Raw genomic sequence first — 144,179 nt, 5'->3', positions numbered from 1 at the left:
GTATTCTGATAATCCAAATCTTTAAATCCTTCAAGAACTCATTTGGGTTTTGGGGTTAAGAAAGATTTGGTTCAACAGAAATGCTAACATTCCTCCCTCAAATCTATGTCTTCGTGATTATACAGTAAATAAAAAAATTTGAATATATGTATATAATTATAAAAAGTTTTAATGAGTGAACAGTTCAGCATTATGTAAACATATTTCACAATAAAGCCTGAAAAGACAAGGTAGGACTGTTACTCCTTTGATAACTCTTAGCTTTCATTAGAATCTATTTGAAAGAAAGTTAAACTGTATCAAGTTTGTCTCACAAAACAAAAAGGAGAAACATGGAAGAATCACCTCTATTAGAAACTAGAAAATAATTAGGTGATTCATCTGATGAAATAATGCAGTTCAACTACTGGTCGTGGTCCAAAGGGCTGGATATGTGCAAAGAGGGTACATTGCGAGCAGCCTGGCATTAGTTAAACAAGACAGCTCTGTTGAATTTTAGCAGAATTTGGTTTAAGTCCGTTTATTTCTTCAGCATTCTGCAATTAAAGAGGAGTTTCTAAAGGCAATAAAAGACCTATGATGGGTAAAAGGGAACAACATTGAAAGGGAGCTAAAAATTTATTGTTAGTCATATTATTAAATAAGAAAAACCTCATTGCTTACACAGGTGTTACACAAAAGCATCCTGGTATGTCCACCTGGCTCTACAGTCCAATTGCCTCAGGCAGGGAAATACCTCTTCCTGCTCAGCCTTGGCCACAGGGGCTTATCTTCACACATTTTCTGATCACACACTGCTTCCTCCCCCCGGATCCCAGCCAGAGCCAGGCAGGTGCCCACTCGCCTCCTCCAGCCGCAGCCAACACCAGGCTGTGGTCTGTCACATACCGACCCCCAGGGCTGTGACGCCAGCCCCAGGGAGGCCACAGGAAAACAAGCCCCAACCAGCTCCGACCAACACAAGCCCAGACAGCTCCCAGGGCCTCGCACTACAGGATCACTGTGTCTGGCTTTTTACTGGCAACAGGGAAAACACCTAAAAAACTCCAAATATTTAGCAGCCCATACCACACACTGCTGTGGCAACGTGTCTTCAGTCTCAATTATGGAGCTAGGAATCAGTTTCTCTGAACTTTTAATCCTTGGGCTCTAAGCAGCAGCCAGCAGCAGCAACGCCAAGCAGCTTTCAACTGCAAAAACAAAAAAATTAGAAAAACAATTATTAACACAGTCTCTACTGCACACAAAGTGCTCTGGTATCACAAGTCTAATTAATCAATACTTTGAAATGAGAAAGCCCAGAAATTGGGAAGATCTGCAGGAAATCTAGCCCAGATACATGTAATTTCAGCTCCTGAATGGACACAGCAGAGTAAAGGGAGCATCTAGGAAGGCTTGTGTTTAATTATGGAAACTTGCTTCACTAAGACACCTGCCAACAATTTAACTAGCTTCTCCAAAGGCACATTGGGCACATTGAGACCACTAGCACTATCTGGGCACTTAGATATCTTTTGTGAATCTGAAAGACCCTCCATAAAATTGAAAGCTACAGCATCCTGGTCTCTACGTTCATGCAACAGTCGTAACAGTGCTGTGGAGAACTAGTGCAAACCCACTTGTGTACACACAGCAGCAGACCCCAAAACCCAGCCCTTCGTTTTGGTGTTGTAAGAAGCCTGCAAGATAAACATTTTACAAGAGATCCTCAAAACACCTGGGGAAATACTTCAAGGCTTCAAAATGAAATTTAATACAAAAGATTGGGTTTGGGGTTTTTTAGTAAAAATAAAAAGTCAATAGCAAAATGACAACAGAGCTATCAGCATGTAGGCAATAACTCTGCTGCTGACTAAAATTGAAACAGGTCAAGAAAGACTAAAGAATAAGTGCAATGAATAAGCCTGACTCATATCTGGATAAAATGAAGTATTACTTAGCACAGCTGGAAATAGACTTTCATGTAAGACTACAAAAAGTGCGACGAGAGGTTAAAGCTTTCTAAGTCGCCCTGCAGTTAGTAGTAACAGAGAGTGAAACGAGAGTCATCTGCATGGGTTTGTACCCCACTGCAGAACAGGCACTACCAATTTGTTATCTCCTTGAAAAGTCATACTTAAACCAATACAAATTCATATTCTTAATAAGGAAATCAGATTTAAATTCTTCGTCTTAATTTTTCAGTTAATTATAAAACAACACATCCCTTTGAGGCAAAACAAGAAAATCCACTTTCTCTAGAAGATCAAGCCAATGAAAAGCAATGCTACTGCATAGCAAAACTCAAAGAGGGCATTATGATGCAACATCACCCTGCAACAGATAGGACACCTCCACTATTTTAAACTCCTGTGCAAAGCAACTGTATCAGGAGGGGATGCCTCTATTTGTTCCAGCCACCACCTAGACACATCACAATGCAATTACCATTTCACTACAAGACACCTTCCGGCACAGAATTTGGGAAGCCAACACCTCCCTAGCATACAAACCCCTTCAGAGCCCAGCTCTAGATTTTCTGCAGGTGTATTAGGTAAGAGCTGTGCACCTCTCCACTGTCCTTCTCTTATTTGTTTCTGGAGCACAGTAACTTAGTGTCACACCTTAAACTTGACTCTTCCAAAAGCACGGTCACATCCCAGCATGAGCTTGGGGCCTATAGCCAATGCACCAGCCTCTTACTTGGAAGGTAAACTGAGGAAGAGCATTACTAACCAGTGAAATACCAAGTTTGATAGAAGTGGCATCTTTCAACTCTTACTATTTCTTAAGATTCACTGTGTATCTTTAAATCCTGAAGATAGCAGACGACAAATCAGTGATTATGTGTCACAGAGAATATATCAGAAAATGGTAAAAATTTGTGTGTCTCCAAGCATGGCAAATACATGAGCCCAGAGCCTTGATTAAGACTAACTTCAAGTCTCACTTTTTGCCTAATGTCTTTAACTAGCAGCTTTCCAGAAATGAAGATGTCTTCAGTTTATAGCACTTGGGAGATTTCAAGGTGTGCACATGCTGAACATAAATGATTTCTGCAACTTGAACTCTTTAATTGGCATAATGACAATAATACAGGTGTGTTTGCATGAGTAAGAAGTTGCAACATGTGAGTCAATGTTCACATGCGTGCCCAGCCACAGCAGATGCCTGGTAACTTGTGTTAGGATTAACTGTTTGTGAAAAGTTCACCTCGTCTGTGGGATTGTCAGAGACACATCACTTAAATTCCGCAACACTGAAACTCATAGCCCTGAATATACTGCTATCATTATAATATGACTTGGAGAAGAGGCGGGGCGAGGTGCAGTGTCCTGTAACAGCTGATCCCAGACTGCACCCCGAAAAGAGGGATCTTTTTACTTTCATACCAACAGAGCAAAGTGTTCTAACTCCAAAGCATCACAGTGGCTGCAGATTAGCTACAGATGATCATAGGCATTACTACCAGCCTGATTTCCCAGAACTACCCAGTTAGACTCCCCATGATCCTGGAAATGAAAGTCACTTGCCCTATCAGCTTTATTTCCTGCCCCTTTTAGGCCCTTTTATTAGTAATGGCATGTAGCTGCTCATGACACACTGGCTCCCAGAAAACCCAGTCCTGCTTCCTTTGTCACCATGAGTTAAGAACTGAATTCCCAGGTCCTACAAACACAGTTGGTTTCCGCTTACAATTCCAAGTTCACAGCTCTGTCACAGTAAAGGCAACATTTTATTCCAAAAGCACTAATAAGACTCTTTTCCGGGGGATTGCCTAGCAGACTTCAGAGTTTGCCACAGATGCCACGCATTTATTCTCTCCTGCATTATTGCTGTTACAAAATAAGCCTCTGTGGAGGATTTACATTTAAAGATATGTTTTGCTTATTGAAACCTAACTGTACAAAACCTCTTATTGACATGTATTTGAAGGAAAAGATATGGAACAGGATCCAGCTGCAGGACAGACACCGAAGTACCTCTGGGGAGCTGAGACATAGTCAACAAGCATTAGACAGGAACCAGGATTAGCCTTGAACTCAGGTATGAAGAGGCCAGGTAGCAACACACTTGTTGGGACTGAAGGGCAAAGGTGCCAAGGAAGGAAAAGTCCTGCTTCTGATGGGAAACTAGTAGAACCTACAAAGGAAAACTTATCCAGAAGGTGTACAAGACATTTCAATGGGATCATCATAGCCTGCTAGCATATTACCTACACACAATGGATTCCTGACTGCTTTTTCCTCTTTGCTTCCATGAGTCTACAATATACACCTTCCACTCTGTCAAACGTCATGCGATACCTTTTAGCTTACACCCACCGTCTGATCTTTCCTACTGCCGTCTCCCTTCTGCCAGCAGAACAACATGATTTCATCATGTCTCTTGGAACCCATTAATGCCACTTTCTCATTTCCCAGAGAGTGTTTCTACAGGACGACAGGAATAGGAATACCTATTCCTCCCCTTCAGATGCTGTGCGCATTTGCCTATGGTCTGCTCAAAGCCGCCCACTTTCTGCACTGCAAATCAGACGCCAAATTCAAGAACTGCACACAGTATTTTAGCACAGAGCAGAGAAAAATCCTAGCCTAAGCATTAACTATGTTGATTTGATTCAGACTGAACCTGACAGATTTTCAGTCTAGATAAAATTTTGATAAGAAAGACTGAAAATAGTTAAGGCAGTTTTCTTAAGTACAGTTACACTGGATGCTACAACCCCTCTATTTTAATTTACCAAGTTAAGAATACTCAGCTAATTAAGCAGACTGATTAGCCAAGAATTAAGTACTTTATAGCAGCACTGAAGATCAAACTGACAAAGCTGACAGTACCCTGTTGCAGCCAGATACAGCAGGATGTAAAAATATACTAAATGAAAAGATAAATATATTACACAGAACTATGCTCGGACAGCAGGAAGATTGCAAACTGACTCAAAACTTGGCAAGTAACAGAATCAGGGCTGCCTGTATACCTAGAAAATAGGAAACATGTTTGAGGCAACTTCACAAAAAGCTGATCACAAGCTGTTTGACCTGTATCCTGGGCAAGGGCAAGGATGCAAGTCACTAACTGCAAAGGCAGGCTTGGAAGTTAAAGGCAGTCTTAATTTACATTCAGGACTGGCCAGCTATCTAAAGGTTAGCGAGTACAGTGCAGATATATGGGACTCATAGGTCTGACAGCTGCAGGCTGGTAAGTCGGATGCCAACAGTATTCAGGGTTTCTGAAAACATGTTGAAACAATGTGGCAAAAGCAAGTCAGTATTACCTTGAACATGCATATCTGGAACTAGTTTGTGACCCAATGTTATCTGAAAGATTCTCCTACCTATGCTATACCACAGCATATTTAGACAGTCTTTAATCTCCTTTGAGGGGACCAAAGTCCTTTAAAGATTTCTGGATTAGCATTGTTTATGAAGTAGAGTGTCATCACCTTTAGATCAATAGAAACATGCCAAGTTACCTTATAGCATCAGTTATTTGAACATTTAATTAGGTTTGTTCTATATTATAGATTGTTATATGGAATTCAGTATCAATGTTATCTTCCACGAAGCATAGCCTGTGAAGTTAAACATTCCGAGACAAGGAAGCAACAGAATGGGCTAAATGAAGAATGGAAGAAAAAAAACTCTCACTGAATTTGTGGCATACTTGTAAGTAAAGTTAATTACGTGTAGAAGTGTGGCCATTCTGGACCTTTACTGTTAAACATACAAGTTTATATTCTACCCCTGAACTTGATTTTCTTTTTAGGCACAATTACCTTACAGGATGAAGAAATCTGATTTGGAGTACAGAATCCTGTAATAAAATGTTTGTAGTTATGGAGCCACATGGGTATTTTAAAACACTACCAGTGTTAACTAATAAGGAACAATAGCAGCTATTTAACAGTCTTGAGATTTGGTCCAACTCCCTTTAAAAACAGCAGCAATACTTCCCCATGTAAGCAGGCCTTTAGCAACAGGCAAGGTTTTTGGTTGAGCAAGAAACATATTATAAAGTTCTGTATGAATATTCACAAGTCTGCTGTGGACATGCTCATGCTCTGCAACTTCATGCCTTTGTGTCACTGACCTTAAAGGCATGAAGAACAGACGTATTTATGAAATGGGCACACTCACAGAAAAAATCGGTTGCATAGTTGCATTCTCACAGAGGAAAAAGATGACATTTCTTCCAGAAGCAATTACATTAATGCTGACTGTTAGAATTATGCCCCTCCAAAGAGTAGAAATCCTACCTGAAATACACCTGCACACACATAAAAAGGCATTCTAACCAAGATTTCATCATGCAAACTTTCACCATCTTTCTGAAACCACGGCAAAAAGGAATCAACATATAAAAGGTGTCCATCAGCTGCCATTACAGGATTATTGAGGCTTTTAAACATGATGTTGTGGGAAATGCATCATACATTCAGAAAGGCAGGGGGAAGAGGAGGCAGATAGAGAAGGGCACTGATAATTAAGCCAGCTGTTAGCTGGATTATCTGACAGGTGTTTGTCTTTACGCAGCTGGGTGTTATTTAGTCCTGACTCAGTGATCCTGAAATGCTTTAGAGGCACCTCAGGGAGTCAAGCTCCCTGCTGTTAAAGTGACAGTGACTCAGTAAATGGGTTCCTTATGTACATGCCAGCATACTCTGCACCTGCCTGCATGATTACACTGCAACTCTGTCCAAAAAATTAGAAGAGCTCCTATTAGAACAGAAAAGAATCATCTGCAATTCTTACCCCTGAGTTCCTTTATAACTATGGAGGCCCTGTCTTCAATATATTACTTAAATCAAGATCCTTTTATTATAGAGGTGTTAGGCTTAAAAGCTTTTATGTTTATATCCGTACAATAAGATATAAATAATCCAAGTAACCAAAACCACTCATCACTAACTGGCTTAACCAGTTTCACCAGTGGCCAAAAAGCATGCTGGAATCATTCACAGTACTAAAAAAAAACCACAACCCACAGCAACACAATGAAGAACAATGACTGAATGTAATGCAGAAGTCTCTGTGAAAGGTAACAAAGCGCTTAACTCTGATCTATAATGTGATTTTCCAGGTAGATTCAGGGTCTTCACATACTGCATCCATAGTGGGAAGGAGAGCAAATCATAGCTACAGAAATAATATCTGCTTATAATTCAAATTAAAGAACATTACGTAGTTTCAAGGCAATATGACACTACCCTCCCCAATAACAGATGAGTTCACATTTATCACTCCACCTCCAGTCCATATTGAAGGAAACAAACAAAAAAAACTGAGTTCCTCAAAATTATGGCAGACTTAAATCTAAAACTGATGTTGAGTTCACGAGTAATTGTTCCCCTTTAATTTCTTATACAATTTAAAGTGATATTTTAAGATATATGCCTCCCACATGAAACTCATGCCAGCAAACATTCCCCATCGCTTCCACAAAAAGTAGGTGGGGTGGGGAAGAGTGGGATTAAGAGATTAAGAGACCTCTGATTCCTCTGATGGATGCTGGAACCCAGGCCCACAGCATCCAATGAACAGGCTACCTGGAAACCTGGCCATTTGGTGTATCACCTCCCTTTGCATACTTCAAACACCTCAGCTAACCCACAGACCAAAGCTGGCATCAGTTTTAATTGTCACAGATTTAATCTCTCAGAGGAAAGAAAAGTATAATATAAATAAAGCCTCACATATTGGCAAGACACTACAGACGTAAGCAAGGCTGTACACTATAGGTTTCATTTACAGAACAAACTGGGAGAAAACACTTGACAAAGCAACACAATTAAGTGGGTCCCTGAGTAACAGCAAACAAGAGATTGGAGCAAGTATCATTGTTTAAGGTATGAATATCAACTATTTTAACAACATGAAAAAATTTTAAATCACATTGTGGTTATAATTAATTTTTTGAAGTTTACCCATTCAGAGAAGTGATGTTTACTTAAGTTATTCTGTTTACCTGAAGATTCATGTGCATGCTGGTCTGTAAAGCCAGGCCAGACTCTGGAGCTATTTAATTTCTAAACAGGGCATCTATTTTTACTGCTTTGCAAATGACGATTAAGCAGGATACCTGGAAAAGAATTTGTTTTTCATTTTGAGAGCGAGCTTCAGCAAACACATACGTAAAACTGACAGTCAGCTGATGACTTCCTTGACTCTTGTAATTTCTAGGTTTGAGTCCAAGTCAGACTTCGCAGTGAACATAAAAAGCTGTTAGAAAATACTAGTAGGGAAAAGTTTAAGTAATCTGCATCTGTCTGCAGCAAGCTATATATCAGAGCCAGCTTTAAGAGATAAACAGCGATGCATAGACAGTATTAAAACTAGTGAAACACAGGATCCTGAAGAAAGTCACTGGCAAAAAAAGGGAAACCCTTCTATTTTTGTATGCTTTAAATGAATTTTCTACACAAAAGTCAGGTAATGTAAAGCGCTACAAAGCTTCTCCACATAAGGAGATTAGAAAGTTTAGAGAGGTCTTTGAAACATGTGGTTCTTAAAGAACAGAACAGTAGAAACAATGTTCTTACAATATTTCAAGGAATATCGCATGGAAGTTTCCCGTGGATGGCTTACTTTCTCCCCGAGACACGGTACTGCAGCATTCTTTCTGATTGTACAAATAGAACACAAATACAACAATTAGCCAAATTCTCAGCTGAAGTAAATTGCTGTACTTCCGCTGAAATTAAAAGTTTTAAATATATTTAAAAGAAGTGACTGCTCTTTCATAACCATCAGAATTGCTTTTGCAAGCAATATTTTCACCTTGGCAGCTGTGAAGTTAACTGAGGCCCACCGTAGATTAATACCCAAGAGCAGTAATAAGCAACTAGTCATTAAAGACTGTGGGAACAAAATATAACAGCAGTTCTTACTGTTGTGCAGCAGCAACGAATTCAACAGGGCAGGCGACAGCCTTTAAGTAGCAGACTAGTTAACTAACCAAGAAACGTGGGTCAAATTCCCCTTTACTCGTGCAAATTAGTAGGAATTTCACTGCAGTCGGTGGCAACACACTGACATACCGGCAGGGCTGTCAGTCTTTGGCCAATGCCTGTGTGCAATTACAGTCTACAGCAGGATGCAGTGGCAGTCTACTTGCACTTTCTTCACACCCCTGAATAAAACACAGAATTATCTATCCCATCACAGTTATGTAGCTTAATTCCCAAATTCCACTTTCTTTACATCTTAAACATGATTGAGTATTATTACAACCTTGAATTGCCTAGTATAGTTCAATTGATTAGGACAGGGCAATGTGAGCTATACTACTTCTGTAGTATTGACCTTCGGTCTAGGTAATTATTTTTGCTGTCAAAAATTGACTAGCTAACCATTGACCATGTCAGAGTAACACGGTCTTTGACCTAAAATTAAGAATCCTCAACAATGAAAAAATACTGATAATACAGCACAAGGGGGCTTTAAAATCTCACCGTGTAATTGTATCTGTCCAGCTTAAGATGCAGCACAAAACAAGGAATGCACAATTAATAAGACGACTGAGGGTAGTCACAAAGCTAGACACAGAATGGTCTCTAAGTTACTCCTGCCAGAGGGTAACAAACTAACACAGTGTCACATACATGACTGCAACAAATGATGCAGAATTCCCTGACAGTGATTTCCACATTATTTATTACCATCTCAACTGTTAAGTCACCCACCAGTGATGTGTTTATGTCACTTATTCACAGCCTACAAAAGCATTCTTTGTAAAAACACTTCTACAGGCAAAACTTGTCTCTAATGACACTCCATGAGGATTATCTCTACAGAGTGACATTAGGTTAGTAATGTCACTGTGTTCACTGACCACTGGTTGTCACCTAACCAGAAATTATATCAATGTCATCTCTCTTAACAGGAGTCTTTGAAGATATACCATAGAATTTTCCAGTACGAGGAATAACAAAGTATAAGAGAAAATTCCATGGATATTGCAAGATAAATTTAACATTATACTTTTATAAATGTAGTACGCTTTTGCAGTATGCAATACGGTACTTTTGTGGCCACAGATTTGAAAAGCTACAGTAGTTACTCCTGGGGGTGGGGGTTGCACAGGGAAAGGGGGAAGCAGGAAAAAAGAGATCTATCCATTAAAATTTTCCTGCAATAGTATTGGACAGACCTTCTAAATGGCACAGGTTTTCTCTGCAGGAAAGGCAAGAAGAGTTAACCTCGCAGAGCAGAAGGCAGCTTAAGATATATATGCACACGCACTTTTGGCTTGGTGTCACACAAACATTTTTACCTTGTGTTACTTGCCACTGCTTCTCACTCAATATCCACCGAGAGGAGAATAACCATCCCTAGTGTGTTTAAAAACCAATAGAAATTGACAGTGAAAACCACTCTTCCATTCCCAAACTAGTCCTCAGCTTAAAAAGGACATTTTGCAAGAAATCTGTATTTTGCCAGTTACATTTTTTTGCAAATAATGCTTAAAGCACCAGGCATGTTTCAGCCAGTAGACAAACGGGGATCTTGTCCATTGGTTTGTACCTGTGAAAAGCCTCACATGTTCAAGGTGTGCTGATTTTGGCTGGGATAGAGAGAATTTCCTCCACACCAGCTAGGATGGGGCTGTGGTTTGGATTTGTGCTGGGAACAGCACTGATAACCCAGGGCTGGTTTCACTCCTGCTGAGCAGGGCTTGCACAGAGCCAAAGCCTTTCCTGCTCCTCACCCCACCCTACCAGCAAGGGGCTGGGAGGCACAAGGGGTTGGGGGGAGACAGGTAGGACAGTGACCCCCACTGCCCTCAGGGCTCTCCCACACCACACGGCGTCATGCTCAGCACATGGAGCTGGGGGAGAAGGAGGAAGGTGGGGCGTTGGCAGGGATGGCGTTTGCCTTCCCCAGGCACCGTTAGGCGTGATGGAGCCCTGCTGCCCTGGGGGTGGCTGAGCCACGCCTGCCCGTCGGGGGGGAGGGGATGGATTCCTTGGTTTGCTCTGCTTGTGTGCGCGGCTTTTGCATTCCCTGTTACACTGTCTTTGTCTCAACCCATAAGGTTTCTCACTTTTCCTCTTCTGAATCTCTTCCCCATCCCACCAGGGGGAAGCAAGCGAGTGACTAGGTGAAGCTTAGCTGCCAGCTGGGGTTAAGCCACAGAGGTGTTAGAAGAATTGAATCATAAAAGAAAATGTGAATATTCTTAGAAAACTCACTCTCTTGGCAGCAATAACACTTCTAAATTGAAATGCTGAGTAAATAAGCAACTTTTGACCATGAGCTGACCCCCCTTTCTCTTACAGACAGCAATCTGAGCTGTTCATTTTCCACTGTAGCACAAATTATGAAAAGCTGACCAAAATAATAATAAAAAACCCGTGCAATATATGGGATGTGGGGGGCACTGGTGAAGGGAGTTTGAGGAAAGAGCACCACTGTTTCCAACATGAAAAGGTTTTCTGTGCTGTTGATGACTTCATCTAATTCCAAAGACAAAATAAAGTAATCTACATACCCCTGCTGCAGGATGCCTGGCAATGCTGCTCAGTGACCAAAGAGTAATTACTCGAGAAGCAGTGCTGCTTCCCCTGGCTGTTAGAATTCTCACATTCTTGAATAATTCTGTCTGACCTACCTTTCTGTCCTTGACTAGTTCTGTCACCTGTCCCTAGCCAACCATTTTAGCTGTACTTCCATCCCAGAGAGTACAAAACTGCCATCCGGACCTGTGCTGTCCTAGTACATCTCTCTCCAAGCTTCCCGCATCTCTCAACTCTGCTCCTGCCTTTTGGGTGTTCTTGCTTGTTAGTTACGAGCTTTAATTCCTTACTTGGTCTAATTCTTTGTAACTATGACAAGTGCTGAAAATACCAGAATTATTGTATTAGGATATTTTTCTATCTCTATTATTTTCAACCTTCACATCTTAAGACCAACAATGACAAAGTTATTTCATTCTCATGTTTTAGAAATGCCTAACAAGACAGCTAAGACTCCCCGTTTCCAATAAATGCTATTTGCATTCACTGTGATTTTTTTTCCATTTTAAACATGAGCACCCTTTCTAGTGCTGTTGTCTTCCCAGCAGTGATGTTTCTATTATTCATCACATTGAACGATACTTCTGTTAAAAACCTCCACTGTGACATTTTACTATGAACTTTTTCAGCAGCAGAAAACAGAGTGTGGTCCCACACAGTTCACCCCTTATGAGAGGAAGTCTCAGAGTCAGAGGTGAAGTCAGATAAAACTAGAAAGCCAAAGCTCAAGTGTCAGAGTGGTAGAACCAAAGATTTATTTCAGCATAAAAGACTACTGACAGGAGCAATGCTGGCATTTTTGCTTCCACGGGCAAAGGCTATGCATCCATGGCCTTCCACATATCCAGTGTGGAATATAGACAGCCCTAGCACAGCAATAACTGCTCCATTATTTGCAGAGCCCAAAGGAAGAAGCTGAGAGTCAAAGCAACTTCTGAAGCCCAGGCACTGAAGATGGATCATAAGCAGCTTCTGCTTGCCTTTTATCAGCAAGCACTAACCTTCTATCAAGAGTATCTTGCCAAAGGAGAAGCTGATGGTGGGTGGGTGTTTTTTTTGTTTGCCTGTTTTTTTTGTGGGGAGGTGGTTTTGCATGGTTTGTTGCTTTTTTGTTGGTGGTGGGGGCTGTGGTTTGTTGGTTGCGGTGGGTGCTTGGGGTTTGTTTCAGTGTTTGGTTTTTTTGTTTTTTTTTTTAAGAGACAAAACGAGTTTGCAAGTATGTTGAAGAGGAGGTAGATTTCACAGGGAAAGCCACTTCCCCAATATGGGGGGAGAAGAATCATTTTAAGACCATCAGTGTGCAACCGTTCTGGAGACCTAGAATAGGAATTTGGTTAGAAGGAAGATTAAAATTGTCCTCTCAAAGGGCAAGTTCCCCATTATGAGACATTCCTATAACCACAGAGAATTCACATTACAGGTTATACCTATGTACCATGTATCAGAATCTGTGGTTTAGATTGAAGTAATGCATAACTGTTCCTGAAACCAAAAGAACTGGCATCAACTGTAAAAAAAAAAAAAAACCACAAACAACCACAATTCAATCACTATTGGAGAAAACAGGCCATGAACATTGACTGTCTGAATGCATAGGCTTCTACCAAATTTTTTAAGTGTTTGCTGAAAAGAATGGTAAAGCCTTTTGTAAAAAGTTAAATAGTTACACCAGTAAAAAGGCTCCTTCGCTTAATTTTCATACAGAGTTCATTGTAATCCATAAGGAACAAAGTTCACCATCATACCAAAGAAATATCCATGTATTTAGAGCAATGACACAGACCAAGAGAGCTGAAATTCTTTAAGCACTACACGAATACTTTAAACCATACTCTTCATGAAAAAAGGCATCAGTTCTCAAACCAAAAGAATAGATTTTTTGCTAAATTCCACACTAGCACTAAGGCTTTTCTTTAAACTATTGTTTTCATAGATTATGATTAAATCATGCTTTGTGCCAGATAAATAAGAGACTAGTCCCTATGAGATTCTCACCACGAAACATCCTAGATGTGCTCCATTTGCATATATTCTTAACAGAAACAGAAGCAGGCAAAGAAGGATTTGGGGAGAAGTAAACTCACGAACTTACGTAATACATATTACTTATGAACTTAAGTAATGCAAAAGCAAAACTAAGTAACTGAAGTGACTTCAGTTAAGTAAAGAAGTGAAGCAACTTCTTGAGATCCTGCTGCTCAGGTATTTAAAAACCACTCTGCAAAATGTATTTATTTAATCTCACGAGAAGTGTTGGGGAACTAAACCAGCCTCCAATGCTAAGCTAAAGGAACTTCAATGAGTAAACAATGCTTTTTGAACATGTCAGGCAAACTGTCTGAGGAGAAGTATTTCACCTCCAGGAATTTTAGTTTTGCTCTTCTGGAACATCCTTGTAGAAAACTTATTCTTCTGCAGCTCCACATCTGCAGTTGTTATTATCTATCCTCAGGAAGCCCTTGCATTCTGCTAAGAACACACATATTCTAGAGTCACAATTCCAATCTCTCACAATTTCTTGCTCAGCCTGAAATGGCTGATTGCTGCCTCTTATTATTGCCTTTATGTGTGTAGAACCAATATTGCTCAGAGCTAGCTTCTTGGGGGTGTGTGTGTGTATCTGCACATGTGAGCTGTAGAATTATTTTTCCTAAATCCCTGTTAATTACATCAATGCTTTTTCATTAAAGAGAACAGACTGATAAGAAGGGACTGAGACCAGAAGACAATGTAGCTCCACAGTTAAGCAGGGACATGATGATTATTGGTAATAATTAATAAAACCAAAATAAGACGGATGGACTTTTTTGTGCTAAAGTGACTGTAAAGAACCTGGAAGCTACAAACTAAAAATATGCCTTAATTTTAAACTGAGTACATTGTGTGTGGAAGTTACTGGCCGAGAATTGGGCAGAGTCAATTTCCAAAGTTCAAGAGCACTTTAAAAAAATGTGCATTCAGTCTTAATGAGATTCAAACAAATTTAGGGTTAATCTATACTACCTTTCAGGTTCCGCTTTGCATCCTAGTCTTAGGCTAAAATACAGCTCCCAAATTATTATTTTTTTAATATAAATAGCTATAGATATATATACACACACATGCATTACCCAGATTTAAATTTACTTATCTTAAATTACTGGAAAACAAAATTAAATAAAACCTACCAAACCCCAACCATCCATAGTGCAGAAGGGTAGGCTCAGAAGATTAGCCTCTGAAATGTTCGGTCTGGAGCCCAGTTCACCACCAGGGGAATACTAAAGCAAACAGAAAACAGACCAAAGGTCCTCAGAGCTGCATCCTCCGCTGTAGTAAACAGGCTGTGCTAAATTACTCCATTCACGGAGCTGGTCTGTATTGTGGCACGTTGCTATCTGTTACCAAACCACTGCACTGAACTTCAGTAGGGTGTAACGGACAATAGGCAACAAACAAGAAAAGAATTTAAGAGCTCTTATGAAGAATCTTATATGAGCTAGTTCTTCTCTCACTTTTAAAACCAGTTCACCCATCCTTAGCAAGGGGTCTCTCAAATGACAAGAGCCATAGCCAAAACCTTGCCAGGCACTAACTAGCTATGTCTTTGATTGCACTGTTTACAAATCCGTAAGAGCATTTCTTCCATCTGTTCTGCAGTTTCCATCTATACGCTGAATTTACAAAATGAAATAAACTGCCTAAAAATTTGTCTTCCAGCATGTTGGCTATTGTGGACAACAGTCTAAACTTTGGACAAAAATATTAGAGTGAAGTGGAGAGTTTGGGGGGGGGGGGGGGGGGGGGGGGCAAGAAAAGGCTCTTGAGAAAAACTGATAGGGTTCTCGGGGGAAAATTTTAAAGAAATACGTATCAATTACTACTCAGGCATTGACTGTCTCTCCAACATAACATACAAGTAGTTAGCAGAGCCATTTTGTTTCAAACACCAATGTCAAAAACTAGCCAGTTTTCAAAAGCAAAGTGGAAATTCCGCACATTATCTCCAACAATTCTGTGGTAAAATGATAAGCAGTTTCTGAAACTAGAGCAAAGAAATTCCCTGTTACTCTAGGCAGGACACTGCAAAATTGATCTGAGGAGGCCAAGATCCTCCTCTGGAGGAGCTCTGAATTCTCTCTGCTCCACATGGGTGATGCTTCTTGCCATGCTCAACATCCCCCAGGTGTGAGCAGATGTTGCAGTGACAGCCACCAGGAAAAACTTTCATAGCTAAAGCCTGAGTTACATGTGAAGAGGTTATATTTCGTCTCAACAAATGTCTATCACAGAACTGCAACTCTCTTCTTCTGATGTTAAAAGGTGATATCAATCAAGTTGCTTTAGAAAAAAGCTAACATTGGTACTGAAACAAATGGCATTCCTCACAACAAATAACATTTAATGTTTGCTCACTGGGTGGCTAGTTACGTGTTGCCCTGTTCATTTAGCCAAGCACTCACAATGGCACCAGATTGAAATTATTTTCATGGCAAGCCTTCTACTAAAACCCTTTTTTGTGTTGTGTATGTGCTTCTCTAGTTGTTTGAAAGCTATGTAAAGGAGCCGTAGATTTCATTTCTTTTCTGTTATAATAAACTACTACCTTTGCTGTTATTGTTATTATTGCTCAAGTGTGCCACTTGTTCCCACAGTTATATCTAAAACACCAGCAACTTTGTCATGCGTTACTACTATTACTACTAAGCAAGGGTCTAACACTTCAAAGGGCTCAGTCGCTGAGCAAATAAATACTCCAGACACTGCTGGAATTAAATAACATGGCACTTACGCATATAGCGCATGTTTCCTTCTTCATTTACAAGGCACAGTGAGCCAGGAAAGTAGCACCCGAATATGATTCGAAAGAAATGCTTTCTGACAGCCTGCTCTGCAGTGAGTAGTGAACATTGAGTCACCACCACCACTTTTTCTTTTTTCCATTTTTAATTTCAGCTTGTTTTGCTTGTAATTTTTATATAAGAACTGCTTTTGTAGAAGCGTAAAAGGTCTCTGTGGTACCTCGGGTCATGAATCCATTTGCTAAAATAATGTTTTTGAAATCCTTTTTGTTCATCATCCAAACCCATTTTTGAAGTTTTGTATTTTAAAGAGCAAGTTCTTGTAAGCAGGTCAGCTAGTGAGCTGTGATTTCAATAGCCATACTGAAAATTGACAGCTATATAGATTCATTAACTGACAGGGAATCTCTGCATCACAATGATTTAGGCCCAATTTATTTTTTTTTTAAAAAAAGCTCAGTTTAACTTGCACTTCACCATCTGTACGTCTAGCTAAATGCAAACATGCTCACAGTGTGAGCAAAAAAATCCCAAACAGTGTTAAATAAATACGTGAGTCATCCTGTGGAATAAGACCAAAAAAAGCAATGGCCAAGGCTCACAACACCGAGATGTGCATACCTGGAGGGGAAAATATTACTTAAAACAGCATCAATAGGAATTCTGCAGTTCAGTTAATTGGCATCAGAATTAACAGCATAAACAAGGTGCAAAAAATATCTAATCTGGTGGGAATTCAGGAATGGTTGGTGGGACTTCTTACTTTACATGTACTACTTTCTGCCTCCAGCAAATACTGGGCAAATTAGCTTCTCTTGATTCTGGTGAAAAACCAGCAGCAGGAAGGGCACGAATACTAACATTTTAGAAGCTCAGTTCCTTGAGCACTTTTAGAAAGAACCTCTTTTTTAGGTATCTTACTGACCACTTTTTTCATGTCTAATATTGAAAGCTTTTGAAAAACAGGAACGGGTTTGGTTCTATACAGGACAGAGTTGCTGAGAAATGGACCCTAGTCACTGCTGGCCTCAGTGACCCAGTGGCACACACTCCTGTTACTGGCTCATCTGGTGGCTGGCTGTAAAGAAATCGAATCTTTTCTGTCGTGGCTGGGGGGTGGTGACGGTGGTGTTGCTGGTGTTCTGTCTCAGCTTTATAATCCATAAGGGAACAGAGACTTTAAGGTGCATCATATTACTGGTTTGACAGGACTTGCATGCTAGAGAGGAGTTGCTCAAGTGGCTTGCTCCTTTTATAACCTCTTGCTAGAAGGAGCAACAGGGAACCGGGAAGGGTGTAGAAGAGGACTGGAGCAGCCCCGTAGCTGGTGTGTGCCACCAGCATCGCCCTCGTACAGCTGTCTCGCCAGCAAAATGCAGGAGGAACAGAGCAGCTTATGGCCACTGCACGAAGCAGGTGCAGCACAGAAAGGGGAATTTAACTGCGAGGCTGTGAGGCACAGCAAGCGTGGTAGCCAAAGCCACGCGTGAATCTCGTGGAGATGTGAAGCTCTCTGAAAGACCCTGAGATAGAAACAGGAAGAGCTTAGCAACTGTTGACCTGGTATTTCTTAAAAACAGAAGCAGCTGAAGGCTTCCTCTTTATTTGCTTCTAGCCCAGTCGCTGGGCAGAGAGGCCAGACCTTGCAATAGGGCATACCTGCTGGAGAGAAACTGCTAAAACCGCTTCTTTGTTGCTGCTCCCACCAGTCTGTGATGATCCACTGTTGGGCTGAACAATTTGGCAGAGGTTGAACCCCCTTGCTTTCCAACCGACCTCAGGTAGTTCTGGGAGGTTGGGGGCGGCTGGGCTTAACTTCTGACTGACTCCAATGTGTTATCGTGACCAGTCTCCTTTTACATTCTCGGGAACAGAATTAAGACTCAAAACAGAATCAAAGTGCCAAGTCACTTCATTTGGCCAACGAGAAATACACGAGAGAAAAGCAGAGAAAGAGAGGGAAAAAAAGAGAGAAAAAGCGAGCAAGCGAGCACGAGAGCGTTGCAATAGCTACCACCATGGACCTGGGGCAGTCAGTCCCTCCTGGCAGTCCATCCCCCCACACAGTCCGCCCGATGTATCTCCAAACCCAGCAGCAGAGAAACATCCCAGAACCCTCCTCATGTTCGCCGCTGGTTTCCCCTTTTTATAGCGTTGCCCTCTTGCACAGTCAGTGACTGGTTTCCCTCTCCCGCCCGGCGGTGCCGCGCATGCCCAGTACCGCCACCAGAGGGCGCTGGAAAGTTCTAGAGGGTCCGGGCCGCGGTCAGCCGGCGCTGGGCCCGGCGCACGCGCGGAGGGCGCGCGCGCTCCAGAGACGCGCGCTCCAGAGGACGCCGGGCAGGGCTCGCCGGGCAGGGCTCGCCGGGCGGCCCCGGGGACCGGCCCGGCCCGCTCGGTTGCCGCGGTGACTGAGCTGCGGTGGTGAAACCTGTCCTGCCGGCCCGCTCGGGACAGGTTTCTAGTCCCTTACACACTCTTTCGCAAACACGTGTGAAAGTCCCGCATCTGGCACAGACCGCGCCTGTCCCGTCCCTGCAGGAGCCACCTCAGTGCGTCCGGAGGGTCAGCGCTGCCCAGCTGGAACTCACCGATAAGCCCCACCAGAGAGGTCAACCCACCACGCCGTCCTTTGATATAAAAATCAAAGTGGGATCGTACATTTACGTCCCACTGTGGTAAATCGTGTTGCTAATTGGTACGTTATTTCATGCGGATTATGGGTCCGGGTTTGATGTCCTTCCATGGATTATGTAAATCAGCATATACACACACAAATGGCAACATTAAGTGTAGCGGCATTAAAACATTTGCATTTGAAGCAATAAGAGAATTGCTGTTCCACAAGATACTAAAAATCAGAAGTATTCCATACTACAGAAGTAAAGTGTCCTTTCAGTCATCACCAATTGACAAGTAGTTTTTTACCGTTCAGAAATATTCTATCTTTACAAGATTTTGATTCCACTCATGGAAAAAATATTTTCAGATTCTAGAAATTCCTGATTTAGAATTGTTCAGGGCCAGAATTTTATTTTGTCACGTCCTGCAAAATACACTACAGATTCTCTTTACTCTTGAAATCCTTTGTGCGTTAGTGCTGCTCAGCTAGTTTTCGTTAGATGAGAAAGAAGTGTTTTACTCTGGCAGCACAGAACCGAAAAATGACAAGAATCAAAATGGTTATTTCCCTAACAATTAGAATAACTGCATTTGTTCTCTCCACTTTACCTTTTAATATGTAATAGACGTCCTTGAGCTAAATGATAGATGCTATTCCCCCTATACAGGATTATCCAAGGGCACGTTAGTAATATTAATTAATAAACAGGGACAAATGTTAGTGTTTAACTCATATAAGCAGACCCAGTAAGGAAAATTAGTTTATTCAGTGTTTCACTCAAGCTTATAAGGAATCGATAGCAAATACTTACTTAGGAACTCAGTTGTCGTGGTTTGGCCGGCAGCTCAGCCCCACACAGCCGCTCGCTCACTCCCCACCGGTAGATGGGGGAGAGAATCAGAAGGGTAACGCTCGTGGGTTGGGATAAGAACAGTTTAATAATTAAAATTAAAAGAAACAACAGTAGAAATGCAATGTAAAGGAGAACAACGAGAGGCGCAGAGCCCTGGGGGAGGGGGAAGGGAGGGGAGAGGGGGAACGAACCGCCAAAACAAACCGCACGGGCCGCAGCCGCCCGCCGACCCGACGCCGCGCCGCTCCCGAGCTGCCACTGCCCCCCCTCAACATACTGGTCATGGTGTCACATGGTATGGAATGAACCTGCCATTGGCCAGTCGGGGTCAGCCGCCCCCACCACGGCCCTGCCCCTCCCAGCCCCCCCCCGCCCCGCGGCAGAGCACGGGAAGCTGGAAAGGTAGCCGACCCCCACAGTGAGGAGAATTAACCCCTTCTCAGCCAAAACCAGCACATCAGTGTTCTAGTAATCTTTAGGGATTGCTTGGGCTATAAATAAAATGAAGACTGCAATATCTTTGGGGCAGTGATTTCATTACCTATTTATACAGCAGCCCCCAGTATAACAAAGATTCCACCTAGATAAGATCTGTGGGTACTACAAAATAGATGAATACATGAAAATGAAAACATTAGAAACAAGCTACTACTAAGTAGTTAATTGAAAATAATTTGTTTGCTTAGTATAAAATGTGAGCTTCAGATTTTTTTTTCTCATGGCATATCTGTAACATCGATTAATGTAAGTCTTATTTATAATTAAGGAACTTACTTCCTTTCAAGTTTTTCCCGTACAGACTGTGGTCCCATCTTCTTTTCATCAAACACATGTAAGTGCTATTAATTCTAACGGGAGTTTAGCCTGTACATCAAGGCAAGACAAAACCCTTTTATGTTGAATGTTTAATTAAAGTTCTTTAAAGATTTTCACGTGTGCTATAATGTGTTAATTATTTTCATACCTAACAACTTCAAAACTCGGAGGGGACTAATAGAAGTTGTCGTTCCGACTAGAAAGGAAAAACCCTTAGACTGTGCACGGAAGTTTACAAAATGCCCAGATTCATCTAGCTTCAAAATCAGGACATGGGGGGCAATATAATCATAATTAATTTCTAGAGAGCTTTTTGCATTTCATCAGTGCAACACTCATTATAGGTTCTCCAAACCATCAGTTATGTCTATTTCCATCTAATAAACAAGCTGTGTTCGGGGCTTTATGGTTTCAGCCTATGTCAATGACTTGCGAACACTATATTTTGTGGTGGGCACCTTTAATTTTTTAATTTTTTCTTGCAGAATGTTGTATCCCAGGAAGTGTCACACACCAGAGTTCTTAGCAGCGGGGTGTGCACGCTCACTGACTGTTGCGGCAACCAGTGATAAAAATAAAATGACAGTGAAAGTAAGTATGTAGGACTGAATGATGTGCGGAGGGAATTTGAAGCGGGACAGCTCAGTGGTTCGGTAGAGGCTGAGCTGAGCTTCCCGTGTTGTTTCTGTGAAGCTGGAATGGCTACCGCTAAGCATGCGGAAATCAGTCGGAGAAACAATTCATCTGACTTACAGGCTACCTCTGCTATTGTCTCATTTTTGGGCTGCAAGAAGGGTACAAGGTGTTTGAGGCTTTCTGGGGTCCACGATCCTCTCCTTGCTGCTTTCATCGAAAGGGCATTAAAGGGTCTCCAAGCATCTACTCAGATGTACATCTGCTACATGATCTGTGTCCAGATGTCCCCAAACCATGTTAGAAGAGGTGTTGTAGAGTATGTGCTGGTAGACTGGCTCTACGTAGTCCTCTATGTAGAAGAGAGACCTGGATGGTCTTTAGCAGTACATTACAAATTACGATGCACTTCACGTAATTCGTGGGAAGCACTGCTATTTGGATAGCATTGTAGGCCAAAACACTCTGGCCAAACAGTTGCTAGGCTCGGAATTGAGACAAAGGTGACCTGCTAACAAAAGATACATGCACCCACTCAGTGATAACATGAACTGGAGCGAGGCATATTGAAAACTGTCATGTGCAGGAGGAAGTGCGAAATGAGGATTAACTCACTTTGCAGATATGCAACTTCATCATGCAGGCTTGATAAAGCCTCTTACTGGATGAAACAAATTCCTTCTGCATAAATCCTAGAAGCCTTTCGGCAGTGGCTGATGGAGGTAGGAGAGCAGAGCAGAAAAGATGGGTGTGTCCTAACAGCATGGAAGGCTGCAGGAAACAACACAAGAATCAGGACTGCCCTATGGCTACACATGAGATCTGATCAAATCTCATCCAACTGTAGCTTTGCTCATTGTTGTAGGTGGTGATGTACCAGGTTCTGAAGCTACGGATTATAAAATCACACAGTAGGTGACTGTGTCCCTCTATTTTCACTTGGAAAGGCCATGATAAAATGGAATAACTATTTACTCTCACTGTGTGGGTTCCCTTGCCCACCTCCCTCACAAAGCAAGGGGTGACCAGTCAAAAGGACCTCCTCCTCGGTCAGCAGGCTCAGCCAATGAGCAGCCCCAGCACTACCTAATCTCAGTCTCAGAATCTGTACAGACTGTGAAGGGCATTTGCTATGTTTGTGAAATTGTTTGTATCTACAGCTGGCAATTTTTAGCTGTGGATTTGCTCTAGAGAACTTGTCCCTCAGAGTGAAGTCACAGGAAATTTACACGTTGACATTGGCAGGAACAGCACTGGTTCTAAAGCGGGAATAATAAGGATTATATATATTATTGTTATTTGACTAAGTGTTAGACTGAATTCCCATGTGTCTGTTCCAATGGGAAGCCTTTTCCCCTCACCTGTAGTACCTCGTCTGTTCCCAAGTTGAGGCTCCAGTTATTTATTTTCAGCCCTTTTGGAATCTGTAGCTAATCTAAAAGCAAATATATCCTTTAATTTTGTTTCTGTGTGAGAGCAAATCTGGGAAGCTAAATGTTGACCAAATTTCTAACTGCTAAAACTCATAACATTTTAAAACATCGACATAAGGGAAAGGAATAGGACACCATCAGGACATACCCCTTAACCACGCTGGAAAGCATTTGGGTTGCAGAAAACAGATCCAAACTCATCTCCTCACAGTGAATGGACCTTATCTCTTCACGCAGGAAGGCTAGATACAAGGGACTTCTGAAGACTGCAAGATCTGTGATAGCATGGAAGAAGTTGCTAAAGAGATGCTCGAGCTGATTAGAATTACTAAAATATCTTTTCATATCTAGACAGTAGTTACTCCGTAACTACTGCATCCACAAAACCATTTGCAAAACAAAGCCTTGTAGTCCACAAATTAAATGAGGCCCTGTGCTGTGTTTTGATAAAATCTCCAGGCAGTCTGAACTCTGCTACAGAGAGTCTGCCCAGCCTTCATCATCTGACACGATCTCACAGTCCCTAGACCTCCACCTCTATACGGGACCACTGCCATCTCATCCTCTGGAAGACAAGTAGAAAGCAAAACACTCTTTCACCACCATGCCTGCCATTTCCACTAACAAGGACAGTCCCTTCTTTTGAAGTTTGATTTACAGGTGCTATAGAGCCATTGTGCTGACTGCATGTCAGTCTCCAAGGAAACTAGTAGCGTATATATTCCAGAAGCATCCCTGGATGAAAAGAAGTGTTATTAAAAGTGTTCTCAGCATAACCCCTGCTATGAGAAGGAGCAGAGTTCAAGGTCTCCCGTTGAATGGTTGAAGGATGCTGTGTTCAAATAGAAGGCTCCTAAGGAAATAATAGCAGATCAAGCTGGGTATCTGGCTGTTGTACAGTCTCCAGTTCTGAAAGAGTCAGAAATTGAAAAATAATCTTTGTAAAGCTTTAGAAAGGCTTGATATTCTTTTATAATTCAGCCTAATTTTAGGTTGGCATCTCCTCTGTATACGTAAGTATTAGCACTTTCTGTAATACATTGCCTTTTTGCAGCTATTACGCTTCTCAGCCCAACCTGTATCAGCGTGCACATCTCTATTTTGAAGTTGATGCTCAACCTCTACCTAGGTTTTTATAGTGCTCTTTTAAAAGACTGAACAGAAGCACAAGGTAGCCAGGCTGCAGTCCTCCCCGCTCCCCGGTGCCAAGCAGCTGGGTGCCCCACGGCTGGGATGGGTGCTCTGCGCAGTAGAAAGGCCCTGTTGTTGGAAAAGGCATCCCATGAAAACGTGCACTTCCATGATCATTAAAAACCGTCTGTGGCATTTTCAGAGTGTGTGCGCTGAGAGCAACGTCATACTTGGAATTTTAAATAAGGAAATAAATTCCCTTTCTTCTCTAAATTCCCTGGTAAGTTCCCATCTGAATAAGATACACTTTCCTTTTTTGTCTTAAACCTGTAAGGATACTATCTATTCAATCCTGGTGGAAGCTTTATCCAGGAGGAGCCAAACTAATCCTATTCTAAAGTTTAAGTTACTAAAGCACTGGGGGAACATGTGAAATCAAAGGTATTACATAATGTATGAGATTCTCATTACTGTTGCTGTAGTACTGACTGCTAGAAACATAGCTGCTCAATATTGAAACTCATTTTCTCTTTTATGGCACAGTTCAGTATAACCAAACACAAATAAATGGAACAAAAGACTAAATCAAACAAAGCAAATAAAAAGAGCAAGAGAGCACTGCCAATAATGTGGAGTTTCATTCCCAGCTTGGATCCAAGTGGACCAGGATAATTCCAATCATTTTCACAAAACAGTTTAATTTCACTTTATGGAGGTGTTTCAGTTTCATAACGCTCTCTGCCCGAGTGCGTATCTGAACAGACACTTACAGCTACAAGAAAACATTTGAAGACTCAAGAAGGAAGATTCAGGCATTCGCAAAGCTCAAATCTGATCCTCAGTAAAGAAATGGAACTGGCTGGGAGAAGAAAAGGGATAAAGACGTTTTACAAAGGAAGAACAATAGAAGTAATTAAATTTATATTGCTTGCAATTCTTTTTTTTTATTTTTCTGTTTAAATCAGAAAAACAGCATGTGATGGAGTTAAGTTCTCATTTGTCCCTGTTGTACTGCTTCTCTTCACCTTTCATACCTATGCATCCTTAGGATGCCCATAAACAACAATTGCAGTCATTGTAATGGACAAAGGAAACAAAGCGTAAAATTGGAATATAACATCATAGCCAATCTGTTATTTCCTACATCAGTTCTATCAAACCCAGAAATGAAACAACTATAAGCTTGGTAGCAAGTAACAAGAAGAGTTACACCTGTGTCATGGTTCAGCCTCAGTCAGCAACTAAACACCACGCAGCCGCTTGCTCACTCCCCCCACCCCTGTGGGACGGGGGAGAGAATTGGAAGAGAAAAAGCAAAAGGAAAAAAACTTGTGGGTTGATATGAGAACAGTTTAGTTATTAAAATAAAATAATAATTATAATAATGATTATTATAAGAATAACAATAATGATAATATAATAAAATGAAAAAGGGAAAAAAACGCAGAAACACAAATGACAACCACTCACCACCCGCCGACCAATGCTGCCAGTCCCCGAGCTGCGATTGCCGCTTCCCTCCCCCAGCCAGCCCCTCCCAGTTATCATACTGGGCATGACGTTACATGATATGGAATATCCCTCTGGCCAGTGGGAATCCGCTCTCTCAGCTGTGCCCCTCCCCTCCTGGCTGCTTGTGCACCTGGCATCGCATGGGAAGCTGGAAAAGCCCTTGACTAGTACAAGCACTGCCCAGCAACAGCCAAAACATCGGTGTGTTATCTCAGCATTGCTTTCATACCAAGCCCAAAGCACAGCACTGCACCAGCTGCAGTGAAGAAAATGAACTCTATCCCAGCTAAAACCAGAAAAATATTCTTTTGCCAAATACCGATCATACATACACCCTGACCTGGCTTATATTTTCTCCTCAGAACTGGCAGTAGGATGAAATAGTATTGACAACCTTGCTCCTAAATCGCCTACCTTGTGGGACATCAACTGCAGCTATCATTACATTACTTTCTCATTATGAAATGGGATTTAACGCAGCATTGTGCAACATGAGAATGTTTTCAAATCCTTATGCTACCCTTCTGCATTTCTTATTGAATTTGCCCTGCATTTGCCCTATCAGTAGACCTTTGTTACTTGATGCTAAAACATTTTAGGTAAACACAGATATATTTCCCTATTAATTTCCACATCCCATGTGAAAACCAGATTAAATTTACAAGACTCTACCAAATGTTAACACTTCATGTGACAGGATATGCCAAAAGCATGTATCCAAAGCAGACAGCAGAAACACTCTGCCAGAGACATAAGAGCAGAAAGAAAATGGAAACCCTTTTTAGCACAATTTGCAGTATCTTTTCTCCTTTCCTTGAAAAACATTTTGCAACAGAAGAGACAGCTGATGAGAGTTTGATGTTCAGATACATAACAGCATCAATGTATAGTATTTTCCTTGACAGAAACCACAGGTCTATTTTAGCACAGAAAACACAGACAGAGTACCCCACGTGCTTGCTTAGAATCATGCCCTGGTGAGGAAAGCACAGAAGATCAGGTGTTTGTAAGGGCCTACCTAGTAGAATAGCAAATACTTTCATAGAATTTGCATATTCCTCTATCCAAAAGGTGATCAAGCCATCAAATATCAAAGGAGTAAAAGAGCAATGTGCAAATTTACCAAACTCAAAATCTCAGGTCTCTAGTGAGGGAGACAAACAGGGAGCAGAAGGCAATTTTCACCACCTGGCAAGGATGCAGATTTAGGTCAACATCAGAAAAACTCCTTGTAACAGGATAAAGAAATGAAGTGGTATTATTAGCTGTAGGCTCGGTATAAGGCACTTGCCAAAGCAAACAATACAAGTGATCTACAGAACCCAACAATAGTTAAATTTCAAAGAAACCACAAAAAAGCTTTATCAAATTATCCCTTTTAAGATTAACATTTTATAATGCTTGATGGTTTTATGTGGACAAGCACAAGAGATGAGCTTTTCAAATTGTAGTGACAAAAATATAATGAGAACAGATTTCGTTTTCTGCTATTGTGTTAGAAAACAGCCTGTGCAATACAATACTAGGGGGATAATTCCTGTTCCTCCAGGCATCTGACCGTGCCGTATCTACCCACCAGCCTGCCTTTCAAGTGCAAGAGAAAAGCCTGTTTGCATTCAAATCTGAAAGACCTGGGAAGAACCCAAACCGCTTTGTAGATGAGTTAACTTCTACTTAAGCCATTTAGTTAATAAGTTCAGCCCTTCTCCAGGCACTTGGCAGTTAAAGGAAAATAAACATCTGTTGCTAGTTCAAACAGCAAAGCATTAATGCTTGACCAGGTATTGACACAGCACTGATGCTGAAAACCTAACAAGAGATGCTCTGATCGGATAATTTAAATGCTTAACAACACTTCTAAAGCTGCCAAAAAAGCAAGATATAACAACAAAATAGAAGGACTAATGTATCTTGATTAATCATAAAATTTTAATTTTTTCATTGTTGAATTGAAATGAAGGAATAAAACAGACTTCACAGCTACACCAGTAATTGTGCACAGCAGTCATAAAGCAGGGATTATAAGGTTACGGATAATTTGAGAATAATATAAAATTACTTCAGGAGGTAGGCTAGGCTGGTTTCTTCTGGTTTGGGTCAGGCTACTTAGAGAAGCGTCATACCAGATCCTGAGAATGGAGACATGCATGTTACTAATATAAAATTCATTCTCTACTCACTAGAATAGAGGACAACGTTCATATATTACCTGAATATTGAATGTTTGTCTTCCTTTTTATCTTAATTGTACAACATATCAAACAATAGGTCTAATACTTAAACAAAAGGGAAATAAAACAATTAATCCTAGGAAAAGTCATGTGTTTGGTATGAATATCTGCTGGGTTCTACAGAGATGCTTGGTTTTACTGACACTTCCCACCGCAGTTACTCAAAACTGACACATTAATTATTTAGGTTAAGAGTATCACCAGTACAAATAAATTTATTTTCCTTATTTTGTGTCTATTTACATAAGTTACACATCCTGACCAAACCAATTTGCTCAGTAAGTGATAATACTGGCTTCCAGAAAACAGATGTTAACATGTGGACTATCTTTCATTTAGTCCTAAGATTTTCAAAGGCTGGAAGAATGATCATAGGATCTTATTAATTTTTGAAATTAGCTGTTTATTCTCAAAGAAATCACAATTAAAATTATACCTTTGCCTGCTGCAAGTATTACTAAATGGAGCTTCTCCTCACCAACTTGGTGAAAGGCAGACTAGGTGCACTGGGCAGCCCGTACAACTCGAGAACATGATTCCTGCCACACCAAGTCAAGTCTCATGCATTTAAGCAGGACCAGAAGCGCTCTTCCACTGGGAAATACATTCTCAGAAAACATTACTCCTTTCTCCTTCTTCTGGACCCGTCAAGCCCGTGTATGAAATAGCCTTTCTATTTCAGCACAAAATCATTCAATCTGAACAGAACAACTTCTGAGGACCAAATAAACATGTAACACAAATGAAGGTCAAACCAAATCTGCTGATGCATTTCCTTTTGTTTCCAACCATTAACCTTCGCTCTTTCCAATTCAGCCTAAAGCATCTTCCTTGGTGAGGTGAAAATGTCTCATCCTGCCAACTTCACTATGCCAAGTCAGTTGAAGACAAACGGCTTTTCATTTTTTTCCCCTATGAACAAATATTTCCCGTGATCAGCAAAGTTAGGAAACACTAGACTGTAAGTAGTGGCACAATGTTCCCTACAGCTCAGAAAATACACCACGTCCCACGCTTGTGCTGTAATCGCTTGCCCATACCGGCAGGTATGACAGATCTGATTTCCATGGCTGAGCAAAGGAAAGAAAGGCTGATATCATCAGCATATCATTTCCATTTGTCAACAGAAACAGGATTGTGATTCACACCTTTGCAATGGGAAACTGAGGTACTAACCATTTCAGAAGCTGAGATGCTATTCATGAATACCTGAAAAGTAGATTTCCCATAGGATTTTTTTCCCTCCTGTCTGCATTTCAGTAACTTGAAATGGGCTCCTTACGTGTATAGTTTTTTACCTCTGTTGGGATTTCTTTGAAGCAAACATTTTAAAACATTTTGTTCATCTGCTGAAACCTACTATTTCCTGACAGAAAACATCATATGACAAAATACAACTCCTATTTGAGAAGGCACATTAGTGAAATGTACAGTGTTACTATATCTTTGATGTCACATTAAAGCACAATGTTAAGATCTTTCAGATTAACTGAGATGAAAGTTTAGATCTCCCACAAACTTTAATTGAAATTAAAAGAGGAGAAACCTAAGCACATATAATGCGTCAGGATTCAAAAAGGTTGCTTCTTCAGATCACCACTTTTAAGTGTTCTAAGGTAGAGATGTCCCAACTTCTAATCGTATTTCTATATCAGTATTTTTTATAAAATTATTTGCACTTCAGGTTTACTATTTATTTATCTTCACTCTTATTGCTTAAACATATTTTACCGCGCTCTTGTCACCTACAAGAGAAGGACAGGAGAATAAAAGTTGTCACTACAAAAACTTCCGTGACCTCTCAATTTACAAACATCCACATCCTCAATTTTAGACTTCATTACTGTTCCAGGTGCTGTTAACAGGTGCTTCTGATGGGTGCACATCTATTGCATGGTTAGCTTTATTCCCTAACCTACACGTTCGCAACTGTGGCCCAACAAACTTCTAACACAGCCTAAGTACAAAAGAGCTTTTGTTCCCAGATCACAAGCTCCAGTCATGACAAAAGGAGTCAGCTCTAATCCTGTCCAAGGAATCAGAGCGTTACGACAAATTTTCTGTATGGATTGGCAGCACCTTCCCCACTTGTGCAGAAAGTGGAGATTTTGCTTTTCTCTCCTTAGAACAAAATAAAATGGAGTGGTGGTTGAGACAGCCATGTGACACCTGGGAGACTGGGGTTAACCTGGGATGTAGGAGAGCTCCAAGGGTATCAGTGGCTTATGGGCAGGGTGCTTGTCGGGGACTCAGGGGAATGGCAAAAGTCACAGCGCACGGGTCTCCCATGCGCCGGGTGGGCACCTCAGCTCCTCCCTACGGGCTGGCTATGCTTCTTTTCCCTCTGTGGACTTTACTACGCTGCCAGACATGTAAGAGTTAAGTGATGCAATAAATCTTCATGCCAGTGGTGCGCTTCCCTAGTTAAAAAAATCTATCCAGAAATTAAATAAATTCAGCTAGAAATATACTAAATTTTGGATGATGTGATTTATCCATTTTATCGGTATCAAAACCCCATACGCTGCATTTTGTTTAATTGCAAGGTGTTTAACGTTGGTTTGCATTTGCAGTCTGTTATTAAGGCTAGCTGAATAATTAGATATATTTTTTGCAAATAAAGAAACTGAGGCAAAGGGTTTACCCATCCAAGATACACATAAGGACTGTGAAAGGGTTCTTAACACACCTCTTACATACCAACATGTTGTCATTCCTGCAGATTTTCACCTCACAAAGCATACTCATGTATAAGAAACGTATTTGAGATACCACCCATGTGACTATTTCCTCTCCAGAAACAAATATAACATAACCTTTGTGCATCATGCATGAAGTACACCTGGCATTTTATTCAAATTAGCACATAATCATCATCCAAATTGGATCAATCTGGGCCATCCATCTGTCACTAAAATTTAGGGGTATATTATCAACATCATGTGTAAGGAGTTATGCATGCAAATTCCTGCACATCAAAATGATCCAATACCCAGAAGAATATTACGATATTAAGAATTATAGCCAACGTGGCACTCCTGTGTACATAATGTTCCACACTTCCCAGGCATTTTGCTCAATGCCTGAGAAGTAGGAAAGAAGACACTTCACAGAGAAGCCAAACAAATTTTAAAAATCACAAACAGGATTTTTTTTTCAGTGTGGAACTGTAACTGCCACTCCCACACCCAAAATTTGCTAAATCAGGTAATTAATACACAGGGTAATAATATTTGTAATAGCAGGTACAAAACCATCTGTTTTAGGAGATCAAGTTCTTGCTGTAGGCTGCTCTCTTAAAACACTCGAAAATTACATCTGGCAACCGCCAAGCACAAGAAAAATCACCCTGAACTTTTACATATAAAAAAGTATGTACTTATAGTTAGTTTTACACCTGGGTGTATCAGAACATTTATAAATATATTTTAATCATTTACCGTATCATTCCATTCTAATAAAACAGCAAATGTTTTTTGCAGGTGCTGCATAGAGACCACATCCTTTTGAGAGCTGTGTGCTGTATTTAAGCCCAGGAGGTAGAAGAAAGAAGGCAAAAAAAACCCACTCCACATTCGCAGATACATCCAGAGATGTCTGTCTGCTACTCAGAGAAATGTATCTCCCCGTAATGGTCTCAATATACAGATGGAGAACTTTGGCGAATAAATGGAGGAATGCACCAGGGGAATGTGACATTTCCGAATGCGTATATATAGCTAGACAGGAAAGATGATTTTTTTTTTTCTGTAAGGAAGAAGTAAATATATGAGATCATTGGTAAATATGTTGTGCCTGACCTCTTTCTAGCAGAAGGTAACAGAATTAAGTGCAGGCTTATAACAGGTGACCTAAGCTAAGTAGCACTGTCCGGAGCATACTTTTCTTTTCTCTGTTTTGGATGGCGTTAAGACATCCAGAGGCATCAGAGACAACCAGATACGTGCCCTGGCTGCCAACACAAAAGCATCTGGCATCATTTTGGATGCTGGAGGTTAGACCTCCTGCCTCTTGCCGCCTCCCCAGAGGGGCACAACATCGCCTGTGTCCTGTGTTTTATTTGCCAGCCCTCCGCGGGCAACCTCCATACCAAAGCCATCTTACAAGGCACCAGCCCTGAGGTTTAAGCTATCCTGGGTGGGTGACTTGCAGAAACGAGCATATGCCATGAGGAGCGAATCCTTGTACCTAACTGCCACAGGGAAGCCATGGCTGGCAGAGCTCAGAGCCTGACCCCAGGCTTGAGGTGTCTGGGAAGCACAGCTCCTGGAAAGGCTGCCATGTCTGCCTCTCTTCCTCCGTAGCTTCTTTTGTAATTGGTCACATGAAATAATACATTCTGTTTAAGGTTTTGTTTTAAAAAGACTAAGTGTTTTGCATTTAAAATTACTGAAAAAAAACCCCAGCCTAGGAAACTTGCTTAAATTGAATAGCCAAAGGTGTCTGACATAGTGTCCAAGAAATAACTTTCTGCGGGCTGTGATCCTCATTTGGATTAAAATTGGCATAAACCTCTCCACTTTTCTGTATGGTTATTCAGTGTTCTGAAATTAGGATGTTACGCGTTTCGGTGAAACACGAGTTGGTGAATAAGTGCAGGGTTACTTGTTTTGTCCTCAGCATGCCTTAGTCACCCACTGCTGGGGTTTTGCTGAAGTTTAAAACTTTAGCACATCAAGCATCAGCATGACATGGCTGCTGGTTCCCTGCCAAAGTATACTCCCTGCTTCCCAGAAAATCATTAGATGCCTTTGTAGCACACTCTATTATTGTAGGATTTTGTTGTCAACTGGGTAGACGAAAGGAAATAAAAAAGCTATGGGCCACCTATTGTTTCTCTAATTTCCGTCAGTTGATCCCTGATACCAAATACTTCTGAATGAATGAATCAGACATCTGCAGAGCAGGTACATTTTCCAGATTTAGGCCCAGGTTTTAATACTTGTAATGAAATGCATAACTTCTGCTCTGCTGCAATAAACACTTAATGGACAGTTACCTTCTAAGGCTCCTGTTGTTAGGGATGATTAGAACATAGGAATTAAAATACAAATGGTATGGGCTGGCAGACTCAGTTTTTTAAAAAGCTCTAGCAGTCTCTCAGCAGGTCCATGTCTTACAATGAAGGACAAATTCAGATAAAAAATAGGTGTAAAAGACACAGCAGTATGGCTTTCTGTATATATACTGGCTATCTAGCCTGTTGCCCCTTATGCCACACACTCCAAAATCAAATCAAGCCACTGCTTTGATCGCAAGCCCCAGCAGGGTTGTGGCACAGCAGTCAAGTCCCCTAATGCTGATTCATTGCACATACGCTCCGTTTGCTGCCTGGATGTACCCTTAGACAGAGAGTGAGGGATGAGATCACATTGGCCTACCTTATGCCAGACCGTATTTTACTCTAAAAGCAGCCCCTGGGAAATCAGAGCAATATGCATGAGATTAAGAGTGTCAGCTATGATAGATGGCAGCTTGACAAGGAGCAGAGGCATCCCCAGCACGCTAGTCCAAGTGGCAGAATGCAGTCCACGTGCAGGGCCTTCATATAGTTTTGAAAGATCTTAGTATTTAATTGGAAAGTCGTTAAAGGGGTTTGCTAGCTCTTTTAGAAGCGCAACAAGCAGATTAAACAAAATTACCCAATAAGCAACAAAAACAAACCTTAGGGATATATAGGAAAAAATTTTAAAGACAAAGGTTAAAAGCGAGGGTTCAGTCACTCCTTAGACTAAGACTAGAACTGAAATGAAGCAATTCAAAGGTAAAATTGTAAAAGCTATTTCTGAGTACACAAATAAAAACGTCTGATGTGTAGATTTTAGCAGCAGCAAGAACTATGGTTTTGGCACGTAAGGAAGGTAGAGAAGAGAATTTTGGAAAAGGGATGAAAGGTAACCATGTACATCAAAGACTGACCTGTGATTAAAAGCAGCTTTAAAGCCAGCAGACAAATATGACTGGTTAGGGTAATCACAGATCAAACTTTCCTTACACCTGCACTTTTACAAAGACTTTCGACAGCGCAGCAATGCCATCTTAAACCCTCATGTTTCATGTCCTGACCTCTCTGCTGTAAAGCCTGAAGAAAAGCTACAATGATGAGCAGTCTTTCAAAAGAAAGAATAAAATACCTATTTTACAGCCTCCATAAAGTCATTTTGCTATAGTTTTTCTCACCACAAACTGGAAAATCTAAGTATCAACCAAAATACACCAAAACTCAGATGAAAGGTGCCTGCTCAGACAGAAAGCCAAAGAGTACGTCAATATTAGTCTTAAAAAAGTAAGAATTTGATATTTATATCACATTATACATGGCATGCGTTATAGCAAATATAATCACTTCCCCGGTTCTTTGTCATCCTCTCTGTCCTTGCACACCGTGTTTTTCCAGACTATTCAGTTTCACAGAGCAAGGAATCCTCTGCAATATGCACGTGCACGCAATTACTTCCTTCTGTTTTTTCAGTTGTGCGTAAGGGGGCTCTGGCCCGCAGCCTGCGTCACACAGCTCTGAAGCTGGGGACATCACCGGATCACCCAGCGGTTATAGGCGAGCAGGGATGTCAGACTGATGGACAGTGTCCATACTGCTGTTTCTGTAACACAGGACCGTAGCAACTTCTTCCCATGACGAGAAGGTATTCTGTTATTCTGTCGTTTTGTTTTTAACAGGGCTCTCTGAATAGTCATTGGAACATTATTTTTAAAAAAAAAAATTTCAAAAACACATTTTTTTAATCAAACACTGTGAGTTAGCATCATTTTGTATATTGCACATTTTTGTATGCACAACTGCTCGTCTGGACCTCATAACTGATTTTATAACATCAGTGTGACACAGAGGCAGTGGCTAATAATGTCATGAGTGAATTGAATCTCTCTGGAGAAAATGGTCATCGCAAGCTGCAAAGCGAAAGGTCTAAGCAAGGCCTTAGGCACTGTAAGATATTTGAAGGGTCTTGTTAGTCTTCTCTGTGCATGATATTTTTCCGGTTCTAAACACAGGCGTTAAATCTGGAAGAAACTGCATGCGTGCCTGAACCAGAAAAGACCAGTTACAGCCAGAGGCACTGCTTGTACAGGCTGACAGAGCCCCCTGAAGCCAAGGGAGTTTACCCTTACGTGATATGTGTCCGATATTTAGCCAAATGGTTCTCTCAGCACACTATCAAAGGTACTGTGCCCAAGACCATTGCCTCCACAGTGCCTGTGGTTTGATCCTCTTTCGGCTCATCATCTTGCCAGAACGCCAGAGCTTCAGAGAAGAGATTCTGGAGACCTCAGAAGTGTTTTCTCCTCCTCTGTACAACAGCAGCAAGAACGCATTCCTCTCCATGTCATGCTCCACCGTTATTCATAAATCACCTCCCACAAACAGCATATAGTATGGTGTGTGGACAGTGGTTTTCCATTCTTTCTTTCAATCTCACTGTAACAGTGGCTTGTGATAAAAATTGTAGGAAAATCAATAAATAATATGGCTCCATGGTTCTCATGGGCATGAGGCAAAAGTTCTAATGACCAAGAGTTCTAAAGGTTAAAAATGGTAAACATTTGATGAAGATATTTTACCAGGAGAGGTAAAAGTTTCAAAGCTCCTCTCCTTTTATGCCCTTGGGTAAAGTCAGTACTTGGAAATTGCGTTTGATGATTATTTTTTAGATAATTTCCTTTCAAAACTGTGATAGCATTATCTTCAACAAGTAGTCCCCCTAGAGTTTTCCTGCTTTTTCCTTCTGCTTATAGGATTACTATTTTTTTTTCCAGAATTCTTTTCTTCCTTTCCTTTAGACAGTATTTTCCCTCTGCCAATTGCATTTTCATCCAAATAAAATGTTAAAAATCAAGTCTAGATTTGAGGCCCTTGACGGCAGGTAAAATTTCCATCATAGGAAACCTGGCAGTGTAGAAGAAGATAATAAAACATGATTCATCCAGTCTTATTCTCTCTAAGTTCTGTAAGTTAGGCTGAAGCATGACATGAATTAAAGTGGAACAATTAAATCCTCCTATTTAAATCCCCAAAGAACAGCCGCTAGCTCTATTGCAGTAACATCTGCAGATTGATAGTACAATAATATTTCCTACCAAAAAACTCCCATCTCTCAGCATCGCAAGGAGCAGCCGTTTGCCAGCTCACTAGACCTAGACCTGGACTGGCGTTTCACTGCTGGCTGATATTCAGCCATTCAGCACAGGGAGGTGAACAGGCCTATTGCAAGCCTCAAACCTGCCATACATCTCGTGTCTCTTCAGCTGTACGATTTTATCCATCAGATCAAATTTAAAATCTGCAGACTGCCTTCAGTGCAGTAGTCAAGAAGCTAGAGACAAAATATAAAAAGCATCATCTAATGCCGCTACTACTTTACAGGATCCAGTAAGGCTAAAACTCTACTTAGCAGAGGTCTGCCAGTTTTCAAAATACATTTTTTAGAGCTGGTGGAAGAACAGCAGCAGAACTGGCAACAGCACTGCAAAGCGGTGCCATCACCCCTGCTTAGATGCACCTCAAGCATCCACAGAAGCCAGGAGGAACGGCGCTCCAGCTGACCTCGTGATCCCCTCTGCGCACACTTAGCATGGTTTTGAAAAACACATCAAGTTTTCTAAATCATCAGATTTCAGAATTTTACCAATTTGGCTACATGTTATACAAACACTGTAGATTTACAGTATCATATGTTCACAGGAAGTTAATTGCTACTGAAAAGTACATATTTGGCCGTATACACACATACACAATTACAGAATATGTAATCTGAGCACTAAATTACATTGCATACTGAACAGGGAGACTAATTGTTCCTGTACACCTGCTCTGCATAGTAACAAGTTCTCATTCCATAAGAGAGACAAACATAACGGGAAAAAATGAAGTCACAACAGAGAGTTCTACTGAAAATATTCAGGGAAAAAAACAATTCAAAAGAAATTATTGCAATGTTTCAGGTGTAGTGAAATTAGCTCTAACAGGAGCCACACTCGGAAAAAAATCTCAGGACATTTTTGGTATTTTTGTTACTCTGTAACAAATAAATAAATAAAAATAAAAAAGTAAAAACTGTAGAAATTGTGTATCTTGGCTATACATATCCTGTCAGCCTTTCAGCATAGCCCCCCACAGCTACCCTAGCAGACATATTAATTCCTGAAGAGCAGGCTGCCTTCTCGCTTTCACATGCTTTAGCAGAATGGAGCAGAGAGGAGGGACTGGGGAAGAAGAGCCCTTAGAAAAGACTGTCCCGCGGCTCTAGGGCAGGAGGAGGCATCCCCCACCTACCCCATTGCAGCCGCAGGGGCCAAAGGCTCCTCCTTCTGCTCACCTTTGGCCGCTGTAGGAGAGGATGTATTTTAATCCCCATTAGAAATTCTCATCTACCCCCTTCTGCAAATGAAAGTGGGTGCTTTCATGGAAGGCCCCCACAACTGCAACAGTAAAGGCAAGAGGTGTGAGACAACAGGCAAGACACAGGCAGATGAAAATTTGGTGTTAGGAACATAGCAAGATTTATTAGTTATTGGCAACTTTCCCCTTGCAGCTAATGTTTATTTTCAGTCTGTATTGAGGGAAAAAGGAAAAAATAAAAGATGTTTGATATCTTGAATACTAAATATAATCTACAGGCAGAAAGATGCATTCTGGCTAAAAATTAGTCCCTAGGCTACTTAACTGATAGCTAGTGATCACTCTCAGCCAGCATACCTATGGAAAGATAGGCAGGCAGGGACTAAAAACTCCTGCTTGGGCCCCCCCCCACCATTTCTTTTTCATATTTTCCAAAGGATTTTCCTTTTCTCTCTAACCATGCTGCTTCTTTCACAGCCCTTTATAAGTGGAAGGTAAACTAAATAATGTTTGAGTTAGATGTTTGAATCCACTTTGATAAATTTACTTGGAAATCAGGCAAAACAAGTTTGACCCACTTCAGTGACTGCTGTTGAACTACTATTTCAGAGTGGACAAGCATAAGAGCAAAGACTATTTACTTAAAACGAAATAATTGCTTTACAGTTTTCTCCTTCTGGCAATAAGGGGTGTGTATAGCTGGATAGGCCAACGACCATTCAATGGGAAAACAAACATAAAAATGACTGTTCTAGCCATTTCTGAGAAACAATATCTAGCAAGCTGACACCGACAATACTGGTCCACCAATGCCCACCTCCTTTCTGACACAAGGATCACATTTTCTCTGCTTTCAGCTGGAGCTGGCTTTCATTCCAGCCACAAGTCACGCATCCAACTCCAATTTAGGGCTGCTGTCCCTTCGGAAAATGCTCAAGCAACTGATGTACATTTTCCCTTGTGAGCACTTCCCCGGAGCCCTGCACAGAGATGCAAGCCCCTTTGCCAGCCTGGGACAGTCAGCAACACGAAGCCACTCACATGAAGATTAGTGCATTAGGGCACTCGACTCACGGCATTTGTGGGGAGAATTGAGTTCTGGCACTTCGTAGGATGCCCAAAATTTTAGCAGTGAACGAGCACTCAAATGACAGCAAGCAGGCAGGGTTTCACAGAATCCCAGAATGCCAGGTTGGAAGGGACCTCAGGGATCATCTCGTCCAACCTTTCTGGGAAGAGCACAGTCTAGACAAGATGGCCCAGCACCCTGTCCAGACGACTCCTGAAGGTGTCCAACGTGGCCGAGCCAACCCCTTCCCTGGGGAGATTATTCCAGTGGTGACTGTCCTCAGTGTGAAAAATTTCCCTCTGGTGTCCCATCGGAATCTCCCCAAGAGCAACTTGTGTCCATCCCCCTTGTCCTCTCCATGTGACCCTGTGTATAAAGGGAGTCTCCATCTTTGTTGCTGCCCCTTAAGTACTGGTACATGGTGATGAGATCCCCTCTGAGCCTCCTTTTCTCAAGGCTGAACAAACCCAGTTTGTTGTTCAACAACCAACACAAGTGTGCAGCTTTGGCTGAACCCCCAAATGGCAGCGGGGAGGGGATTTAGGGCTCCTCCTCAGGTTAACCTCAGCTCCCAAACCAAAACCTTGGTCCTACCGATGCCGAACTCAGACCCCTGTGCAGGCTTCGTGTACAGCCCCAGCATCAGGCTGCTGTTCTCTGTCAGAGAAAAGACAAAGAAACCACAGGTTAGTAACTTGGGGTTCATTTAATGTTTCTGTAGTAGCTGCAATACACCAGGAAAACTCTTGAACTAGCACCCTCCCTGCTCTGCCAGCTCCCAGGGTGACAGCCCAGAAGGATTACGCTCAATTACTTTAGGGCTTTGTCATCCACCAAAAGGAAAGGATGGAAAGTAAAGCTGCACTCCAATTAGATGTAAAAGTAATTCAGATTTTAAATTATTAAAAATTTAGATTTAAATTATTTAATTAAAATAATTTTAATTAATTTAAATAATTTAATAATTAAAATATTTGTTTGATTAATTAATTAACTTAAATTAAATTAATTAATAATTAATTAAATTAAATGAATCATTTAAATTATTTAATTATTTAATTAAAATTTAAATTATTGCAGACCAAACAGTTCTTGTGAAGCTACTTCTGAAGAATGTGTCTTACTAAATCTCTTAAAATATATTGACTTTGCCAGCTTTAGCCCACATGGCAGCTCTTCCATTCAGTAACCAAACTGTTTCATGTAGAGATTAACCCAGTGATCCCATATGTGAAAAGGAGCGCTGCAGGACTTAAGTCATATTCTAGCACCATCGTTCTGTTGGGAAAGGCTAATAAGTCCACAGTAATAGCAAAGCGATGAATCACGAAGCCTGAAGGAAATGCTGAAAGATGGCTCTGCTAAGGTGCTTCAGCCAAAATAGTAAATTTTATATATGTGCTATAAATAAGTGTCATGTTGTCCTACAAAATTATGGGAAATAGATGACTAAATCATTACCTGGATATTATATTCATAAGTGGCTGCAAAACATGCAGCTTTTGGCGTGGTGTTTGTGATATAACGTTGATCTCTGTGTGAGATCATAGAATCATTAAGGTTGGAAAAGACCCTTAAGATCATCGAGTCCAACCGCTAACCTATCACTGCCAAGTGCACCACAAAACCATATCCTCAAGCACCACGTCTACCCTTCTTTTAAACACCTCCAGGGATGGAGACTCAACCACCTCCCTGGGCAGCCTGTGCCAATGTCTGACAACCGTTTCAGTGAAGAAGATTTTTCTAATGTCCAACCTAAACCTCCCCTGGTGCAGCTTGAGGCCGTTTCCTCTCATCCTATCGCTTGTCACTAGGGGGAAGAGTCTGACCCCTGCCTCGCTACAGCCTCCTTTCAGGTAGTTGTAGAGAGCGATCAGGTCTCCCCTCAGCCTCCTCTTCTCCAGACTAAATAACCCCAGCTGCAACAGTCCACAACAGCTAGCAAGGATTTTTTATGGTAAATGAATTTGATGATGAAATTTTTTCTTTACTTTATCCTTGAAAGTCAAAAGATTCTTTTAAAAAACTTCTACATTGCAAGAGCCATTTCAAGAGATAACATGATAATAGCTATGATTTAAGAACAGAGCAGACCTAGAGGTTATATGTTCCTAGCGCGGTTCCCCTGTTTCAAAATTTACATCTCAGGCCGCCTCAGGCAGAAGCGATAACTCTACATTTAAGAACTGCCTGACTTCCTGTATCTATTATAGCATATATATTTTGTCTTGTTGCTGTTTGCTATATTATTCTTCCAATTACTATAAGGTTTTCTTTCATACTGATGTCTGAGTAATTAAAATGCATATTTGGCTCCCCCCACTCCCTTACATCTCTCTAATGGGCTTTTAAGCTAACTGAATAACAGCCTTCCTGATATTCTGTAGAAAAAATAACTTCATGGAAATTTTCACATTCTCTAAAGTAGGTCTTATGTTGACAGATTTACTCTTATTTCATTGGATCTCTAAGCACATTATTCCCTTAAAGATGCTAAGCATATCATTTTATAGGCCATTTACCTTTATAGTTATGAACATTTTAGGACTATTGAAGTATTAAAAATACTAGATCTTAAGCTTTATGCCCTGTAAGTCTAAATATAAAGAAATAAACTGGATGAATGTGTGTATATACATCTACCTCTCTGCATACTAAGGCAGGTACTGCAGCATGAGGCAGTATGAAGATTTTACCCATGCAAATTTAGAATAACCTCATTAATTCTGAGTGGAAGCCCAAAAATGAATTCTGTCTGTCACACTATGAAGATCTATACGATGCCAGAGTATTATAGGAAAGGTTTGCAGAATTGGATAAATTTGATTAATACTGTTTTCTTGATAACCCTTTGCACTTGAAGCTGAAGCCTTAGAAGTCACAAAAAACAACTATAAAATTTATCCATCCAGTCTAGATGGGTGGGTGTCTGTCTACATTGCAAAGCCTAGCTTCTTTACTTTTTAATAACATTTTTATGCATGAGTGAAATGCTAGTTTTCTAACAGTGGCATCTGACTAAAAAATAGGCGAGTATATTTTGTGTTTAGGTCAGCAAAATTTCTCAGTACTGTTGCAACGCAGGCGTACGAACCTCACATAATTCTGTCTCTACACCGTGCACCAAGGAAAACCCAAAAGACATGTCAGCACCGCAGTCACCTTTGTGTCTGTAACTTAGCAGATGTGTCAGAGCTGAGAGGGCACTAGCGACGTAGCCGTGGCCGCACAGGAGATGGTCAGTCATAGGGTGACTTTCATCACATGTTCTTGCGACAGCACAACTGGCCCTAGATCAGCAATTTTAAAACCAACTTTGGAATACCTACAAAAGCACAAGGCATCACTTCAGACTCCTCGTCACACTTGGTTGTCCAGATGGAGACAGAAGACAGAACTTTATAACCTTCTAAAAGCAGAACCGTTTCTCTGCTGCATGATCTCTCACATGACAACAGCTCCATGGCAGGGATCCACGTGTCTGTCCTCACCAAGACACACTATACACAGGAAATTCTCCTTCCACAGAAGCTCTAGGACGCATAGCTGCAAGCTTTTCTGTTAAAGATCACAGCACACTTGCATGCCATTTTCTACACAGGGGAAGGGGGAAAAAACCAAACCCAACTGTAATTTTGTTGTAAGGTCAGCAATTTTAAAGCCTTCAAAATGGCATGGATCAAACTATCTCACCGCTTGCTCTGCCATCCATTACGCTTTCTGGAAGTGGTTGCCATCTAAAGTACTGTGGTGAGCATTCCCCCAAGAGGCATTCTGCGGAGCAGAGAGCAGGCGGCTCTCCATCAAAGCCCACAGCTCTGAAATGTACTCCTACCGCAGAGCACAATGAGCCAAGCCTTCACCGAAGTCTCAGGGTAAAGTTAATCTTTTTAAACAGAAATTCGTCCATTAAATCACAAGCCTGATAGCCCAGCAAAGTTTTCTTATAGACACAAATTTAATTAAACCTATTTGAAGGAGCATTTTAAGATTAAAAAGAAGAGAGAGAGAATGAATTTTCCTTTTTTACTTATGTCATTTTCAATATAGATGGAGCTCACAGCAATATCCAGTTAATATTACAAAGTGCTTCTCAATGTAACTATCATGCAGTTGCTGTCATTATAGCACACTTTAAATATTTGAGATTAAATTCTCCCTCCAAATATCATTTTAAAAACAGTTTTAGAAAAAATAATTCATCCATTTTTGAGAAAGGGGCATTTTTTCAAATGTAAAAAATAAATAGGTTATGAGAAGGTTTAACAACTTCATGATTTGTGACAGGATTTTGCGAAGTTTGGCAGGCACTTGATGTTTAGGACACTGCGTTGGAGGCAGGATATGCTTTCTACCAAATGGACCTGACCAGAGAACAAGGTCCACCGATTATTAGCTGTGCATGCTCTTAAAAGGCCGCATCAAACTCCCCTAAAAATTTAATCTGTACTGAGCAACCTCTTTCCTTCAATAAACATGCCTAACTATAATTTCTTCATCTTTCTGTTTAGCACAAAATGCCTTACGATCCTGGTAAGCAGACTCTATATAGTATTATAGGAGAAACAAGGCTCTTAAATCTCTTACAGAGAGAGAAGCTTACATGAATACGAAATGTAAATGATTTAGATTACATTTGTAGTCTAGCTTGTTAAACACATTCACTGTTCCATGTTACTGCACAGGAGGGCACCCTTATCCCGAAACAGAAAGAACAAGCTTGTAATTTGCTGGGAACCTTTCTTCGAAAGGTGGAAGAGATGAGAGCACTCTGCAAGGGCTGCTATGAAGAAAGTTAACCCCATCTCAGTACACTTGATCTGGATGCCCAAAAACAATTTCAAAGACTTTCAAATAATATTTCATAGGGAGACAGTTTTGTTGTTTGTTGAGGTTCTTGATAAAAAATCATTAAGGCTAAACGTAGTGCATGCAAGACACAGTTACCTATTTGGCTGCAGCATAAATTCCTGGCGTGAACCAATTTTTAGCACTGTCTGGGCTAGTGTAGTGGTCCCAAAATGCCCTAGATTGTGATGCATTTTTGCTATGGGAATTGGGTATTGCTTTGGTAAAATAGGAAGGTTCTCCATACCTGCTTTCCGTATTCCCTGGGAATATTTTGTCACGTCATACCTTTTCCTAGAGTCAATTTCTTCAGCAGGAACAGTCAAATGTATCTTTTCAGGAGCAGGCAACATCAGATTGGACCATTGGACTGTTTGTAAGCCCAGTGGTTCATACGGCCATCGTGCTGTGGCTTTAGTGGCAATACCTGTTAGACTATTTCTTATCTGTTCTTTTGTCCTTCTGCTGGTATGGGCTGGCTGATGAATGATAGCAAGTTTCTCTGGAATTGTACTGCTTTTAACAGTTCAGAAATTTGAGGACCATTTGATGTTTTACTTTCACTAGAAGTATAAAACCACACAGGTTCCATAACTGTCCAGTAGCATGGCATACTCCAAATACATATTGAAAATCCATATAAATATTTACAGTTGTTTCTTTGGCCAGCTGATGGGCCTTTGTTAATGCAATTAATTCTGCTGCTTGTGCACTCACCTTTGGACTGAGCGGTGAGGTCTCGACTACTCCACTCACCATAGTTAATTGAATAACCCATAACACAGCTGCCATTCAGATAATACAGGGACCTGTCTACAAATAGTTCCAGCCTGGGATCTAGAAACCTCACATCTGTTAAACCTCTTCAAGCCTCTTCAGCTTCACAGGTTGCTACTACACAATCACTATATGGAGTGCCTTCCCCAGGTAAAGGGAGTAGAATAGAGGGTTCAGTGTACAACACTGCATAAGCATTATATTTTCTATTGTTGGAAGAATCAGTTCATAGTGATGTATTTGCTGTGGTGACATTGCCTGTGTCGATTGTCCAATTGGAGGATGTCCGAGCACTAGATTTTTTTTTCTCTGTTCAACTAGGAGTGCTGCAGCAGTGCACAGATGCAGGCAAAGGATCCTTGAGCTGCTGGATCTGGCTGAGTTGAATAATATGCAGTTAGACATTGTCATTCCCCAAAGGCTTTGAGTTGACATCCCTGAGGATGGGGGATGTTTTTCTGGATTTTAGTAAGGGTTTTGATACTGTCCTTCACGGCATCCTTCTGGACAACTGTGGGATGAGCAGGTACATGGTGTACTGGGTGAAGAACCAGCTGAATGGCAGGGTCCAAAGGCTTGTAGTGAACTGGGTTACATCTGACTGGTCACTAGTCACCAGCGCTGTTCCTCGTGGCTCAATCCTATTGGATGCAGGAGTTGAATGCACCGTTAGCAAGTTTGCTGACGATACCAAACTGGGAGGTGCTGTTGACTCTCTTGAGGGACAAGAGGCCTTGCAGAGGGACCTAGATAGATTGGAGCATTGGACAATCATTAACGGCATAAAAATTAACAAGAACAAATGCTGGATTCTGCACCTGGAATGGAGTAACTCTAGGCACGAGTACAAACTGGGAGAAGAGTGGCTGCAGAGCAGCCCTGCGGAAAGGAATCTAGGGGTGCTGGTCAGTAGCAGGCTCAATGAGTCAGCAGCATGCCATGGCAGCCAAGAGGGCAAACCGCATCCTGGGGTGCGTCAAACACAGTATAACCAGCGAGTAAAAAGAGGTGATTATCCTACTGTATTCAACATTGGTGCAGCCTCAGCTGGAGTACTGTGTGCAGTTCTGGGCCCCACCATTTGAGAAGGATATGAAGGTCCTTGAACGTATCCAGAGGAGGGCAACAAAGCTGGTGGCAGGGTTGGAAGGCGTTTCCTCTGAGGAGTGGCTGAGGCCTCTGGGTTTGTCTAGTTTGGATAAAAGGAGGCAGAGGGGCAACCTCATTGCTCTCTCCAGCTTCCTGAGGAGGGGACGTGGAGACGGAGGTGCTGATCTCTTCTCCCTGGGGTCCAGGGACAGGATGCCTGGGAATGGTTCAGAGCTGCACCAGGGGGGTTTTAGACTGAACATTAGGAAGCATTTCTTTACTGAGAGGGTGGTTAAACAGTGGAACAGGCTTCCTAGAGAGGTGGTTGATGCCCCAAGTCTGTCAGTATTTAAGAGGCATTTGGACAATGCCCTTAATAACATTCTTTAATTTTTGGTCATCCCTGAAGTGGTCAGGAAGTTGGACTAGGTGATTGTTGAAGGTCCCTTCCAACTGAAAATATTCTATTCTATTCTATTCTATTTCTATTCTATTAAGTCTATTAAATTGTATGCAAAAAGCACTACAATTGCTCCAGTTCCCAAAAAGATGTGGTGCGATGGCGAATAGGATGGTCTGGCAAAATGGCAGTGGCACGGGCAAAGGAAGATTGCTACAGCAAGGCAGGGAGTAGAAATCACAGCCTGAGCTCTCCTTGGGCAAAAAAAAAAAGAAGAGGCCTGGCATCAGCAGCATTGAGGAGGGCAGGTGGGCTCAGTTGGCTTGTCTTGGCAAAGAGGTTTTCCCTCCAGCTTCTGCAAGCAAGGCAAACAGGCTATCCTGAGCGTAGCTGCTGCCTCAGCAGCATGCGAGATGAGCTGCTGTCAGCTTAAGTCAGCAGGGGAAAGAGCAGCACTGGCTATTAATGCAGCAGAGTGTGTTCATAAAGCTGCTTTGACAAAAAAGATTAAATCCCTGTCCTGCATTTCTAAAATCCAATGTCCTCACTGTTTCTCCGGGGGAGCAGCAGCACCTTCTGGCCTGCAATTCCCAGGCATAGTGACTCCTCCAGCTCTAAGCATGTCACCAGTGCACTGACGCCTGTTGCACAGCTCAGATTTGGCATCCAAACTGCCCAGTGTTCCAGGCTGGCTGTGGGCACAGTGCTCCCTTCTCAGCTGATAAAGAATTTAAGCTTCTGGCATCAGTCTGGTTAAGCCAATGACAGAGCAAGAGATTCGCCTAGGGGCAGGCACAGTGTCTCTCCCCACCCAAAATCTCTGTTAAAAATAATTTATTAAGCATGTGTGAAAGTGCTGCCTGCCAACTGCTCTCTCAGACCCTCTGAACTCAATGAGGCTGGACTAGGCAGGCTGCCATCCACAGCCTCCTCCAACATCAACCTGTTACCACAAGGCATCAGTTTTGGTCCCAAGTGAAACAAAGGAGAGAAATAGAGTGTGACAAAGTCCTTGGGTCTCTCTGAGGTAGTGCAGAAACCCATGCCTCCACCTGGGTGCACATCTCAGAAGAAAGCCACCTCCTTTCAAACTGAGACAGCTTCAGGGTAGGACCACAGGCCAACAAACTGTCAGCCCCACTATTCCTCTTCTCATGCTCGTTATGAGGTGTATACAGCCAACCTCCTGCACCTACAGCTTCTATGCACACATCTGCTGAAGATCTCCAGGCTGCAGTCAAAGACAACACAAGGCAGCCTTGGCAGGGAGTAGAACCTTTGAGAACAGGTAACAATGCCATCGTGAGAGAAGAGGCCCGTACAGGAAGACCTCGGCCCTCCTGCATCTGCCCTGGTGCTGCGGCAGGGCCGGGGGCCACTGTGAGCACCTCCGCGCTCTCCCTGCGTGCAGCCAGAGGCGGGCGCATGGAAAACAACCTGAGGGACGGCGATCCAGTGCTGTTGGTGCCCGGCTCTGAGCCCCTCCCGCGGCGGAAGGCGCGGCCAGGGCCCTCCCGCCGGCCGGCGGCACCTCTCCAGAGCCGCGCCGAGCTCCTTCTCAGGCAACCCCGACCCACCGCGGCCACCCCTGCCCAGCCGAGGAAGAGGTACCGCGGCCGCTCCTCGCACTTCCGGCTTCCCCGCGCAGCCGCAGCCCGCGCCGCTGGGCCGTGCGCTGGCCGCAGCCCCACCGCGCTGCCATGGCGCTGTGGCGGCGCCGGGGCCTGGCCGCGGCGGGCTCCTTGCTGCCGCTGCTCTGCGCGCTGCTCCGCGCCGCCGCCGACACGAGCACCGGCCGGGTAGGCCTGGGAGCGGGCGTGGGGCCGGGCGGAGCGGGGCCGGGGCCGGGGCCGGGGCCGGGGCCGGGGCCGGGGCCGGGGCCGGGGCCGGGGCCGGGGCCGGGGCCGGGGCCGGGGCCGGGGCCGGGGCCGAGGCCGGGGCCGGGGCCGGGCAGCTCTGTGGGACGGCGAGGCCGGTGGTGCTGCAGCTGGAACCGGGGTACTGGGGTGGGGGGGACGGGAAGCCCGGGGCTGGGTTGTGCATCGTGTCAGCCCAGGGGCGGGATGGAGAGCTGGGCGGTCAGCGGCTCCCCGGCTCCTCCGCGCCCAGCTCCAGCCCCGTCGCCGCGCCTGGGCGCTGCTGTCCGTCAGAAGCCTTCCTGCACCTCCTGCCGGCCCTCGTCGTCCTGCTCTTCGAAGCGGTCGGTCTTGATGGCAGCTGTCGGGCTGGGCTCAGGTGTGTGTGGCCGTAGTCGCTGGCAGCTCTTCTGCCTGTGCCTGGACAGGCTGGGGACCGGCCGGGGGCGGCAGCCGTGCCCCTCCTTTGTGCTCCTGAGCATCACGCTCCCGGGAGGGGCTTCTCTTAGTGCCTGTGCGGGCATCGTGTGGTGTCCCCTTCCGCCACCCGCTGCCACCTCCAAGTCCGGCGGGGAGGGAAAGGGGATATGCGAGGGTATCCCCACTCAGAGCTGTTTTGGTTAGTGTGCTCTCCGTTTGCTGCTCAAGGACAGCTTATTTTGGTCAGTCCAAAGGTCCGTGTTTGTCAGAGGCTAACACTAGATGCCAGGGTAGTAGTAGTAAATGCCTGGCATCCAAGCAGTTTTGCAGCTTGGCTTTGTCTTGAGCCATTGGTGATGTTTGTGTTGAGTAGCACTGTATGTCCATTTACTTGGTCAACTTTAATATGCCCTGCCCAGATGTTGTCTTACACCTTCTTTCTCCTGCTTTGGAAGCAAGGCCTTTCTGTCTTCCCAATGGGTTCTGGTATCTTCTTGTTGCCATAAAGAAGTGGGGATTGTTCTCCCTCTTATGCTCCTCCTGAGTTGATCCCCTTTCCTGCTGCTGTGTTAGGTTAAGGGAAGACATGCCATTCCTCTCCCCCCTGCTCGAAGTGACTGGGCTGCCAATGTGAGAGCAGTGCAAGCAGATGATTCTTCAGCACTTGTGCATTGAAGACTCTGTCCTGTGGGTCAGATGAATTGTCCTTGTGGCTGGAAAAAGTTTACAGGATATATCTCAGTCTCATAGTAACCCTGGTCTAAGCATTGAATCGGAGGGCTGGAGTATTGGCCAGAACAAACACTGGTGTGTCTGCATTAAAAGTTATGGTGAAAAGTTTATGAAAGCAAGCCTTCATTCAGGTTTTAATGGCATTTAGATTTAATGGTGAATTAGTATTCCTTTTTCTTACTGTATCAAAATAGGGGGAAAGAGACAGGAGGAAAGAAATCCTGAATTAACGGATGCTTTTGAAAATGCTCTCCTTAGCATTTTGACAAGTTTGGTGTAGTTTTTTCTAAGTCTGAATTTTGGGGGAGGAAGACAGAGAAAAGGGATAAATCTCCTTGAGGAAAGCTGGCTTTTCTCCTGTTCTGACAATTTGCTAGATGTCTGCTATTAGTAGAGGAAAATTCCATCTAACCAGAGTCCCTGCAAACTTTCTGAGAGTATTTTTTGGGTTTTCATTGTGGTTTATTTGTGGGTTTTCGGGGTTGGATTTTTTGGGTTTTTTTGAAAGAAGTATCCCTGTGCTCAGTGCAAGTGTAAAGCTGAACCTGTGTTTGTGGGGATTGCCCGTGCCTGTTAAGGTCTTTGCTTGGACTGAGGGTCCAGAGGTGGCAGTAGGTGGTGGGCAGTGGGTTATTGAGAGTGTGCTGCTGTGGGGATTGAGAAATCTGATGATGGCAATGTGACAGGATGCACAGGTGGTCTCTGGAACAAGGACGGAGCTTCTTGGGCATTTCTGGTGCTCCAAAATACTAAGTAAGTCTGCCCCAGTTACTCAGTAGGGATGACAGCCATTTTTAATTGGCAGGTCTGCATTGTCATGTCAGTACAGGTAATATTAAGCTGGGTCTTCAGCCCTTGCCAAAAAAAGTGAGGTGGCTGAATTCTTTGGGCTAGTTTATCACTTCTTCCTTTGAGGAAATGTTCTAATCTGTTAAGTTGAAAACTTACCATTTCATCTTACCATCTGTTTCTTTCTTTTTCAGGGCTGGTTAAAAACGTATGGCTACTTACTTCCATCTGACAGCCAAATGTCTGCCTTGCAGTTGGGAAAAGCTGTGCAGTCCGCAGTTGCCACTATGCAACAGTTTTATGGGATCCCAGTAACAGGAGTTTTGGACCAGACAACTATTGAGTAAGATTAACATAGGCTAATTTTGTCTTACCCTTTTTTAACACATTGTCATATTACCTGGATAATTTTTCCAGCTACAAGAAGGGGTATATTTGACTGACTCAGCCAGAGAAGTCTTGATTATTTGTTAGGTGTCCCTAACAAAAACACGTGGACAGCTCCACCTTTTCTTTTTGCCAGCAGAGCTGTTTGTGAGTGTGAGGAGAAGCTCTTGTTAAATGTTGTTCTTTGTACATAGATTCCCATTGTTGGTGCGCAGGCAAAGTGTGAATCCTGTGAGCTTCTGAAAGCAGAGAACATCAAGAGTTTCATTTATTTCCATTTCTGTCTTGATTTAGGTTAAAATCTGACTCCAGAAATGGCTTCTAATGTATTTCTTAGTGAATCGGAGTTGTGGATCTTCATAGATGCTGTTTGTGGTGATCTATAGTTCTGAGTTGAAGTGAGTTGATGTAGTCTGATGATAGTCAAGACTACTTAGCTGTTGATAGTTGCCATTTGTTGAACATTAGATGTTCTCTGCTGTATGTTGACCATGTGTTATTTGTTATTTTTGATCAGTGTCTTGATAGCACGGAAGTATTGGTCTAAGTCACCTAGGCTGGAGGGACTTTGTTCTTTGAAGGCTGTTGCCTTTAGTCTGTTCTTCAGTGTGTATTGCAAAGTGTGGTGTGGAAATGGTGTTTGCTGCTACCTGACTGGCTTCCTGTCTTCTGATTGCCTGGATGTCATGTATTAGCTGAATCTGTCTGGTCTGGACTAGGGGAGCATCTGTTGACTAAAGCAGAATTCAGATAAGATCTTACTAATGCTTTCTAGGACAAAGAAGCATCTCACGGTGAGCAAAAAAAGAAAGCACAAATAATAGAACTTGCTTAGGCCCTGCCTGAGAGTTTTCTCTTTACCTTATTGCATTAGCAGACACTTCTAGAGTGTGTTCTGCCTAGTTCTTCACCTCCGCTATTATAGCACTCTGCTGGCAAAAGGGACACAGTAGCATAAAAGGAGAGGGCACAAAGTAACCAAATAGTGTGAAGAACAAAGGGGTTTCAGACTCTTCAGACCTTCCAGACTGCAAGAAGAGGGAGAAACAGAAGAAATTAGTGAATTAGGCAGGAGGGTATCATCCTGGACTCTCCAGTGCCTCTCCAGTGAACGTAACATTCCCTCCCCTAGCTCACAGGAAAAGCCCCTTGTTCTCCATTGAGGGACAGAGAAATCCTCTTTGTTTGCTTTTCAAATTAGTTGAAAATTAAGTGCTTTTTAAAAGTAGGGATTTTACATCCAAGAACTCTTTGCCATTAACAACACAGCTTGTGGGTCAATGCTGCTGCAGAAGAGCCAGAGAGCAAGGTTGTGTATGTGCAGTTCTGTGTATGTGCAGCCGGGGTGCTTATGAGTTGGAATGGGGTGGGGAAAGAAGGGGCAATGATATTGGCATGCTAGTCTGGAATGTTAGGGAGGTGCTTCTGCTGCCCTGTGGGTGACAGGGGAAGGGAGAAAACCGCATGTGGGCATCCCCACTTTAGTAAGTAAAAGTATTTTTCTGGAGGAAAGGAGAGTGTTGCCCATGTTTTACTGAATTTATGTATGGGCAGGGGTTGACTGGTGCATGAACACCCAAAGGTTGATGGGTGAAAAACCTAGATGGTTCCCTCTTCGGAAACTCACGTCTCCAAAGGCTTGAAACCTCAGCTGCAACCAAATGTGGGTGTGATTTGCAGGCACATTCAGTTGCTCTACTTCCATCTGTCCTGAATAAGTAGGACCATATGTTGTATGGCAGAGTGGAGCAGGAGTATCTACCTGGAAATTACATGAAAGGAAAAAGAGGTCCTAATTGCCGTTAGCAGTGAGCCTGTATTTTGAGTTGGAGGGGTGTCATGGTTTTAGCTGGGATAGAGTTCATTTTCTTCACTGCAGCTGGTGCAGTGCTGTGCTTTGGGCTTGGTATGGAAGCAATGCTGAGATAACACACCGATGTTTTGGTTGTTGCTGGGCAGTGCTTGTACTAGTCAAGGACTTTTCCAGCTTCCCAGGCTCTGCCAGGGGCACAAGGAGCTGGGAGGGGAGGGGCACAGCTGAGAGAGCGGATTCACACTGGCCAAAGGGATATTCCAGATCATGTAACGTCATGCCCAGTATGATAACTGGGAGGGGCTGGCTGGGGGAGGGAAGCGGCAATCGTGGCTCAGGGACAGGCAGCGTCAGTCGGTGGGTGGTGAGTGGTTGTCATTTGTGTTTCTGTTTTTTTCCCTTTTTCCTTTTTCTTTTTAATTATATTATCATTATTGTTATTATCATAATAATTATTAATTTTATTTTAGTTATTAAACTGTTCTTAACTGACAAGTTTTTTTGCTTCTGCTCTTCCGATTCTCTCCCCCATCCCACAGGAGTGGGGGGAGTGAGCAAGCGGCTGCATGGTGTTTAGTTGCTGACTGGGGCTGAACCACGACAAGGGTCATGTCTGGCTGGGCCTTGTTGGGCTGTCACTTCCTCAGACCTGGTTGTGAAAGCTGAGCAAAAGACAAGCTGGCAAGGCAGGCTGGCTTTGAGGGCTCTGACTTACTCATGCATTTGCTAAGCTGTTATTTCAGTCAGTGTTACGAGTTTTGAGATTGCAGTTATGAATTTTTCTGTCACTTCTGTCAGTGTCATAAGCTCTGTCCCTTTAAAGTGACTTTGGAATCAGTTAGATTGCAAAATTATTATTTTCTCTGGTTTCTTTATTAGGCAACAAATTGTGCATATTCTGTTTACACTTATTATGGAAGCCTATAGTTTTTCATCTCCTTCCTCACACGCCCCCAAATCCCGAGCTTGTTCATTCCTCCAATAGTGGTACCCAAGTGTGTGAAAGCTACCGTGCGGGCACTGCCAGTGGGAGTGGGAAATGGGAAGGAACACCACTACTGGTGTTGCTTACTGGTAACCTAAAGGAAGGTGGGATTGGGGTCTGTTCAGCAGAGGGGCTGCCTTGAGGTAACAGGTTGAGGATATGTAGTTTCCTGTAAGGAAAGCAGGGGAGAATATGTAAAACGGCCTCCTTGTACCCTGCAATTGACAGTGCCTCAGCAAACTTTGTGTCTGCTTGCAGCTAATGGGTTAAATTTTAATTTTGCTCAGCAGCTATGCAAGGATATACTACTGGGAGTGTGCCAGGCATGCTAGCACCTGACAAAAGTGGTGACTATTTTATTTTTCATAATCATTTACATGGCTCTGGAGGGAACCAAGAAATAGTCTTACTTGTGTTTGAAGTGCCTTGTGCATTGTCTTGAGCCTGTTGTGTAGGTCCTCACCTTGGGATGCACAACACAGGTGTTTAAAGATACCAGTCCCACCAACTCCATAGTAGGCTATTGAGAATGACAGCTTCCTCTATTTAGGAGGGTCTTGTGGAAGGCTTGGAGCCTGAACTGGGGAAGGCAGCGGTATCTGGACAACAGCTGGATGTCACTGCTTTTTAAATTACCTGTTTTCTGCATGCCAAGCAGCTGGAGGAATGCAATAGTCTATGCATAAACAGGGCTGACTATAAATTTTGATGATCCGGTGTTATTGCTGCTCCCATTTTAAAAACAGAAGTGGGGGGGAGGGGGGAAGCAACCATAAGTATCTGAATCCTGCTTCAAGTAATTGTCTTTTGTTGTTGTTTCTGATGTGGTATGTTTTTATAAATCCCCTAGAACACAGAAGGGATTATCCAAACTGCTCAGTAGAGAATGACTGTCAAAAAGCATCAGCAGAGCAAGTTACAGCTTTGTGATTATTTTGCCATAGATTGCCCTGCTGAGAAAAGAAGAGATGGCTGGACTTGTACCCTGGCCCATGTGATTAGACTAGGGCCCATATGTCTGGGAAGTAAATTGAATCAGGGAACTGATCCAGATAAATATTCTCAGCTTGACATTAGCACAGGCTGTTAACAACTTGGGTACTGCCTACCTGTAACCAGGTAGTTGGGCTCTGATTGGCTTTGACAGCATGGGACTAATCTGTGTGGGCACTGATTTCCTGCAGCCTGCTCAGCATAAGGCAGGTGTTGGGAAGGGGAAGCTGGTGTTCATACATGAAACAGATGTTGAGATGTGAGGGACTTGGCGATGTATTGCTAGTGTGTCAGCATAGCTAGCACTGTCCTGGAGAGTCCTGGTGACTTGTCCTACGCATCTGTGTTGGTTTGGTAGCACTCCCCTGTTACCTTTTTGTCTTCTAGATGATACTAGTAAAGATAAAAGAGAAGGTCATTTTCTGACTGTAATCTGGGCCTGATGATGGTGATATTCAGAGTATTGGAGTTCTCATGAAGCTCAAGAGATGAAAACCTAATTCACACTACAGCTATGTAAGGTTATGCAAAAAACTCTGTACTGTCTCATATGACTGGAATTTAAAAAAAATACTCAGGAAATACCTAGAATCCAGGCTACAGTAAGCCTAGCATCTCTAGCAAAATGGTAGAAGCAATGCAAAAGAACACAAAAAAAAGGACACTCAACAAAACACAACTGTATTGAGGTTGAATTAATATGACTTTTCTAAAAGCAAATTTTAGATGTACCTCTTTTCTTTGAAGGTGGCAGCAGTTGTGTGGGCAAGACAGATCTGATTTCCACAGGTTGTTCAGATTTCTGAAAGACATACCATACTGATAGATGTAAGGTAATGTCAGTGGGAAGATCTTTATATACATAGCTTGGGTTCTCGTCAGGTACAGTACAATATGTATAACAACTCTTACTTGCTCTGTTCTTGGTGGGGAGAAGATGACAGATGACTGCACTGAAATTTGTAAGCACCTGTAGTTTTACAACTAGCAAGTGGACTAAGGAAAGGTCAGCTGCTTGACTGCCTGAACTGGGAAGCAGGTATGTGTGCTGTGAAAGAACGTTCTTATGAGGCTGTACAAGGCAGAGTGTCTGTCTATTTGTTTTTTCTTTAAAAGGTGTCCTGGAAAGAAGTCTTGTAAACCATCTTCTGGTGATGGGAAGAAACTCCCATCCTGAAGGTGTGGGCCTAATATTTTTTATAGATAAGATGAACATTGTTTAGTGTTTCAAGCACATGGGCACATATGGACTACTTGCCTTTGGCTGCTTGCAGCTGATGGAGGAATGTCTGCATTTGGAGGCCAAAAGTTGTCCCCAAGGTAGGCAGGTATTTGGGGGAAGCCCTGCTGAGAAGAGCAGAGAGAATTTGGAGTCCTCTCTGAGCAATCTGTCAGGATTTGCTACAATGCTCCTCCTCTCGTGTGTGACCAGGCAGTGGCATGTTTCTGCATTCCATGTCCTACAGTGCCTTAAGGCATTGTGTCACAGTGGACACTTGCCTTTGCCATCAGAGTAAGTGGAAAAAAATGCATAAAATGTCTGAAGAATGCCAGTGGCAATGTCCCCAGCAGCAGCTGAAGCAGGAGGCTGAGGGCAGTGCCAGTGTGCTTTGGAGGCTGTGGCCAGGGACTGCTTCCATTATTCCTGGGCCCAGGTCTGCTGTCCTGGCCTGCACTGCAAAATCCTAAAGAACATGACTGGGACAGAAAGTTGCTGTGCTAGGACCTTTGGAGACCAGTAGCAGTAGTTCCTCTGTTTCTGTCCCTGTCTCCTTTTTCCCCTGCTGCTGCATGGGACAGATTCATTCCTCTGTGCCACTTCTGACTTTTCTGGAATGTGCCCACACCAACAAGCCAGATAGTATTCTGGAGTACAGTCTATCTCTCCTTGTCAGAGAATCATTTACGCTGGAAGGGACCTCTTCAGATCATCTACTCCAACTCCCTGCTCAAATAGAAACAGCTAGAGCAGGTTGCACAGGACCATGTCCAGTTGGGTTTTGAATACCTCCAAGGATGGAGACTCTGCCACTTCTCTGGGCAAAATGTGCCAGTGTTTGACCACCTTCAAGCTAGTGCAAGAAATAAGCAAAAGATCCGTTAAGCCTGGGGGTAACAAAGGTAGGGGAGGAAACCTGACTTCTGTGATGATAGTGCATGGATCCTGGTACAAGGCACAGCATCCTTTGCTCTTCCAGTTCACTTGGCCATAGAGGCAAGAGTTTCCTACATCATGAGTAACATCAAAAGAGTGAAGGGTTATGGGGAGGACCTAACAGAATTTGGTGACTGTGACCCGCAGATTGGAGTAATCTGTCTGGTTGTTACAGGTGAAAGCCTTAGTTGTTATCTGGGAGGGTTACACTTGCACTTGCTCAGTCTTATCTAGTAAGTTATGAATTGGAGCTTTCTTTATTGGTTTGGGGCACTTTAAAAAATGGAGGCTGGATAGAGTAGGTGATAAGAAAGTTTGATGCCAGTGCACACGAACATGCAATTTTGATCTGGGTCTCTTTTGTAGTGTTACCATTGTTAAGCTCTTGACAAGCATAAGAGCCACCTGATCTGGTATCTGTGTTTCCAAAAGGAAAAAATAATTCTTTTTGGTGTGCTGAGGTATGTGGATTGCCAGCAGAGGTGGGGTGTTCAGCTCTGTGCAAAGAGGGTAAACCCAAGAGAGAGAAAAATGAGCCCTTCTTGGTGTCTGCACTGGGCATCCGTCAGAGGTCCTCCAGTCACTCCCTGAGTTCTTTTTAATCTCTTTTCCAAACTTTTGTTAGCTTTCTTTTTCTTTCCTTCCCTTCCAGGTGGATGAAGAAGCCTCGATGTGGAGTTCCCGATCATCCCCACCTACGCCATAGCCGGAGGAAAAAGCGGTATGCACTAACTGGACAAAAGTGGAGGCAGAAGCATATAACCTACAGGTATAGCTCCCTCCCTGCCCCTTTTTGTTTAAGAGAAAACATGTTCTGTACTTGTTTGGTATGCAAATTTTGTAAGCACTTTTAGAAACTGGATTTTCCCTGTAATGCCTAGTTGAGGCTTTCAGTCTCAGAACATGGTGTAGGGGAATACTTTAGGAACACTGGATTAGCTGAAGAGTCTGTTGTCAATTAGAAAATAACTGATCACCTAAATCCCAGCCATCACTTGTGTAATTTTGGCAGGAAAATCCTAGTAAGACCCTGTCTGTTTGCTTAGAAATCTAAGGCTCTAACCCTGAGGTCATGTGTTTTCTTTAACAAACCATTAAAGCAGAAGGAACGTCATTGTCTAAAGGCGTGATGCTTTCTCACTCTACTGACTTGCAATGTTTTAGTGAATATTTATTTTTGCAGAGGTTTTACTTTTGCTCATGTAGTAGAACTCTTGCTTTTGTCCAGACTTAGGCCTGCTGAGGCAATATGTGAAGTGGGCTACATATGTCAAATGAGTGTTACATGGCAACAATTGTTTCCCAGAGATGTGTTTTGTTTGAGTCATTTAGGCCCTTAGCTTTTGAAAGGCAGCTGCCAATGGAAGTTTCTGACAATAACAATGTCACTTCAAAATAAAATTAAACCCCCCTTCTAGTTGAAAGTATATCCTTTTCAATTTTTTGGAGGGGGAAAGGAGGTTGCAGAGGAATAAAAACTAGATTTAATTAATTAGAAATAATTAAAAATTAGAATATAGACATTAAGGAGACGGTATGTGTGAGCAAGGCTGGGACAGAAAGTAAGTCTGTCGTGAAGAGGTAGAAATATGAGTGACCAGCATGGGGAAGGTGCCAGAATGTGTAGGAGGAGATATGATGCTGTGAAGGGAAAGTGAATCAGGGGCTGGGGCACTCTGTTGCTTCTGCTGAGAGCTCTGAGAAGGGAGGAGGAAGATTCTTCAAGTAACAGTGAGGGACTGCAGAGACTGGGAGGAGGGACTAGTTCTGGGGACTTGTTCAAAGCTTCCCCAAAAAATAATTCCTTTAACTCAAATAGTAAAGGGACACCTTCTGTATGTGAAGATCTGAGAGTCAGATCCTGCTTCTAGCCTTCTCTGGACCTTAGGGAAAACTGGTATATAATCGTATAAATAAAACATATCTTAAGCATGTGCATAACCACAGGAAGCAGGTTGGCAGGTGGTTTCACTTCTGCCATTGTCAAACTAGTAGTTTTTAACTTTCCAATCTCAGTATTTGTACTGTGCCATTCAAGTGATAGATACCTTGTTTTACCACTGAATATGTTACGGAGTCTTTCATCTGTCAGTCACTATATTAAATTGAGCCAGTTTCATTAAAGACTAAAAGTTGTTTCCCTGACACAGATACTTCATATTCCCCAAGCCAAGTTTAATAACTCTTGAGTCTGTTATATGCACACACAAAAAGCATCCCATGAACAGCACTTCTTAAGCTAAAGTTTACAATTATGGGAAACTTATGTGCAGCTGAACTTACACACACACCCCCGCCAAACTCTCTCATCAGCCGCCATGGACTGGCTTGCACAAAACTGGCAGGTCTATCACTCCTCTGAGCTCTTAAATATTTTGAGTAGTTCTGAGAAGGAAGCTGTTTGTATAATAAGGTTGTATAGTTTACTAAAACATTTGTTTCTCAAAAAGAATTTTAGTAGTCAGTTTTTTTCATGCACTGGATTCCATTTTTGCATGATAATTTCAGAGAAAATCTGAAGTAATTTACATTTTTAGACTAAGTTACTTAGCTGTCTACACCAGGATTTGAAAGGTTGTGAAGTTTTTAGGAAGCAATGCAATATCAACCAAAGTATTGGGAAGATTCTTATTAATAAATGTAGACTTCAGATCCAGGCTGTAGTTTTGTTGGTAACTTTATTTGTAACAGCAAAACTTTGCATGCACAAAGTAGTGTGCAAAAAATAAAGATGCTTTGGAAATGGAAGCTGTGTAGATATAGCTATGTATTGGAATTAAAATAAGTCTTGAATGTATTCTGCAAATTTAAACAACTCTTCTTTCTCATTCACACAGTGTACACAACTATACCCCCAAGGTTGGCGAGATTGATACAAGGAGAGCCATTCGTCAGGCATTTGATGTTTGGCAGAGAGTGACACCGCTTACCTTTGAAGAGGTCCCTTACCATGAAATTAAAAATGACAGAAAGGAGGCAGATATTATGATATTTTTTGCTTCTGGTTTCCATGGAGACAGTTCCCCGTTTGACGGAGAAGGTGGATTCCTAGCTCATGCTTACTTTCCTGGACCAGGAATAGGAGGAGATACTCACTTTGATTCAGATGAGCCATGGACCCTGGGAAATTCTAATCATGATGGTAAGAGCACAGGTCATTTTTCAAAACAGCGATAAGGCTTTCAACTGGAAAGTATTTGGTTAGTGGAGCTTTCACCTCCCATACAATGGTTCAAATGTTCTCTAAAACATGTATTTTGTCTTAAATGGGTAAATAATTTTATTAGTAAGTTTGTGGCTCTGCATGCCTCTGTGCACATGTGAATGTTGAGGAGTGAACAGAAGTGTGTGCCTGCTGGCTTTTTACATTTCTCAAGATTTGGACCATAGTTGCTACAGAAGCCACAGCTCTGGGAGGGAGAAGGTGAACAAGACAGTATTGAAATATAAACTCCACATCTCATGGAAAACTTAACAAGGGCGATTAGAGTTAGTTGTAATGGTGAATAGAAAGTTGAGAGAGTGAAGACATCTGAATGTTGTTTTGATCCGTATTTGTTTTCCCACAGCCTGAGTAAGGTCATAATTCCTCCCATCAGAGGTTGGGGCTGGCTGATTTGTTAAGGAAGACTGATGATTAGGACAACTGTTTTTGTGATATTAAGCAATAGTCTTTCTAGCTTTATCTTACTCTCTCATGGCAATGAGCACTTTCTGATCTGTTTTCAAACAGACTTTCAAGTGATTGAGGATAGCGATGACTTGCAAAAAGTTTAAGTTGGAAAAACAGAATTTACAGTGGCCTCACAAAATATCACTCAGGCTTCTACAGTCTTAGTGATTTGGGAAGAACAAAGTGTCTTTAAACCTTTAGGGAATCAAAATCACGTTTTGAAACATTTTATAAAGATTAGAAGTTTACTTGGAATGTAAATATGGCTTGATTTTTAAACTGTATAAAAACATAGTAGCATTTTTGTGGCCATGATGTCTAAGGACGTATGCAGAGGTAATGTCTTTCATTAGACCAAACAGTATAGTTTGAAAAGGGCAAAAGCTCTCAGGCATGCAAACCACCTTCAGGCCTGACCTAAAAGTGTCAGCTCACTTTCCAAATGGAATGCAAATTGAGAAAATCCCTCTAAGTTTTGAGTCAGAGTCTATCAGATCATGTTTGAAAGGAAATGGAGCTGGCAAGTTCAATGTGGGAATGCTAATTTGTAGGAAAGCAGAAATGATATGATACTTGTCTTCTCAGGGAAAGAGAAGGAATGTTCCCTGGCATGATTAAATGACTAGATGAGATGTAAGCAGAGAGAGAGAGATTATAGCCTGGGGGATGTGGAGGGGAGGTAGTGTGGAAAGTGTGGGAGGTTACAATGTGGCAGAGAAGCAGTCTTACTATCTTGAAATGTTATAAATTTTTATTCCTAGGTTTGTGGCTGGAGGACAGTTTATAAGTTTCTCTTGAAGATCAGGATTGACAGTCAGAGACTGAGTGATTATCTTGTGAGAGCTGCTTTTGCAGCAGTTAGGTGTGTTTGTGCTTTATCAGTGATCTGTGCAAGTTCAGTCTTAGTTGTTATTTGATCTCAACTATGGGGTGTTAGGGTAGCCTTTGTGCCAGATATGACTTCCTGGGTAAGCCCATGTATGAGACCTGGGAGTGCTGGTGTCTGGGATAGAAGTTCCTTACAGCAAGGTGGAAAAGAAGGTTTTGACAAGTTTTAGGTTGTTTTGTTTTCTTTTCTCCAGCACAAAAAGCTTCCTTCTGATGATAAGCCTAGCAAGGTTGGGAGGCAGCTTAAAGACTAGCAGGGATGGCTCTGGGGAAAACTTCCTGTTGGGTAGGATGTTCTGACACAGATTATCACTTTTTTGAGGGTTTTCTTTGTATAATTCTTGGGATGGTGTTTGAGAGCAATGTATACAATGAATAGAGAGTCTCTTTTTAAATGAAAGCTATTCCTTATGCAGCATCCATGTGGCTCTTTCAAAACCATTATGTATTTCTCTGGTGTGCTGAGTGCCTGTCATGAGTAGTGTCCTCAAAATGCATATAAATGGTATTTGAAGGGCTGGTGTGCACTCTGAGTGTGAAAATTGATAGAAGAGTTGAGATCTCCATTCTGGAAGATGTCATTTGTGTATTGGTTTTCAGAAAACTGTGCTGCATGGACTGGGCAACACAGTTATTTGAAAACTTTTTTAAAAAGTCACCAGTGAGGATGTTGAGAATGGTGGGGTCATATTTGTCCCCTCCACCTGGGGAAAGTTGTGATGATAGAAAAGGAATTTCATGTGTTGAGGATGACAGGATGCCTGTAGTCTGAGCATTATAGATGTGAGTGTTAAATATGAGGAATTTGGTTTTGCCTGTGTTCTTAGCCTTGGTTTGCAAATCTGAAAATGTCCAACAATCCAGGCCTTTTTAGGAGGGTTTTTCCTTCTGTTTCACAATTTCTTGTCATTGGAGCCCTCACTAGCTCCGGGTTCTCACGTCTGATGTGCTTTATTTGAAATGCTGTTAACAGGTCTTAAAGAGTGTCCTCTTGGTCAGAGGTTTCCTGCACCGTGTGCCTTTTTCATTGTAAATAAGGTGTTAGCAATTACAATATTGTCTTTTTAACAGGAAGTATTTCTTCAAACGTGGTCTTGCTTGTCCTTATGGTATGTATTCTGGGGCAATGGAGTTGTTGGGGAACTGAAGAGGTCTCTCAGTGAAAGAATAAAAATACCCTACCAGTAGATCAGTAGCAAAGCTCTCATTCATATGCAAAAAAGGAACTGTTTTGGTCATTTAGCATCCATTCAATGATTATAGAAATCTTAAAATAGCCATAGTGTCTTTACATCAACCTGCAAAATATCACCATGTAAAACATTACATTCCTGACAAGAATGTGTATTAGTTGAAGGGAAAATTAGAACAATCTGTCTCAAAGCTCTCTCAGCATTGCAACAATTGTAAAGGCGAATCTCTGGTCAACAGAGCAGGGTGCTGAAGCTGGCGCCGTAGGTCCTCAGAATATTTGGCTGATCTATTTAGTCCATATAGTTTTGTTACAAACCAGTATGATCTGAAGCTTTGCTTTTGTAGTTCTACATTTGTCTTACTGTGTTGTGCCCCTGGAGAGTTTCAGTAAGTCCCTCTTTGGATGCAGCTACCACCCTGCAGAAGAACTGTTTTGGAGTCTTCACTATCGGTGCAAATTATATGGATAAAAGCAAAACATTTCACATGAAGTCTCATCCAGTCAGAAAAAATTAAAAATTATTTGAACAGGTCTTTCTGTGAAAACAGCCATCTCTGATTTGTACAGAGAACGTCATGTATCCTATTGATGAAAGCTTCTATCTTGTAAAGATGCTTTGTGGTAATCTGCTAGGATTCATCAGCAATTTTATCACACCAGCTAGCAGAAAATTAGTTGGGATTTATATATTATCATTTTGCATTATTATTATTATACTGATTTTTGCCCCTTGTGGACAGCATGGCCATTATCATGTCCTTTAAAATTGTTAGTATAATCAGAACAGCTATGAAGCTGTCGGTTGTCTTTCTGAGATTATGGTAATAGGGGCATGTGCACCAACATTTCTGTTGTCTTCTGCTGTGAAGAATGATCATGCATAGGCTTTCAAAGTGAATACGAAGCTTCCTTCTCCCAGGATATTAGTTACCATTCCACTCATGCATACAATCCCTTTAGCCAAGTAATACTGTACTTTCAATTAATGATTCCTGATTTATCATCTTAATGTATTGCCTGCTCTGACATTTCCATAAGCAAGCTATGAAAGATTAATTTATATATTATTATTATTATATTATATTATATTATTATTTATTATTGATGATGATGATGATGATGTGCAAAACCAGATAGGAGGTTGAACTGGAGCAGTCCTTATAAGCTGGGATCATGGATACAGAATTCATTTGTTAAGTTTTCAGATGAGAATGTCAATGGAAGCAGCTAGAAGCATGATGAAGAATGTTGGAATTTGGAAGGATCAAGGCAAATCAGAGAAATGATAAGGCAAACAGGATGCAACTGAAAAAGAGGAGGAATGTGGGTTTACGTTTAGAGATAAATCATCTACACAACCACACAATGAAGAGCAGCTGGAATGATCACAGCTGCGGGGCCTTACCTCATGTTTTTCCTGGAACATGCTCCCTAACATAGATGAAAGCAGCTCTTGGCCTTTAGCTTATCCCAGACCTGTGGCAGCAAGGGCTCCAGGTTATTAGGCTTTGATGCATGGGCACTTGGAGGCAATTAAAGCCGATTTTGGAGTCATTGTCTTTTAGCAGTACATTGTGCGTAGCTGCTTCTCTTTGTGCAGGTGCAGGATTTGGTCACTGAGTTACATGTTAATGCAAGCAGTCTCAGTATCCCAATTGCTTGCATTACCAGAAGGGACACCAAAGGTGACTTTGCTCCACTTTCTCCAAGTCTTGGGCTTTTTTTACTTGAAATGTGCTGTGGAAACAGCCAAGTAAACTTTAAACTGTCCATCCCAAGACTGACAGCTGCTGACATACGTTGCTCACTGTAGGCAGCAAAGCCTGTGCCTGAAAGAGGGCTGTGCTCTGATCTCTCTCCCTCGGCTGTCTCATTATGTTACGTAACTTGGCTCAAGCATAGAGGTGCTGCATGAAATCCATTATTAACCGGCCAAATAAAGTATTTCCTAGCCCTTTTTATGAAAATAATAATTACATATGCATGTATCCCCAACAATAGGTTAAACAGGAATCCTGAGTGGCTGAAAGTAAGTTCTGTCACTTTAAATATCCATATTACACATGACTGCTCTTACACACCTCTGACAACTCAAATATTTGTTTAAACCAGGTTAATTGCAGGAAGTAAATTTTAATCTCCAGTTTAACATTGCATATAGTATCAATAATAATCATAGGTAAATCTTCATGGTCTTTTAAACGTAAAAGACCATTGCTGTTATGCGTGTTGTCAACACCATCCTACTAAATAAGTGGTGTCTGCCAACCCACTCCAGATATTAGCTTTATAGTTGTATAGATATAGCTGTATATAGATATTAGCTATATTCCTCTGTTGGTAGTGATGATACTTGCTATGTCACCATCACTGCAAATGGCAGTGTCTGTGTCTTAATAGTTTTGGTGCTAACGGCACCCATGTCTGCAATAACTACCCATGGCTGTAGCAAGCACTGCTGTTGCTGCAGGGTGGGTAACCAGAACTGCCACTGCTGGGGCTATCCCATCTGTAATTATGATAACCTGCTGTCAGTCTTCCCATGCAATCCAGATTTCATTCCAAAGCTTATGTGTACTAGGCACCATGCTGGTCAGGAAATACACTGAAGCAGTAGTAGAAGGTTTAAAGTGGAGCAGGATTGATTTGGAGAGACTTATAGAGATTTTTTTTAATGCTAAAGCACAATAAGTACCAAGGTATCCATGCCCTGCCAGGGATCACCAGAATTTTTTTCTTTCAGCATGCCCAGAGTTGAGCTCTAGGAGCGTCCCTATCATCTGCATGTGTGTTGGGTTGTATGTGGGTGTGTGGCATTGTACGTGGGAGTGTGCCCAAGGGCAGCCGCTCCTTCAGGAAACAACCGCAGCTGAAAAGTTATTCCCATAGCGACTCTAGTGTAATTCAACTTCACATCAAGTTTCATCTTTTTGCAGTTAACAGGATTAATCTTTCAGTAGCCTCTCATCCACGTACTTTCCCACACTGTACAGCTTCACACCTGTATCAAGTTCTCTTTGTAAATGTAGGGTTACCACTGTGACTGCCAATTAGATATTGGCAAGAAATGCTGAGCTTTGCTAATAGCAAGTAAACAAATATTGTCATCATTGCAACACACAGGTCCCCATATATCCTGGGGGGTTCCTCCAGAGGCTTCTTTGGAAAGCTTCCTGATCAGGGCATCTGAAGAAGAGCCAACCAAAAAGAGTGGTAGTTTTTACAAGGCTGACAGAACCAATACGGGAGATGAGACCTCATGGGTCACTTTCAGTGCCAAATCAGCACAGGAGCTTCTGCAGAAGTTCTGGAGGAAAAGCGTCTGAACCACCTCTGGAAAGGCTTCTGTTAGCCACAGAGGAGAGGAACTGCACAGATTTTTCTCTGTGATTCCACCACAAGGACTAGCATTGTTTCAGTGAGCATCTACTTGGACAACAGAGCAGGCACTCCTGAAGCCACCATCTGGATATCGCACATGTTCAGGAACCTGAGCAGGTTTTTCAGGACAGCCAAATACTGTCTAAGCTGGCTAATGTGAATATTTAGTAAGGATCTCAAGGAGAAAGTAAAGGTAACTTTGGAGGAGAGTCTTACTGATAGCCAATGAGCACAACAACCTGTTGTACCTGTTGGTGGGGGGCATGCATAGCTTTGAGCTGATGTTTAATCTGCCAGTCAGCGTGTTCGAAGTGATATCTTTACTGGAGATTTACTGTTTTCTATCCTGGCAGTATTAATATCGCAAACCTTGATTCTTTTGACAGTTGTATCCCTGTTCCTAAAGATGGGATCCTCTCTCTCACCTCTGCATTTACAGCGGAATTCAGTTGCACAAGCATAGGCATTTAGCCAGGCTTTGAGAGAACCATTCTGCCACAGCTTGGGCTGTTCTTGTTAAGAACTCAGGTGCACCAAATTTATTTGAGCTTGAACCTGAATGTCCTGGTACTATTTTTAAATTCCTGCTATGAGTACAAGGTTCTTAAAATTGCCCAGGCACCTACAGATTTTTCTGCCACAGCAGTGCCTGTGCTTGGAGTCTATCCCATTTAGATCACTGACCCTTGCCTTTGTCCATTTGGTCCATCTTGGAGGATGGAGGATGTCCTATGCTTCTGATACCTGTTGCCTTTACTGTCACATCTGAGTACTTGAATCTGATCACTTGTCTTGAGTACCCTAGAAGCCATTACAGATACAATATGGAACATTTCTTCTCTAAAAATGCAGTTACTGAGCGATGTCATTATACTTTATGAACTGTGTCTAGCTAGAACAGCTGGTTCTTCTACAGACTGTCTCAAGGAATAGGTGTATGGCTTTCCCTGTTCAGAATCCTGGATCTTGGAGAGATGAGTGTCTTTCAAAGCTCTAAATAATTTGACCGTTATTCTGTTTGATTTGTTAGAATACAATCATATTTTAGGTGGAGGGAGGGGACTAAGAGGAATGAAAAGTATCCAGTTGGTGCTTTTTTTTTTCCTTTGAGATTTGCATTGGTATCCACTTTTCTAGGTTGACTCTCTACTATCTACTTGCAACCCACTTACCTGACCTCTACAGGTACAGTGCATGCTTGCTGAAAAAGAAAATACAGCTCCTCTTAACTCCTGTACCTTCACCCATATTCCCAGAACATGGCAGTATTTTATCCTTGATTAATTCCTTTTTCCTCTGTGTTTTGCCTTGCTTTCTGTGTTGTTTCTTTTTTATTTTACCACTTTTTTTCATGTTCGTTTTCTATGGAAATGCTGAGGCCAGCAAAGACAATCTACCAAGTATCAATATAATGAGCAACTTGACAGTGCATGTACTCACAACACAGTACGCATATCATCTTTGTGCTATTTGGCTGTTAAATACTTTTTTAATTTTCTTTTTCTGATTTCTCAGGTACAGAACATCTCCACATCTAAAGAGTTTTGTTCTAACAAATGGCATTTTGAATCCAGCGTTATTTTTCAGGCTTCTGATACTTTATTGTTGAATACAAGCATCAGTGTTTTTCAGAGCAAAAATCAGAGCTGCTTTGAAGTTACTCATGTGTCCTTTAATGGAGACCTGTTATATGAAAGACTGTTTCATAAAGATGTTGGAAGTCAAGTGGGGCATAAATTGTATTAAAATTTTAATTTATTCTACCAGGCCTTTTAATGATACTTCACTCCAGCAGATCAGCTGTTGGTCAGTACTTTTGTTCATTGAAGACGACCAGTTCAGTATTTAGTCTCTAGAACATATCTATTTAACACTGGTTTCATCCTGTAACTGCTTAGAGACACTTGTTCCCATAAGCCAGAGTTCTCTAAAATCATATGCTACTGTTGAACTAAATTTGAGCAAGCATATAGACACACGTCTTGAGACAGACAGCCACAGTAACAAGAAATCAAATCAGACTGCTTGAATCAGCAACAGTTTGAGGTTACATCCCTGTCATGTCAATCCAAACACAGAAGGCCATAAATAGAGAACTTGCAAATCTTTTTTTTTTTTTTTTTTTTTTTTACAAAAGTGAAGAGAGAAAGCCTACCAGCACACATGGAAGACCTCTGTCTTCAGATTATTCTTCTTCACTACTGGACAGCACCTCTGTAAGTAATGCTTTCATTTGTTGTTTATGCTCTCATTTTACAAACATAGAAATGGCATTACAGTAGCGCTGTGCTAGTGCAGTCTGGATTTTAAAGCTTTGCAGTATTGACAGTGCTAGTTATTGATTACAGCTGAAATTCATTAATAAGGATCACCTGCAAATTCCACCTTCAAAACAATGTACTTGTAAATACACCTGATGTTCACAGTGTTCCATAAAGAAAATTATTATCCATTGCTTTTGTCAGTAATTGTTTAAGACACGGAATATGAATACAGTTATGTAGGTATTTGGAATCCTATTGACTTCTGTATAATCAAAGTAAAATATTTTACTTTTTTCTACAGAGAACGAGATGCGCTGAGATTCGTAGGAAGGAGCCAGTAGGGATCAAAACGATGTGTCATTCCCTTAAAAAGAAAGAAGAAAACCCATCTATAAAAAAGGCAGGTCATAAGAAGCAAGGTGAGCCAGAAAGTCTCTTTTTGCCCCCTTCCTTTGTAAAGCAGAAACAGATGATGTGAAGTGAGCCAAAACGCAGCAGTATCTCTAATAAATCTGCTGCATTCCACTTGCTGAAGGGGAGAGGAGTAAAATAACAGGCATTCAGGAAGAGAAGAAATTAAGAGCAGATGAATTCTTGAAAAGAGTTTGCTGGTCATCGCAGCATAAGCAGTGAAATGACACCCAGTACTCTAGATTTTGACATAACAACCAAGCAGCAAACTTGGGAGTTGTTTAAATGACTTTTTTCTCTCCTGTTTCTAAAGAGCACAAGATTTGAAGACAGTTTAACTAGTATGCCTTCTCTACCTAAATCCACCAAGATTACCACTTTGAGGGTGGAATGTCTCTTACACCCCCATTCTCTTACTTCTCAGTCCTACTCAGTCTTTACAGCCCCATCAGGAACCTTCTCTGTCAGGGGAGGACAAAGACAGTAGGTCTCCTGTCCCAGGTAGAAAACACCCTCTTTGTGGCAAGAGAGCTACTCTCATAGCTTCCAGATCAGCGCTTGCTCTGTTGCCAGCCCCAGGAGTTAAATATAATTTCAACCTGACTGGCAAAAAAGAATTCCAAGTAGCACAAGCTGATTTGTGTGCACACTGTCTATGCCAGGATCTGTTTGGAACTCACTGAGTCAGCCTTTTAACTGTTTCAAAATCTATTTGGGTGGGTTTGGTTTGGTTTGGTTCGGTTTTTTTGTTTGATTGGTTGGGTTTGGGTTTGGTTTGGTTTTTTTTGGTTTTGGTTTTTTTGTAGTTACCTTCTGGTTGTTCTACAGCTGGGTCAAGTACTGAATTCTGTCTATGGGCCCTGCTGTATTTAAATACTGTGCTGTGTATTATTAACATTACTTGAAATGTGCTGTATTTAAATAAAACCAGCAGCATAGTTTCTTTTCAAGATTGATGGAATGAAAGTCATATCTACATTTTCCATGTTTTTATGAGTATTTTTCTTTCCTTTATCATCTATTCTACCTAATTAGGGAATGATATGCTAATATAGGCAAATATGAGTTTTCATTTTGGGATTGGTAATTCTTTTGTATTGAATTACAACCTACGTGTGTGAAAGATACAGGAAAATTTTTCAGCAGAACATTCTTATCCCATTCAATATCAGGCTGCTGAGCCAGCTCAAGCAGTCATTAATTTCCCTCTCTCTGGCTGCCCACTCTTGCCTCCACATCACTCAGTCAGTTTTGGTCTCAGCGTTCCAGAAAAGTATTTTATATTTTGCTTGTGAATTTATACAGGAGATTGTCCCCATAGTGCCAACTGTGCCATAAAGCAAAGCTTGCAACGTTAAATCAGATCTGTAACACAACTAACAGATCTAGTTGGCACACTGCCTTTCGGGGACAATAAGGCAGACTACCTATCTTTCACGATGATTGGTATAATAATGTCGTGCTTTGTTCTTCTGTAGTCACTTGATCTCATGGGGATCAGTTTAACGTGACTGTGATTCAATTTCTGCTAAGACTGCATATCACTCATTCTTCTTCTTCCAGTGAAGCTGTTTAAAGACACTGTAAAGAGTTTTCATGAAGTCCTTAAGATGCATCATATTCATTGCTACATTTATTATAATAGTTTATGAACAAAATGAAACCTATATTTCTTTTCAACATGTATTTTCTTCCTTTCTAGATAGAAAAGCTGTTTTCCACATCTCATTTGATGCAAACAAATCGAAGAATAGTATTACCACTTCTTCAGGGTCTTCAGAAGATCAAAAAGCTTTTCTTGAGCAGAGCTTGATGTTGTGGAGGTGAATGGAGGAGTGCAGACAAATCACATGTTCTTCTGTTTCACAGTTCAGACCTACCAGGTCTGAAGATGCAAGAACCAAGGCATAGCTTAGAGTAGCCCTAAAGCTTCTTTAAGTTGTGCTTGGAAAACAGTTATCTCTGCATGGCTGTTGGAATAGAAGGGATCATTTTAGTGTACTGAAAGCACGTTTACTTCACACCATCTTTTCTGTAATTACCCTAGACATGCTATTGTTACAACCAATGATATGATTTCTTCAGTATCATTCTTACTTTAATAAAATTTAAAAATGTAACCTTCATATGTCTTTTTAATTGTCTGAGTAAACTGCAATATGTAGATGTGTTAGCATGATGATACAGTTCATAAAGTATAAAAACAATATGAGAAAGATCAGACGTTCACAATTTCTTTTCTGTTATGAATCAGATGTACAATTTTATTTGTATTTCTGTTGTCTTAGAAGCTTTGTCCTGGATTTACGCTCCACTGTGCTAGGTGCTCTACAGAGTCTACCTACACTCACTGCAGCTATATATACAGCTGTCGTGCTCAGGGATAAATACCAATAGTAATATCACAACATTGCCATAATAGTATCCCTGTGACCTACTGATACGCATTTAGAGGAGTGTTTTTGCTGTCCTATGGCACTTGGATACCCTACTATGCAATGAGTTGCTTAGCCAAATAAAGAAAAGGTTTTGATATCAATTTTCATAATTAAAATGAACGAAACTGTTCAAGAAGGCATGTGCTAGCATTTTCACAAAGAAGAACCTTTCTCAAGGTGTTCATGACTAGATTTAACAGCTGTTTTTCCAGCTGAAGATGAAAATCAAAGAAGCATGAGTGATGGGGTATATGACTAGAAAGAAGATCATACATATGCAGTTTGTCTGTGACTATGGTGTTCTCTGCATTGCTGCAATAAAAGCATGTGTTTCTTATCTCTGCAGGGAGGAGTTGTATATTATAAACAATTTGAGAATGCTTAATCAAAGAGCTGGTTTTGATTATATTGCAATTCATTTTCAGTAATTTATCTCAGCTGGGAATACATCAGCTAACAAGGTTTATTCGGAAGACAAATTTAGATCACTTTTACTTAAGAAAATTTAGCTTAAAAGTATGCTTCAAGTGGTGTGTATTCTGTGTCTAGCATGTGCACGGGGAGTATAAAACTATTAAACTCAATGTAAGATAAGCAGTGTATTCACCTGGTTTGGCGTCATGATAGTGGGCGATGCTTTTATATTGTTATAGGTGTGTCCTCAATTATAACTTTCTCTGGTGATAACGTTGTTTTGGTAAGGAAAACAGATCAGCAATTTTAAAGCTAAATAAACTATGGTTATGTTTTCGCATAGCAGATCAAAATTATTTCACTCAATGAATGAACTTACAAAACTACCCCTGGTTTTATAGGGTCATCCTGTCTCTGGTGCTTAGTGGTAGACTTTTGAATGCCTCTTGAGAATTGGAAGGAAAAAGTTCAGGCACTTCTCTGACCAGACCTGTTTATTTTGTACAGATGGTGCAAATGAGCAAAAAATGTTGGCTTTATCTTGGTACCTTTCCCTGCAAATACAAAGCAAGGGTACTCAGTTCCTCCTTCACCCTACTGTCTTACCCAGGTGGCTGGTATACACTGAATACAAGTTTTACTTGTTATTTGGTCTTGGGTGATGGGGTTGAACAGGAAATTAAGGCACTTTATCTGATTGCCAGACCTTGCTTCCATATGAGCAGCAAAATATCAAACTAGGCTATTAGTTCTGCTTTCTGAATCTTGCTCCAAGAAGATGGACATTATTAAGAGTGCTGTTCAGACAAGAACTGTGGAGAACGTGAAGGTCAGCAGAGACCTTACTGCATGTTCAAGAATAGAAACAATTTGAGAGGTACAGGCTCCTTTCAAGACTCCTGCAGATCAGCTGAGTGGACAGTTTCCAAATGGCAGACAATCAGCAGTGGGTAACACTACAAAGAGCCATCGCAGCTCCAAGCTAAGGGCTGTGGGAGAAGATAAGTATGCTGTCAGGCAATAGTTTTATACCTTGATATTTTATTTTCAGAGCAAATTCTAGCCCACCCTTTGAAAAGAAAATGAATGATGTGTTCTCTTCCGCACTACGAAACTCCCTACCATTTACAACAATAAAGGGAACTTCTTGCTTAACGTTACTGATATAAACTGACCTCTCAAGAGAAGTAGTATGGTGAATCCATAGTTGGGGTTTAGAACACTCTGTGCTTACAAAATGGGCTTAGACTTTTTTTCTCCTGTCTCCTCACAAAATACATGCTGTCCACTTGCCCTCTGCAAATGACTTAGCTGCTTTCAGACTTGGGACCCTCTTACAGAATATAGCAGGGTGGAGATGGCAGATGACATGGGCATGGTGGAAGGAGGATAATGATGGATGTGTGGGGAAGGAGGCTAGAAGAAAAGGAAAGGTGAAGGGATGAAAGTGGTGAGAAATCTTTGGCCAGGGCAGGGAGCAGGAGAGGGAAATTTCTCTGCTAGTGCCATTCCTCTGCATTTCAGCAAAGACTTTGCAATGAGAAGCAACCACAGCATTGAGAATCACAGAATCCCAGGTTGGAAGGGACCTCAGGGATCATCTAGTCCAACCTTTCTGAGAAGAGCACAGTCTAAACAAGATGGCCCAGCACCCTGTTCAGACGACTCTTGAAGGTGCCCAACATGGCCAAGTCAACCCCTTCCCTGGGGAGATTATTCCAATGGGTGACTGTCCTCAGTCAGAATCATAGTGTTTGCTGAGAAGCAAGAGGAGCTTCTTGTCCTATTTTCTGTGGAAGTCACTTAATTTCCGGGAAATTCTCTTCAGCTCCACTTCATCTGGTCCAGCACATCTCTATTCCAGTTTGAGTGGCCTCCTAGCAATGTATCCTCATTGTATCAATGTATCCTCATTGTATCAATGTATCAAAATAATTTAAATTTAAACTTAGGCCCTGGTACAAGTTTAGCGCATAGAGGAAAGTAACTTACATAGATTTATATGTAGACTTATACAGAGACAAGTTCTAGACATTGTCAATACAAAGACTCTTTCTATACTTCAGCAAGGAGGAAAATGCCACCAAATTGGTGAGGGAAAAAGTCTCCAAGCACTTACCACAGGGCCAGCCTTTTAATGAAAGTCAGCTCTGTACTGAGTGGCTTTTACAATGGACTTTGATGTGCGAGTAGATGTAGCAATGAAAATTGTACTTTCATAAGCATTTAAGTGATGTGGGAGAGTTAAGTCCATTTAATTTTCAACAGGACTTTTTGAGTCCCTTTTGAAAACGGTGCATCTTCTAAGCTTAAATGTTTTTGAAAAGCCATGAAGAGTGGTTGGTCCTCCAAACTTTACCATGAAACTACTTAATGCATTTTATACCATACTGTTGGACATTTATTGACTTTTTCTGCACATGCCAGATTTTTCAGCAACAGATGAGAAAAAAATTAAGTCTCTATATGGAATCCTAAATACAGAAATTCTGGAATTTTAAATACATATATGCCTAAATTTGGGGTATTTTTATTTGAACAAATGTATTTGAACATTTATTTGAAATGCATTTGTATATTTTAATGTCTTGCATATTCAGGCGCTTATGCCCTCCAATGCAACTGTTTAGAAAATTTAACGATTTTGGTGTGGTATGTATGACCTGTTGAGTGCTGTTTGTTACTGACTTTAGGTATCTTACGGTCCTGGCAAAGCACCCTGCTGTGAAGACTTGCAGACCCCTGACACATTGTTGTCACATTTTTTTGGGTAACAGTGAAGCAATAAGTATTTAAAAAGTAGAGATACAGGTCTACGTGAATCACTGTCGCAGCTCCTCTCCCAGGGAGAGCTCAGCTGTGTGCACAAAACTGAAATTTGTTACCTCTAAGACAGGTGCTGTTTGGAGATGTGAGGAATGGAGATACACTGTTTGGAGATGCTGCAAAGCAGCCACTGAGCTCCCACTGCCAACTGTTTTCTCCTGTGTCTGACTGCAAGTGCTCTGGGTTTGCACCTTGCCAAAAAAAAGCAGAGAAGCCCAATTCAGGCAGGACTGAGGGCTAAGGCATTTTATTGGCAAGGGAAGACTCTTATATCTGTCCTTGTTGACTGTGTCTTCACCACTCACACAGCATTGCCTAGTCACCTCCCATGTCAAGGTGCTGTCACAGAGCAGGACATCCAGGGACCACACTAGATAAAGGAGATGAGGGTTCCAGATCCATGGGACTGAAGAGAAGTGTATGTCTGGAACATAGAGTTGAAGGTACCCGTACTTCACACTCCTATGAGCCTCTGGACCAGACAGGGCTCCTCAGCCCTTTTTCTTCTTGTCAGGAGGTTCTTTCCCCCTTCCTCCCTCTCCCTCCTGCCATTGGGATCCAACCCAACTTTCCCTATGTGGCTCTGCCTCCTGCAAGAGGGTGCTACCTGCGCTCACCTCCTCCTGCCAACATGGCAGTGCCAGGAGTCCAGCAAAGTAAAAGCACGTTGAGGAGCCTGTGCTAGAGGAGATGGGGTTGTTGCAGGTACTACACGTGCTATGATGGGTGTTAGCCCTGGTCTTCTCTGTCCTTCCTCCTGCCTTGCCAGGTGCCTTACAGGTCTCCCCTAGGATTTGGTGGTCCAGGTCAGGTCAGAGCATGGCACCAGAGGACCCGGAAGGGGGAAAAAGCTCCCTTTGCACCATGAACGCTTGTTGACTAGCAGTCTCTCACCTCTCTTGGCAGCACTCAGATAAGGAGGCAATGGCATTAGGGCAGCCTATTTTGTTGGCCATTTTTGGTAAACTCTGCAAAAGAGTCTACAGCAAATATCCTTTCACTCCAGGCAGCTGACGGTTTTACCTGGTCTGAGGGTGTTTGTGGTCATGGATGGTCATGGGCTAGGGGCCTCCTGCCTGTGACAATGACTGTAAAAGCTGCACAGACTTTCAAGACTAAAACCATCTCCAGGAGCTGACTCTGGCACTGTGGTCTGCTTTGCAATAGGACAGCAAAGCATTTGCTCCTTGCCATATGAATAAGTGGGACTTGGGATTGCATCAGACTGTGGCTGTGTACTAACCTGGCTTTGCCTTCCTTCCACAGGGAATGATCTCTTTCTGGTCGCAGTCCATGAGCTGGGACATGCGCTGGGCTTGGAACACTCCAATGATCCCAGTGCTATCATGGCTCCTTTCTACCAGTACATGGAAACACACAACTTCAAACTGCCCCAGGATGACCTCCAAGGAATTCAGAAGATCTATGGTGAGCAACACTATCCACTCACGTATTTACACTGAGCTCGAGTTTAGTTAGTATTTTACAGCCCCCAAAACGCTTGCAGTTGGTGGGCTGGATTTCCTGCCATAGCTGAATGGGGAACCATTTAAAGCCCTTGATCCACAGCCAAATATCAGACGACTGTCCCAGTGGCAATATCTTTGCACAAGTCAGGATAACCAAACCTCCATGATCTCACTGCTGCTCATCACTCACTATGTCCCCAGTATCAAGGAGCACTAGCACGGGAAAAACAGGCAATTGCTGTACCCAAAGTTTGTCCATTAGGAACAGCCAGTGCAAATAGAGGGGGAAGAATGCGAAGAACATGGAACATCAAGGAAAGGTAAAAAGTATTTATGCACTCATTTTTTTCTCCATATATAGAAGGTAGGGGAAGAAAGTTTGGATCCACTGAGGGAGCACTTCTTTTAATCTCCAGCTGAACATTGTTGTACAACATGTGCCACAAAGATACAGGCTCAAGGAAAAGAGAGAGAAAAGGACACAGAGGGATTATGGGAGAAAACCAAGGGGCTGGAGATGGTGTGGTACCATGTGATGGGATCATGGATACCAAGATGTGAGGACAGGGAGTTTCAGAGAATTATTGGCTGAAGGGCACTCTGGGAGCAGAGGGAAATGGAGGTTTTAGGAGCCACAGTCAGGGAGGCTGAGCTAGAAGATGCTAATGGTTACAGGCTGTGGCAGCCCATGGAAAACAGGTTTTGTCAAATATCCCTCATTTCATTCTTTGAGGAATGTACAAGTTTGACAGAGAGGTTGCTTAATAAATGTAGCACAGAGCAACTATGCTATGTAACATTTGCAGCTGCTTGACATCTGGAGTGAAATATTACCTCCCAGTACCAGTAGAGCAGATATTATATGAATTAGACATGAAAAAAAAAAACTTATAAGATGGTTGTCAGTGGGAAAACTGGTGTTTCTAAGGGATTGCTGCTGGGATCAGTGGCAGACCTGATGCCTGTCAACATTTGCATCAGTGATCTGCCAGTGGATTTTAAATTACTGCTAACAGAATTTGTGCCAAGACCTATAAGACTCTAAATTAGTACAGCAAGACTTTAGAGGTGTAAACTGTATGTCAGTTGTTTTAGTCTGATTTTATGTTTTCTTTTTGTGACTAGAATGAGATTCATTTGTTCAAATGTAGATGCCTAAAGAAGAGAAATCTGTTTCTGGGCAAGTTTCCCTGACTCCTATCTGGGCAATGGGAAAAACCAAGCATCTGTAGAATGCAGGTCATCCTCACTGTAAGGCAGATATTCAAGTAAGGTCCAACATTTAAAATAAGATGACTTGAAGTATGCCCAGGGGGAACTGGCTCTTCCCATTAATGCAGCTGAAGATTTCTCTTTATTGTTCATTACCAGGATGAAGGTGCATGGCAGTTGTCCTATGGTATTATTATTTATGCATACTCTGACATAGACTACATTTAAATACTCAGGATAACAGAGACTCTGGATGGTTTTGAAATAAACTGATGGGGTAGTAAGTATTAAACTTTCAATAAATAATATACCTAAGTTTTCATTTTTGAAAGCTGCTGAAATGTCATTACGCTGTGTCTATTTTGAAATGTTGATATAGTTCCTGTGAACTGTGGCTAATCAGAAAGAAAAAAAAATCCTAATTTATCGCTGAGAGTGAAAGCGCAATCAAGAAAAAATTACAGGTTTCTCTGTTTTCAGATACCTTTATGAAAAGGGAGCAGATAAGGAATTGACAGCCATGCTTCTTCACGTTTGTGGTTTAAGCCAATATCAGCTGTGGCTCAGCTGGGGACCAGCACTCCCCCAGCACAGCTTGGGCAGGGACCCAGTGACCAGGGCTGAGCTGAAATGAAGCTCCTGAGTCCATGGGTGGGGGTGGAGGTAACAGGTGATGCTGGTCAGGGGCATTAAGACCTGGTGGTGTCCTCAGGGCCCTGACAATTTGTGAGAGCACTGCATAGTGTCTTGTGCACAGCTAAGAGAGAGCAGAGAGCTCAGTACTGCACTGCCTGCGGCTTGGCAGGAGCACCACTACACCTCCGCTTATTTTTCACTTACGTGGTGATGTTAAACTTTAGCCACATATGATGTTAAGATTCTCTGTATGCAATATAATATGCTTAAAATTTTAATTCAGCTTGAATAAAGCAGTATGAATTAATTACTAACTGGTGTAGGTAGTAATTAGGAATGAGTTTGTTGGCTGTCGTGGAATCACGCAAGGCTCTTCTCTGAGGCCTTTGAACTGGAGTGGGTTGGGGATGGTGTTGGTGGTTGTAGAGATAACTAGTCCTGCGGGGAGGCCAAGGACCAGCTTCTGCAATAGGAGTTTTGATTCCCCAGGTAGAGAATTTGGCCCTTAGCACAGAGTTGCGGTCCAAAAACTGAAGTTTAGTTTAAAACTAGTTTGACTCTTATGGCTCACAAAGAAAGATGGAAAATGCAGCTTATGTTTCTCCCTTGTACTGGAGATATGAGAACAGACCTTTTCATCCGAGCTTCTCACACCTGAGAAGGGACTGCTGAAATATCCTTCTTGTAGCTCTAGCAGGAACATTCAACTAATGTGTTTTATTTCCACAGTGCCAATATGCTTTGTTGTGCTTTGGTATGGCCAAAAGCCCTTCTACCAGAGCACCTGTCTAAAAATCAAAACCTCCTGCTTTCTTGGCATTTTGACATTCTCTACAGTGCAGCAGCATGTGCTCAATACACATTATTAGGAACTGGCTATGCAAAATAAGTCACAGAGCCAGGGCCTGTTCTTTACACGTCTTTTCCAGAATGATATCTCCTCTGTACTTGTGTGCCCATGTCACAAGTGGCATGCCCTGTTGTCGGCTTCTTTTAATTTTGCTAGTGTTGAAGTCAGGGCTACATGCAGCTACAGTGCAGATGGAGAGGGGAGACATTCAACCATGGTCTCGTCACACAGCCTGAACTGATCATCCTCTCAGCGCTGGTTCCCGTTCTTCACGTCTGCTCTAAGTATCCTTTTGCAGTAGGCTTTGAAGCAGCCTCTCATGTTAGGAGTGACTCTTCTGACACTATGCCTGGGGAGCAGAGGGGTTGACATGATGTGCAGGAAAAATTCATGTCCACACAGATGCTTGAAGCTGGTAAACCAGGCCATTACCTTTAAGGTCCTTTCAAAGCCTAGGGTCACAAAGGAAAGGTCTCCTAGTCACTCAAAGGTAGACCAAATCATTAAGCCTGGAGACAACCTGAAGGATCTGGGTCCTCCCAAATCTCACTGAGGATGTGTCAACCTCACACATCTTTTCTGCAGCTCACAAGAAAAGCTCCCAGTCAGTGTACTTGCTGCATCCCATGAGGGCTGAGGTCCAGGGAAGTCATGAAAGCACACCAGCCCCTGTCCAAGGAACTAGGCAACACCAGCTCTGACATCCAGGAACAGGGGGTCAGCAGGGCACAGCATCCATGAGCAAGTAACACCTTCTGCTGGCCTCGTTACTCCTGTGCCGCAAGCACAGGTTTCATAACCTCCCTCACCTTTTCCCATAGAGCAATCCCAGATCCTTGTAACCTTCATGTATGTGTGAGATGGCTTTGTGGTGAAACAGCAGAAAGACCTGATGCAAAATTCTCCACTGTGAGTGGGTTCATCAGAGCAAGCTTTGCTGTCATGAGAACCTGGAAACATTAGGCATAGGACTGTTTTCTGATAATGTCCTCTTGAACATGGGAGGATTATAGAGTAACATCCAAGACCTTATCTATAGAAGCTGTGAGGTCTGGGACTTTTGGATCCATGCCCCATGGTGCTGTGCTCATAGGAGGGTAGGGGAAGGAAAATGCATGGCAATTAGAGAGCTGGAGGGATCTGCCCTGGTGCCACATCTCTGGCATGCTACAGAGATACCAGACTCCCTCTCTATGTTGCAGCCTTTCAGTTGCACCTTTTCTTCTGTCCAGAGACTGGTGGACCTAGCACGGAATACCAGACTCCACCTCTGGTGCATCCACTGAGTCTCACCTGCCGTATGCCAGGTCTCCATTCCCTTTCCTCTGAAAAACAGGCAGGGAGTAACCACCGTGTTCCCAGTGCTGTCCTTGGGGTGCACCTAATACCTGGAGGACCCTGCCATGACACAGGGAGTCACCCATGCCTACATCAGCCCTGGAGCTGCACACACTGAGTGTGAGAGGAGAGAGCTGATCATGTTGATTGGCTGCTTCCTGACGCAGGGGAAGCTGAGGGGGAGCCCGTCTCTCCTGGGAGGTTTTTCAGCTGATGGAGAAACACTGCTTTATGTTATGGCTGGGCATGAAATACTTCTCTCATCCTACAGATCTTTTTGAGTAAAAAAAAAAAATAATGTTCTGTTTTGCAGTGGAGCAGACGACAGGCTTAAAGTTTTTCCAGAGGAGAACTGGGCTGCAAGCACCACAGCTGGAGCGTCTTGCAGAGCCCCAAACTCTCATCATTTGCCTGCCTAAGCCTGGGAATTTTGGACGCAGCTTTCTTGCACCCAGAGCAGAGAACCCAACGGCAAGGTGAAGTGCCTTGGTAGAGAGCCCAGGAGAGCGTTCCCTTTGGCTTAGAGCAAGGATTCCAGCCATCGATGCTTGTCTTCCAGGTGAATGCTCTTTCACCTGGGTGGCAATTGGTCATTCAGAGGAAAACGTCTATGTGAGGAGGGCTCAAGAAACCCTTCCTGCCACCCAGTGATGACCACAAAGGCCTTGACTGCCCAACTGTTGGGTATGCTATAGGTGCTGAGGCTCGTTCCGCAGACTGTAGTGCACTGTGGCAAGGATACCCAAGCTAACTGAAATAGCTAATTCACTTCACTGCTGAAGTCTAACCCCAGAAGTGCAAAGTACTCTGTGGACAGGTTTAGCGAGCAAGCAAGGAAAAGGAGTCCTTCCTGAGCTCTAAGTTGTTGTGGGTAGATTGTCTCGCATTCCTGAGATAGCTCGTTGGCAGCTAGCTCGTTTAATATGAGTAGGGACCTCTTTCCCCTGCCTGCAGAGCAGGTAGGTGGGTTTCTGTCCCTCTCCCTGGATCATTTGGATCATATGATTTGAAACTGAGGATCCTTTCCTGTGAACCTGGAAAATATGCATGGAAACTGTGCATGGAAAACATGCGGCAGCTCAGCTTTTTACAACCAGAAATCCCTGTATGTCAATCAAAAGCATAACTGCCTGCCTGTAGTCTGGATGATAGTTTTATTCTTGGAGTGAATGTTAAGAAGATAAAGACAGGCCTTTGTTTGCAGGTGGATCATTTTCTCCCCTGATCTGAAACAAAGGGCATCCTCTGCACTGGCAGTCTTGGAGAGCTGCCTGGCTCGCGCAGAGCTGGCTGTGAAGGATGTTGAGCCATGCAGGATGCTGAGCCTCCAGGCAGGTGTTGTGCAGTTGAGGGAACACTCTGTCAATAGCCAGGAGGACAGTACAATTATTTTTTGTCCTCAACTATCGACACAGTGGCTCCTAAATGCCTCCTCTCTCTGTGTTATCTTCACAGGTCACCTTGGTATTCAGATGGTCTGCGACAGAGGAAGCATGAAGGGAGGAGGCTAAGTGCCAGTGGCGGAAGTCACACTCTGAAGGTGATCTGCTGTGACCCAAAAGCTTTCTGACATTCTTTGCTTTGGTTGCGATAGAGAGGAAGAAAGCCTTCTTCTCCACACAGTGTCTGTAAAGTCCTAGCAAGTTGCTTCCCTCTAGAACGTAGAGTTTCCAGCTCCAGGAGGTTTCTTACCTGCTTCCCCTGTGGAACTGGCTGCAGGTTCAGCCTTGGGGGTGGGTTCAGCTCTGGTGCTGGGATCACACGCAATAACTAGGTGACCGGGTTCAGGCCCAATTGCACACCCATGCAATAGCCTCTCACACTTAATATTTCTCTCAATGAGACTTGCTCTGGCTGATTTTCTGAAGTTGCTTGGAAACATAGTGATAGAGGCTGTGATCGGCGTGTGATACTGCCTGGCTAGTTATATCAGTGGTGGGTGTAATCATTTCCTGTAACAAATACCAAGGTGCCAGCATCTCTTACGTAACTCTTTGTTCACACAGTCATCTCTGCTGCTGATAAACCTGTTATATTCTGCCTTTAGCCGTCTGTTTTGGAGGCAGGTTACTGTGTTAAGATTCCGGAAATAGTAATGACTGGCAAATTATATAGGGTCTATTAATTCTGCTTTCGTGCCAGGTTGTGCTCTGAAATGACTTAGGTCTTAAGAGATAGCATCTTTCTTCAGCAGTGGACAGGCTGTGGTGCTGCTTTCCATATCCCTAACTAGACCAAATTCTGCCTGCCTAGCACTTGCACCAGAGGATTTTCATGTTATGTGTATGTTCCTCAGCTCATGGGGAATGCGTAACTGCAGGATTCACAGAATCACAGAATGGTAGGGGTTGGAAGGGACCTCTGCAGATCATCTTGTCCAACCCCACCTGCTTGAGCAGGTACACCTAGAGCCGAGTGTACAGGACCGCATCCAGGCAGGTTCTGAATACTTCCAGAGAAGGAGACTCCACAGCCTCTCTGGGCAGCCTGTGCCATTGCTCTGGCACCATCACAGGAAAGAAGTTTTGTCTCATATTGAGGTGGAACTTCCTGGGTTCCAGTTTTTGCCCATTGACCCTTGTCCTGTCATTGGGCACTACTGAAAAGAGTCCAGTCCCATCCTCTTGACACCCGCGCTTCAGATATTTATAAGTCTTCTCTTCTCCAGGCTGAACAAACCCACATCTCTCAGCCTTTCCTCATAAGAGAGATGCTCCGGTCCCCCGATCATCTTGGTAGCTCTCCGCTGGACTTGCTCGAGCAGTTCCCTCTCCTTAAACTGGGGGGCCCAAAACTGGACACAGTACTCCAAATGGGGTCTCACTAGGGCAGAGTAGAGGGGGAGGATAACCTCTCTCCATCTGCTGGCCACGCTCCTTTTAATGCAGACCAGGATATTGTTGGCTGTCTCGGCCACAAGGGCACGGTGCTGGCTCAGGGTCAGCTTGCTGCCCACAAGCGCTCCCAGGTCCTTCTCAACAGAGCACCATTCCAGTAGTTCATCCCCCAGCCTGTGCTGGTGCGGGGGGTTGTTCCTCCCCAGGGGCAGGACCCTGCTCTTGCTTTTGTTGAATGTCATGAGGTTCCCCTGGGCCCAGCTCTCCAGCCTGTCCAGGTCTTGTTGGATGGCAGCACAGCCTTCCATCCCATCCCATCGTCCAGGTCATTGATGTATACATTAAACAAACAGGACTGGACCCAGCACAGACCCCTGGGAACACCACTAGTGACAGGCCTCCATCCAGACTCTGCTCCATTGATCACGACCCTCTGAGCTCTGTTGTTGAGCCAGTTCTCTGTCCATCTCACTGTCCTCTCATCCAGCCCACGCTTCCTTAGCTTGCCTGTGAGGATGCTATAGGAGACAGTGTCGAATGCTTTACTGAAGTCAAGATAGACAACATCCACTGCTCTCCCTTCGTCAACCCAGCCAGTCACAACATCACAGATGGCTATCAGGTTGATCAAGCCTGATCTTCCCTTGGTGAATCGATGTGGACTACTTCTGATAACCTTCTTGTCCTCTACATGCCTCGAGATGGCTTCCAGGATGAACTGCTCAATCACCTTTCCAGGGGCAGAGGTGAGGCCTGTAGTTTCCCAGGTCCTCTTTCTTGCCCTTTTTGAAGATTGGAGTGACATTTGTTTTCCTCCAGTCCTTGGGTACCTCTCGTGTCCTCCACGACCTTTCAGAGATGACAGAGAGTGCCTCAGCAGGAACATCCGCCAGCTCCCTCAGCACTCGCGGGTGCATCCCATCAGGGCCTATGGATTTGCGAGGATCCAGTTTGCCTGGGTGGTCTCTGACACAATCCTTCTCATCTGATGGTAAGTCTTCCTTTCTCCAGACTTCTCTCTCTTCTGGGGGCTGAGATGCCTGAGAGCCAGCCTTAGCAGTAAAGACTGGAGCAAAGAAGGCATTCAGTAACTCCGCCTTCTCTGCATCCTGCATCACCAGGGCCCCTCTCTTGTCCAGCAGTGGGCCCACTGTATCCCCAGTCTTCCTTTTACTGCTGGTGTATTTAAAGAAGCCCTTCTTGTTATTCTTGACATCCTCGCCAGATTTCATTCCAAGTGGGCCTTGGCCTTCATTGTCACATCTCTGCACACCCTGACAGTGTTCCTATATTCCTCTCAAGTGGCCAGTCCCTTTTTCCATGTACTGCGAACCTCCCTCTTCCATCTGAGTTTCTCTAGAAGCTCTTTGCTCACCCATGCGGGTCTCCTGGCTCCTCTGCCTGGCTTCCTCCTAGGGATGCATGGATCTTGAGCTTGGAGGGAGTGGTCCTTGAATACTGACCAGCTGTCTTGGACACCCCTGCCTTCTAGAGCCCTAGCCCATGGGATTCCTCCTAGCAGGTCTTTGAAGAGGCCAAAGTTGGCCCTCTTGAAGTCCAAGGTTGTGATCCTACTGTTGCCCTACTTCTACCATGCAGTATCCCTAACTCGACCATCTCATGGTCACTGCAGCCAAAGCTACCCCCAGCTCTCACATCCTCAACCAGCCCTTCCTTGTTTGTTAGGATAAGGTCAAGCAGCAATTTCGCCTTGTTGGCTCCTCCACCACTTGCATCAAAAAGTTGTCCTCGATGCTCTGCGGGAACCTCCTTGATTGTGCACACCTCATACTGCTTTTCCAGCAAATATTGGGGTGGTTGAAGTCTCCCATGAGAACCGGGGTCTGCGACTGTGAGGCTACTTACAGTGGTCTGTAGAAGGCCTTGTTGACTTCCTCTTCCTGATCAGGCGGCCTGTAGCAAACGCCCACAACAGTGTCACCCATATTTGCCTGCCCCTTAATTTTTACCCAGAAGCTCTCAACTTATTCTTCCTCCACCCCTAGGCAGAGCTCAATACATTCCAGTTGCTCCCTCACATAAAGAGCAACTCCCCCACCTCGCCTTGTTGGCCTCTCCTTCCTAAAAAGCCGGTAGCCATCCATGACAGCACTGCAGTCATGCGCGCTATCCCACCATGTCTCTGTAACTGCAATGAGATCGTGGCCCTGCGACTGCACACAGATCTCTAGTTCCTCCTGTTTATTCCCCGTGCTGCGTGCATTGGTGTAGAGGCATTTCAGAAAGGTAATTGAGCACGCAGGTCTCCCTGGAGGGGTGCACGAGGACCCACTATAGCCATGCACACCCTTGAGGTGGTTGGTCTTCTGATTGTCATCTTGTGAGGCAGCTAAGGCACCTTTGTCGCTGTCTGGCTGGCCTGTCTTAATCACCTGTTGGATGTGATGGCATTAGCATTGCCATTTGGCCCCCACCCCCTGAGTCCTGCAGCTTAAAGCCCACCTCACCAAGTTAGCCAGCCTGCTGACATAGATTCTCTTGCCCCTTCTAGACAGGTGGATATTCTTCCATCTTTAGCTGTAAGTTCACCCCCACTCAGTGAGAAAGTTAAGGCAGCAATTAAAAATAAAAATGTAATCTGTATAACCACAAGAGGAGACAAGACTTCAATTAGGATAAATCAGAACACCCAGAATGCATAAAAACAAGAAGGGAAGCAAAAGATAGCAAGGAAAAATCCATTGCTGGCAGGGAAAGACAGTAAGAGAAATATTTTAAGTGAAATTACAAAGTCTGCATCCAAGCAAGTTGCAGGACCACCTGCAAAACATGTGGAAAACCTTGTCAGTGCTGGGTACCTCCTTCAGAGCAGTATGCCACCACTAGTTTGGCCACTGAAAGCAGTGAGTATGGACGGTGGCCCAGCTTCTATTGACAGTCCTGACCTGTGACGCCTTTCCACTGCACTAGCAAATGTTTCAGTTAATGCAGATCTCTGGTTCATCTGAATCATTGCTAATTTGCACCATCCTGCCTGCGGTGTGTACAACTGCTGCCTTGCTCGTTTACTGCATTCTGTTTCAGGGGCATCTTAGGGCTAATTAAAGCCTTTACTTTGGTCCCCTGAGTTGCAGGTGCTATTTTAACTTTCCTCTTCTCTACAGGAGACTGTGACAGACTTCGGGCACTTAAGTTCAACGTGAGTGAGTTGAACATGACTGCTGTCCTGCAGCAGGGGCAGGGCAGGCTGTAACCTGGTGTATGAGTGGTACTCCTGTGTGAAGAGAGAGTGAATCTTTAATAACTAATCATGCACGAAATGTTAAATTCCTAGCACATGACAACAATGCTATCGTCCCTATTCTGCACCTTACTATCAGATTCTCTGGGTCTTTGTGACATGTAGGGGAATAGACAGGGATCGGCGACCGGAAGATCACGGGCTGTGACGGAAAGACAGACCCCTCCCCATAGGAGTGGCAGGAACAGGAACCGCAAGAGCTATATAAGCGTGTGACGCAGCTAAATAAACGGACATTTTGCATCCATCATATTGATGTCTGTGCATCACTGTCCCCAGGGTGGGTAGAGCCCTGTGTCCCGGAGATATGCGGCCCAAGATAAGTTCTCCTGTAGAAGCGTACAGCTACAGTGACATACCAGACACATTCTTCATAATTTTCTTTAGATATTACTGCTGTCTCAGTCTTTCTTCCTTTAAAAGAGAGGGGGAAAGAATTTATGTCATGTCCTCATGTTACTTTATTCTTGGCCTCTTCCCCTCTCAAGGTGTGGAGGTTTTAGCTTGTTGTTTCTGGAAATCCAGAACTGCTGTTGATTTGAGTATCTGTTTGCTGTGTCTGAGAAACAGAACCACCCCAACTTGGCAATCACACCATTTGGCACTCTGTTCTTTCTCCAGCAAGCAGTTTGAATACATAACACACAGTGACTTCTTGGGTCCCTCCCAGACAATTCCCTCTGACAGCAGGTGTGCCTCTGCATTGCAGATTCCTACACATTTCACCCTGTTTAAAGGCAGCTGTGGTCCTTGGTGTCCTCCTTACTATCATGGTGTGAATTTGCTTCTAGCAGTCTCTCACAACAGGGATCTATCCTGTGCTGGAACTGGTGGTGGTCTTCCGCAAACTACCAAATAGCTGCCTGATGAAATTGCTCCACTGTATTAATTAAGTGGACCACGAAAGAGGCTTTTCTGATCCATATATGGCAGCGGAAATGCATCTCATTTGGTCAGTGCATGACAGAATTTGCATCTTGCAAAGGGGAGGGAAGGAACAACCACACCTCTTTTGCGCTTCTGTAGCCGCATGCTGTAGTCTCATTTACAAAGAAGACCCTTGTATCGGTGGCAGGGGAACACTATCATATAGGACATGCACTAGAGTTTTTTCAATGTTATTTACAAAACACATCCACTTGAAGCCATGTGGGTGGCTGCATAAGAGTAAAAGGATCACACTGCTGTTTGAGACCTGCAGCATGCAGTAAGTCACTGCTTATTGTTTCCTTGCTTAGATCCCAGTCAAGACTTTCCTTTCCTTAATGCAAGCATTTCCTGTCTTCACCAAGTATGTAAATTGCTGGTTTTCAAACTTAATTTATTCTGGTACTATAACTGGCACCAAGTGCCATTTTTGGCAGCCAAAACAGGTTACCAGTTTCCTGCTCCTTTAATTTGCCAAAGCACGAACTGAACACTCTGCTTCCACATCCCATCTGAACAAACCAGATCCCCAGCTTTCTTTGTGTAAGATCTGTCTGGGACCTCTTCTCCCATTCCCATACTGTCCTCTGCAGCATATCCCACTGTACCAACTCAATCCTACCTCCATTACCTTTCCAGCCTGAACCAGAAGTGCTAGCTAGTGTGTCGCTTGTTGGAGGAGATGCCTTTGCACAGCTCATGTGCTTCACACTACAGTAAGTTGCTTATGGCTGTATTAGCAAACAATGGCTGCTAGCAAGAATAATAGTAGCACATCTGTAGATACAGCAGTAATTAGGGATGGTGTTAAGTAAATAGAGTGCTGAGGACTTGACACCTACTCTGTATGTATTTTGGGGAAAGAGATGGTTATTGTGGAGTAGCTCTAGCTGTGCCTTATGATGCCTCTTAGCAGCTATAGTATCCTAGATGCGCTCCAGAAGTGCATCTTCAAGTTTAGCTTTGTCCAAAAAGAACGCAATTCATGAACTTCAGTGTGAATCAAAGCACAGAAATTGCAAAAGACAGTGCACCTTTTCAAAAGCACACTCCTGAGCTAAACTGAATCACTAGTGCAGATGCATCCATGTTGCCTGGCTAACCAGGGTGTCCAACCGTGTTGCTCCTATGACAGGCAATGTCTGGAGACCTTTGCTGCATACCATTTGGGGAAAAGTCACAGCTCACTAGCAGAAGTGTCACAGTTTGGGAATTTTCTTTAAAAGAAGGTTATGGTCTGCTAAGATACTGGGCACTGAATAGCTAAGAATGGAGGGAAATGAGAGATACACAGTATCAGTATAATATTTTTATCCATTTCATGTAGAAAGCTTTCCAAGCATAATTATCGACAGAGAATCCTCATGTAAAGGATTTCCTGAGCAGTATTTGATGCCTTTTATTAAAGTTCTGGAATAAAAGTAAATAAAAATAGTTGCTAATAAAAATTGCATATGGCACAAAATATCACATTATGAGGCCAAGTCATGTTGAAGAAGTAAAATGATACAATTGAAAAGTTATAGAAAGGAGCTGTAAAAGTAAGTCTTAAGATCTTAAAACCAAAAGAAGTTGCAGCTACAGACAGAAGGAACTGGCCTATTTATTTAAAGGCATCCTCATCAAGATCTGTAAATAGTTAAATGTCGAGACACTAGAGATAAGAAAAACAAATACTGAATCTAAATTTGCACAAACTCATAAATAGGTAGGACTTTAGCAGTGACAGGTCTTAATGATTGGAACAATTTGCTGTGCATTATAGAGGATTTTCTATGGCTTGAAATCTGGAAAATGTGCTGTACCTGCACCAGAAACACCAGGCTCATCACAGGACTTACAGGAGGAGTTTTCTGACCTGGTACTGCAGGAAGTTGGACTATATCTAAGTGATGCTTTCTGAGCACAATATCTGTGAAACCTACATACAAGGTTCTTACCATTACAACCTTAATTAAATATTATTGCTTTCTCTGATTACTTCTTTGTGACTAGCTGTGATGATTTTCACTAACCCAATCACTCTTCCAGGATGTGTTAAGCACTCATTCATTATAGGAACCCTTTGAAAATGTAACATTTAAGAGCTAAGTTTATAGGGACTTGGGATCTAACCAGCATTTTAGGAAGCATAGTTCAAAATGTTCAAAATTTGCAAAAGTCCTCTTCTAATCCCTCTGGTGCGTAGCTTCCGTGGGTATCTAAATCCTTACTCATTAATTCCTTCTCTGGGTATGGGCAAGGTAATCACCCACAACAGAGTAACTCTCTCTCAGCCTGTGAGGATAAGCCTTGTCCAGTGCAAGTGTTCAATAATACCAGCTGGTGCAAAGCACATCAGCAGTGCTGCTGAACCCCTAAAATAGTGAGATTGACACAGCAACCATCAAAGTCAGTCCCCATTCTGCCCACTGGTGGCGGTTTGTCCTGCAATCTTTTTACATAGTCCCTTCAAAAGCACTGTTCAGAAGGAGACTGAAACCATAATCCCTGCAAACAAACAATCACATCCCATCTGATTACATCAGATATGAAACTTGCCAAAATCTCCTGGTTCTAGTAGCCTCTGCTTATTGCCATACTTAACTTACTGCCTTCTCTGAGAAGCAACAAGAAATCTATGACTCTCTTAATTAGATTTGGTCAAGATTTTGTCACTAACTGTTAATGAATTTGTCCTATGGCAGAGTCAATTTAAAAGCAGACCTCTGTTCCAAGTCTAAGTCACTTGTATTTTTGTAACGCCTTACATTCTTGCAGCCCTTGTCAGATCTCAAAGTGGAGCTGGGTGAGGATCAAAGGGGAGAGCTATGCTTGTGGTGGGCATCATTTGAATGAGACCATGGTCCCTCATGGCTGTTCATCAGAGTTCCCATAGTGTTCTGAAAGTAAAGATTGGTGAATAACCTGTAATAAATTGCTTTCTAATTTCTAAATTCCCCTTAGATTGTGGCACTGATTTTCACACCCTAACTTTTTTCTGGTTTTGGTTTGGTTTTTGGTTTTTGGGGTTTGGCTTTTTTTTTTTTTTAATGGTCTACTAAACATTTCTATTCAAGGGTTATTACCTTTCATTTCAGTTGGGAATGTCATTGGTGTGGCTCCTCCTTCCTTTTAGCTCTAGCCTCCTTGGGAACACCTACAAAAACATACTGGCTCTTCTTCAGTTCTTATTGCTCATCTGTTTTGGGACATCTCTCACATGTAGATGCATCTTGTTCTGCTCCCCATTTCTAGGGAATGAGCTCTGCATAAGGAGCATGTAAAGTCCTCACACTGCTATTCATCCAGCCTGTTGCCTTTTAAAACGTACAAGGGAAGCACAGAAAATACAAATTTGTTGACACTGCTAAACATTTTTCTTTCACTTCTAGGTCCTCCTGTTGAGCCCCTGGAGCCAACCAGACCTTTACCGACTCTTCCTGTTCGCCGAATTCACTCCACTTCAGAAAGAAAACATGAGAGACAGCCAAGACCTCCTAGTCCTCCTCTGGGTGATAGGCCATCTCCTCCTGGCACAAAACCAAACATCTGTGATGGCAACTTTAACACAGTGGCTCTCTTTAGAGGAGAAATGTTTGTTTTCAAGGTACTAAGAATTCCTGCTTACCCGTGGGTCTTTCTTTAGTTTTATTGCTGGAAAAGATTAATAGAAATGTAAGGTAGTGAGATTTGAAATGTCTGTGAAAATAGCTGTGTTCCTAGGAGGCTGATAAATGAGCAATATTAGAAGAAAATGTAAGCAGATTAGCTCTGTAATATTTGGAAACAGTGCCTGATGGGATTCACAAAATGCCCGGCAGACTGTGCACCAAAGTGTGAACTGGATGGACTGGCAGAGAATTCAGACACCATCAAGCTCAGAGAGGAGCCATCTGGAAAGCCAGAAAGCAATACCAGTACCTAACCAGGGATTAAGCCTCATTGCCTTCAGAGATGGCATGCATCGAACCCTGGGCTTCAGGGAGCACTCAGCCTACCTGAAGCTCTTGGGGAATTTGAGTCAATCTTGCTTGTCATGGAGGAAGGCGAGGCTTTGCTCAATAACCCATGTTAGAGTGCCTTGAATATGGAAATCCATGGTCCCATTCCCAAAATACCTGTAGCTTTCACTCTGCCCAATGGCTGTGAATGTGGAGAGGGATATATTGAAGGTCATTAAATGGACAAACCACATCAGTTGCAGAAAATGCCTGAACTGAAAAGAGCTGCAGGCTGGGACAGTATCTGGGAGAAGTCTTACAGGCTCTGTCCTGCTCTTACTCATCCCTGAGCATCCACTACAGCTTTAACTAATGATCTCCTATCTAAAGGGTTGTTTAAAAGCTCCTTTGTGCCTTTGGACATTTGAGTGCTTTATACAGTCACCAGGTAATTTTACAGCTGTATGGCTCTCCAGGGGTCTGACAGTTGAGCACCAGTTGTACCAGGACAAGTGTGACACCTCAGTGATGAGACACACAAGAGAGGTCATTCACAAATTAGTTCATAGAGCTTGTAACTGTGGACTTGCTTCCCCCGGTCCTTTTCCCTTTCCTTTCCACCCTCTTTCACAGCACCAGCAATCAACTTCTCACCCTTTTGGCTGCTATATTCCCCATGAAGTGCTTCCTCACTGGATGCAGTGTTGGACTGGGTTGGAGCTGCCATCTGAACCAGGACTTCTGTCTTTAATGGTTAGGGGCATAGGCAGGGATTAGTAATGCTTAGTGCCGGATTTCCAGCCTAATTTGACTGAAAGATAAAAATGCTCAGCCTGAAGATGCTTCTGGTTTTCTCAGGATCGTTGGTTCTGGCGTCTGCGCAACAACCGAGTGCAGGAGGGATATCCCATGCAAATTGAGCGGTTTTGGAAAGGCCTCCCTGCAAAGATTGATGCAGCCTATGAACGGTCTGATGGAAAATTCGTTTTCTTCAAAGGTACAGTACATTTCAGTACAAGCCTACCTGCCTCACATCACACTTTTATGGCATGAAGATAGTGAAAACAGGTGCACTGCATCCCTGTCCAAGGGGACACTCCAAGCAGCCCCTAATCCTTAAAATATAGTTTAATGCGGGCTGGCCTTGCCAGGACAGTATAAAGCTGCCAGTATAAAGCTAATACTGATTAGTGGCAGTTGGCTTCCATGTGAAAACAAGAAATAGCTCTTATTTCCCAGGGCATGTCAGCCTCCTGCCTATCTCCTTGACATGTTTCAGCAGGGTATTAGGGCCTGTCCAGGTATAGGGCGCTCCCAAACCATATTTCTAGGCAATTGTCTCCTAAAGAGACAAAAGGACCAATCTTACACTGGGGGCCACATTAGCTCCTTGCACTGTGGCAGTGTCTGAACAGGATCCCGTAACTTGAGAGGAAGTTGTAAGCAAGAAGAGTGGCTGGAAAGCATCAGCATGCCCCCATCAAAAACACAGTATCTGGTCATCTGAATTTATGTCTGCAGCTTCACTCCCTCAGCTCCCTAAACTGTATTAGGACTTGAGAAGGCTCAGAGAAAGGCAACAGAATGGATCAAAAAGTATGGGCTGACCTCCTGCAAGAAGCTCCTCACCCTGAATGAGGGAAGACAAAGATGGGGTATGAGAGAAATCTTTGAACTCATGACTGGTAAATGGGAAAGGGTTGTTATCTCTTCCAAAACAAGAGCTGAGGAGCAGCAAATGAAATCAGGAGGTTTCAGGTTCATAATGAAGAGGAGGAGAATCTTTTTCACGTAATACATTTAAGCCTGGAAGTCCTCAACATGCTGTGGGTTCATTGTGGCTATTTTACATTTATATCAATTCAGCTACTAATTGGGCAACTCTGTTGTTTGTGTCCCCATTCATCTCTAGGAGATAAATACTGGGTTTTTAAAGAAGTGACGGCAGAGCCAGGCTACCCACACAGTCTAGTGGAACTGGGGAGCTGTCTGCCCCGGGAAGGCATCGACACAGCTCTGCGCTGGGAGCCAGTAGGCAAAACCTACTTCTTCAAAGGCGACAGGTACTGGAGGTACAACGAGGACAAGAGAGTAACAGATCCAGGATACCCAAAGCCCATCACCGTGTGGAGAGGAATCCCTCAGGCTCCCCAGGGAGCTTTTATCAGCAAAGAAGGCTGTATGTATCTGCAGTCATTATGCCTGTTAGATCGGTAATAGCTTGTCTACCTTGGGGGTTAGGTGGTTGTATGTGGGGTGTTTCAAATATTTCCTGAGATAGGAATCATGTCTCAGAAGTCCTAGACACCTGCGAGCACCGGCAGTCTGAGATCCTTCCTGACCCCCAGGTACCTCCTCAACTGCTAAACCACATATTGTAATGCCAGCTCTGGGGGATGGGAAGGGGACTTTTTCTGGTTTTGCAGTCACAACAGTCCCTACCTGAATTTTTTTTGGCCTTGACTGCAAGGATGCCATAACTTCTATTTTCCACCTAGTTTCTTACGTGAAGCTAGCTCAGTCACTCTGTTACATGTTCCAACCTGCCTGATGTACTTTGAAGTTAGCCATGCTCTGAGTAGGGGGTTGGATCTCCAGAGGCTCCTTCCAACACGTTTCTTTCTCTGATTCCTTCCTCTTCCAGATGGGGAAAGAACTAACAGAAGAGGCTTGTGCCATTCAGGCAGTGTTTAAATTTGGGGCTGTGGTGTGAGACAAGGGGTGTAGGGCTGGGCTAGGCCGGAGGACTGCAGTGAGAGCCAGCCAAGGTGGAGGACAGATGCAGGGAAACCAGTGCTTCCACCACTGTTCCCTTCTCCTTTTCTCTTTGGGTTTTTTTTTTTCCCCTAATCACCTGAGAGTGAAAAGGAGAAATCTGGGAAGACATGGGGTACTTCAGCCAACATGTAGCATAAACCATCAGCTTTTTATTAGCAGCAGGACAAGACTGCTCCTTAACAAAGGCCAAATCTTCTGGATTGTTGGTGAAAAGGACTCCTTCAGCATCTACTCCCTCAGGCTGGGTGAACAGAAACCTTAAGTATTCTTCTGAACACTACTGCACCCAGGCACACACTGTCATTCTGCAGATTATAGAATCATAGAATCATTACAGTTGGAAAAGACCTCTAAGATCATCAAGTCTAAACGTCAACCCAACACCACCAGGCCTCCTAAACCATGTCCTGAAGCGCTACATCTACACGCTTTTTGAACACATCCAAGGATGGTGACTCAACCACCTCTCTGGGCAGCCTGTTCCAATACCTGACAACCCTTTCAGAAAAGAATTTTTTTCCTAACATCCAATCTAAACCTCCCCTGATGCAACTTGGGGCCATTTCTTCTCATCCTATCGCTAGTTACTTGGGAGAAGAGACCAACCCCCGCCTCGCTACAGCCTCCTTTCAAGGAGTTGTAGAGAGCGAGAAGGGCTCCCCTCAGCCCCCTCTTCTCCAGGCTAAACCCCCCCAGCCCCCCCAGCCGCCCCCCAGCACACTTGTGCTCCAGACCCTGCCCCAGCCCCGCTGCCCTTCTCTGGACACGCTCCAGCCCCTCAAGGCCCTTCTTGTCCCGAGGGGCCCAAACCTGAGGCCAGCACTCGAGGTGGGGCCTCCCCAGGGCCGAGCACAGGGGCCCCATCCCTGCCCGGCCCCTGCTGGCCACCCCAGTGCTGACACAAGCCAGGATGCTGTTGGCGTCCTTGGCCACCTGGGCACACTGTGGAGCCTTCCTACCCTTGAGCAGCTAGAGAATCTCACCCAATGTGGTGTCATCTGTAAACTTACTGAGAGCGTACTCAATCCCCTTATCCAGATCATTGCTAAATTATGTTAACTGCTTGGTATGATGAGCACATATTTACACATGCTTTAACAAACAATAACTCACTGCAGAACACTTTAAAGTTAGTTAGGTTTGGGGTTTTTTTATTCACAGCTTTCCTAGGCCAAGGGGAATGGTACTCTGTGGGCAACACTGCACCCACAAGCCAGGGTTATGGCTTCTCCTTTAAAGCCCAGCTCCAAAAACCACCTCCTAGCTCCAAAACCACCTTCACTTTTCAGTGGTTTTGGGATGCCCTGGATTAATGTGTTTTATTGGCCAAGGCAGCTACCACCTCCAGCCTTTCATACTCTCTGCACAGCCTCACACAAGCACAGCTTATCAAGTTGGAAGTGGTGTGGTGAGAAATATTCTCTGTTTTGTCTCCTAGTTTATACCTACTTTTACAAAGGGAAGGAATATTGGAAGTTCGATAACCAGCGGCTGAGTGTGGAGCCAGGCTACCCCAGGTCAATCCTCAAAGACTGGATGGGCTGTAACCAGAAGGATGTTGAACGAAGTAAAGACAGACGCCTCCCCCATGATGATGTGGATATTATGGTGACAATAAATGATGTGCCTAGCACTGTAAATGCAATCGCAGTTGTGATCCCTTGCATTTTGTCGCTGTGTATCCTTGTCCTGGTATACACAATCTTCCAATTTAAAAACAAAGAGGTGCAGCAAAATGTTGTGTATTACAAAAGACCTGTCCAGGAATGGGTATGACACAGTCCGCTGCACATTTCAACTCATTGATCTGATGAGGATTATGGACAAAAAAAAAAAAAAAAAACAAAGGGAAAAAAATGCATTCAAAAGACTACCAAACAAAACTACTTCAGTGACCTACAAGTTTTGGACAGCCAGGGACCGAAAGAAGCAGGAAAACTGGAAAAAAATACAGGCAGCCTTGCACTGTGGAGCCTCTTTCTTTCTCACTGCCTCAGCTGTGCGTCACTCTCGGTGTGCCATCCTCCACAGGCTCACCCTGCTAACATCAGAGGCTTCAAGACTGGTTTCAACTGACGTGGGAAACTTCCTTCAGCTCCCTGCACCAATGCTCCCTGTTAAACCCAGCATTCTCCAGTGTAGCTAAACCACCTCTGAACAGAACCATTTTTTTAATAGCTGTCTCATAAATTAATTAAGATCATGAAACCTATGAACAGGAACAATTCAGTATCATAAGCAGAAGACATTCTGATGCTGAACCAGTCTAAAAGATCTTCTTAGTTTATTACAAAATCCAGGGAATTACCTGGATACAATTTTCCAATACCTGCTGGTCAGATGTTTTGTACATTCATAATTAATCAATGCTGCCACTTAGTACAGTGCATGAGGAACTACTAAGCCCTCAGAGAGGTAAATGAGTGCAGAGCAGAAGCTCAAGCAGCACCAACCCAGACACCATGTTACCTGGCAACATCAAGCCCTAGGTTGGGACAATCTGAAGACAAAGTAATTGGGTCTAAAAAACCAGTCATGGGAATACATGTTTTTGATTTGGGAGCCATTCATTAAAGAAATATTTAAATGTCATATGATGTTGTTTTAAGCTCCCATCAGCAAGAAACAATGAAGCAATGGTTACCGATATACTGAAAAATATGTATAGATGTAGACTGCATTCTGCCCTTGTTAAGATGCTGGGAAAAGATGAATTGTTGTTACATGGCATGTATAACTACATTGTGGAATCTGTATGTTGGGTTTCAGGAGAATGGAAATGTTTATTTGGAGTGAGATCATCATTATATTTTGCTGAAATAGTCAAGACACAGTAAGAATTAGGCCTGTTTATAAAACTAAATCCAATCCCTGTAGATGTGACAAACGTTTTATGCCTTTGAAAATTGTTTTTTGGTTTTGCTCACTTCGTCACAGTCAAATATTTGGCAAGGACCAAAGGAAGCATGCCAACAGTAGAATGAGTTTATCACTAGCCACATTTGACAGAAAAATAAAAATCAGATAAAGGCTAGATAAATATCTGAACTTTCGGCTAGTAACTTTTCACAAGTCTCTTCCTACAACAGTAGCTTCTGCTTATCCCTCTTAAAGTTGTGAATGGCTTAGGATGCTGTGTCCTAACCACACACTTAGCCCATTTTGTTGTTGATGCTGATATTTCTGCCATGTTAAATAAGAGTGGAAGGAGAGTTTCTTGCAATGCAATGTAATGGTGAAGTCCAGCCCTGTACAGAAGTGCCATTCATGTAAGTCTATTAACTGCTTTGCACGCTAACTGTAAGGAATAGGTGATTAGCGTACGTTCTCTGCCTACAACCAAATCTATTCAGTGAAATGGAAGTGCAATGCACAGAATGTCCAGTTAGTCTAGAAAAAGTACAGGTTTATAGCGTCAGGTATGAAAAAAAAATTGAAGGATGACAACCATGCTAAAAATATTCCTAATTACAGTGATGAAGAATGAAGAAGCAGGCAGTTTGTAGCATTCTAAATTTCTAACTAGTGCTCAAATATTGCTATGGTGAAGCAGGATAGACAAATAGATACTTCTAGTGAAGCCCACTAGGACTGCATAACATGTGGTCTCAAATTGTATTTTGTCCTTCATAATTGATTTCCATAGCCAAGCTGTTTATTGTGTTTAAACATAAAAAATATTACAAAATGAGAAGCTAGTAGATGCAAAACTTTGAATGTTAGTGAAAAAAATATGATAATGTCTCATGATGGGTGAAGGAGTGCAAAGGACCAAATGAAATCGGAGCTACTAATTAGCCCCCCCATGCTACGCCGTACATTGCTATGTGTACTATGTATGTGGTAGAATGCCTACTATGACCGCCACAGCCACATGGCACATCGAACTCATCTGTACGCTGCCAACTCTTCTGGGACTGTGACAGCCCAAACCTTTGAGGAACTTCCAACAGCCATCATTAAAAAAAAAAAATTTACAACCTAGAGAAATGCCTGGTTTTGTTTGTATTTTTTTTCCTCCTGCCCAAAGGTAGATTTTTGGTCTCTTCAAAATCTTATACTGAGTAACAAGCTGTACAGGCAGCACAATGCCTGGGTCCGTAGTAAGCTGAGCCGTTTCCTCAGACAGCTGTGTATTGCCTTGCAGAGCCAGGCACCCCACTGCAGTAAGGCAGGCTGCCTGCCCTGTATTACCAAAATTCAGCCTTCCTCAAAGAGCTACTGCTTCGAAGAACCGGATAAATAGTTTGGTGCCTTTTCTAACTGCTTTGTAACTGGCTCCTATGCAGATGTTGCATATCTGAGCTTTGCAGAGGTGCGAGGTATTTGTGTAGGTGTTTAAGTGGCTGAGAAATGGCCACCTACAGTTACAAGTGTTGGCACTGGGGAGGCTGGGGCAGGTAGGTGAGCAGTTGACCCCCTTCCCCCAAGTACAATCCTACTCACATTGACATCATCTCTCTTTTGTTAAGATTAGCACCTGTGCAGTCCTCGGGTGACCTGGATCTAGGCACAAACATCAGCATTCATGTAGGGGACAGTACCTTAATATTCCCACAGCTGAGCTCTTTGCTGGGGTCCTGTATCAGGCTACAGGAACACAGCACCTGATTGGCAGAGTATCAACTCAGTCTGCTTCCCACTAGCATGGCTAAAACATCTGCAAGGACAGGTGGCCATGTTCCAGTTCCTGTCCAGAAATGCAGCACCAGGACACATTGCCACCCCAGGGGCACAGGGAACAGCAGTGCCTACTCAACTCTAATCCCATAAGCAAGAGGCTCTTCAAGGCATGCTCCTGGTGTGATGCACACCACCTGCAGTACAGGCCACTTGTACAGCCAGAGGGGAGTCCTGGCACATGTTCATCTTGAGAGCAGCAGTTGCAGCCTCTCCAGCGAACAGCCCATTACATACACTATATTCTACTTCAACTTTTTTTTTCCCCTCCAGTTTTTGACTACTTTGAATAATTTCATGACCAGTAAAGTAGGCTCATTTTTACAGGTAAGTTTGAAATGTGCTGGGATACACAATCGCTATGGTCAGAACAGATATCCTCCACTGAAAAAGGGATTAGTTGTTCTTAACTTATAAGTAGTCATTAAACCTCAAGGGATCTTCCATCTCACACCATGAGGACTCAGGTTTTTAAAAACTTCTATGAAGGATCCTGGCAAAAGATTTTGGACAGCAAAGCACACTACGGCAGCCAAAGCTACACACCCTATGACTTCTTCAGTGAACCTTGAGCTCCCTCAAAACCTCTGGACAGCTCTTCTCCATCCAGTCACATTCATCCCAGAGCTTGATTCCAACTTCTCAGACTTATTTGTCCAGCACAGCTGGAATCGGCTATAGTTCCACAGATCTATATCTACAACCCTTGATAATACCCAGTCACATGCTGCCTTCTACTGCCTGATAGCAAAGGTGGTATATAGCAGTGGTACATAACCCACAGCTTCATAGTCCAGCAATTTTATTTTTAAGAATCCTGAGACCCCGCATAGCAATACCCAGCACTAGGACATACAACTTGATTTTATGGACTATTCCGTAACACCTTTTGGCATTGCCACTGGAGAGTGCCACCTTTGAGATAAAGCACACAAAAAGGGTCAGTCAAGTGTTGCAGTGCTTCAGGTACCTCAAACTGTGTAATGCCAAGGGCCTGCCCTTTCTAATTCTGCTGTTCTGTAACCCTTCACCTGAGTTGTCATTTTTCCCTTACTGTTTCACAGTCATTTTCATGGTCTCAACCTCATAGCCCCACACCTGCAAGCTCTGACACTGCTAGGCAGGTTCTTATGGGAAGTAATCAGCAATAGCATGAGAATCTCACTCCTCCTTTCCCCGGCTTCTTTTGGAGTTTTTAGTTTACAGAAGAACCAAAATTCAATGTAGATAGGCATTATGCAAAAATATATATTTTGGAAGAGCAAACATGAGCTCGCTCAGAGCTCAGTTGGGAGGGATTCCATGGGAGGCTTCCATGGAAGATAAAGGAGCCAGTGAGTGCTGGGAGTTCTTCAAGAACTCTCTATTGGAAGCACAAAGCCAATTTATCCCCTACAAAGGAAAGGGAAGTCAGCGGAGCAAGAGGCCCCCTTGGCTCAACCATGACCTCCTGGGTCTACTCAAATCCAAAAGGGCAGCACACCAGAGATGGAGAAGTGGAGGATTATCCGCCAAGACCTACAGCGGCATTGCCAGAGGGTGCAGAGATGCAGTTAGAAAAGCAAAAGCCCAACTCGAATTGAAACTGGCTGTAGATGTCAAAAATAACAAGAAAGGATTCTTCAGGTACGCCAACCATAAGCAGAAGAAGAAGGAAAACACAGGCCCACTATTGAACAGAAAAGGAGAGTCTGTCACCAGCGATGCTGAAAAGGCAGAGGTCCTCAACACCTTCTTCACCTCGGTCTTTACCAGCACTGTCGGGTCCCAGGCTTTGGGCATGAAATTGCCGATTGATCCAAACACCGACCCACCATCAGTGAAGGAAGAGTTAGTACAGGAATTACTACAGGAGCTTGACCCCCACAAATCTATGGGCCCTGACGCCATCCACCGAGGGTGTTGAGAGAGCTGGCTGACGTCATCGCACGGCCACTCTCCATGATCTTCGAGAAGTCGTGGGGAACGGGGGATGTCCCAGAGGACTGGAGGAAGGCAAATGTTACCCCTGTCTACACGAAGGGCTCGAGGGAGGATCCGGGTCACTATAGGCCCATCAGCCTTACTTCAATCCCCGGGAAAGTTATGGAACGAATCCTCCTGGGGGCCATCACAAGTCAAATGAAGCACGTGATTGGGAAAAGCCAACACGGCTTCACTAAAGGCAGATCGTGCTTGACAAACCTGGTGGCCTTCTATGACAAAGTGACTTGCCTGGTTGACGTGGGGCGGGCAGTGGACATTCTCTACCTGGACTTCTCCAAGGCCTTTGGTACGGTCCCCCAGTCTCCTCCTGGAGAAATTGATGCGTTACGGCCTAGACAAGCGGTCTGTGCAGTGGGTGGGGAACTGGGTGACAGGCTGCACCCAACGGGTGGTGGTAAATAGCTCTTTCTCAAACTGGCAACCTGTCACTAGTGGAGTCCCCCAGGGATCGATAGTGGGCCCAATGGTATTCAATATCTTTATAAGTGATCTGGACAACGGCATCAAGTGTAGCCTGACGAAGTTTGCTCGTGACACCAAACTGGGTGGGGAAGTAGATGCTCCAGAAGGGACAGCTGCTCTGCAGGGAGACCTGGATAGGCTGGAAGAGTGGGCCAGCAAGAACCTTATGAAGTTCAACAAGGACAAGTGTAAGGTCACGCACCTGGGAAAACATAATCCGGGAGTGCAGCACAGACTGGGATGCACCTGGCTGGAGGGCAGCTCTGTGGGAAGGGAACTGGGGGTCCTGGTGGACAGAAAGCTCAACATGAGCAAACAGTGGCTGCTGCGGCCAAGGCGGCCAACAGGGTGCTGGGTTGCATCAAAAAGGGCATCGCCAGCAGAGAGAAAGAAGTCATCATCCCGCTCTACTCAGCGCTTGTCAGGCCACACCTGGAGCGCTGTGTGCAGTTCTGGTTCTCGCTATACAAAAAGGATGTGGCCAGGCTGGAAGGGGTCCAGAGAAGGGCCACCAGGATGATCCAAGGACTGGGAAGCTGCCATACAAGGACAGGCTGGGACAGCTGGGTTTGTTCAGCCTTGAGAAAAGGAGGCTTGGAGGGGATCTCATCACCACGTACCAGTACTTAAGGGGTAGCAACAAAGAAGATGGAGACTCCCTTTTACACGGGAGTCCCATGGAGAGGACAAGGGGGAACGGACACAAGTTGCTCTTGGGGAGATTCCGATGGGACACCAGAGGGAAATTTTTCACAGTGAGGACAGTCACCGTTGGAATAATCTCCCCAGGGAAGGGGTTGGCTCGGCCACGTTGGGCACCTTCAAGAGTCGTCTGGACAGGGTGCTGGGCCATCTTGTCTAGACTGGGCTCTTCCCAGAAAGGTTGGACTAGATGATCCCTGAGGTCCCTTCCAACCTGGGACTCTGTATTTGCAGAAAAGCTTGGTAACCACTGTACCGTGCTTCCATCTAATCTACACATAGCACTCAATATAAAGTTGCATCATGGATTCACGGATAATGATGAGTTGTTTGGGCTTTCTTTTCTTAATTAACTCCAAATATTGTTTGCTTTTTTGACTGTTATGAAGACTGAGCACATGTCTTTGTTCAAATACACAGCTTCAGGCCAAGAATGTGCTCTTGCTCTGCTCAGAGTTTATCACTACAGGTGTGAAATTTGGATTCTTAACCACAATATGCTTCACTTCGTGTTCAGGTGGCTGAATTTACCTTTCTATCAACCCATAAGTCAGTCCTTGTCCTTACTAGTCAGAATAAGTCAGTATGGGCAGACTTCCCTGCGTTAATGCACTGCCTTTCCTGAACACTGTGGCTCCCAGTGGAGCTCCCTGTGAAACTCCTGGAAAAATCCAACCATTTACTCTGATTTCCCCCCCATCCTCAAGCATGTAAAAGGGCTTCCCTCTCATTCATGGGATCACTCACCCAGGGTCCTTAGAAGCCTTTGGCACAAAAACCTGCCAAATGCTTTCAGAAATACACATAACATTACAACAGACCTTCTCCATATCCCTATGGGCTCCTTTAAAGAACTCTTGTTCTTGTTACACACCTTGTAAGACATGACTTGCCAATAAAACACCTTTATACTCTCATAATATCATGTATCCATGTTTCTGCTAATTCCATCCTTCATTATAGTTTCAGTTTTCCTTCTACATATGTCCATCTACTAGTTTAGACTTCCCACAAACCCTTGTTTAGAACATGTATCACATTTGCCACCCTCCCAAGCTTCAATGCAACTTTGGTAAGAGATCACACATTACAGTTAGCAATACCTATTCTGCTGTCTGTCTCTAATCCTCTTTGGTATATCACACTGTATCAGTATCCATACCACACTGTACCCATTTAACGATCTGGATTACACAGAGACTGGATTCTTTTCCTTTGTTTACCTCTAAGCAATTTTTAACATGTAACCAGCATCAAGCTCACCAATATAAACCAGAATTCCTGCCTATCAACTGGAATTAAAAAAGAGGAAAACTTCAGCTTTACTCATTTCACACTTGATGAATACATGCTAACACCAATAACAGTAATCAGACTCTCTGCCATTTATGCCTAAGAACAGAACCCTGTGAGGTGGCAAAAGGGAAGCAGCTTCTCACTCTACATACTGAGATACGCTAAGAGGAGGAGACCTGGAGTCAGTGCCAGTCACTGACTGTCAGTCCACTATATCAAAGGGCCCATAAACACCAAAAATCATTAGCCATAGTAGCAAGGAGCTATGAGCTGCTTACACGCCTCCCCAGTGGCAAAAGGAAGGTAAGCTGTCTAGAATGGCAGCCCCTGGCTCAGCTACCATTCTACACAACAGACCAGATGGCAGGACTGCTATGATCAGAGAAGATCCTATGGCAAATCTTTATTTTGTCTCCAAGATAAGATGAGGTGGTTTAAATCTTTTTTTTGTTTTAACGTCTTCCCAGCATAGGTGGCTAACTCCCATAGAACAAATTCAAGCCCACTGGCAATAGCATGCTTTTCTAGGCTCCCTCTTGCAGATACCTTAGAAATAGCACACATGCCATGAGGAATCTGCAGACAACAGATCAAATACCACTGTCCCAGAGGCAGGCACACATTGCTGCTGTTGGAAGACGCTGGACTGACTTTGAGAAACTCCAGTTCTAATCAGAGCTGATCACTTCATACTCACCAGCCCTGGGGGAATAGCTGCAAATAAGGGCAAGAGAGCGGGTGATAATTTCTGAATTATTTTATGGCAAGTAGAGTACTATATTTTTGGTATTGGACATACAAGAGGTTCTTCTTAAGTCTACCTACAGCAGAAATATCACTCTTCAGGAAGAATGTGGAAAGAGAGGGCAGTGCCATGTATGTGCTGAAACAGACTGCTGTGCAACAGAACACTGCAGCATTATTTAAGGCAAAATAATTTCCGGTGATTATTATCCAAGAGCCACAAGAATAAATATCATGGGTTAATTTGAGGGGGTGAGTCCCCAGGGCTCAGTGCTGGGGCTGGACCTGTTCAATATCTTCATTGATGATCTGGATGAGGAGATCGAGTGCATCCTCAGTAAGGTTGCAGATGACACCAAGCTGGGTGGAAGTGTCGATCTGCTGGAGGGCAGGAAGGCCCTACAGAGAGACCTGGACAGGCTGGATTGTTGGGCCGGAGCCAACGGTATGAGATTCAACAAGGCCAAGTACCGGGTCCTGCACTTGGGTCACAACAACCCCGTGCAACACTACAGGCTTGGGGAGGAGGGGCTGGAGAGCTGCCTGTCGGAGAAGGCCCTGGGGGTGCTGGCTGACAGCCGGCTGGGCATGAGCCAGCAGTGCCCGGGTGGCCAAGGAGGCCACCAGCCCCCGGGCTTGTGTCAGCCCTGGTGTGGCCAGCAGGAGCCGGGCAGGGATGGGGCCCCTGTGCTCGGCCCTGGGGAGGCCCCACCTCAAGTGCTGGGCTCAGGTTTGGGCCCCTCGGGACAAGAAGGACATTGAGGTGCTGGAGCGTGTCCAGAGAATGGCAACAAAGTTGGTGAAGGGTCTGGAGCACAAGTGTGCTGGGGAGCGGCTGAGGGAGCTGGGGGGGGTTTAGCCTGGAGAAGAGGGGGCTGAGGGGAGACCTTCTTGCTCTCTACAACTCCCTGAAAGGAGGCTGTAGCGAGGCGGGGGTTGGTCTCTTCTCCCTAGTAACTAGCAATAGGACAAGAGGAAATGGCCTCAAGCTGCACCAGGGGAAGTTTAGGTTGGACATTAGGAAAAATTTCTTCACCGAAAGGGCTGTCAGGCCCTGGCACAGGCTGCCCAGGGAGGTGGTTGAGTCTCCATCCCTGGAGGTATTTAAAAGAAGGGTAGATGTGGTGCTTGATGATATGGTTTAGTGGTGGACTAGGCAGTGATAGGTTAACGGTTGGACTCAATGACCTTAAGGGTCTTTTCCAACCTTAACGATTCTATGATTCTATGGTCAGCATCACAAAGCCAGGAAGCACAGCTGAAGAAGTGGAAAATGTCACCAGAGGGATAGAGAGCATTCCTTACTTGTAACTTATGTTATTTATCAGGTTTTTAAATAATACTTAGTTTACAAAACACTAGGAAAAGTTGGTTTTGTAGCCTCTTCCTTGGCCTAGGCCTGCAGAAACAACATCAGAAGGTCTAGATGTCTGTAATCCAAAGTGCAGCTTGACCCCTCACTCCTTAGGAGCTTTCTGAAAAGTAGGAACCAGCATTGCTCATGTCAAGCTAAAAAGACAAAACAGAAAGGAGATTTAGCAGACAAGCACCAGAGAGTGCAGCATTTCAAAACACCAGTACAGTCAGTTCTTAACCTCCAGTTACAAAGCCCCAGTATAAATTTCCCTTCCTACAACATAAGGGTCTATGAAAACAGGGAAGCAGACCTAGCGGCTGCTAACAGCCAGCCATAAGAACAGACTTGTCAAGCCTGGCAAAGGCAAAATATACACTCAGCCTGGCCTAAGTAGTTATCAAAAGCTCAGAGCAAGTTTAGTGATGGCTCTGTTACGCTCAGAGACATCGAGACTTTATACGGGAACTGTGAAGGGGCAGCAAAAACTGTTTCAAATGGTTCTTCATTCAAGAAATTCCTTATACTTTCCTTAGGCCATAAACCATTCTCATACATTCTTGTAACTGAGAACTCAGCCACTAAGTTGCAATGGCCTAGGTAGCTCAAGAACACACTTCTAGCACCACAGCAATGACTGTAAGAGTTGTAATCAGATGAAAGCCGAAAAGAAGTTTGCATAGGAAATTCATCTATACATATGCCTAAACCTTGTAAAAAAAATTTGCATATATTAATGAACGTAAGCCCTATAATGAATGAAGGTCCTATATCACTACCACTCCAGACAGAAAATAAGAAAACCTGCCTCCTATTAAAAGGTAACTTGGACAAAGCTTTTGACAAAAAGGCTTAAAAAATTAAAAAGATTAAAGGCAGCAGCAGACAAGTTCCAAGGTCTTTCTGGCTCCAGAAATGCTTGTAGCAGGCATTTGAAATAATTGTACAGGTTACAAGAATCAAAAGCCAATATGTCAAGCAAAGCCAGTGGCATCTTAACTTCTAAAACAAGATTTGTTTAAAAAAAATCCATTCACGTCATAGCTAAGAACTGAACAGCTAGAAAAAGGTATCTGAAAGTTGAAACGGATACTATTTCTCACAAAAAGTATTATACTGCAACAAACCCCCTTACTTCCCATACAGGACTAAGCAGGCTCATCAGCTACAAGGAAGCAAACCCTTCTGCAACAAGGTAATTGCTGTCAGTAACCCAACATAAGGAAAGAGGAAGTAAAAAAATAAAATTTAAAAAAAAAAATGAACAACAGATAAATCAATTGTGAAAACAGCTGATTTTGTAGTAAGATCTTGCCTGTTTTGAACATACACAGATTATACACAGACCTGGATCATCCCTACCTGTCAATCAAGGAATCTCTCATGCTGGTAGCAATAGTACTTGGCTGAGCTTCATTCAGCCTGAAGATACTCTCGATGACGGAGAGTTCAGTGCTGGTTGTGTCCAGACCACAGAAGGCACACCAGTCATTTACAACCATTCCTGCTGCAATGACTTCACTGCCACGATTCACTGTTCCAGCCTAGCAAAAACAAAGCAGCGAGAGTTAACAGGGTATGCTGACAGCAACACGTTTCGTTACGCACCCTTACTACAAGTCTTTAGTAGAGGGCCTCAACTCACACTCCTGAAAAGATTAAAGTTTCTGCCATCAACAAAATTATAAAGATTTCAGATTAAAAGATTAATCAACAGCCTTTAACCTCTGTAAGGAAAAACTGTGTGATGTCCAGTGAAATAAAATCTAACAAGTAGAAAGCACAAAGGCAGAGCAATCACAAAATTCAGAAATTCAGTTGAGCAGGGACAGGATTTTATTACTCAATTTTTTTAAACACTGCCTTTAGCCAAACCACAATCAATCTCACATTCTGTATGAATCAATCAGCACTACGTGCATAATCCCAGCAGAGCAATGTTTCAGAAGCAAAATAAAGATGCTAAGCAGTTTATTCAGACTCAGAAGAGACAGGGAAAATGTCTCAGAAGATTTGCTCCATTCAAGTCTTTTCCTCATCTCCCACTTGGAACAGCTCTGTAGAGGAAACAATATCTCAGAGCCTACAAGATGAAGAAAATTAAAACTGAGAACTGGGTTGGAAGGGACTGGCAAGAGAAAACACAAACCCACAAATGCCTTACCACGAGTGGGACCTGGAGCAATGAAGACAGTTCATCCTGATCATCAATTGAAGTTTTGGGGTGCACAATTCCTCCTTGGTTACTAAAAACACAGTAACTTCCTACCAGCACCTGATCTGCTACCGTTTGTCTGAAAACCTCAACCTTCAGTACATCTGCCAAGATCTCTTCTGTCTCCTGCAAACAGAAAGAGACAATAAAGCCCTCAGCAAAATGGTATCACAGAATTGGAAGTCAAGCTATTCCTGCACACAACCATTAGCTGGGATCCTCCACTTTGTAAGCCTGTCCACACTTTCACAATCCACAGTGGACTGGACTGCAATACTCCAAACATTATCAAATGCTTACACAACCTCTATACTCCAGATGTTTCCAGTTACCTGTGCATACTGAGCTGGGCCATTATAACTAACACAACACCATGCCTTTACTGGGAAATACTCTTCTCCCCTCTTTCTGGAGGATGTTGGCAGTAATCAATTATGTCAATGCCTGTTCTCTGAGCATTCCCTGTGAACCAGTCCTCTTTTGTCCCAGAGCACTGGGACAAAATTTTCTTATCCTTCTGTAAAACTCTAAGGACTACATTCCCCTCCAGGTTTTCACTGTGAATTATTTTGATTTCTCCTTCTCTTGCCATCTTACTTTACTTTTTACACTTATTTAAAACATAATATGCTGTAAAGACCACTACCTTCACCGCACCCCCTTTTTTTTTTTTCCTTCACACTCCTAACACCAAGTCCCATTTCTTCAACACCTTTAACACAAATTGAAAGCAAGCACTATAAGGACCTTCACCACCTGTAGCCACACAACACACCTCTCTCTAATGCTATTAAGATATCAGTTCTCAAACATAAAGTAGCAGCAACTTTGTCTCCTCTGCCCTTATTTTAAACTTTCATACAAGAACCTTCCATTTTACTTTTAACCCTCTGTAAACATGCACATCACCACATCGCCTCTTTCAACCAGGGCAAATTTCAGCTAGCTCAGTAGTAGCTTGTAAGTACTGCTGTAGTCCTGACTAAACTTTTCTTTATGCTCTCTTTATTACACACATCCACACTCTCTTTTAATTCATTCAATTTTACGTATGCAAAGCAAATTGCACTTGACAAAATACTTCCATATCCCACTCCTTCCCTTCTACAAAGAGCATTTACTACAGCATGCTAAACAAGAGGGGGCACGCTACACTTAGGATAGGGTCCACATCCACAAATAAAGCTAAATATAGGAAAAGAGGCAAGCCAAGTGAAACCAAGCTATAAGTCCAAAAATTCAATTTTGAGACTTCTCTCTTGAGAAGTAAGGAAACGTGAGGCAGCACAGCCTTCTACATGACTTTAGCTCAGCTGTTAGCATAGGTCTTCTGATCCCCCCAATACATCCAGCAATCCTCAACAACTACAGACCCAAACTGCAGCTTGGCAATCATTTCACACACATCCGCTACGAATTTAAAAGCATATGGAGCCATATACCCTGTCAAGATCTGGATGAACAAGAGCTACATAGTCATTGCAGGTAGTGACATTGCCCAGTGCCGAGAGACGCTCTTCTACTCGCTGAATTCGTACAGAATCTGGGAGACTATTGCGGATATGTTGAAGCTCTTGGTCTGTTGTACTGCTTGGGACCAACAGTCCATGTCTGTTTCCTAAAATGATGCACACACAAAAAAAAAAAAAAAAGAGAGAAAAAAAGAATGTTTCTAGGGTGCTTCTTACTTTCCTGATGTTCATACAATGGCTTGAATTGCCCTTGTGCTATCCACTCCTCCCAAGCCCAGAACTCAGCCCAAGAGAAATAACGTTACCATTTAAAAATAACACAGCACCACAGGTAAGGGAAAACCAGGATGAAGCATAGACTTATCTCAGAGTAGAAATGAGTGAATGGCACTACCTTTAATCACTTCTCTTTTTCAAAAGAACTAAAGGAAGCCCAGGGTTCTCAATGAAACGCTTTCACTAGGAACATTCCCTATAAATGCCAATTGCCCTCCAAAATATACTGACACTGCTTGTTTGTATTACTTTACTGTTGCAAAGCAGTAAGGTAAGATGGACAAAGACATTCTTTTCAGAGGAATAAAACTCAATCAAGAAGTTCATCTGACTGAATAGGGTCTCACTAGCCAGAGACAGAGGAAAGACTTTTCTTTGACTTTCTCACCTGTTAATACCCCCACCCCCGCCTGGGCTCTGGCCTCCAGTGCTGGCATGGAACCATTAGCCTTAAGAAAAACAAAACTTCTCCCAGTTTACCAGAAAGTACACTTACACATCTTTAGCCCACCTTCAAGCCATGAGAGGGGATCACTCCCCACTACCCCAGCTTTTTGTTATTGGGCGAGTTTTAGTTTTTCCATTTTCATTCCTCCTCTTCACACACTTGTATCACTAGAATAAAAACTCTGAGGATGAGGGGCGCTGGCCACCACAGTTAAACCCACAGCACGTCACGGTGCGCACCAGCCGAAGGCCGGATTGCCTTCCCATTTCCCCCGGAGTCCTTCGGGCTCTCCTCGCCCCGAGGGCCCGGCCGGGCTCGCGCTCGGGGGCCGAAGGGTACCTACCCACACACATTCTGCCGATGATGCGGCAGCCAGCGATAGAGGCGTGCACCACCGGGATGGTCCCGAAAAGCTCTCCCTCGAAGACGCTGCAAGGAAAAAGCGCCGTCAGGGGGCTGCCGTGGGGCTCGCCGCAGGGGAGAGGGCCAGGCCGCGCCGCCTGCGCCGAGCCCTCGGGATTCCCTCACCTGTAGAAGTTCTCGGAACCGCCGACAGCTACGAGGCAGTAGGCGTTGGTGAGCTTGGCGAAGCAGCCCAGCTCATTGTTGTTCTCGAAGCTGGCGCGGACAGCCATGGCCGGGGCCACGCACGGCAGCAGGGACAGGCCACCCTCCCAACGGCTGCCTAGGTCTCTGCCGGACTCACGCGGCACTGCCGCTTCCGCTTCCGGCGGCGGCGAGCGGAAGGCGCGAGGCAGAGCGGCCTCGGCTGCGCCGGGCGGCTACAGCGCCGCAAGCGGCCGGGAGGCACCATCGCCCCGGCCGCCGCCGCTCCGCCGCCCCGGCCGCGGAAGGGACCCGCCTCGGCGTCATCCCTCGGGGGCCTGCGGGGCAGCAGCACGTCCCCAGGCACCACTCGCTGCCCTGGCCTTCGCCATGTCACCGTCTGCCCAGATACACCACCAGAGGCTGAGGCCACCCGCTTGCCCTCACAGGCCACCTGCACCTGAAGATGCCACCGTGGGCCTGGGAGCGCTATTGCCGTCCTGTGAGCCCGGATACACTGCCATGGGCCACCACGACCTGCGTGCAGACACAACAAATGTTCAGATGCTACCCATGTGCAGACACGCCATCCCGGTCCAGGTGTGACCTGTGTCCACGCACCACCTTTGTGCTGACATCTTCTGTGTACAGCAGTGCTCAGTTGCAGGTGCATCATCTGTGTGCAGACATACCCATGATCCATATGCCACCCAAGTGCCTCAGCATGCCACTCATGTATAGGGGCCACCTGTGCCCAGGCATGACCTGTGTCAGCTGCCACCTGTGTTCAGAGAGGAACTTTGTGTAGACACCACCCATGTGGTGATCCCACCCGTGTGCAGTCACTATTTACATGTCAATGCCAACCCTTTGCAGATGCCAACCATGTGTCTAGACATGCCACCCGTATCCTCCTGGTGTGGCACAACTCGGCACAGAGGGGCCCTGGCTAAGCTCAGGGTGCTTACCTCCCCATGAGGGACACAACACAGCTCTTTCCAGCAGAACGGCTCATTTATTTTTAACATTACCCTGCCTTTGACCATTTCTTTTTCAGCACATGGGTACAGGGAGAGGAATCACTTAGTACAAGGAGAACTTGGGTTCACCCTGAAGACTTCAGTGGCCAAACAGTTTCCAGCTGTAGCAATGGTTTTGCTGTAAGTTTTGGGGGAAATGGTTCTTTCCCAAATGGGTAAAAAAAGAACATAGAGATGTGGATTATGTTTATGTCATTTTCTCTCTCCGGCCACAATCTTGTAATTGAAAATTTGAACTTTACTTGCTAATCTCATCTGAATCAGTCATCTGCATATATTAGAAAGAGCACAGACACCTTTTAATAGGAACAAGACTAATTTGCCATCTGTACTTTGATTTCAAGCCCCAGGTATGATGATCTGTGGGGAAAAGCAACCCTTTGAAAATAAGACCAAAGGACACCTCAAGGCCCAGGTCAGAGTTCAAACCGACTGTGTATATGTTTAGATTTTAACTTGTTGTACTTGGTGATCAGATCCAGCTTACTGTGCCCAAGAGTCATTCTCTTCTCAGCCCCATATGCACTGTTCTTTTCCATCAGCATGTCCTCAGTGAGTTTATCATAGCAAGGAACTACAGGCTTTTTATTTTGTTGTAGCTGGTTATATGGGGATAGCAGGTCCAATTTTCCTTGTTTGGGACTTCGTCGTTTCTCCATACAATAAAAAGTGCTGTCATTTTCTGCTGCCAGTTCCCTGGAGGTAGCAGCAGGCCCTTTCTGTTTCATGTTTGTCCCATTGCTACTGGCACCCTCTGAAAGGGATTGCAATGTCTGTTCCTGTCTTACTGGGGAGCAGTGGCTGTTGTTAGCCTTGTTGTCCCCTTGATAACTAGGTTTATTGGAGGTTAGGGCAGGGGAAGGCTCTGGCTGCAAGAATGTCCTTGCTGTAATGAGATTTGATTTGTGATACAAGGCTGGGGTGGATTTATCTGGAGGACTGTTCTGTGAGTCTGGTGATTCTCCTTGCTGCTTAGGGCAAGCGGGCTTCAGAGGTGTGTCTTCCTTCCCCTTCTTATTACCAGAATCAGAGCTTGAATCTTGCTTCTCCTGGTGTACATTGCAGCTGGAGTTTTTCAGAAAGGGAGATATTTTTATGCTTCTGATGCTTACATTGGAAAGGCTGCTGGAGAGGCTCAAGGTTTCAGCATCATTCACCTGAGTGGGTTTTAAAAGGGAGTTGGCAACTTTTGAGATATTCTGAGAAGAGGGGCACATTCCAGGATCTGGCACAAGGAAACTGGTCACTGCTCTGGACTCTGCATATAAGTACCGGAATTCCTTGTCAAACTCTGCAACAATTTGACCACAGAAGTGGGTCACCAGGCTGGTGTGGACTTGGCTGCAAAGCCAGGTGAAACTGCGAAAAAATAAAAACAAAAAAATGCATGTAACTTTAGTTCAGAGAGTGCCAAGAAACCTAGCATTGATTTAAACATTCAAGTGATGTATGGCTACCCAATTTTTGTCATTAAACTTTCCCTGAGGTATGCAAGTCTGAGAAGACTTGTAGAGATGAATGCACTCGTTACATAATTACAAAAGAACAACCCTAAAATGGTAATGTAATTGCAGTGCAGTGATGTAATGAACTATATGAAAATATAAACAATGAACATGAAATATCAGACAGTTTTCCTTAGCCTTATGAAGGATGTAGAGCAGCAACTGGTCCCTGCCCAAAAAACACAACAGCATGTTCCAGACCTTTTCTTCTCCAGCTCCCTCTTGCCAGTGTTCTCTGTCCATAAGCAAGGAACCATCACTCCCCATTCCCCGTCCTCTCCATGTGTTAGAGAGTACCAGCTAACCGTTTGTGGGCAGACTTGTCAGTCCATGCAGAGGGGTACAGTGGTGTGCATAGTTTGTATCAAGCAAGCAGTGGCAAGGAGAGTTCTGACTGTCTGGAGACAATGTGGCTACAGGTCAATGAGATATGAAGCACATGGCACTGAAGGGCTGTTTCTACCCAGCTTTGAAGCCTTTCTAGCTCAGCATTTGGCTAGCACAGTATACTGCAACCATACCTTACACAGAGGGCAAGGAGACTGGGGAGATATCAAAGCATGGCTGGTTTCCTGATCTCTTCCCTTGCACTGGCAGGAGCTACATTCTCGTGTCCTTAACATCTGCAACATGTGCTGGACTTGAAGGAGCTGCTTAGGCAGGCAGGACAGTGAGGAATGGAGATCTTGGGCACTGCTTTGAGGAACAGAGGTCTCCAGACCCCCACAGGAATACCTCAGGATAGGAAGGCTGATTATGTTTTCCACAAGTATTGCTGTTAGATTCCCCAGACTCTTTCCATCTTTTCTTTGCCATCCAGTTAAAAGATACATGGTGTTAGAAGTTCACAAGTCCTTTGCGCAGCAGGTTCAGTCCCTGCTCTTGCAGTATGATGTCTTGGGATCTTTTCTGGGAGCTTGTTATGTTTCACCTTAAAATGAATTAGGTTTTGCCCCAGCTGGGGAAGAACTTTCAGTAATTGCTACTCTGCATATTTGCCTTATCTATTTAACCCTACCTGTTGTTTGTGCCAAAACTGTAACTTAATTGGCTCTCCCCCATATATCTACAGATAGTAACCACATTTCTCCCAATCTTCATTTTCCTAGACTAAACAGGGAAGCGCCTCTTATAGCCTAGGCTCCCCAAGCTCCTGGTCATCCCAGTCATCAGCTGCTGCTTTTATTCTTGCTGTAGTTAACCAGATTAGCAAACTAATTCTGTTAAATAAAACAGAACCTTCACAGATGGAAGTACCAGCCTAAGGCTGCATTATCAGCTGCTAAAGCAAGATACTGACTTTGAGCAGGATGAAATCACAGAAACTACAGGACAGCAATTGTAATGAGAGATTCCGATTATTCTCGAGTAAAAGGCATTTCAGGGCAAGATACTGGCACTATGTTTTGGGACCTTATCAATGTTTACTGCACAAAACGGCTATTCGGAACTTTTAGTAGGAAAACCAGCTCTTGGCTTGTTCCTGAGCAGTATGCAGTTGTTATGGCATAAGGTTGTTTTCAAGAAAGTAGTATACTTACATCAGCATGCACACTCCCCCAAAGAGCAACATAAAATGGAAAGATGAGTACTATTCTGCTGACCATCAAAACAGGTTAATTAAGTAAGAGTGAAAAACCTTTGCAGGTGGCATGAAGAGTATTCAGAAATGCCATAACGGAGTCTCAAAGCAAATGCATACAACTTCACAGAGAGACATGAGAAAAAAACCCAGAAATATAGCTGGGATGTCTGATGACAGAAGAGAAACTACCAAGACCACAAAGCCTGTCTTTCAAAAAGGATGGGTCACACATTGCAATAGGCATAATATTCAGCTTTTTGTCCAGCTAGCATATGGTCCAGGTGTAATGGGAGTACTCAGCTAATTCCTCTGCATCAGTGCTTATTGTACAGGAGCTCAGGATGATCCCTGCCCTGAACCCACCTTTATACAGGACATAAGGTAGGATCAGTCTCATGCTGAAAGTTCTATAGAAGGGATTAGAAAACATATCAACAAAGCAGATAGTAACAAATGGGCAGGATGAGGTAACATTAACCCAAGAGCACCAAAGGAATGCAAGGGTACAATAGCTCAACTACTAACCAGGAGGTGTTATCTCTCACTTGTATGTGCCTTGGTTATCAGAAGAGTGGAAGGTTGGTTATGAAATATAATTTTTTAATGTTCCAGACCGTTAAGTCTCATAACTGTACAGCACAAATTAGTAGAGACTTTTCTAAATAATACAGTTAATGGCATTATAGGTAAATATGATAAAATAGGAAAGGTGGCTTTTGCAAAGGAAAGTTATGTCTCACAAAGCTGTGAGGGTTCTCTGAAGAAATTCAAGACTCCAGACAGGGGAGATTTTGTGTAGCCTGCATCAACATTGTCAAAGGCATCTATCCCAGGGGCACTGCCTGGCTCCCAGAAGTGCTGATGTTCCCATCCACATTGCTTAAAGCTATTACAGCTTGTTGCCTGATGAAATTTGCAGATGACACTAAGTTGGGTGGGGAAGTAGACACTCCAGAAGGAAGAGCTGCTCTGCCGGAAGATCTGGGTAGGCTGGAAGAGTGGGCCAGCAAGAACCTTATGAAGTTCAACAAGGACAAGTGTAAGGTCACACGCGTGGGAAAATATAATCCGGGACTGCAAAGGTCACACGCCTGGGAAAATATAATCCGGGACTGCAGCACAGACAGGATCCACCTGGCTGGAGGGCAGCTCTGTGGGAAGGGAACTGGGGGTCCTGGTGGACAGAAAGCTCAACATGAGCAAACAGTGGCTGCTGCAGCCAAGAAGGCCAACAGGATGCTGGGTTGCATCAAAAAGGGCATCGCCAGCAGAGAGAAAGAAGTCATCATCCCGCTCTACTCAGCGCTTGTCAGGCCACACCTGGAGCACTGTGTACAGTTCTGGTTCTTGCTATACAAAAAGGATGTGGCCAGGCTGGAAGGGGTCCGGAGAAGGGCCACCAGGATGATCCAAGGACTAGGAAGCTGCCATACAAGGACAGGCTGGGAGAGCTGGGTTTGTTCAGCCTTGAGAAAAGGAGGCTTGGAGGGGATCTCATCCCCATGTACCAGTGCTTAAGGGGTAGCAACAAAGAAGATGGAGACTCCCTTTTACACGGGAGTCCCATGGAGAGGACAAGGGGGATGGACACAAGTTGCTCTTGGGGAGATTCCGATGGGACACCAGAGGGAAATTTTTCACAGTGAGGACAGTCACCGTTGGAATAATCTCCCCAGGGAAGGGGTTGACTCGGCCATGTTGGGCACCTTCAAGAGTCGTCTGGACAGGGTGCTGGGCCATCTTGTCTAGACTGGGCTCTTCCCAGAAAGGTTGGACTAGATGATCCCTGAGGTCCCTTCCAACCTGGGATTCTGTGATTCTGTGATTACCCTTCCACACAAGAGTGCTGCATCTGCACTGCACAGTGCTTAGAGGTATCCCAACCAAGGATGCACTCCACTCACACATTCACTTATGTTCACTTGAACTCCTCAAAAGTACAAATGCGCTCAGAGGGCTGAGCACCCACTCCTCTGGAGGGACAGGCTTGCATCCCTCCCACTGCAAGCATTGTCCCATGAACTGTGAGAGGACACTGGTCAGCCAGGTGGACAATAATGCCTCCCATCCCTGTTCACCCAGCCTGGTACTGCTGTTGCCCACAGACCTGGAAATGGAGCTGTGCAAGTGGTCATGTTTGCCCTCCTCATTCTAGCTAGGAGGTCTCATGTCTCAGGCTCAAATGGCCTCCAGGACTATCACTACAGCTACCCATCAAGGCCTCTGGCCCCACCTTAGCAGGAGGTAAACAGCAGGTCTTGCTTAGATTTTCCCTCTCTCCCTGGCTGAAGGGACTTCCACCTTCTGTCTTCTCACTGCACCCTCTGACCCAAGTACTGCCTCCCTGTAGAAACACACAAGATAGGTACATCCAGCCGTCTCCTCTCATCCACATGAACTGTCCTTTTCCCTGTACTGGGAGCAGCTTCAGATCCAGCAATTCACTCCCCATGTCTTACGACTGTCCCCAGCACTGATGCCTCTTATGGCTCTTTTCCCCAGTCTAAGCATTACTGTGTCCCAGTTTCTCACACTGATCCAACGGGGGCCTGCCCTCTCTGTGTCACGACAGGACCTGGAAGGAATCATCCAGATCCCCCCAGTGGCACAGCCCTCCTCCTTGCCGTAGTACAGGTTTCCATGATAGGATAATGTGGCCTTGCCAGCCACAGCTATTCCCATCACTGCAAACTGATAAAGGTCTTTTCCTCCATGAATGGAATCATTCTTGGTCTCTTCTGGTATAAAAATAAGGCACTGAATGAAGTTAACAGGTTACAAATTCAATACAGACAAGAAGAAGTACTTCCTTGCACAACACAACTCACAGGCAAGCTGTGGAGCTTCTCACTGCAGGCCACAGTGGATGCTAAAAGTTCATGTGAGTTTCTAAAAGTGATAGGATTTTCCTCCCCTTTTTTTTTTTTCATAACAAACTGCTGCAAGCAGAGATCCCTTACCCAGTCCTGACTCATCCTGGGGCACAAATTACAGGGATCTGGGGCAGGCTCGCGGTAGGGTAGGATCGCTCCAGGAGCCCGTGCAGCTCAGCCCTTAGCCAGGAGATGGCGTTGCAATATAATCTCCCGGGAGGGGGGAGACACCTGCCTGTCCTGCCGCAGCATCCCCTGCCCTGGTGCTCTGCCTTGGGTCGAGCACGAGTGGCAGGCGCACCCTTCAGTATTTCAGCCGAAGTCTCAGTCTCAGCAGCATTTTCGACAACAGGATTACTTCTCCTGCGTGCCCCTCTGTAAAGCTCCAGTACAGACTAGTGCTGCAGTGGCCTTTCTACAGCTGTATTGTAAAGGTGACCCACAGTTCTTCATACCCAGCTTCTCTGCTTCAGCAATGTCCAGCTGATGACACACCAGTTTGCAGCAGTTTTTTTGCTGCTTTCAGTAGTTTCTCTTACACATGTTTATTGCCTTTCTGTCACTTTGGCTTCAAAGGCATTCTTTTCTTTCTCTATGCCAATACAAACTTCTGTGCTTCATTTTTGCTCACTGCTAAATGTAACTTATTACTAGACCTTTAATTTCAAGGGACATTTTCTTTGATAAGATGATAATAATCTGACTTTATTGTAGTAAACTCTTTAAGCTTGCTTCCAATGCACTTGAAATCATTTCCACTCCTCATTTGTCATTCTCATTTTGATTAAAAACAGGGCAATACATTCAGTTAATTTGGTGTGCTGGTTGTGGTTGAGAAAGAGTTAATTCTTGTCACTGTAGCACCTGTAGTAGTCAGGGACCTTTCCAGCTTCCCACAACAGAAGGGTCCTTCGAGAGACTGGGCAAGGTAGACAGCTGTTCAGTTTCCTCCGTCTCCAAGGCAGCTACACCAAAAGCCCACTTGTAACCTTTTGGGTCCTTGAAATACCCTCTCCTGAGATAGTCTATGCCAAGGATGCACGGAGCCTCTGGGCCAGTCACAATGGGGTGCTTCTGCCACTCATTCCCAGTTAGGCTCACTTCGGCCTCCAATACAGTCAGCTCTTGGGATCCCCTGTCACTCCAGCAATGCTGATGGGTTCTGCCCCTATATAGTTCGATGGCATTAAGGTGCACTGTGCGCCGGTGTCCACTAAAGCTTTATACTCCTGTGGGTCGGACGTGCCAGGCCATCGGATCCACACAGTCCAGTAAGCCCGGTTATCCCTTTCCTCCACACGGCTGGAGGCAGGGCCCCTCTAGTCCTGATCATGGCAGTCACAACTCACTTCCTGCAAATGTGAATCAGGAGTCCCTCTATTACGCTTAGAAATAAAATCAGCACTTCTACTCCTCTGCCTGGGGACCTGCTCACTGGAAACTGGAGCAGCAGCTTTCCTGGAAGAGCCTCCCTGAGTGACTGTTCTTCCTTGCAGTTCACGCACTCGTGCCTGTAGGGTCGAGGTAGGCTTGCCATCCCACCTCATCATGTCCTCTCCGTGGTCACGCAGGTAGAACCATAGGGTGGCCCGTGGTGTGTATCCCCTTCTTTGAGCCAAAGGACGCTTATTCCTAACAGCTGAGACACTGCTCTGTCGAGGAGGGGAGTAGGACAGATCTTCTTTGAGTTGCTGGACCTCTTGGGATAGTTTCTCCACAGCAGAGACAAGCGAGGAAGAGATATTTGTGTCGTAATCCCGGAGTCTATCTATCACCTCTGCCACCGTTGGTGCCTTGTCATCTCTCCAGGACATCACTGCCAATGAGTTTGCATGCGAAGATGGTGCGCTCCGTACAAACTTCCGCCACGTGGGTCGTGTGCACTCGGCTTCATCTGGATCTTTGGCTGACCGTTGATCGTCCAGGTCACCATAAATCACCTCAAACACCGCTAATTCCCTTAGATACTGGATGCCTTTCTCCATAGTTGTCCATTTCCCTAGGCGATATGTAACATCTTCTTTAAAGGGATACCTTTCCTTCACTCCAGACAGGCGTCGCCTCCAGAGGCTGAGGGCTTGTGTCCCTTTTCCAATTGCTTTGTCAACGCCTCCTTCCCCAGAAAGGGATCCCAGTTGTTTGGCTTCTTTCCCCTCTAATTCCAGGCTGCTGGCCCCATTATCCCAGCATCAGAGCAGCCAGATGACAATTTGCTTACCTGAACAATGGCCAAAATCTTTTTGTATGTCCCGCAACTTGCTCAAGGACAGGGATCGAGTGGTCTCCATTTCATTTATGACTTCTTCCTCCTCTTCGCCTCATGATGGCCCTGGTTCTTCATCATCCCGTTCTAAACAAGTTGACATCCGCTTCCAAGATTTCTTCTTGAGTATGGGGGCGACTGATACTGGCATGGGTTGATTCTCTGATTCAGCTCCAGTGCCTGTCATGGGGGTTTCGGTGGCCGCAGTGCTTGTCCTAGGGTTTTGAGTGGCTGCAGTGCCTGTTGTTGGGGTTGGAGTGACCACATTGCCTGTCACTTTGTCTTTCAATCCAGAGACCTTCTCTTCCCCTTGGGAGCACTGAATACTGTTGAGCAGGGCTCGGTATGCATGAGCCAGGCCCCAGCACATCACAGTTGTCTGTGTCTCTGTGGAGTTCCCAACGTAAAAACATACTTTCTCCAAATATTCTACTAGTTTTTCAGGATTCTGCACTTGTTCAGGGGTGAAGCTCCAAAACACTGGGGGTGCCCACTGCCCTAGGGATTCGCCTATGCTATCCCACATGTTCTGCCACATGGGCAAGAGCCTGGGAGGGGCACGGCCACAACCAAGACAGCTGTCCCAAACCGGTCAATGTGATATTCATTCCGTACCATGTGACACCACAAGCAGTATATTAACCAGGGCAGTTGGCACTTGGGGGGCAGTTGTGGCTTGGGGACTGGCAGTGAGTGGCTGTGTCACATGCTGTTTGTTTTGGTGGTTCATTTCCCCTTTCCCCCCGGCCCAGGTTTCGCACCTCTCATTGTTTTCCTGTCCATTGCATTATTGTTGCGGTTATTGTTTTATTTTAATTATTAAACTGGTCTTATCTCAAGCCACGAGCTTTACCCTTCTGATTCTCTCCCCCATCCCTCTGGTGGGGGAGGGAGCGAGTGGCTGTTTGGGTCTGAGTTGCCGGCTAAACCACAACATTCGGGCATCCCATCTAGTTATCTCTTATTTCTTATTCATCCTTACAGCAACATACCTTGTCTCTTATGGATTCACCTTTTATTTATACACCTGAGGACTTCCTTCTCTTTGCTTTGGTGTGCTTCACAAGGTTATATATAGCTTATCTTCTGGCAACGCTCTTTATTGTGATGCAAATCAGCCTGGGGTTTCCTTGCTGTTACACTATGCTTTCCATTCCTTATGCATTCACTTTCTGCTTAATTGTAATTTCTTTCTGAGGTGACTGTTCATCAAGTTAGATCTGGAACTCACTTTTAAAAGCTCTTTCCTCTTGCTTGGGACATAGACACCTGAGAGTGTGAGCACCTTTCTTTTAAAGACAGTCCAAGCCTCTTCCAGCTTCAAACCTATGTAGCTTTACCTGTCCATTGCCAAACACTTAAGGTACTTAGACCTTCTTCCTCTGTACTGAAGCCAGATCCAGAGCTTTTGTCATCCTCTCAGCTTTCTCCTCTCGTTTTTCATATTCAGTTGTTGTGTCAGCTTCAACACCAAATCTTGAGTTTCTTCCACTACAATATAGCAAACAATGAGCTCCTTCCTCTCTGTGCCAGTGCCAGGACACATACCGATACATTGACCACCTTTCCATTTTGAGCTGAGAAATTTTATCTCCTTTAAGGCAACTCAAAGAGCCACATAACTCCCTTTCAGGCCAGCAATACCACTTCTTTCCTCTGTCCTAACCTCGCAAAGTTTACTCTAGTTTTCCTGTTGAAGATCCTCTTTAGCTCTAGCCCCATTTGCCCTTAGACGGCTCTTATCTGCTGCATTAGTAAATGTCTTCATATCCTTAACTCTGTTACATTAAATAAGTGATCAAAGGCACATACTATTTCTTCTGGTGCCCAGAATAATACTAAATAACTAGATATAATATATAACTATACCTATTATATAACTAGATATTATATATCAGATATTTTATATATTATATTCAGGATTTTAGGTTATTGCTTTTCCTAGCTATCTCAATGAATCCTGTTTTCTCCTTGCCTCCATTTAGAGGAAATATAATGTTAAAGATGGAAAACACAAGGAAATATTTAATCAGTAAACACATAAGAGTTGAGGATTCTAAACTCATTTGCCTACAGTTGTTTAAGATAAGAGCAGTGAGCTTGATTCCCGTATTTAGAAAACTCTCAAAAAATGCGCCTGTTTCATATCAATAGGCACCAATATATCAGAATGAGTTCATCTTGCCAAGAGTATTTTGGAAAATAAGCAGGGCTTTTACAAAACTATCGAGGAAAATGTCAGCATGGAGAACAACAGTATCAACATGAAAATGTCAATATGTATACTACTCTTGTGGCATGCATGTAATACTGCATATAGGGCACATAGAAGAGAAAATCTGTTGGCTAAGAGATGTAACTAGAGACTAAAAGTTATTTCAGGCATGATCTGAGCATGCATTTGAGGAGAAAAGAATCTCTTCTTCCAGGTGAAGAGACACTTACTGAATACCCCTGAATATACTGAATAGTCAAGGATAGAGTAGGAAAATACTCCTCTGCAAGAAAGGATGCAGAGAGACTAGACATCTGGATTCACTGTCAACATAGATGTATTGAAACTCTAGAGGGATCTAGCATCTTGGCCCTGGTACTATCCAATATCTTCATGAGCAGCCTAAGTAATGGAAGAGTGTACACTCATTAAATTCACAAACCATATCCAATGGAGAGGGACTGCACAGATGCGAGTTTGGAAAAGGTCCTGAAAAAAAAGGAGGCAGTTCATCAGGAAAATATTCAGAAAAAAAACATTACAGGCAGTCATGATCAGGTGCACAAATACAGGCTGAAGAATGAGTAGGCAGCAGCACTAGGGCTTGGAGTATGTCTTAAAAAAACCCCACGCATCTGTAGTGTCACAGTGCTTGGAAAAAAACCAAACACCCTTGGGGGTGTATGACCTACACTGTGGCCTACAAGACATGAATAATCCTTTCACTGGATTTGAAGCCTCTGAGGAACAGATGACAGTCAGCATGGTAACTTCCCCCAGGCTGTACAAACCAAGCTCTAGGGAAGGTACTAACTTGTGTTGGTGTCCATAAGAGACAGACAGCACATACATGTAGTCTTCCATGATTCAATGCTCAGGCGGGATGACAGTAAAGAATGAAGAGTGAGTTGCTTGCTGGGATGAAACGCAGTAGAGACATTTGGATCTAAGTTATGGAGCACTTCAGAGAAGCCACCGGTCAATGTCTGTATAGTTCCCATTAACATAAGAAGAGATAGGATGAGTCTCGGGGGTATGATAAAAGCACCTAAGCAGGAAGCTAGAAAAGATCAGGAATTTATTGGTGGCCTGATAAAATGCTCCTTCTTCCATGCTTAGAATGGGACAGAAAAGTAAAAGAGCATTTCAGGACATGTTTAGGGGAAGGATGGTAGAACCATAAGGAAATGGCAAACAGTAGGAACATAGTGACTCTGTAAAGAAAACTGGATTCCATCTTAACCTAAATGAAACCTGGCTACTGCAAAATATAATGCAGAAGATATAGTGGGGCTCTAAACTAGAATGTGGAACAGAGCTGTGATGTGTAGACGGCCACAAAGTTTGAGATCAGCCACTTTATCTTAGGAATAAAAGCAAGAAAACTCTATTCTGATATAAGAACAGAATATCCTGAATGGAAATTAATGATAGTTAGGTAAGAAATTAGAATCATAGAATCATAGAACAGTTTAGGTTGGAAGGGACCTTTAGAGGTCCCAAGCCCCCTGCAGTGAGCAGGGACATCCTCACTAGATCAGGTTGCTCAGAGCCCCGTCCAACCTGACCTTGAATGTTTCCAGGGATGGGGCATCGACCACCTCTCTGGGCAACCTGCGCCAGTGTTCCACCACCCTCATTGTAAAAAATGTTTTTCCTATATCCAGTCTAAATCTACCCTCCTTTAGGTTAAAACCATTACTCCTTGTTCTGTCACAACAGGCCTTGCTAAAGAGGTTGCCCCCATCCTTCCTAAAGCCCCCCTTTAAGTATGGAAGGCCGCAGTAAGGTCTCCCCACAGCCTTCTCTTCTCCAGGCTGAACAACCCCAACTCTCTCAGCCTGGCCTAGTAGCAGAGGTGCTCCAGGCCTCGGATCATTTTTGTGGCCCCCCTCTGGACCCACTCCAACAGGTCCATGTCTTCCCTGTGTTGAGGGCTCCTGAGCTGGATGCAGTACTCCAGGTGGGGTCTCACCACAGCAGAGTAGAGGGGCAGAATCACCTCCCTCGCCCTGCTGGCCACGCTGCTTTTGATGCAGTACAAGCACACATTGCCAGCTCATGGTCAGCTTTTCATCCACCAGTACCCGCAAATTCTTCTCTTCAGGGCTGCTCTCAATCCCTTCATCCCCCAGCCTGTGTTGATACCAGGGGTTGCCCCGACCCACGTGCAGGACCTTGCATTTGGCCTTGTTGAACCTCATGAGGTTCTTACAGGCCCACCTCTCCGGCTTGTCTAGGTCTCTTTGGATGACATCCCATCTTTCTGGTATGTCAACCTCACCACTCAGCTTGGTGTCATCTGCAAACTTGCTGAGGGTGCACTCAATCCCACTGTCTATGTCATTGATGAAGACATTAAACAGTACTGGTTCCAGTATGGACCACTGAGGGACACCACTCGTCACTGATCTCCATCTGGACATCAAGTCATTGACCACTACCCTCTGGATGCGACTATCCAACCAATTCCTTATCCACCAAACATTCCACCCATCAAATCCATATCTCCCCAGTTTAGAGAGAAGGATGCTGTGGGAGACCATGTCAAAGGCCCTGGACAGAAGTCCAGAGAGATGACATCCGTAGCCCTTCCCTTGTCCACTGGTACAATCACTCCATCATGGAAGGCCACTAGGTTGGTCAGACAGGACTCGGCCTTGGTGAAGCCATGCTGCCTGCCTCAAATCACCTCCCTGTCTTCCACGTGCCTTAGTGTAGTTTCTAGGAGGATCGGTTTCATGATCTTCCCAGGCACAGAGGTGAGGCTGAAAGGATGGTAGTTCCCCGGGCCTTCCTTTCTACCCTTTCTAAAGATGGGCACAATGTTTCCCTTCTTCCAGTCCCCAGGGACTTCACCTGACTGCCATGACTTTTCAAATTGCTTGGCAACTGCATCAGCCAGCTCCCTCAGGGCTCTGGGGTACATCTCATCAGGTCTCATAGACTTCTATACATCCAGGTTCCTCAGGCGGTCACAAACCTGATCCTCCCTCACAGTGGGGGGGGGTCTTTATCCCCCTGGTCTCCATCCTGAGGTCCATTGACTTGGGATGGGTGAGGGGAGAGGTTTCTAGTGAAGACTGAGGCAAAAAAATTGTTGGGTACCTCAGCCTTCTCCTCGTCTGTTGATACTCGGCCACCATTCTTGCTCATCGGGGGGTACACTTTCTTTGAATTCCTTTTCTGGTTGACGTACCTGTAGAAGCCTTTCTTGTTATTCTTTGCATTCCTTGCAAATTCAGCTCCAGCTGTGCCCTGGCCCTCCTGAGCCCATCCCTACACAACCGGGCAGCGTCCCTTTACTCTTCCCAGGATACCTGTCCCTGCTTCCACTGCCTGTGCAGTTCCATCTTGCTGTTTAGTTTCACCAGCAGGTTTTGACTCAGCCATGCTGGTCTCTTCCCTCCCTTGCCTGATTTCTTACACCTGGGGACTGAGAGCTCTTGCGCTGTATGGAACGTGCCCATAAAGATCTGCCAGCTCTCTTCTGTTCCCTTGTCCCTCAGGACCATTTCCCGGGGGGTCCAGCTGAGTAACTCCTTGAAGAGCTGGAATTCTCCTTTCCTAAAATTTAGGGTCCTGCCTATACTCCTCACTTTTCTGATATCCCTCAGGGAGTATGAACTCCACCAATGCATGATCACTGTGGCCCAGGCTGCCTCCATAAATCAATGAAGAACAGCTGAACAAATAAAACTCTGTTTAGAAAAGGTGCACGGTGGTGAACAACCAGATTAGATAAATTTTTACATGCATAAATTTTATGAGCTAAAGAAACAGATGAACGTTGTGAAATATGTGAGCTGAAATGATGAGTCTGACACAGAAGGCATATCAGAAACTTACTGGGTAGAAGAAAAACAAGGAACAGTATAACTGCAAGGGTAGAAATTATAGAGGAAGGAAAAATAGAGGATATGTTGCTGGGGCAGTAGCACAATACATCAAAAAAAAAGTCATATAAGGTAAATGATATATCAACTAATAAAATATATTCCTTTTGGATTAAAATTCCACTCCCAAACAGGAAAAACATAGTATTAGGGCTATACAAAGAATTCCTAAGCAGAGTGCTGATGGTAAATATGCCATGCTAAGGAAATGCTGAGAGGCTAGAAGGCAGAAAGCAGGGGAATAAAAGCAGATTCCTTTATACACATGTTGAATGTGGGCCATTACTAGGAGAGTTGCAGAAACTGCATTTTAGACAGTATAAGTGACTGTTTTTTTGGAGAAACTAACCAGAAAACCAACAAAAGGAGAAAATAATACTACAGCTTCAGAAAGTTTATTTGAAAGGCCACTCGGCAAAAAAAAATAACCATGACATATCCATATAAAATATTATTTCAGGACCAAAATAATCCACAATGGTAATACTTAAAAGAAAAGTGAGGAATGCTATTAAAAAGAAATTTAAGAGTAACCAAAAAGGCTAAATGCTTGAGGCAGCACGAAGATTGTTTAAAGATGCTATATTAAAGTCCCAGAGAAAATGTACCCATCAAAATAAAGACATTTTAAAACATCCAAAAAGTCACCATAGTTAAAAGGCACATTAAAGGAAAATATTAAAGTAAACAGCTTTCAAAAACTGGAAGTCAGCAATTTTCCAATTATTAACCAGTGAATAAACTATCATTTAAAATTGCACATAGTAGCAGAGGAATGGAAAGCAGTAAATATGAACCGTTTAAAGAGCTCCTGCAAAACTACAAACCAGCCAGCCTTATTTCCATACTGAACAAACTGGTAGAAGCAAATAGAAAGTAAAATTATGAGATATGTAAATAACTATAATCATAATGCTGAAGACTCAGCATATTTTTGTGGAAAGAAGCCGTGCCTCAAAGGCCTCTTGCAGTCCTTTGAAGGAGGCAGCAAGCACACAAATGCATCTGATCTGCTTGATGTTGGATACTTGAATTTTCAAAGAGGTTTTGACACAGTCATTCAGCAACGACTCTTAGAAAAATTAAGTGATCATGGAGTACAAAGGAAGGTCTTCCCAAGGAGTAACAGTTGATTAAAGATGGGATACAAATGCTAGCAATGGTTTTAGTTTACCCAGTGGAACGCCACAAGTGGTGTTCTGGGATCGTTGCTATTCAACATATTGAGAAAAGTCCTGAAAAATGGTAGAAACAGTGCATGACAGAGCTCATGACAAAATCAGCCAGGGTGGTCAAAAGAAAAATGGATAATGAAAAGTTGAAAGAGGATCTTATGGTATGGGGTGAATAAGTGACAAAACGGTAGACAAAACAGTCAATAAATTCAAACTGTTGCAAAAACCCTGATGGTCTTTGTATATCAATGAGTTCTCACATATTAACACTTAGGAAGAGGTCAGGGTTCCCATGGACAGTTCAAAACCAATTATCATTTCAATATTTAGCACAAGTCAAAAAGGCAAACAGCAGACTAGGACCTGCCAGAACAGGGACAAAGGAAAAGACACAAGTCACTACTATACTACAACACTAAAGTGTACTGGGTGGAGGTATATTGACCACTTCATGCAGTTCTGGTCAATTCGTCTCACAAAAGATAGCCATTATGATTAAAGGTCTGGAAGCTCTCCTGCATGAGAAATAACTGAACAGTCGAGGATACCTCAGCTGGAGAAGAGATGATTCATGTGAGGGATTATAACGGAGGGGGACAAAATAATGGATGAAGTCAAGAAAAAAACTAGTAAACAATGATTTACTCTGCCCAGGTTATGGGAATCTGAGGGCATCAAATATAATTATCTAGCAGTAGGTCTAATGTAAATAGAATGGATCACTTCTTCACACAAAATATAAATTAAACTGCATAATCCATAGCCAGAGGGTATCACTGAGGACAGCCATGGTGGGAAAAAGTCTCCTATGGCAAAGTGAACATAAAGAAGCATATACAACATATAACCCTGGAGGTTCTGAAACCTCTGATCCCTGCACACAAGACTGTTGGACTGTAAAACCTGCCACTGGGTAAGACTACTCTGACCTTCTTTCCTGTATCATCCTGAGACACCCCGGGATCCACCCTGGATCTCTGGCTTTACTCAGAACTGTTCTCATCCTTTGAATCTAGCTTTCCCACCTGCAGGGAGAGTAATCTAAATATCTACTATACTAAGTATAGTACCAGGCTGCAGTATATCCAGTAGCAGACATTCTGATTTTCCCCTGTGGAAGTGCTTCTCACCACTGTTGAACAAATTCCACAAAAAGAGACTGTTTCTTTTAGTCCAGAACATCATGTGCTTACTGGAACAGCAGAGAATCACATATAAGACCCTATTCAACTGAATAATTATCTTCCAGAACTCAAGAAGTTTCAGCTATACAGAGACCTTTAGAAAGAGAGCACATTGGAGATCCAAATCCCTGCCTCAGGACAATGGAGGGAGGAACTGACCCAGAAAACCAAATCTGCATTTTAAGTAATACTGTGATTCTGGGCCACAGGGAAATAAATGTTCCCCCAGATGTGGAGTTCAATCCAGCTGACACATGCTCAGTTTTACCCATTCAAAGATGAGTTATTTCAGTTATCTAATCCCTGCCCCCTGCAGTCTATGGAGATGGATAGATGTTTCCAGGCAGAGGTTCACTCCATTGTTCTTAGATACATGTCTTAGGATGGTCAAATTGCCACCAGACACTGCTTTCCATATTGTTTATATAGACTTTACCTAACAGTTTCAACCGAGTACTTCCATTTTTCACTGCCAGGGTGTGATAAAGTGAGACCTCCACACTTGGACATGATGAAGTCAAAAGCAGAGGAGAAGGTGCAGCTTGAAGCTACAGCACTGATGAGGACACTGGTAGATTGAAGGTCCAGCATGTGCTGGCTAGGAGGTGGAAAAGGCAGAGAAAGGGAGAGGGACGGCAGTGTTCAAGAAGACCTGGTGGAAGGAGAATAAAGCATAGCCAGGGCACCAAATTCACAGAAATATCAGAACAGTATGTCCTGGGGAGTTGCACTGTTTGTGAAGGATAATATGATGTGCAACAGCATGAAAATACTGTGGGAAAGAACTGTAGGTGGAAAACTCTGTGTCTACTAATAAAAATGTAGTACAAGAACAGTACTCCCAACCCTTTGATCAGAAGAGTGATGAGGATCAGACAATCTTAACTGAGATTACAAAGGCTGCAAAATTAGGACAGGTAGTAATAGGGGGAGATTTCATCCACTCATATACATACTAGGTTAATGCTTCACTGGGATGAGCTGCAGAGAAAAACTTTTGGGAAGCAATAAATGATTACTTGCCAGAATTAACTAGTCTAAATTGTTTGACCCACAAGAAAGGATGCTATTCAGGATGTGGTCTGGAATAATGCATAAGACTCATTTCCAGAGGTCAAGTGGAAGAGCCCATTTGTAATAACACTCACAACACAAATTTAACTCCGTAGTGGGAGAAATCAATCTAAATAAATGCAGCATGTGGCTATTAAATTTCAAGAAAGGTAGCTATGTAAAAATGCAGCAATCAGTCAAAAAGAGCAGAAAAGAAGTCCAAAATACCCAAGATGACTACAGCTGTGGGTTGTTCAAAAATGCCATAATGACATTTTAAAAATTGGTGGGCCCATTTAAGACCTATGGGTCAAAAGGGGCACTCAGTATTGGCAAGACCATGGCAGAGAACCTAAAATGAAAATTTTGCTTCCACTGCTAATACTGGTGACCCTGAGATGTGTTTCACTCCTATGTACCAGGGCCACTGCAAAGACTGCTTTGCTGAAGACTGGGAGGTTTCCAACATGATCCCATCTACAGAAGAGGCTCTGGATGAAATCTTGAGGCCCACATACCACTGGAGTTGACCTCCACCCTGGGACATGGCAGGATGTGCTGTGAAGAACAAGATTACTGAGGGCTTGGAGAAGCACACCCTCTTAGAAAAAGGTCAACAGGGCTACTGTAAAGGCAAGCCCTGTCTCACAGACCTGCTGGAGTTTGGTGAGGGAGCCAGTAAGCACATGGATAAAGGGACCAGTCAACTACATATTCTGGGGTTTTCAAACAGCTTTGACAAGGTTCTACACCAAAGCCTTTTAAAAAACTAAGGTGCCACAGGCATGGAGGAGAGGTCTCGTTAAGAACCAAGAGTTGGTGAAAGCACAGAATGCAAAGGGTAGGGCTTAATGGCAATTTTTCACCATGACTAAGAGTCAGCTGTGGGGCCGCAGAGATAGGTGCCAGGACTAGTTTTCATCTTATGGGTGACCTCAGGCATGGAGGGGTGCAGTGAAATCCCCAGGTTTACAGAGCATCCTCAATTCCTTCAGGTGGTTGGCTACCTCACTGAAGGCGAGGAAATCCAGAAGAACCTCACAGAACTGAGCAAGTGAACCAATACGTGGCAGGTGAACTTCAGCGTAGGAAAATGTGGTGTACCCATAGGGGAAAATTATCTGTATCAGGCCTGTATGATACTGAACCTGGAACAGCTCAGGAATAAGCTCAGAATCATCATCAGCTGTTCTCTGAAATAATCATTAGCTCAGTGTGCAATGACAGGTAAAACATTCAATGAATGTTGGCCACTGTCAGCAAAAGTGATAATAACAAAACAGAGGGCACCATTTTGACCCTCTATAACACCTTGGTACAGCCATATCTTGGGGGCTGCATGCTGTTCCGGTCTCTGCATCTCAAGAAGGACATTAGAGAGGGTGCAGAGAAAGATAATTAAAATGACTGAGGGATGCAGCAGCTGCTGTATGAGGAGAGACTGGAAAGGCTGACGTCTTCACTTTAGATAAGAAAAGGGCAGGGAGGATTGATAAGATGGAGGCCTGGAAAATTGTGAAAGCAATGACTTCGCTGAATGTAGGACAGCTATGTTACCAATCTGCAGCACTAGAATCAGGGGCACTTCATGAAATTAGGAGATTGGTTTAGAAGAGACAATGAGTTTGGGCAAATCCATGGACAATAGGTACAGAACATGGACTGAAGCGAATAAGTAGGGTTGTATGCAACGATTGTGTGTGCTGTGGGAGGATAAGGGGGATGGAGCACAGAGAACAGTTTGGCCTGCTCTCCCTAAACAGCAACAGCTGGAGGCAGAATCTAGGCTAGGTGGAGCATCATCTGACCTGGTAGAACATTTGAAGCAATACTCATAGACAGTGTCCAGGAATTTTCAGTGTTGGCAGACAAGCAGTTAATGTTGTCTGAAAGCTAAACAGCAAGGTAAGAGCAAGAGGATGGAGTAGAAGAAGGTAAAGCACCAAAATGAAACCTGACATTATCAGAGGAAATGAAGACCAAAAACAGTTTCCCATTATCATGGATAAAAAAAAAAAAAGAGCTACGTTATTCAGTATTTTGGTAATGAATATTTTCTCAGTGTCACCAGTCTTTGTCACAGTAGTTGCTACTTTTTCTTACCTGTATGTACCAGCAAGAACTTGGTCACAATCAATCAGGATAAACTTCTCCAGAACCTGGCCTGCAAATTTCTTGCCTGCTTTGCTGTAGTATGTGTCTCCACTCAGACATCTTATGCACATGTTCTGAAACCAAAGAAAGCGGAGTTGGTAAGGGGACATGTGTTGAACTAAACTGAAATATTCCCTTATACATCATTGATGGACTCCCTTCAAGCAGGAGCTCTGCTTCCAGAGGTAGAATACAGCAAGGCGTTAAGTATTTCTTGGCTTCTACATATCAAATATTTTGTCACACTGTCTGCTTCTATGAGATAAAAATACCAGCAAATATTAACAAGTTGCATGTAGGTACAAATGCTGGTTTGAAAAAAAATCTGGAGAATCCTATGAGCCTACAGATCATTTCTGAATTATGTAAGACTACATAATTTCTTCCAGATTATTGATAATATTCAACTAACCACACCAGTTGATGGCTCTGCATTTAAACTAAATTTTGACCCATAACAACTAGCCAGTGTCTAATCAATTGAATGTACTGTTCTGATTTTATACAGCGACAGCCTTCTTAAAACCAAAATATCACTCAATAAAAAAGATTTACAGAAAAGTATGTCTACATTTTAAGAATTACCTTTTATTGGCATATTTTAAAATTAGGTTTAAATTTTCAGCTGCGGTACTCAGGTGAAACAGACCTGATCCTCATCTGCTTTAAAGACTGCAAAGAACTTCTTTGATACAACTTCAACCTGTAAAACTGACTGCCCAGTACAAAATGGGAAATAAGGCTCTCGGTATCCATCACAAGCCTTTTTTGTAATGTGAGGTTTTTGCCCGTAATAAAAATTATTTGCACCTCAGTTGAGGAAGGCAAAAGAGCAGGTCACTGGAAACAGTTACCGGCCTGAGCTCTATGATACAGTGCTAAACAAGGCATCTTATATGTAAATACACATCCCTAAGGTTGCACCTATGCTGGCCTGCCAGATCATCCCTTACTGCCCCTCCAGGCAAGCCCCCCGCCACCTGCAGTGGCTTTGGCGCACTGCAGGAGCTGTCACAAACTGTCACCACCTGCGTTTGGTCTGCCAGATCCCTTTGTGGGCAGCTCATCCCTGCCTAGCATCAGCCCAACAAAAGACGAAGACCCAAGGCAGTTGGTATGGGGTGCGCACGCCGCCGGGGCCAGTTTGTCTCTTGGCAGAGGTGGGTGCTGCCTATGGTAGGTGGGCACTGCTGGTGGAGGTGGCAGCCTCTCCTCCGCCGTGCAGCAGTTTTCAGTCTGGCCATACCCAGCAGTTTGTAACAGCCAGTGCTGCAGATAAGAGACAAGCACAAATAGTTGTGATTTGCCTACAGATGTTCTCCACACAATACAGACCCACTTCCCTGCCACCCCTCCAGGACCTGCTCCTGGGCATCACTGTGACCCCTTCTCCCCTCCTCCTCCCAGACAGGTTGAAGATGTGTGGGCTCCCCAGATGCCTGCACACAGCCAGGAACCAGCTCGCCCAGTCTCTGGCCTCAAGTGGGGTTCATGGCGCAGAAGTTGTGCCTCGGGGGTGAGGAGCAGGAGGCAGTCACCCTGTGGCAGATGACTCCATTCCTGATGGCTTTCTGCTTCATCAGAGTCCCTGTGGGCAGGAGGTGGACTTCCGGGAAACACCTGCTGGGGAGCTCATGGCAGCAGGGTGGGAAAGGCTTGGCTCTCACATCACGTTCAGGAAGTCTCCCTGCCCACCCAAGGAGTACCATTGCCTTCAGGTCTTCATAACAGCAGCAAATCTCCTCCAGACCAGGGGCCATCTGACCCAACAGTCTATCTCTTGCAGTGGGAAATGACAGCTGGGGAAGAGCAGGATGAAGGCAATCATTTATGGTGCTGCCCCCTAATATTGCTGCTGACTCGGTTTTCTGCTCAGGGGATTTCCTGAGCCTCTTGTGATTTGTCTTAGCGGGACCTCACCTGGACCTCTTCTCCAAGTACTTGTCCAGTCTTCTCTTGAGTTCATGGAAACTGTTAGCAGGGACAGAGCTGAAGCTTCACAAGCTTTGCATTGCAACTCTCACTTGTTGCCTTCTTGCGACCCAGAACATATCCTCATCTGTCACCTATGAGAAGGGAGAAACTGCTTCCCCATAAGGACAGCTATGCATTGGAACAAGCTACCCAGAGGTGGTGCAGCCTCCATGCTTGGAGATTTTTCAAGACGAGACTAGTTAAGGCCCTGAGCAGCTATGTCTGACCTCACAGGTGACACTGCTTTGAGCAGGCAGCTGGAATTGATGACTTCCTGAGGTCCCTGCCAACTTGCATTAACTTGTGATACTCTGAAATGTCACCACAAGTTGCTGATAGAGAAGATACACTGGATGCCTGGGGAGGTGTTCACCTAATCTTGTTGCCAATCAACACAGCGATTTTTTTTCTTCCATGGCTGAGGTTTTACTAATACTAGTTCTCACTGGGAGAAGCTTCCTCTCCCCCCACCAGGGAAGTTAAAACCACTTCAAGTAAGGGATATCCCATAGATTTGTCACCACAGGATTTCCTTACTCCCTCTATCCTTTCCAAGGCTGGGTGAGTTTCTGATATCTGGCTTTTTGGGTTTTTTTATCCCCTTCTTCCTCTGGTAATCCAGGCCCTGAATTGTCCAAATAAGATGAGAATCCTGAAGTCTTGCAGGAAAGCCAGACTGCCAGGTACCACTCTGACTCAATTTAGACAGTAGGTTTAGGTTCAGCAGATGACCGTTTGCAAAAAATCCAAGTTACGTCTTCTGCTGTGACCGCTGGCAACGCTCAGTGCGCCCCTGGGGGATTTGCTGATGTTCAGCACCAGGATTTGACACCAGCAGGTTCACACAATGCTCTTAGAAGTAAGATGCTGGAGGGGCAATTGCCCCAAATTCCCCATTAAACCCCAGATTGTCACCAATTATTCCAATTGGAGATTTACCATCTCATCCTGTCACAACCCAGAGCCAGAAATAAATTATGAACACTCATTCCACTTAGATATGAATATCAAGTATGTATGTTAAAGTACTGATTGAGATGCATCAGCTTAGGAGGCACTTCACATTGAGACCTACCCATGAGTCACTGAACGGGGGAGGCAAGTGTTAATTAGCCATTCAAGCACAAGACATGACATCAGGTCTAATAAAGAGATGTAGACATCTCCATGGATGCGAACTCATTCTGATTTTAATTAAAAACAATGGCCAGGCTCTTGGATAAGAAGGAAATAAAACAAATTTTGGAGAGATATGGGGGTGCATTTCTGAGTCTGCAAGTTCCCAAAACAACTTGTCACATTGACACATTAATTTTTATTGTTTGCCTGCTGTGGGCACCACACATCATTGCTGATGGGCACCCACTGTGTGGGGAATCAGGCTTTTCACAAATCCTTCATGAACCCACAACTGAATCACAAAGCCTAAAACCGGATCTTAACGTGAGATTTTTTAACTTGTAGTTTTACACTGAGGCAGTGCAGCAGAGCTAGGAGGAAATGGTAGGTTTTGCACCAGGACGCCTGAAGGGACTCACTTCTTCCCTTCCCCATCCAGCTATTGCACTACAGCAGCTCTGGCCAGAATCTAGACTGAGCTGCAGGATCTGAACTATGAGCAATTTAAGTCTTGCCATTCTATGTCTTAGCGCAGGGGCTGAGAGGGAACAAGGAAAGGAGGTGATACAGGTCCGCATGAATCTAGGTTTTCTGGTCCACCTCTGGCTGCCTATCTGTACCAGCCCAGCAAAGCATTCAGTGATGCACTGCACCTTATTGCCCTTGACTTCACACTTCTGTGTAAAACTGAAATGAGGACTACAAAATATCAAGATATGGAACTAGGAGGACCCGTCACCCCTTCCCCTGTGCTTCCAGACAGATCTTGATTTCCTAGACCAAATAGCCATGGTATATTAGCCTGGGACAGTAGGAGAAGGGACTAAGATCCTAGGGACCAGGCAGAGGGTATAGAACAAAGGGTACATATTTTTTGTTTCCAAGACCTGTTTATCATACCCAGTGTGTGACTGAAAACTTACTGGGAAGTCGTCCTGAGTAAGATTCATTTTATTGCACATTTCCACAAAATGCTTCAAGTAATCTTCATCCAGGATCAGGTAAACAGGGACACGCCGTCTGCTTGAGGCCTCCAGCAGGTCACACAGTATCTCCATGTCTGTAAACAGATCCATCACAATTGCTATCACCTAGCCAGGAGAAAAGAGAGGGTGAAGGGGGGTGAAACAAGAGACTGTTGAAATCCCATGCCCAAGTGAATTGTGCTTTAAAGTATGAATTAAGTATTCAAACCTCCTGAGTTACTAGAGTGTCTGTGGCCACATGAGTGGAGACTGCTTCTGGACTTTTTTGTTTAACAGCTCTTACCCACCATGGCAGACACTTTTAATTACTATGATGACACTCCCCATCCAGCTACCTCCTGTCTCATCTGTCATTCACAGAAAGAAATAGCTGAAAGGGTAATGCATGTGCACAAACTCTGAATATCATTGATGCAACAACTATGTATTGCCTTAAGCAAATATGCCAGAAATACAGCATATAAACAGAAGAGCCGAGACTGACCAAAATTGTTATTCAGTCGGTATGAGTGACTCCACAGATGACTAGCATATTAATATAAAGAAGTATAATTTTTTCAGGAAGCACACACTGCCAGGTAAGGGAGAAGGTATCTTGATCAAGTATGTACGTGTCCTTGTTCTGAGATTACATCCTAGGGGCAACTAAACAAAATCGTAGAATAACATGTGGGGGAAGGGATCGTGGTTTTAGCTGGGATAGAGTTAATTTTCTTCCCTTTCCCTGCTGGCAGCACTCCTGCTAACGCAGCCCACAATGCAAGTGATAGTTATAAAGGCCAACGGGAGGAAGAAGGAATAATGCTAACATTATTTAGAAAAAATACAAGAAAATCTATCTTAATAAACTGAAGACTTGCAAGATAAGGCCTCCAAGGGAGGGGTTTTAAAAAGGAAACTAATTTTAAAGAGAACTGCCAGTTCTTTAAAGAATGACATTGAAGAATACCAGGCCAACCCATCCCACTGTGGAGATGGGACTGGAGGCAGCAGACCATCTTGGCTAAATCAATTCTCCAGAAACTGAAGGGAAGATACAAAAATGGAAGGTTATGACAAGTACCTACTACAAGTCAGTTGATCCAGAACTAGAAAATTCAAAGTATAGTATGGCCTGCAATCAGAACATGCATCAAGGGAAATTAACCATAGATAGATTAAGATGTGACCAGAGAAGCTGTTCCGCTGGTCCTCACAGAGTGAGGCTGCCAGCAGATAACATCAAGGCGGACATTATTTGGATCAGGAGGGGACTGCTGGGACCCATCTCTTGGCTGTCACCATTAGCAACAGGAATCAGAGCGACGTTTGGAGAAGGAGGGAACAGGCAAGAGAACAGTTCCTGGGCTGGGTCACTTGGCAGGCCCGACACACTTCACTGGAGGGTGCTTGCAGAGCAATCCGGTGACTGAGACCATGTTCTATTAACAGTTAACACTGAGAACTCATGGAAGATGGCTAAACATTGGGGGACTGAAAAAGCTAAAGTAACAAAGGATTTACCAATGGGCCAGATCCATTTCAAAAGCTGAAAAAAAAATAACAGAACTACTGACCAAGTACTTTAGTCCCAGTCTTTACCACATCTTAGCAGTAAATAGGGTAACTGTTTGGTACTTGTAAGTTATGTGCATAACTCTGGTTTTGAGTTCCTGCATTTAGTAGAGGACGCCTAAATAAAGATGACCCAAAAAGCACTGAGGTTTGGAGTGAAGCTCCAATGGCCTACTTTACCCTACTACTCAATGTTCATGCCCTACTACACCCTGCACAGAAAATGCATGACAGAATTTGTTCTGCTGCCCATCATGCACCTCATGAGGAAGCAGGAATCCTTTTTTCAAATGCCTCCTCTGCCTGCATTAGAATACGGCCATGAATGCAATTCTCCATAGTCCAAAACACCCTATGGAGCAGACCATGTAGGGTGAGCCGCTTCTGCTCAGCTGCTCCTCTCCAAACAAAGAGCTAAATGCAGAGGACAGCAGTGAGGTTGACTTCTACATGTGCAGTGGTTCAAGCTTTAAACAGGAGTAGGCTGAATCACGTTCACAGGTCTGGCCTGGAATAGCTTCAGAAAAGAGTAGAGGATCTCCAGGTATTACTGTCCTTGAATGTGGGGACAGGCTCATGTCTCTGCTCCAGACTGGCACGCTGGCCCCAGATCTCCCACTGCCCAGTAGCTCTTCTGTGGTTTTCATTAATAAACTGCCTCTTTCCAGGCTTATACTCAACGGCCTAGGTGCTGAGTGGAGGCAGCGGCCATGGGCAGAGCAGGGCCCCATTGGCTTCCCCATGCTCTCCCCCTGGTCTTTTGCTTGGCAAGCTGGCTCCTATCAGCCTTGCTCTGCCTGCACACACCATGCTCTGCACCGTAGCCATGGCAGAGGAGGGCAGCAATGTCCAAAGGTTGCTTCCTGCTCCCTTGGGGATTTATCCCTTTTGCAGATGGACTAGATCTCTTGGCTTTATCTGATTTGTCCCCAAAGACCATCTCTGTGATGATGCTTTACCTGCTGTCATTGGCCTCAACATCTTGCAGAAGACCCCAGGCCTAGCCCACCCCAGCAATGTATGGGGAAGAACTTTCCTGGAGGCTGGTGTGATCCCAGGCATCCAATGGAACACAAGGCAACTGTCATCAAGGGCTAAAAATCAGGCCAAAACTACATCTCCACCCTCTCACCCTGGCCCTGGAAGACACAGACTTCAGAGCCTGACTCCGAAAGGCACCTCTTTTGCAGCCCTCATCAGTGTTGTCGTGCTGGTTTTGGCTGAGAAGGGGTTAATTCTCCTCACTGTGGGGGTCGGCTACCTTTCCAGCTTCCCACGCTCTGCCGCGGGGCGGGGGGGGGCTGGGAGGGGCAGGGCCGTGGTGGGGCGGCTGACCCCGACTGGCCAATGGCAGGTTCATTCCATACCATGTGACACCATGACCAGTATGTTGAGGGGGGCAGTGGCAGCGCGGAGGCGGCGCGGCGTCGGGTCGGCGGGCGGCTGCGGCCCGTGCGGTTTGTTTCGGCGGTTCATTCCCCTCCCCCTCCCCTGGGTTTCGCACCTCTCATTGTTTTCCTTTCTATTGCATTGTTGTTGTTGTTGTTTTTATTATTTTAATTATTAAACTGTTCTTATCCCAACCCACGAGCGTTACCCTTCTGATTCTCCCCCCCATCCCACCGGTGGGGGAGCGAGCGAGCGGCTGTGTGGGGCTGAGCTGCCGCTAAACCACGACAGTCGTCTTCCCAGAAGCCTTATGAGGCTCTGGCAAACTCTTTCCCCTCCTGAAATGCACCCATCTGGCATGGACAGCAGAGTCAGTACTAGAAAACCTCTGAAAGCAGTGAGAAGGATCGTCAACTTCCCAAATTAATGTTGCTGCTAAGCTATGAGCATTAGGTACCGCTAAGACCCTCACAGAAAAAGCAGGACTTTACCATGTCTTTCCACACTGGGCTTCAGCCGAAGACCAAAGACAATTTTGCCAAATGACTTTGATGGGCCACCCGTCATCTAATGATGACGCACCAAGAAAAAAACTATAGCCGGCACCTTGTGTAAGGCCTCAGGCAAGTCCCTCTAAGCCACACTTGCCTCACAATATTCCAGCTCATCTCAGACTTAGGTCTGAGGCAAGCTTGGCCCTGGGGACAATCTAAACTTGGCTTGGGAAGTCAATATGACAGAGTCAAGAGAGACCAATGGTCCCCATATCCCACATGCTGATAGGCACTGCTCGCGCCTAGTGTGCACAGAAAGTCCACACTGTCTTGTTTTTCTCTATTGGTTCTCACAGGCTTTGGCAGAGTTCAGGGCTGCTGCTTGCCCATAATGGCACTGCCAGTCTGCAGTGCTCGTTGTGAGAGCAATGGGGCTGAGCAGGCGGTAGCATGGCTGTGCGTGGCAGCATGTGGCGCAGAGCCAGCCATGGCACCCAGTGCCCTGGGCTTGATACATCTGGCTGCCAGGCAGACTTGCATCTCCTGGCAGCCTCATGGCAGGACTCTGGCGTCAGCATGGGAGCAAGTGCCCCAGGCAGTGGGACGCCTGTGCAAGCTGGGTGGAGCCCTGCGTGACAGTCCGACTCATGTTTTCCAAAGTGGGTCTTTGCTTGGTATCAGGAGGTGGAACAGGCTATGGCTCTCTTCACGGCCTCTTTACAGGTGATCCCTTCAAGGAGGGATTTGGGTAGAGTTGCTCCTGGTGGTGCTGGCAAGTACCCACAGCCGATGCTGGGCAAGAAGGCTGGCAGACCCATGTGCACTGCGGTTTGCAGCAAGGAGCACTGCAGTGGGGAGAGAGGGGAGGTTGTGCCCTGCCACAGCCTCGCATAGTGGAGATGCAGGCACCCATGGTGGGGCTGCTTATTCTAAGGATGGGTGCCACAGGACAACTGTAAGGGCCACTCAGATCACCGCATCCTCTTGGTAAACGAAGCAAACAGCTCTTATAATAACATCAACTCAACCCCAAAGCCAAGAAATTTTTGGTGAAGATGACCCTGGAATTCTTCCCCTTTAAGCCTTGTAGGAACATATTGTCACAAAAGCGAGGTCTAAAGCCTCAAAGACCAACAGGTCTGTAAAGCAGTGGAAGTTCGGTAACTAAGTACCATCTCATCAGGCTTGTGCCAACTCGTGTCTCACATTTAAAAGTCTCAGGCATTTCAGTCAATCTGGCCTTACAAACCTAAGCAACATATATCCAGTGCCTCCAGCCCCTCAGTTCCAGTGGTGGGTGCTGCAAGGCTGGGGCTGGCTCGGAGCATCCCTGTTCCTCACCATGCTGATCATGGCCTCCAAGCCCGTGACACCGCCTTGGTGGGTCAGGACATTGCAAAGACACAGCTGCCCCAGAGGCACTAGAAAATTCACACTTTGCCATTGTAGGGTTAAATCATGGTATTTCTAAATCCACTTCTGGAAACTCACAATTCAGCAGTTATTGCAGTCATCACTTTGGGAATTACAGCACTAACCAGCACCCCACTGGGGTTGCCATCTGTCTGGTTTTTAACCAGCACAGCTGGTTTTACTGGTATTGGCCAATAGCAGCGTGGGTGTGGTCATTACCATAGTGCTGCCATTTGAAGCGATACACTGCTGCTCTGGGGGACCATCAGGGACCCCTCTACCATCGCACAGAAATGCAGCCAGTGTCAGAGTTGTACAAGAGGGGCAAAAGAAGCAGCATGGAGAGTTCAAAAGAGATTGTAACAAAAGTAATATTGTAATAGTATGATCAAGTGAAGGCTAAGGTGTGGCTGCACTGCATCTTCTTACATCTGCAAAGATAAAAGCTCAAACCTGGAAATACATCTTCAAAGAGAGCTGGTTAAATACAGCAAAGTAGAAAGACAAACCGCACCAGGAAAAGGTACCAATAAAACATGCCCTTTTTGCTGATTTGTCAGTACAAATATGCTGTTGCAAAATATGTCAGCTGATGTTGTTCTGTATGACTGTACAGGAGAAAACGGCAAACAAGATTTCAAGACATACGCCTTCCTGTCTACAGAACCCACGAAAGGCATTCAGGGATCTCAACATCTCTCTGACATACCACTAGCACTGCTTCCCCCTTCTATGTCAGCTGTAAACACACAGAAGAAACACTCTAAAGGAGGGATATATGAAGAGAGCTAGACGTCTAGTGGAGAAAAATATTTGAAATGTAGAACGAGCAGTTGAAAAGCAAAAAAGCGAGCGGTTCTCTGCACAGTTGCTACTGGCATTTCAAGCAAGAGATGTTTTTACCTCTGGTTGCTCTTTTGTCATCAAAAGACATACAGGTAACATCCTTTTGGATGGTTTGATGAGCAAAATGACTCAGTAACTACTTGAAGAATTGTATCTGGGGTTGTGAATGGGCTGGAACTACCATCAATCGTACAGTTAATCATGGGAAGCACTGGCCAGAGCTTCTAACCTAGAAGCCAGTAAAACACCAGTAATGGACCAGTAAGTATGTTGAAAACTCATTCTCACATTTCATGCAACAGTCAAAAACGCTGTCTGAAAATCCCCAGCTCGAACATAAAGGGCTGAAGATTGTCACTGCTTTTTCAAACCAAGCAAAAAAAGTAAAAAGCTCAAAATGTACTTAAAGTACAATAAAGCACCTACTGCCTCGGCAACCTCCCTGCAGCACTAGAGAAATTCCTGTGAACTGAGAAAGCAGCAAGATGTTTTTCATGTGGTTTAAAGGATCATAATATCATCAGAGATCATCAGACATGCGCTAAGTGACAAGGGGACATTTCTTGGTAGGTATTTACTTTGTGCATTCTGCCATGACTACGTGTTAATCTCCATTGCTGAAAAGGATGCAGTATGTGTCACAGGACTTTTCAGATCATTTAAGATATCATAAATCAGCTGCCTGCAAGGACAAACAAAGCTTTTTGTCACTTACTTCCTGGACAAAACATCCCATATTTGCCTACAAAGGGGCAATAGAAGTTCAGGCGTTACGCAATGGCTGCTTACAACTAAGCAGTAGTTTATGTAGCAAAACAGTCGTCTTTTGGACAACAGAAAAAGATCCGCATTTACCTCATATCATGCCCAAATTTCAATATGTGGTTCTTTGATAATGTTATGATGCTGCATGGCCACAGTTTCATCTGCTGGGAACATAACTTTGTTTGCTCAACACTGCAGATGGTGATAGAAGATAACACTTTAGCTCAGTCTGCCTGGCAACACCTTGTGTTCTTGACTAAGCTGAAGTCCAGGCTTAACAATTCTTTATCTCCCACTTTCTGTGCTAGGCAGTAATGAATTTAAGGAGTGACTGTAAAGTTAAATAAGAAACTACTGGAGTGATAAGAGAAATTGCCTAGAAGCTGAGTGGTTAGAAGTGAACTTTGCACTAAAAGTTTACTCAATATTGCCACACTATTCAAATGAAATACTACAAAAGAAAATTAACGTGGAACAGATGAAAAAAGCCATAAAGATGACAAAGACAATAAAAGCTGAAAATGTGTCTGAGATACAGTTGCCAGAGCTGCTGCTTTAGCACACAGTATAGCAGCAAAGTAAAAAGAAACGAGAAGGAGCATAATTTAGTGAGGAAATTCACAGTATGACTGTGCTTGGTAGGCAAGTATTGTAGTCATCCAGTTTTTTATTACATCCAAAGGTTGGCAATCTCTACCCAGCACAAACTGTGCAATGGGGCCAAACAGGCTGATCTTACTTACAGAGAGGCACAGACATCAAGTCTAGAAGATATGATGATGTATTCTAACCTACTTCAAACCACAGGCAGGGATTTTCAGTCCCACAAGTTTACTCAGGTCCTATGTTCTCCCACAGCTACTCACCAGTGGTACCCTCTTTTCCTGCTTCACATGATGTCCAGGAGTGGACGAAGCCCTGGCCGTGCCAAAGCCCTGGCAGAAGGACTGGCTGGTGCACGCTTGCTGGCTGACGACAGCTAAGCGTTAATGCTGCACACCCTGCCACTCGCTTGCTCCGGGCTTTGGTACCATGCTCTGCATACCCGCAAATATAAATAGAGAGTGCCTTGAAGGGCACTGCCTGTATGACACGAAATCCCAGGGAGAAGGGAATTACAGGAAAGGAAAGGAGCAGGAACAGTTACAGATCTGCTAGAGAAAAAGCAATCACATCATGCCAGACATCTAGAGAGCAGCGACAGCTTGGAGCATGTGGTGTACAGCTGTGGGACCAGCCGCCAGGCCTCGGGTGCTATGGCACAAGACCCCACTCAAGGGATGCAGCTCTATACATACCGTCCGTGCCCGGCTGATCAGAGACCGGAGCAAATCCTTAATGCTGTTAGCTTTGTTTCTTTGGAAAATCACAGTGGCCTGAGTCTGGCCAGACACCGTGAGGAGTGGTGTCCCTGGCCACCCTAGCTCCAGTACTGGAGGGTGCACATCAGACATGAGTGGGAAGTAGGTGCCAGACGTTAGTTCAGAGTTGAGGGAGGACCTGTCTCCAAGGTCTGCGTCGCCAGGCTCAGCGTCTTTGTCTTTCATTGCACTGGGATCTGGAAAGATTTGGTTTCTTTGATGGCTCATATATTCCTTGTCCAGGGTGGAAAGAAAAGGCAGCTCCCGTTCCTCAGCAATTGCACTCAGGTAGCCATGTTCCCCCTGCTCAAGAAAGGCGTCTACGGCAAGCCTGGCTGTTTCACTGTGCTGGAGCACCAGTGGGGTAGGCTCCCTCCACCATGGCTTCTTCAGCTGCTCTAGGCGGCTCTTCAGTGGCCCAGACACCCCTTGCTGGCCCCCATAGCTGCGATGGATCTGGGGTCTCACCTCTACTGCTAGGTAATTGAACATGACCGGAGCTGTTGATGCTTAGAAGTGCCTCTCCAGCTGGATTAGTCCTCCGTCTGACCCCAAGTCTTTTCAGGCCCTCTTGCACTCCTGAGCTCCTTCCAACAGGTTCCTTCAGGATTCAGCATGAGTTCCACTCCCGCACTCAGGAATTAATCACCAGGTACAGCCTCCCACGCTGGGGGAGGAGCCGGCTTTCCCCAGCTCCCTCACTTGGCTTCCTCAGTCACACACCTGATACTTGGTGCCTAGAGTATCCCTTTTGAAAGGGGAGGAAGATCAGTTACAAGGAAAGGGAAGGAGAAGAGCTGATTCATGTGCTGAATTCCCTACCGAGAGGTCCCCACCCTCAGCCAAGCAGGCTCTAACCTGTTTTGTCCCTCATTGTACTCACAGTGGAAATGCAGATGCTGAAACTTGCTCCTGCATGAAATTTGTTCCAAATCAAACACGCTTCTTGGTGCCAGTTATAATGAAATACAAGTATCCCAGGTGGGTAATCAGACTTGGCCAAGAAACTTATTAATCCCTGAACCATAGCTAATGCTCCTCCTTAGCATTTCTTGGGACCACAGGCTCTGCTAGACTGACACCCGGCAGAGAAGCCAAAACACCATCTTTTTTGACGTCACAGGGTAACAGCGTTTGTATGAAGCACAGCAGGAATCTTAGCACAGCTCATGTCATTAGATACCACTGGCTACAAGAGCAGTAGCTCATGTGGTCTTTTAGCATTTCCCTGGAAATCACAGAATCACAGGTTGGAAGGGACCTCAGGGATCATCTAGTCCAACCTTTAAATCCTTCTAGGAAGGAACATTCACACACAGGAGTCTGGTGCTATGTGAATGACAATACTGTCCACATGCTGTGTATTTTGGGATTAGTTAACTCTAGCTTCCCAAAACCACCATGGATCTATTTTTGGAGAAATAATACAGGCAGACATTAATACGTCATTTAAAACGCTGTGTTGGGAATGCACTGCCCAGGATGCAATGCAGTACATGAAAAGTTGTGCACAGGAGGCACACAGGAGTTCCCAGACTGCAACGCAGACCTCCCCCACCCCATTCCGCTCACTCACCCCGGGGCTAATAAACTCCACGGAGGCTAACCAGAGAATGAAGAACTGGCTGGACAGTTGATCTAATCAGCTACCCTTTTGTCTACAAGTTACAAAAACCTGGTAGATTAAATTCAACCAGGCTAAATTAAGTCTAAAAGCTAAATGTCTGCTCTCTAATAATCACTGGGCTGTAGTCAACTGAGAGAGAGCCATGCCTAAGTGTGAACCAGCCCATTCAGACGATAAATTCTGAGTCCACTGGGATGAATCATGTCCCCAGGGGACTGTCACTCTCCACGGGCTACGGCTGGAATGGGATGTTTAATTTAGATTAGCTGTCTAGTCTTTAGATCCCTGCAGCCAGAACCAACTCTTACGGGGACTGTGCAAACTGCAAGAACAGAAGCAAAGGTATATTTAATCAGAAAATTCTAGTTGCCTGCCAGAGCTGTGCTGCAATGCAGCAAGCAGGCACAGAGTTAGCAGCCACAGACAACAGATATGGGGCAAATTTATAACAAAGCTGCTGGCGTAGAAGTGTTACAGGTGTAAGTAAGTGTTAGAGCAGTTTAAATAATAACATTAACTTAAAAGGTAAGTTGAACAACTAAACACAGCGTAAGGAAGCTTGGATAAAAAAAAACAAATGGAAGGGGCTATAACGTGATGAGCCTTTTTCTGGAGCTGCTTTGCCAGGGTGATAATGTCACCTTGGTGGTAACATAAAAGAAGGGTAACATCGCCCTACTCTTTGCCTTCCTAAAAAGTGGAAAAGAGTGTGAATTTTAAAAGACTCATCAAATGCATACTTTCTACCAGATAAACAACTGCTGCTGATTCTGTAAATTATAGGGATTTCCACTGTCTCCAGCTGGTGTTTGGTAATGATCTACTCTCCCTCCAGTAATTTCTCATGGACCTAAGCACATATGATGTAAACATCTCCAGTGAGCTTGTCAGGCTGGGCTTCTTCAATGTTGGTGGGGAGAGGCAGAGGTTTCTGGGGACTCAGTGACCTCACCCTGCAGCAGACATCTGAAACAGGTCATATGAAATGTGCCATGAAAGTGCTCATCTCTCCCCCCTGAGCAGGAGAGCTTAGGCTACCAAAGTCAGTGACAGAGGCTTACCATGCAGACATCTAAAATGAGATAAGAGGTATCCTGTCCCTGCTGCCTGGCAAAGAGATAAATGTCTATAACTGGCACTCCACAGACCGACTGGCCAATTTTTGCCAGCAATTTTTTCCACTTATCTGGAAGCATTGTCTGCACACCTTCTGCAATCAACAGAGAAAGACAAGGGGAAAATTCCCTCCGGCTAAACACACGCACCAAGTCCAACTTCCCAGTCAATGTCCCTAGGCAGCTATAATCTGGCTGATAGCTGAGCTCAGTCAGAACCCAGGCATTAGGCAATACTTTATTCTTGTGTCCCAGTGTTCTTGGAGCCGACCGAACACAAACACTTGCCTGGGCTTTCCACAAAATGTACCTGCTACTTCCTTTCCAAGCACAAACAGAAGGGACCCTGCCAACTTGTTTCATGATAGTGCAGTTCCTAGAGAGCACTCGCCTGGGAACATGAGAAGCCAGGTTTGCTCTTTTTCCCCTCCTTTTTATTTCAGACTAAAATCCACATCTTCCATCACAAAGCATCATGGTGCGCAAACACACATATATAGGCATTT

At 43.9% G+C, this 144,179-nt stretch overlaps 3 protein-coding genes across 4 annotated transcripts; 1 reads left to right on the top strand and 2 right to left on the bottom strand.

The window, feature by feature from the left end:
- Positions 1 to 46,627: 46,627 nt before the first annotated feature.
- MMP24 (matrix metallopeptidase 24) lies at positions 46,628 to 93,789 on the top strand. 2 transcript variants are annotated; one of them, XM_064465129.1, is made up of 9 exons: positions 46,628 to 46,853; positions 49,046 to 49,194; positions 55,837 to 55,953; positions 58,022 to 58,326; positions 73,941 to 74,102; positions 88,580 to 88,794; positions 89,987 to 90,125; positions 91,041 to 91,307; positions 93,345 to 93,789. In XM_064465129.1, the coding sequence occupies exons 1-9, from the start codon at positions 46,755 to 46,757 to the stop codon at positions 93,680 to 93,682; spliced, it is 1,791 nt and encodes a 596-aa protein (XP_064321199.1). In that variant the 5' UTR covers positions 46,628 to 46,754; the 3' UTR covers positions 93,683 to 93,789. The 2 variants fall into 2 exon arrangements, with proteins under 2 accessions (XP_064321199.1, XP_064321200.1); XM_064465130.1 differs by lacking the exons at positions 46,628 to 46,853; positions 49,046 to 49,194 and adding an exon at positions 53,440 to 54,068.
- A 9,288-nt stretch (positions 93,790 to 103,077) lies between these two features.
- EIF6 (eukaryotic translation initiation factor 6) lies at positions 103,078 to 108,263 on the bottom strand. Its single transcript, XM_064465128.1, has 6 exons — positions 108,070 to 108,263; positions 107,885 to 107,970; positions 106,788 to 106,963; positions 105,295 to 105,471; positions 104,493 to 104,674; positions 103,078 to 103,285 (listed from the first exon to the last, which is right to left on the bottom strand). Exons 1-6 carry the CDS (start codon positions 108,174 to 108,176, stop codon positions 103,276 to 103,278), a joined length of 738 nt encoding a protein of 245 aa, XP_064321198.1. The 5' UTR covers positions 108,177 to 108,263; the 3' UTR covers positions 103,078 to 103,275.
- Positions 108,264 to 109,088: 825 nt separating this feature from the next.
- FAM83C (family with sequence similarity 83 member C) lies at positions 109,089 to 142,904 on the bottom strand. The gene is given in 5 exon segments (XM_064465127.1): positions 109,089 to 110,486; positions 128,980 to 129,104; positions 133,047 to 133,214; positions 140,869 to 141,492; positions 141,495 to 142,904. Coding segments are annotated over 5 exon segments (1,914 nt in total). The 5' UTR covers positions 141,549 to 142,904; the 3' UTR covers positions 109,089 to 109,543.
- Between the last annotated feature and the right edge of the window lie 1,275 nt (positions 142,905 to 144,179).

This window comes from Phalacrocorax carbo, chromosome 14, assembly GCF_963921805.1.
Source record: "Phalacrocorax carbo chromosome 14, bPhaCar2.1, whole genome shotgun sequence".
In the NCBI taxonomy this organism is placed as follows: Eukaryota; Metazoa; Chordata; class Aves; order Suliformes; family Phalacrocoracidae; genus Phalacrocorax; species Phalacrocorax carbo.
The sequence above is the reverse complement of the archived record's forward strand: the minus strand, read 5'-3'. Positions and strand labels throughout refer to the sequence as shown.

Coding starts and splice junctions, on each gene's coding strand:
- MMP24 (XM_064465129.1), top strand. CDS start 46,755: ATGGCGCTGTGGCGGCGCCGGGGCCTGGCCGCGGCGGGCTCCTTGCTG. Junction 49,195..55,836: donor TTGGACCAGACAACTATTGA/GTAAGATTAACA, acceptor CTTCCCTTCCAG/GTGGATGAAGAAGCCTCGAT. Junction 55,954..58,021: donor CAGAAGCATATAACCTACAG/GTATAGCTCCCT, acceptor TCATTCACACAG/TGTACACAACTATACCCCCA.
- EIF6 (XM_064465128.1), bottom strand. CDS start 108,176: ATGGCTGTCCGCGCCAGCTTCGAGAACAACAATGAGCTGGGCTGCTTC. Junction 105,472..106,787: donor TTCATCCAGATCTTGACAGG/GTATATGGCTCC, acceptor TTCTGTTTGCAG/GAGACAGAAGAGATCTTGGC. Junction 104,675..105,294: donor TGCTCCAGGTCCCACTCGTG/GTAAGGCATTTG, acceptor TGTTTTTGCTAG/GCTGGAACAGTGAATCGTGG.